Source organism: Crinia signifera, chromosome 2 (genome assembly GCF_055691185.1).
Source record: "Crinia signifera chromosome 2, ASM5569118v1, whole genome shotgun sequence".
Lineage (NCBI taxonomy): Eukaryota > Metazoa > Chordata > Amphibia > Anura > Myobatrachidae > Crinia > Crinia signifera.
Genome location: NC_139218.1, coordinates 203,860,163 through 204,004,341, shown reverse-complemented (window position 1 = coordinate 204,004,341; position 144,179 = coordinate 203,860,163). Strand labels below are relative to the sequence as shown.

Below are 144,179 nucleotides of genomic sequence, written 5' to 3'. Positions count from 1 at the left end.
TGTATGCACTGAGCGGCTTTCCCCCCCCAGCGGTGATTGTCATCATCGCTGTTCATACACGCTGGGCATAGTCGCTCAGTGTATATGGACCTTAAGAGGAGCGGCCTGCCCAAAGTGCTGTCTGGGAAAGAATGGGGGAGACACTAGTCAGGCTGAGAGTGGTGTGTGTGTGTGTGTGTGTGCGTGTGTGTGGGGGGGCACAATAGTAGGACTTAGAGAATGAATGTCTCATTACTGAGGAAACATGGGGAAGTGACAAGGACAGTTCAAAACAATTTGGTAGAGGGAAGAAACACAGAAACGACAAAGGGAGGGGGGAAAAAGATAAATAACAATGAATACAGAAATATTTACCCTGCTGCAGGCCCAGATGCTGATCTGACTCCCTAATCCTTTGAGAACGCCTTCCTGGAGCCAGTCTGATGACACTGAAGTGCAGGCTGCAGCAGGGACTAGGCCAGGTGGGGATGGCTGTTATTGAAGTCCAGCTGCCTACCTGCCCACTACCGGGCATGTCCTCCCACCCAGTCAGGTGTGGATAGGCTGCAGCGGTAGCTTCTCTCCACATCTGGGATTTACTGCTGCAAGGAGTGCCTCTGCCGGCATTTCCTCCTGTGGCAGGCTCAGCTGTGTGAGCAGCGCAGCCACCGCCCACATGATGCATACCCTCCAACATCTGAGGGGAAGAATTCGGTACACAATAGGAAAGGGGTGTGGCCACTGGGAAAAGGGGGCGTGGCAAAACCTCCTTTCCTATACTTTCAATGGTAAAGTTAGTGCAGTCTGGCTGAGCCTGAGCTCATGTCACATGGTGGCTTGGTGGGCTGCTGGCATATTAAATAAGTATATTTAATATACTTATTTAATAAATAAGTATATGAATATAGTATATTCATATACTTATTTATTAAATAAGTATATTAAATATACTTACTTAATATTCCAGCAGCCTACCAAGCCACCATGTGACATGAGCTGCAAGCAAACAGGTGCGTCACACGATGCTGAAGACAGATGGTGTGATTTAGTGCAGCCTGCCAGGCTGACCTACCTACTTGCTGCACTTACTAGATGATGATCATGTGCTGTGACAACTGTGGCAGGCTCCGGACGGCGACCGCTGTGAAGATGTCCAGGAGATCATCCCTCACGTGCGCCGGGGCTGGCCACCGCACCCCCCTCTCCCTCATAGAGATATTCGCGCCCTCAGTTCTCAGTCTGCACATGCGCAGACTTTGAGAGCAGAGAGACATCTTTTCCCCTGAGTGCGCAGGGTGCGCGGTGCCAGCATGTGACGTCATGACGCCCGCAATGCACTAATGGGAACGGAGGGGGAGAGCCGGCGCACCAGGGCAGCACATGGAGCGGGGCCCAGGAAGCCAGGAAGACAGCTAGGAGAAGGAATGATTTTGCGGCACACACAACTGTAAGTGACAGAAAATCGGTAGATTCGGTACAAACTGTATTTGCCGGTACAGACTGTTAAAAAACGGTACTGTACCGGCAAAATCTGTACAGTTGGAGGGTATGCATGATGGTAGTGCATCTTTATGTGCAGCCAGCCGTCGTGCTGTTTGTGCACCCGCTCCGCCTACAGCCCACCCTGTCGCTGCAAGCTCGGCTGTGTGCGCTGTTCTCTGTGCCCCCATCGCGGATAACGCCTGGTGGCAAATGTCTCCATTGCCTCGGGGAGTTATGCCACTGGTTCAGACACCTTTCATGTAAACACATATAAGTACTGTGAGACTCTTGTGTGGATTGTTTCTGCTTCCATCTACTCCCTATATGCACATAGCACTGTCTGGTATGGATCGAGGAGGGGGGGGGGGGCACACGGGTCCCCCTGCCTGCTAAAATGCTGGGTGTTCTCCTGCTCTGTCCCAGAGTCCACCCCCTCCCTCCCCTACCCGTGCAAATGCCCAAGGTATTCCCACAGACACATGCACAAAAACATGCGCAGACCCCCTACCATCGGAACAGGGCCAAATATGGCCCCTTCCAATCGGACCAGAATTAGGCCCTATATACACAGTGCTTTGTGTCGACTTTCAGACCAGAATTAGGCCCTATATACACAGTGTCTGCTCTTGATCTGGTTTTCTACGAGATCAGATGAGTCACTGTTTTTAACTGACGTAATTCTTAACATGACCCCATGGGACAGACAGCTGTTATAAATTACCTAGTACAGTCATATTGCTCCATTCATTATAAGCGAACCACTTTTGCTGTTAACCCACTCACAGCAGAGAGAAAATGAGCTTCAACACCCTTTACCACGTTTTAAATTATCCAAGATTAGTTAGTTTCAAAGTTAGTACATTGTTTATTTATTATTTAATAGTATGCATTTATTGCCAGATATTTATATAGTGCACACATATTCCGCAGCGCTTTACAGAGAATATCTGAACATTCACATAAGTCCCTGCCCCAGTACAGTGTTGCCTACTCTCCCGGAATGGCCAGGAAGCTCCCGGAAATGTGGGCACGTAAGCGCGCGGCAAAGTACGCAAAAAAGGAGGCGGGCCGTCAGGCCCGCAGCTCCAAGCGGAAGCGTAGCGCTTCTTTGTCCAGGAGGGAGCGTAAGAGGAGGAACCTTCCGGGGGTCGTGCACTGCGACTACACTGCTGTCCTAAGGGGGCTAAGGGAAAGTTGCAGGGCAAAAATCCAAAAAGGGGAGTTTGTGGACCTGTTCAGCCTCACTGATGAGTCCAAGAAAGCTTTCAAGGCGGCAAAGGCTAAAGGGGTAGTGGGAGCAGAGGCTTTCCGCTCCTATGATAACTGGCTAGCGGGTTTCTGTGTCTTTGCGGCGTGCTACCTGGAGGACAGGCCGGATGAACATATGAATATAATTCGTTATATTCACATGGTTCATGACATGTACAGGTCGTATGGGGGTGTGTCATGGAGGACATATGACGAGCAGTTCCAGATTTCGGCTGCAAGGATGTTGAAGTCTGGATGGGGCTGACTAGGGCCCATGTCGAAGCCGTGGAGGCTGCTCGCCCAGTAACCACAGTGGCCGCCGCTCCCACTGCTCAACATCGGCCGGCGGGGGAATTAATCCCCCACAAGCACCCTGCAGCAGGGGGTAGGCCTTTCAACCCTGGCGCAGCAAAAGGAAAGTGCTACTCGTTCAACAATTCCTTTTGCAACCTAGGTCAGCGCTGCCGGTACAGGCACATATGCATCAATTGCTCCGGAAATCACCCCGCCTCTGGTTGCTTTCGGGGTGGCCGCCCCTCAAGAGGGGCGGTTGCTTCATCAGCACCCAGGCCCGCAACGTCCAACAACGCTCGATAGGGCGGCTACTCCGGTCCGGGTGGGAGCCATGATTTCATGGCTCGATCAATACCCGGACAGGGAAACAGCCAAATTTCTCAAGGAGGGTTTCTCAGTTGGTTTCCGTCTCCCCATATCAGGGGAAGTTTTGGGGGGGCGTTTAGGAACCTACAGTCAGCACGTTCGCTGGCTTCTGTGTTGCGAGAGAAAGTTGACAAGGAGCTTCGCTTGGGGCGCATGGCCGGGCCCTTTCCGACCCCTCCCCTGCCAAACATGGTGATTTCACCGGTGGGGGTGGTGCCGAAAAAGACCCCCGGTAAGTTCAGGCTCATACAGCACTTGTCTTATCCTGTGGGAAGCTCCGTTAATGACTCCATCCCTCCAGAATGTTGTTCAGTCGTATACCAATCATTTGACGAGGCACTTGCCATGGTAAGGGCGTGTGGACCCGGGGCATTGTTGGCTAAAATCGACGTGGAGTCGGCCTTCCGGCTCCTTCCGCTGCACCCTGATGCTTTTGGGTACATGGGCTTCCGCATTGGTGACGAGTACTTCATCGACAAGTGCTTGCCGATGGGGTGCTCGGTATCCTGTGCATTTTTTGAGAGGTTCAGTACCTTTTTGCATTGGTGTGTAGAGAGGTCGGCCGGAGCTAAGGGGATCGCCCACTACCTGGACGATTTCCTGTGCGTGGGCCCAGCCGATTCCAGCCAGTGCTCTTCATTATTGGAGTCAGCCCGTTGTGTCTTTCAGCGGTTTGGCGTGCCCATCGCGGAAGACAAAACGGAAGGGCCTGTCACTACCCTATCATTCCTAGGGATAGAAATAGATACGATCAAGGGTCATTGTTGCTTGCCACAGGACAAGATTGAAAAGCTGAGGGAAACGGTGTCTGTCTGTTGCGCGGCGCGAAAGATTACTCTGCGCCAGACACAGTCCCTGCTAGGACAGCTGAATTTTGCGTGTAGGGTCATCCCTATGGGCCGTTTGTTCTGTCGCAAGCTGGAGAGGGCGACCACCGGGGTCTCGAAGGCGCACCACTTTGTGCGCTTGTCAGCCGAAATCAGACGGGACCTTTTAGTCTGGTCTGTTTTTCTCGAGAGTTTCAATGGGATTCGTATTTGGCTGACCCCGGTGCTCGACAACTCCAGGCTGCAACTTTACACCGACGCCGCCGGCTCGACCGGATTCGGGTGTTTTCTGAATGGCAGCTGGTGCGCGCAGGCTTGGCCTGCGTCATGGTTTACGGAAGGGCTTACAAAGGACTTGCTTTTACTCGAGCTTTTTCCAATCATGGTAGCCATGGAGATATGGGGCAGACGCCTAGCTAATCACAGCGTCCTATTCTGGTGTGACAATTTCAGCACTGTGCATGCCATTAACAATCAGAAAGCGAAGTCGCTGCTAGTTTTGAGAGTGTTGGTGCAGCTTTTTCTTCAGTGTCTCCGCTACAACATTTTGTTTAAAGCTAGGCACGTGCCGGGCACGCGGAATGAGGTAGCGGACGCACTATCACGTTTTCAATGGGTTCGTTTTAGAGAGCTAGTGCCGAGTGCTGACGTTGTCGGGGTCTCGTGCCCATCTTATGTTTGGCAGGTCATCAGGCCGGATTGGAGGGGCTAGCAGAGCGATCCGTGACGCCAGCTACCCTCAGGACGTATAAGCAAGCATGGTCCGAGTGGGAAGCTTTTTCTGGAAGCGCTGGGCAGCAAGGTAGGCGGGGCCAGAGGCTGTTGCTTTCCTTTGTATGGAGACTCTACAATGCAGGCAGATCAAGGGCCGTGGCGGCGCGCTATCTTGCAGGGATTTCCTTTTTTGCGCAACTGAAAGGGGTCGATGACTTTACTAAGTGCTTCCTGGTGCGGAGAGCTATGAAAGGCTGGTCGCGTCTGGCGCCGGCCGCACCTGACCATCGACGCCCCATTGATTTCTCCTTGTTGTTGTCCCTGATAGGTAAAGTTAAGTTGTTTGCTGACTCAGCGTTCAAAGCATTGGTTTTTTCACTAGCCTTTTCCATGGCATTTCACGGGGCTTTCCGTGTTTTAGAGTTAGTTTCCCCTTCGAAATATAGAGCTGCTTCACTGCAATTTTCAGACATACGCATAGAACAGGAGGCGCTTTGGTGTAGGGTTAGAAAGTCCAAGACCGACCAGGCGGCTAGAGGGGTGTGGGTGCGCTTAGGAACCGTGGTGCCGGTCTCAGCATGTCCTGTGATTAGGCCAAATTACGTATGTTAGTTTGGAGGTGGAGCTTGTTAATAGCCGTTCTTTCTTGGCCACCATTTAAAATTTAAAATTAAAATAAAAACAAAAAACCAAAATAAAAACAAAAAACTTAGTTTAAAGAATTATTTTCAAATAAATTTCAGCTAACAAATTTCTGCCAAACCATGTCTCCGTGTCTTCATTTACTTATAGAGTGTTAAGATCATTATGTCAAATGTAATGCACAAGGGTCACACATCTGCTATTGCAAGGTTTAAAACAATGCAGTGGCTAGGATAGGCATGGAGTGACTTAAACATAATAGCTGGGTGTGGCCCAGAAGGACATGTGACACGGAGAGCCTATGGCAGTGGCTCTTGGCCTGTTAGCTGCTGAGTTAATATCCCAGGAGAAGGGAGGAGTCTCCCTCTCTTCCTGGAAAATTCCCCACCCTCCCGTCCCTCGATTTGGTAGGCGGTTAGGTTAATTGGGGGTTGTTCTGTTGTTTAATCGCGTTAGCTGATAGGCGGGAAAGAACGGCAAGTTCAGAGTTTTTAGGCGTTTATTGAGTTAAGTTTATGGCGTATTTGGTAGTTTTTCGGTGCGCTTGCCCCTCATTGGCTTAGGCGTTCGCTAGATTACCCGACCGGGGATAGCGAGCCCACCCGGCTGGGTGGGTAGACAATGAGTGGGTTGAGTGGAGACCGATTCCTGTGATTAGGCCAAATTACGTATGTTAGTTTGGGGGTGGAGCTTGTTAATAGCCGTTCTTTCTTGGCCACCATTTAAAATGTAAAATTAAAATAAAAACAAAAAAACAAAATAAAAACAAAAAACTTAGTTTAAAGAATTATTTTCAAATAAATTTCAGCTAACAAATTTCTGCCAAACCATGTCTCCGTGTCTTCATTTACTTATAGAGTGTTAAGATCATTATGTCAAATGTAACGCACAAGGGTCACACATCTGCTATTGCAAGGTTTATAAAGGCACACAGAGATGAGATCATGAAAAGTGGGAGGTGTCTGCTCACTGCATTGCATTAAACATTAAACATTGCATTAAACGGATCTACTCATCTTTCCAATGTGCCATGGCCATTTAGTGCTGCGCTGCACGCCACTGCCACTCCCGATCAGCCAATCAGGGAAGCTGTAAAGATCAGCCAATCACGCAGCGCCATGCTGCACAGCCAATCAGCATGATTTTTCAATATTCGGGAGAAAAACACGGGTCAGACCCTTTCACACAGCCGCAAACACGTGTCTGACACGGGAAAAACCCAGGCAAATACCTGGGTCGAAGTCCCGGAACTTTAGACCCGTGTTGACCCTTTCAGACAGAAGAAAAACCCGGGTCGACACGGCAAGAGCAGGGAAATTCCCGGGTCTTTTTTTCTGTCTGAAAGGGGTATGAATCAGGCCCAAAGATCTGCGCAGACTTGTCTTACTCAATCCCATGAAAAAAATTGTAAAATCAATATAACAGAACAGCTACTTGATGTTCCCAAATATAATTACAAGTAATCATATCTTGAGCAGCCCAGAACCGCTTTGATGTGATGTTACGCAGCCTGTTACAAGCGCCTTTCCCCTGTGCCTGATTGTATTTGTGCTCAATTTATATCTGTCTTATGACCGAATTTTTTTTTTTTAATTATACATGGCTAATGAATTTTTGGCACACATAATATAAGACCCAGATAACAAAGAGCAGAACACACAATGTAGTCACACTTATACAGTAGCAGCTGATTGTGGCGCGCACCCCCAAAATATGGAAATATGCAGACTCATGAAAAGCTGTGACCTCAAACATTAAAGCTGTAATTTTAGATAAAGAACTTCAAGCTTTGGGTTACACAAACACAGCCCCTGCTATCGGGGAAGCTGCAGAAAAGCTGAGCTGCACTGACCTTGTCTGTCTGGAATGTCGTTACTGAGAAAGACTAGCTGACGTATAACAGATATTACATGCTATGTTTGCTAAGACACTTTATATAAGCATCACAAATCTCTTCAGCTTTAGGACCAAGCACTGATAATTCAATAAATCAAGACTGAGATTACACGTCATAACTTTAGATCTTGTGACACATTAGATTACACACGTCAAATCAGATTTCCATTATGCATGATATCGAAGGCAAAGCTAAAAACTGCTGCACCCGGAGTCAAAGACAAGCAGCAGGGCGATACTTTGCAATTACTACTAATGCTGTCTATATAAGTCAGTGCAGAAATATACTGTATATCAAGACAAAACAGAGAAGCAACAAAAGGGCTGGTCTTGTCATTAGTAGAATGTTGCATTATGTACTTCTGACAACCAAGGGCCTGATTCAGACCTATTCACTAGCCTGTGTATACTCGCAGCCTAGAGAACAGGTCAGTGCCGCCTGCCTGGCCCTCTCCCGCCACCCGCATCCCCTTGCTAGCATGCGAGGGTAAGTGTACGAGAACACATCACCTCGCAAGGGGCCTGAAGAAAAGGGGGAGTAGAATTGAAAGACAACGTAGGAAGACTAACCTTTCGAAGGACAAGATAAAACTAACAAAGCATATTGAGGAATATCAATCGACAATAACCAGTAAGAAGTCAGAGTTCCTGTCAGCTGAGATCATGGCAGCAAACAACAGGTCTGCTCAACTTTTCAGCACAGTGGAAATGCTTAGCAAGTGATCATGTCTGCAGCCTGATGAAACACTCTCCCAGGCAAGATGTAACGAGTTTGAAATTAATTTCTTCAGATAAAATATCTGCCATCAGGGCTGGAATCTCCACAGTGCCGTCAGATGAGTGCCAAACTATCAAGCCTGACAATGTAAGCCACCTATCCTCATAGACCAGCTTTGACCCAATGGATTGAAAGGACATTGCTGAAATTGTTCAATGCTCTTTACAGACAGGAATTTTTCCTCAACCCCTAAAAGAAGCATTTGTTAGACTTCTATCTAAAAAACCTAATTTAGATCCAGACTGCATGACCAACTACCGACTGGTATCAAACCTTCCTTTTTTAAGAAAAGTCATTGAAAAAGTGGTTGTAAATCAACTGGATACCTGCCTGATATCTCATGATATGTATGATCCATTCCAATCAGGATTCAGGAGAAGACATAGAACTGAAACAGCCTTGGTATATGTGCTAAATGATCTTCAGATGGCAAGAGACAGAGGTGACTGTTTAATCTTAATACTTCTGGATCCCTCTGCAAAATTTGACACTGTGACCATGGGCTTCTGATCGAGTGCCTGAAAATTTGTTGTGGACTGGATGGCAAATTACTAAACTGGTTCAAATAATTTCTTGCTGGCAGGTCACAGAGAGTGTCATCTGGCGTATACTCATCTTCATCCGTGCCACTGCTTTGTAGGGTCCCACAAGGTTCTTTATTATCCCCCATGCTTTTTTCAGTATACATGCTGCCACTGGGTGAAATAATTAGGTGCCATGGCCTTGTCTGCCACTGCTATGCAGATGACACACAGCTGTACTTGTCCTTTTCTCCGAGAACTGAAAACCCAATAACAACCCTAAATGGCTGCCTAGCTGAGCTCCAGGAATGGATGAGTGCCAGTTGGCTGAGACTGTTCCTGATAAAACAGAAGTCCTTAGGATAGGATCTCAACATCAAAGGACAACACTGCAGCATAGCCACCCAACTGGACTGACACTTGGGGGTACAGAATTTCAAAACACTGATCATGTGCGGAATCTTGGCATGGTACTGAATGGTGGCTTGAAACTTAAACATCAGATATCAGTTTTTTCTATTTATCTATTGGGTGGTCCGGTGACCACATTTATAGTCTCTTTGCTGCTTGAGCTATTTTGCAGCGCCTAAGGTGAAAAATATTTTCTTTGCTATCAGATATCAGCCACAATCAAATTCTCATTCTCTCATCTGAGGAACATAGCCAGAATCAAACACTTAAATCCCTCTGAAGATCTGCCAAAAGTCCAAGTGACCAAGGCCCAAGGTACCTGAAGCAGCATATGTGTAAGTATTCTGGGAGTATCCCCGGTACCCTAACTCCGTTACCTCTGACTGGAGTCGACGGACGTGTGCGGTGCTAGGCTTCACCTGGGCCCGTCTCGGCTGAAGGGCGAATTAGGTCCGCCCCACTCCGCTACAGGCAGGTCTTAGGAAATGACAACACGTCCGCCGAGACCAGGAGAGAGCAAGGGGAACAGCTAACTAAATCCCTATACCGGGGAACTCCCAGAAGCCCAAAAGAAGTAATGGGCTGAGCAGGTGACTCTAACTGGCAATAGTGCACGTGAGATATAGGACCATGCAATGGCAACAATGCTAATGAGATGTTATATAATACAAATGGCAACAATGCCCAGAAGAAGAACACGTAAAATGGCAACAATGCTAATAGGATGTAATATAAGGAAATGACTCTAATGCCCAGTGACACCGTGTGTCAAAACTGCGTAAGGAGAGGGACAGGGTAACCCCTGGCTTATCTGAGATGATGACGGAGTCCCAGACAACCACTTGCAGATTTCTTGGGCAGATGAGTGAACAGCGGGGAAGACAAGTAGAATCCCAGACACAGCAAGACCAGACCAGGCAGGACAGAACAAGCGTGGATCAAAAGAAGGATTTCCACCAGGAATCAGGACCAGGAACACACTCTGACATGGGCTGACAGAACGCTATAACCGGCGTCTGTTTGAGAGAGACGCCGGCTTATATTTCAAATTTACTGCCCCTTGCGTGACGTCACGTGCGGTCCGTCCTGCAGAGTCTTCCCCCTGCAGAGACGGCCGCGGCGGAAGTTCGGGGCGTTGCCTAGCAACGTCCCCGAAGCTTTCCAGTGACGCGTCCCGGGAAGATGGCCGCCGTCCTAGCAGCGCAGACGCTGCTGATGGAATAGGACGGCGGCTGTGCCTGGGACGGCGCCTAACAGTACCCCCCCCTTGAGGAGGGGTCAAGGGACCCCCAACTCTGGGTTTATGGGGAAATTCCTCAAAAAATTTCTTCTTGAGGGTAGGAGCGTGGAGCTCGTGGTCCGGGATCCAGGATCTCTCTTCCGGGCCATATCCTTTCCAATGAACCAGAAATTTGAGCTGATTGCGAGTCACCTTGGAATCAAGAATCTTTTCAATAACGAATTCCTTGTGACCCTGGACAAGGATGGGTGCAGGTCCCTTGCGTCTGGGCTGAGATGCCTGCTTAAAAAGAGAGCAATGGAAAGTATTGTGAATTTTCATTGCCCGGGGCAGTTGGAGCTTGAAGGCCACCGGGTTGATTTGACTGATGATTCTAAAAGGACCAATAAAGCGGGGTCCCAGTTTCTGAGAGACCTGGCGAATCTTGATGTTCCGGGTCGAAAGAAAAACCCAGTCTCCCACTCTAAAAGGGCAAGGCCTCCTGTTACGATCAGAGAACCGTTTGGCAGAAGCCGAAGAAGCAAGAAGAGCCTTATGAACTTTGCTCCAAATAAGCCTCCTTTGAGATAACCAAGAACCACCCCCGGAAGATTCGGAATCAAAAGAATTGGCTCTGGGATGTTGACCAGAGACACAGAAAAAAGGAGACATCCTCGAAGCAGAATGCCATGCATTATTATATGCAAACTCTGCGAAAGGCAGATGCTCTGACCAGTTGTTCTGACACTTGGAAGCATAACATCTCAAAAATTGCTCCAGACTTTGATTGGTTCTTTCAGTCTGCCCATTCGACTGGGGATGATACCCAGAATAAGGATGAGACTGATGCCTAAAGCTGCACAGAGGAACCTCCAAAACCTGGCGACAAACTGCATCCCCCTATCTGAGACAATGTCTGTGGGGAGACCATGGAGTTGAAATATATGCAGCAAAAATAATGCAGCTAATTTCTGAGCAGAAGGAAGACCGACCAGGGGAACAAAATGCGCCATTTTGCTGAAACGGTCCACAACCACCCAGATGGTATCATGACCAGAGGACGAGGGCAAATCTACAATAAAATCCATGGAGATATGGGTCCATGGCCTCTCCGGACAAGATAAAGGAAGAAGTTGACCCGTGGGGGGGGGGGGGGGGGGGTGCGGAGGGACTTGTTTTTGGCACAAACCTCGCAAGACTTGACAAAAGATTCCACATCCCCTCTCATTGAAGGCCACCATACAGAACGAGAAATTAACTCTAATGTCTTGGTACAACCAGGATGGCCTGCGGTCTTGGCCGTATGAAATTCAGCCAGAACCTTCCCTCGGAGTCTGGAGGGGACAAATAATCTCCCTGAAGGGGTGAGGTCAGGTGCCTCCTTTTGTACCCGCAGGACTTTATCCAAAAGGTTATGGGATAACAATGTAATAATATAAAGTCCCATCCAAGTAATAGCAGCTCTTGTAAATGTCTATATTAGACTTCAATGTCCAGGCTTATTTAAATTAGAATAGCTTTTTGGATCAATAGATTTTATTAAACGGATATAATTACCAGTCCCGCTGAGCTCCGTGAATTTAGGAGATGGAGTGAGGGAGAATTGTGAAGAATCCACCGATGCCCGCTAACAACCGGCGGGGCTTAGTTGTGATGAAAGCCACCGTCGGGAGCAGGTCTCCAAGATGTGATATGGTTTACAGGAGGATTCCTCTGACCTCCGCTTCCACCGGCGGGGCTCAGATGTAGTGTGGGCCACCGTCGGGAGCAGATGGTCCGTCTCCCTCTACCTGAATTCACCAGGTATCGATGGAAGGAGGAGAGGGGAGCTCAAACACCGGCCTGATGTTGCGTGGCCGGTGTTTGAGCTCCCCTCTCCTCCTTCCATCGATACCTGGTGAATTCAGGTAGAGGGAGACGGACCATCTGCTCCCGACGGTGGCCCACACTACATCTGAGCCCCGCCGGTGGAAGCGGAGGTCAGAGGAATCCTCCTGTAAACCATCACATCTTGGAGACCTGCTCCCGACGGTGGCTTTCATCACAACTAAGCCCCGCCGGTTGTTAGCGGGCATCGGTGGATTCTTCACAATTCTCCCTCACTCCATCTCCTAAATTCACGGAGCTCAGCGGGACTGGTAATTATATCCGTTTAATAAAATCTATTGATCCAAAAAGCTATTCTAATTTAAATAAGCCTGGACATTGGAGTCTAATATAGACATTTACAAGAGCTGCTATTACTTGGATGGGACTTTATATTATTACATTGTTATCCCATAACCTAATGCTGGATATTTTAGTATCAAACTGTTTTTAATTGTATTTTGTGTGTATGGTATATATTTTGTATCTATTAAATTGCTTTTTATTTTTATTTATTTTTATATTTAATAAAGTGTTAAATCAACACAGTGCGCTCTCTATACCCCCATTTATTTTGTCCTATTGAATTTATTTTCATATGGGAGCAGCCCTAATTAATTATACCTAGCTGTGGCCTTAACAAGACCATTACCAATTTGCGCCCGATTTACTTTTCATAGAAGTATCCCTGTCCTACTTTATCCAAAAGTGTTTGCGCAATACCAACGTAAATCCTAGAAGAGGGAATAATGGTCTCAAGCGCCGACTCCTTGTCTTGAAAACCCAAAAAACTCCTGGACAAGGCGTCCGCCTTGACATTTCGGGAACCTGGCCTAAAGGTGATACAAAAATTAAATCGAGCAAAGAATAACGCCCACCTTGCCTGACGGGCATTTAGTCTCTTGGCGTCTTGAAGATAAGAGAGGTTTTTATGATCAGTAAAAATGGTCACCTGAAATTTGGCTCCCTCCAGCCAGTGCCGCCATTCTTCCAGAGTGCATTTTATGGCCAGAAGTTCCCTGTTCCCCACATCGTAATTCCGCTCAGCGGACGAGAACTTACGTGAATGGAAGGAACAAGGGTGTAATAGACCATCCTTAGAATCTACCTGCGACAACACAGCCCCTATGCCAATTTCGGAGGCATCTACCTCTAAAATAAATGGGCGGTCAGGATCTGGATGACGTAGGATCCGGGCAGATACAAAGGCCTCTTTGAGAAGACGAAAAGAATTGTGGACTTCTGAGGACCAGAGAGCGGGATCTGCCCCCTTCTTGGTGAGTGCAACGATGGGTGCGACTATATCTGAGAACGCAGGAATGAACCTGCGGTAGTAGTTCGCGAACCCCAAAAACCTCTGGACTGCTTTTAGAGTAGTGGGCTGCACCCAATCCAAGATAGCCTGAACCTTGGCAGGATCCATATAGAAGCCCTTTGGGGAAATAACATAGCCAAGGAAAGAAATACTCTGGACCTCGAACTCACATTTTTCGAGTTTAGCATAAAGACAGTTTTCTCTGAGTCTCTGTAAAACCTTCTTAACATGTACTCTATGTTGCTCCAAAGAAGAAGAAAAAATCAAAATATCGTCCAGATAAACGACCACAAAAATCCCCAAAAAATCCCGAAGGACGTCATTAATGAAGTCTTGAAAGACTGCAGGGGCATTGGCTAGCCCAAAGGGCATCACAAGGTATTCATAATGACCAGTGTGGGTGTTAAAAGCGGTCTTCCACTCATCCCCCGCTTTGATTCTTATCAAATTATACGCCCCCCCGGAGATCTATCTTAGAAAAAACCGTGGCAGAGCGTAATTGATCAAACAAGACGGAAATCAAAGGTAACGGGTAAGAGTTCTTTACCGAGATTAAATTAAGCTGTCTGTAATCAATACATGGACGTAAGGTACTGTCTTTTTTACCGACAAAGAAAAACCCCGCCCCCACAGGAGATTTTGAGGGACGAATAAAGCCTTTAAGTTGTCAGTAATATACTCCTCCATCGCCTTAGCTTCGGGTAAGGACAATGCATACAAACGACCCTTGGGTAGCTTAGCCTGAGGGAGGAGACTGATGGCACAGTCATAGGGACGATGAGGAGGTAAGATCTCTGCCTCTTTTTTGGAAAAGACATCCGAAAAAGAAACATACGGAGCAGGGAGCAGAGGATTGGCGAGGCTAGAGACCCTGACAGGGAGGTGCAGGCAGGAGGGAGTCCGCGCATGTCTCACCCCACCGCAACAGCTCCCCCGTCCGCCAATCAAACTGAGGGTTATGTACCCTTAACCACGGTAACCCCAACACCACAGGAGCTAAGGGACTGTGAATAACAAGGAATTCTAGACTCTCGGAGTGGGTGGAGCCTATGCTTAGGTCTAAGGGCACAGTGCGATGTGAAATCAGACCCTTGGGAAGGAGACTGCCATCCAAGCCAAAAACAGATAACTCAGACGGAAGAGGGACTAAGGGAATGGCAAGATCCTGAACCAGACGAGTGGCTGCCCCACTGAGATTCCCACCGTTGAACCCCTAGACCCAAACAAATACATAACAGAAGAGAATTATTGGGAGATAAACGGGACTGGCCTAAAAGGATTCCTCCCCGAACCCCTAGGCCCTGGCGTTTCCCGGACGCTCTGGACATGTGCTCACCAGGTGCCCTTTACCCCCACAATACAAACATAAGCCCAGGGAGCGACGACGGGCCTTCTCCTGGTTCGATAGTCGAGATGCCCCAATTTGCATTGGTTCTTCAGACCCACCTGCCAGATCACCTCCTGTCTCGGCCAGAGGATAGGAGGGTAACTCTCGCTCGGAGCGTCTCTCTCTGATGCGTCTATCAATGCGGACCACCAACTGCATCAAATCATCAAGAGAGGCTGCCGCCGGATATTGTACCAGGAAATCTTTTACCTGATCTGCTAGGCCAAGACGGAATTGGCTCCGCAGTGCAGGGTCATTCCAAGTGGTATCACCAGCGTAACGTCGGAATTCGGAGCAGTAGGCCTCTGCAGTACGGCGACCTTGTTTCAAGGCCCGAATGTGAGCCTCGGCGGAGGCTGCTTTATCAGGATCATCATAAAGCACCCCCATAGCTGTGAAAAAAGCATCCACAGAACTGAGCTCAGGACTGTCTGCCCCTAAACCAAAGGCCCATGTTTGTGGATCCCCTTGAAGTAGGGAGACAACCAACCCGACCTTCTGAATCTCTGAGCCTGAGGAAATGGGCCGGAGACGGAAATAAAGTTTACAGCTCTCCCTAAAATTAAAAAACAACTTCCGGTCGCCTGAAAAACGATCGGGAAGATTCATCTTAGGTTCTTTGATGGGTTGAGCACCAGCCGGGACTACTCTCCTAACCTCCTCCTGTGTCTCTACACGCAGGGACAACTCCACCATCTGCTACGTGAGGAGACGAACCTGATCTGAAAGTACTTGAGCTGGGCCCCCTGCAGAGGGATCCATGACGGATGAAAAAACACAAGACACCCGGGCACAACAACTGAGTACAAAGAGATCCTCCAGAACCGCTGGGGGATAGTGTCTGGCCGGTTATAATGTAAGGATTCTGGGAGTATCCCCGGTACCCTAACTCCGTTACCTCTGACTGGAGTCGACGGACGTGTGCGGTGCTAGGCTTCACCTGGGCCCGTCTCGGCTGAAGGGTGAATTAGGTCCGCCCCACTCCGCTACAGGCAGGTCTTAGAAAATGACAACACGTCCGCCGAGACCAGGAGAGAGCAAGGGGAACAGCTAACTAAATCCCTATACCGGGGAACTCCCAGAAGCCCAAAAGAAGTAATGGGCTGAGCAGGTGACTCTAACTGGCAATAGTGCACGTGAGATATAGGACCATGCAATGGCAACAATGCTAATGAGATGTTATATAATACAAATGGCAACAATGCCCAGAAGAAGAACATGTAAAATGGCAACAATGCTAATAGGATGTAATATAAGGAAATGACTCTAATGCCCAGTGACACCGTGTGTCAAAACTGCGTAAGGAGAGGGACAGGGTAACCCCTGGCTTATCTGAGATGATGACAGAGTCCCAGACAACCACTTGCAGATTTCTTGGGCAGATGAGTGAACAGCGGGGCAGACAAGTAGAATCCCAGACACAGCAAGACCAGACCAGGCAGGACAGAACAAGCGTGGATCAAAAGAAGGATTTCCACCAGGAATCAGGACCAGGAACACACTCTGACATGGGCTGACAGAACGCTATAACCGGCGTCTGTTTGAGAGAGACGCCGGCTTATATTTCAAATTTACCGCCCCTTGCGTGATGTCACGTGCGGTCCGTCCTGCAGAGTCTTCCCCCTGCAGAGATGGCCGCGGCGGAAGTTCGGGGCGTTGCCTAGCAACGTCCCGAAGCTTTCCAGTGACGCGTCCCGGGAAGATGGCCGCCGTCCTAGCAGCGCAGACGCTGCTGATGGAATAGGACGGCGGCGGTGCCTGGGACGGCGCCTAACAATATGATTCCATACTGTCCCATTCAATCAGGGGCTGGCCGGCAACTTTTATCCTGGGGGGCAAGTCCAGAGCACTAGCCTATAAATAAATGGGCCTACACACATAGATATTTTGCAGCGTTGCACAGGTCGCTTAGAAAATGCCCCTACAGTACATTGTTACATTTGTAGGCCTATTACAGCGCATCCTTAAATGGAGGTTTTAGGTATAATAACTACTTATTAATAAAAAAAAACATTAGGCCTGGAGTTAATAGATACTATATTAACTTCTAATATTATAACTTTTACATTGCAAAATAAGCGAACACATGGATTATCCTTTATTTATATAGCCCCACAAGGAATCCACAGTGCCCACTTACAGATTATAAACATATAAGCAAAACAAGAACACAATAAATTACAGTTTAAGACAGTATAGGTCAAGAACAGGGTATATAGCCATAGCTGCATCAGCAGACAATGTTGAAATACGTATTATGGTCGCATAAAACCACCGGATTTGGTTGCGTTGAAGGGAGTATGGAGTAGAAGATGGTTTAAGTAAAAGAACCAAAAGCACATGAGGGAAGAGGGCCCTGTTTGTGAGAAATTACATTATCCCCAATCTCATGTGGTTTCACCTGATCTCAGGTATTTTATATGCCAATTAAAATGGCAGCTAATTGGATATTGTGATAATAACCATTGGTCATTAATCGCGATATCCAGCCATTTGTATTGGCTGACGCGCATCAGGGTTAACAGAATATTCTACATTTCCCCCAAATGTACTACCCAAGTGTAGTAAGAGTATTAGAGACTTACATATAGGATTTTTGTTTCAACAACAAAATAAAATAAGAAAAGAGTATGATAAATATACGTACAGTACACTCACCTGGATTTCTTATTTTAATCTGCTCATCTCTCTCTCTCCTCTTTTTCCTTTAACTGAATTCTTCTCCTTCCTCTGATTATTTTTCTTTCCACTTCCTTTCAGATCCAGTGTGCAGCCAGGGAGTCACCTGCCGAAAGAGGCTACCATGTAGGGTTCTCCTTCCAGGGGTGGCCAATAATAAGCTGCCCTCCAGCTGCTGTTAAAGTACATATCCCAGCATGCCTAACATTGTCAGCATGTTCTGATAGAAAACCTGTGGCAGAGCATGCAGGGATTTGTAGTCACACACCTGGAGGGCCACTTAGTTACTCTAAAATTAATAATTATGGGAGCCTCCTATTAAGAGTAAGGCTCCCATTTATATGACTATTTTTTATTTTTTGGGAGTGGTTAATTAATGGATAATACATAGGGGGAGGGGCCCTAAACTGCACACCCTGGACATATGGGGTGCTACCTGCTGAGACCTGTAGTGCAGCAAGCAGGAGGAGGAGTTTGTAGGTGCACACTAAATATAAATGCTAGACCTTTTAATATCTTTGCTATATTGCATTGGAGGTTATTAGCATAATGATGGCCATTATTATGGGCTTGTTCACCGCGTCCAGGTTGCCTCAATAGGACAAGTCCCTAACACTACTCTGAGACAGGTCCAGGGCACAGGACCCCCCAGGCCAGCCCAGCAGAGCCACCCCATGGCATCACATTAGTGTGAAATTGAAGTGAAAGTAAAAGGGATAGGGGAAATTATATGTGATAAGACTTACCTAAGTAAGAGGTAATAATAAATGTGAAGGGTGCTACATATATATTAAACAAACTAAAGGGGTGATGGAAAGTGTACGATATGATGCCATGGAGCAGCCCAGCAACAGCAGCCCAAAGAGCCCTGCGCCCCAAACACAGTCCCACAGACTAACACTCAGCATATATGTATAGTAGGACTTACCCTCATAGTGCCAAGCTGAGGTGTGCAGTCTTGAATGTTGGGACTCCAACCTGATTAAAAACAATTTGGGACAGGTGGGTGGGGTGCTAGTCAAGGAGGAAGGTGTCTCTAGTTCCTTCCAGTGTGTATGAATACACAATATATAGTACATAGGGGGAGGGGCCCTAAACTGCACACCCTGGACATATGAGGTGCTACCTGCTGAGACCTGTAGTGCAGCAAGCAGGAGGAGGAGTTTGCAGGTGCACACTAAATATAAATGCTAGACCTTTTAATATCTTTGCTATATTGCATTGGAGGTTATTAGCATAATGATGGCCATTATTATGGGCTTGTCCACCGCGTCCAGGTTACCTCAATAGGACAAGTCCCTAACACTACTCTGAGACAGGTCCAGGGCACAGGACCCCCCAGGCCAGCCCAGCAGAGCCACCCCATGGCATCACAGTGTGAAATTGAAGTGAAAGTAAAAGGGATAGGGGAAATTATATGTGATAAGACTTACCTAAGTAAGAGGTAATAATAAATGTGAAGGGTGCTACATATATATTAAACAAACTAAAGGGGTGATGGAAAGTGTAATATATGATGCCATGGAGCAGCCCAGCAACAGCAGCCCAAAGAGCCCAGCGCCCCAAACACAGTCCCACAGACTAACACTCAGCATATATGTATAGTAGGACTTACCCTCATAGTGCCAAGCTGAGGTGGGCAGTCTTGAATGTTGGGACTCCAACCTGATTAAAAACAATCTGCGACAGGTGGGTGGGGTGCTAGTCAAGGCTGCAACATTGAGGATCAACAAACATCCTCCCCTAATACACAGGAGGGTGAACGGAGAAGACACGGAGGGGATGCGGTTCACAGCCGCTACTCAACTTCCGGGTCTGCGTGTCAGTGACACGGCCGATACGTCATTTCCGACACGGATGGGATGGGATCCCGGAAGGTGCGCGGGAGTTATGGGAATGTTTGAAAACAGTGTCATGGACTTTGATGTTGTTATATGAACGTAAACATACCGTGTATGTAAACCGTATATTGTTTTATGAATTTGTAAGAAGTATGAAATTTTGGCATTTGATATAGATGTTATACATGTAAATGTTATTGTTTGTTCTGTGTAAAGGCAGTTTTTAACTATGATCAGTTGCCGGGTTTTATGCCCAACCAGTGAGAAGAAGGGCAGTGATCCCTCCGACAAACACTCACCTTAGGGTATAAAAAACCCCCAACTACCATAGTGAAATTACACCCTGAGGAAGGACCCTGTCAGAAACACGTTGGTGTAATCAGGAGGCCAGAACCAGGAAGGATCAACATTTGCCTTATTCCATCTGGGCGGACATCCTATCCCAATCTCATCCCGGGTGAGAAGGATTACAATGTTTTTTGTTGGTTCCACCTGGTGAAGGCTCCGGGATGCGGTCAATTTGCCGGCGGTCGGGATCCCGGCGTTCAGAATCCCGACACTGGAATACCGACCGCCGAAATCCTGAAACTTTCTCCCTCCGTGGGTGTCCACGACACCCATAGAGGGAGAATAAAATAGCGTGCCGAGCGTAGCGAGGCACCGGGCCCGCTGCGTGGCGAGCGCAGCGAGCCCGCAAGGGGGGGCGATCCACGTCCCCCCCATGTCGGGATTTCGGCGGTCGGGATTCCAGTGTCGGGATTCCGATCGCCGGGATTCCGACCGCCGGCATTACGTATCGGATCCAAGGCTCCTGCGCAGTTTTTAATACTATTTTTATCTGGTTTGGATTTAATTTTTTTTTGGAGCAATAAAACTTTTGGAAAAAGAAACCTGCTATCAGTACTGGTGTTGTGATCTGGGGGAACCTGAGCTCCGAAAAGAAACCCTTATATGAACATAGGGACCAATACCCAGGTCAGTAGATCCACCCTTAACCTCTGAAGCAGTAGATGACCTCTGAATGATAAGAGTAAAAGAAAACGCTATGTGTACCTAGGGACCATCACTAAGGTCAGTGTGGTCCATTAGGTTGTTACAGCCGAAGAAATATACTCTGGGGGCGGTTCGAGACAAGGTCCTACCTGAACTGACTCCCACCAATTGTGAATAAGATCAGCGCTTGGTTTCTATCTTTTTCTTTGTATATCTGTAATGTGAGGGGGTGGTTTTGGATGTCACGGCCTCTAGCAGCAGGATCATTCTGCATCACTACGTGTATGGCTTGATGTGTAGGCTATATGCTCAGCTATCACACGCTGAGCTGAGCACACACAGCCGCACACAAGCACAGTTCTTCCCTGCTATTATACGTCAGCCTAGGTGCAGCAGTGCAGCTGTATTGCAGTTTGCCCTGTAGATAATTTCCTACAGGGATTCCATAGCCCTATAGGACAGGAGAAACACCACATGACTGCGACTGCCACCGACAGTCAAAGTCAAGAACAAACAGAGGCGTAGCGAGGGCGGTGCCGGTGGAGCACCAGCTCCGGGCGCAGGAGGCTGTCATGGCACCGGAGCTGTGCCGGCACCGCCAGCTCGCCCGCTCCCCTGCGCTCTCTATGCCGCGCCATCTGCCAGGCTAGCAATCGGCTCCCGGCTGTGTCCGGGAGACGCGGTGCTATTTAAAATTCACGTCTCCCGCTGGACCGCGCTAGCCAATAGGCGCTTGCGGTCCAGCAGCCAATCAACTGGGGGCTGCTGGACCACGAGCGCCTATTGGCCAGCGCGGTCCAGCGGGAGATGTGAATTTTAAATAGCAGTGCACGTCTCCCAGCGCATAGGCGTGCGCACGGGGGTTGCCGGGGTTGCACCCCCCACACGATTGCAGCCAGGGCACTGGTTTTTACCTTATCTCCGCTCCTGTCATCGAGCCCGGAGCTGGGGGGGGGGGGGGGGAGGACGGGGACTGACTAGCCGCAGCCCAGAGCCGAATCATGAGGACACTGCTGCCCAGAGCAGAGCCTCACCATGAAGGGGGGAGAAAAGGGAGAGGACCCACTGCTGACGCCTTTGCTGGACAGATGCTCCGCACAGAGAGGAGGAGCCGCTGCCATTGTGTGATGAAGGAGAGAAAGTAATGGTGAGCATCCCAGCATCTGTTTGTCTTTGCCCCCCCCCCAACTCTTCCCTCTCTCTATGCTGCCCCTCCATCCATCTGTGCTCCCCCTCCCCTCGTCCATCTTTCTATCTATGTTGTTCTATCTGTCCATCTTTGCCCCCCCCCCCCCCCTGTCTGTCCTGTGCCGTATAATATGTAATGGGCATTACAGTGTGTCAAATAATGTGTAATGTGCATCATGTGTGTCGAATAATGTGTAATAATGTGTAATGGGCACCACAGTGTGTGGCATATGTAATGGGCATCACCATGGCCCTTATTCTGGTTGGTGCGGATATTCCCGCATTCTTACGGAGCGGTCCGCACGCCACGGTGTTCTGCCGCGTGCGGCCATCGTCCGTAGAAACGCCCACGGGTCCTCCGCATTCGGACGGACTCACTCTTTAAGAACAGGGCGTGTTTACGGACGACATACAAACCATGCGTGTGCGGGAGAAACACTCCGATTCTGCACGGTATTACAGAGTATTACAGAGTATGCTCGGGAATACCGCATCCGAACGGGAGCCAAGCGGTGCTACCGCACGTAAGCGGAGTATTTACGCCAAACAACCCACTATTATGTATCTTCTGCAATACATCACATGACCCACTTATTCAATTACCTATCCTCATAAAAAACTTCTTATTTGGAATTGGAATCAATTAGATGCCAATATATCCTTACAAGCATGCCTAACACATGCATTGCACACATTAACCCTTACAGCAATTGAAGTGCAATGGTTTCAATTAAAGCACTGACAAGCGTCCTATTAGTGAGTAATGAGTAAAGGAGTCGATTCTATTGGGTTCAGGTGTTAATGCTTGTAGTCATTAGGCGTACGTTCGCCTACCGCATGAACGAGTGGTGTCCGCAAAGCAATAGTACACTTGTGGACACCGCACATTTCTTCCCTTTTTGATCGCGTGCATTCGGAGTGGTATCCGAATGTACGCCCCCCAACATAAGTGTACTCCCCCGTGTCCGCCCATGTTTCCGCCCCGTTTTGCCCACTTTGAAACTACGCCCATGTGTCATTCCGCATGACGCCCATAATACGCCCATATTTCCCGACTGATTGCGGGGAACAGTTTTGGACGGGATTTGGCCGAACAGGTACGGAGTCAAGGCGTGGCACATGCGCGTTGCGTTCTCCACGCATGCGCAGACGCCGTAAAGACGCGATCCGAAAGTATGCGGTAAAGTACGCGTCAATCAGAATAAGGGCCCATGTGTTGTATATTGGGCATCATGGTCTGAGGCGTAATGTGTGAGGCGCAACATCTAATGGGCATCACGGTGTGAGGCATAATGTGTAATGGGCATCAAGGTGTAAGGCGCAACGTGTAATTGGCATCACAGTGTGAGGCGCAGCGTGTAATAGGCATTATGGTGTGTGGCAAAATGTATAATGGGCATTATGGCATGTGGTATACTATGTAATGTCTGTGTGACGTTTAATAGGCATTACGGTTTGTTATATAGTATGTAATGGGTATCAAGTGTGACCTTATGTGTAATTGGCAATACAGCATGTGGCTTTATGTGCAATGGCATTACTGTGTGTGGTATAATGTTAGGCCGCGTCACCTTTTTGCCACACAAGAGCCCCGCCTACTACAAATCGGGGGGGGGGGCACGAAACATGCCCTTGCTCCGGGCACCGTGGCACCTAGCTACACCGCTGAGAACAAATGCTGGATCACCAGGGGCCTTTTGCTTTTAAAGGTGGCCCATGGCACTCAGCGATAAAGCGACCCAGGGGGGCACATGGCACCCTGCCCCCCGGCCCAGCCTGCCACTGCATCCAATTACTGCAATATGCAGATGAAGGACATTTAGCAGTACCTAGGATCTCCTGTAATTCACCTGGGGGTCGACATTTTAGCCATGTGGCTCAGACTTTATGGAACTCACTTCGCGGCACAGTTCGAAAATAGACTCAAGACTTTCCTGTTTACTCAAGCATTTCCTTCATTCCCTTAAGTATTGTTTAGGAAAAGTTTTCTGTACGTCATTATTCCTGTACTGTATTACATTCATTCTATCTGCTAAGCACCTTGAGTCCTTTTGGAGAATGAGCGCAATATAAATGAAATAATAATAATAATTATTATCTAATGATTTCTCTCCCCTTAATAAGTGCGAACACCTTGGCAAGTGTGATACACAGGGGTCTGTGCATGCACAATTACGTGCATGCGCAGATCACCACCATTGGAAACAGGGCTAAATTCGGCCCCTCCTTAACAAGCCTGAGTCAGGCTGCAAAGTCTGTTTTCAGCTATCATTTGTATGACACCCCACTGGCCTGCTAGCTATATGTTAGTCAGCTAGCCACAACTTTGCGGGCCCCATGACAACTTTAAAGAAGCTTATTCTCTGACAGTGCTGGGGTCACTGTTTAGCTCAGCTGTGATGGTGAAAGTGAAACAGGAGCATGGCATACAAATCCGACAAGTGTGGAGCTTAACTGAGAGACAGGGACCAAGACCGCCAGAGACCAAGGGCCTTATTCTAGTTCACTCTTTCTGACAAAATCCTTCTTAGATGGACAAAACCATGTGCACTGCAGGGGGACAGATGTAAAATGTGCAGAGAGAATTAGATTTGGGTGAGTCATTTTGTTTCTGTGCAGGGTAAATACTGGCTGCTTTATTTTTACACTGCAATATAGATGTCACTTTGAAGTAAAACCCCACCCAAATCTAATTCTCTCTGCACATGTTACATCTGCCTCACCTGCAGTGCACATGGTTTTGTCCATCTAAGAAGGAATTTGTCAGAAAGAGTGAACTAGAATAATCCCCCAAGACCGCCACCTATTGGAGTACAAGGAGTCCTCCTTTTCAGGCCCAATAGCTTAGCAGGCAACTTTGGTTACTTGGTAGACAACTATATGACCTGAGCCCCTAGGCCCCATTGCAATGGCACCCCATGCAACAAGGTATTTTAAGAGAAAAGAGGGGCCACATGCAGGGTCTGGGTGTGCCCCCTTCTCCCTGACATAAAGGCCTCAATTCAGACCTCCCTGCTGGTCTGCAAGTGCCCAGAGAGCAGGAGGCCGCCGCCTCGCTGAATGGCAGCCCTCCCTCCTGACAGCTGACAGTTACGCCTGTGTTTTTAGGGACACTCTGAAAAAACGCTAGTGGCATGACTCCAAATAGCCACCCGTGGGCGGCATACAAGCACAGGCATTCGGAGCTGGTACACACACAGATGGGCTGCAAAATCAGCCCCTGCCAGAGTCTACTGCACATGCCTAGCACCCATGCCACATTACCAGAGACGACTTTACTGCGCATGTGTAAATCACCAAGGATCTGGGCTTCCAGAATCTACTGCAAATTCCTAGTTCTCAAGGAACATAGCGCTGTGCCATTTTCCTAGTGATTCCTGCTGTTCTGCAGTGCCGCATGATGTGACACTTTGGAGAGGTAAGTATATTTATGGGTGCAGTGTGGGCCCCCTTGGACTGTGTGCACCACAAACCCTGCACCAACTACCGCTACGCCCATGCCCTCATCTCATCATACAGTACCACATAGGTCCAAAGAATGAAATGAAGAGGCAACAGGGGGACAAGCACGCTGCATTTCCTAAATTAAAATAAAAACGAACAACGCCCTTAAGGTGCACGCTTTCTCCGAGCATACATTTAGCAGAATAAATGCCTTCTACTGCACAGACAAATACAATGAAAATACTGCAATGGTAACAGAATAGAAGTAAAAATAAATCACCCTGACCAAGTCATTTTGCAGTATTTCGGAAAACAACATAATGGGTGCTTCCAGCCTATTGCACTGGAGATTTTATTGTTCCGTATCTCTAAACAGCACAAGATTAACACAGTTTTTCCCTTTAACATGTGTCCAAGAATGCTGCTGGGACTGCTTCCATAGGAGACATAGTGCTGTGAATATCCATGACAAGGATAAAATCCAGATGTGTCCCATGCTCCTCCGCCCCTTCACAAATCCTTTTTTCATTTCCTTTTTTGGCTAAAATCACAGCGCTCCCAATCCATTTCAGGAGCACCCTGCAGTCTGTCAGTACTCAGCTCTGCACAGTGACCAGCATTTGTTTAACCCATTCCTAGCTGCTGTGCAAATTAACAGTCTTTCTCATTTTTCGTAAGTTTATGTGCAGCTAAGTGGCTAGCTTGCCCCCAACCATGCATTAAGTTTCGTAACAGTCATCACGAGCAATGCACACTTGCATCAGCTGTATCCATTGTGCCGAATGTCTGATAACGCTATTATGTACTGTATAGCCAGCAGTTCCACCAACAAGTTTTCTCTGAGCTAGAATGATGTACACACATCTTTCTATAGATGGGATGATTCAATCCGCTCCGAAATGTCCTGACCACAGTGCCAATAGGGTATGGGCCATAGGGTCTACACTAATTAGGTCCACAGTCAATAGGCTGACCACTATTGGTCGACAGTCAAAGGGTTAACACATGAAAAGGTCGACATGGTCAAAAGCCGCAAGAGGTTGACATGAAAAAGGTCAACATGGACACCGTATAAGTGTATCGCGTACCCACGCATTGCTCGATTTGCTCGCCATGCTTCAGGCACGGTGTCTCACTACGCTTGGCACACTATTATTTTTTCCCTCAATGTCCACATAAATAGTTAGGTATGAAACCCTGCTTCCCGACCTTTTTTCTTGTGTCAACCATTAGAATGTTGACCAATAGTCCATGCCGAATTTCTCACTAGGCACATGTCTAGTTCTCACTAAGGCCCTTATTCTGGTTGGTGCGGATATATCCGCGTGCGTTCGGCCCGCCGATGTTTTGTGTCTGCGCATGTGCAGAGGCGTCTCTGCGCATGTGCGAGCGGGGCGTACGGCCAAATTCCGCATGATATGTGAACACTCCGAACAGGGGGTGGAGAGGGGCGTGAAGGGCTATTTGGGCTCATTACCATATGCATATGCCCCGCGTTTCATGGGCGTTCCCATGCAAACGCTGGGCATACGTATGGTAATGCAGCCGTGACGCACGTGTAGGGGGCGGACATATTACCGCCGGATGTCAGCTGCCCGCCCAGATCCCTGCTTTTGCACGGAAAAATGTCAGTGTGGTCTGAGGTTGCGGGAGCTGGTGGAGCACTCGGTCCTGCATTCGATGGTCTGCGACCATCGAATGATGGGGGAGGTTCCCTTAGATGGAGGAGGCGTATTCCGTGAAAAATACACGTGCGGTCCGTTCGGACAGCTTCTTACCGCATACGGACGGAGTTGGCGATCCGTATGGAAGGCGGGGTTTCGTACGCACGGTCCTGGCCGCATAATCGGATCCGGCCGCACCGATCAGAATAAGGGCCTAAAGGAGGGGAGGCTCCTTACATTATATACTATGGAGAGGGGGAGGCACATTATACTCTACTAGTAAGCCCGTTTGAAGCAAAAGCTTCCAAAGCTAGTCTGCTACCTTCTGTGTTTGTGCATGTGTGCCAGAGATGTAGTTTCATTCTCTGCCAGCAGAGGGCAGTGTTTCGGAGACTCACGGACACTATACACATATATATAGATGATAATATAGGGAAGGCGAGGCACATTATATTCTGTGCTATAAGGAGACATTAATTTCTATGTGGGGGCACAAAGACAAAAATATTTTATTATTAATTTATTTTTGTGTGTGTGTGTGTGTGTCTAGTAATATTGTGCCTAGTAGTAGTTGGCCTAAGTGCTATTAACCTATGGACTGCATCCCTTACTGATGTATGATTAGGTTGCAGGGAGGGAGAGATAGGGTCAGAATAATTACCATCTGATCCTCAGGACTCTGGGGGTTATTCTGATTCACTCGGAAAGGCACAATCAGTCTCTAATGGACAAAACCATATACACTTCAGGTGGGGCTGATGGAACATGTGCAGAGAGAGTTAGGGCTGTTTCACACAGTACGGTTCCTGCCGCACGGTGAAATCCCGTACGGTCAGGGAGCCGCGCCGCACTCAGAATTTTATAATGGCAGGGATGGCCACAGCCCGGCAGCCGTCCCTTCCAGTGGGGGGATCCGGCTGCAGCCGTGCGGCCGGGCCGTGGCCGTCCCGTGTGAATGGACACAATAGTGTCCATTCACAACTGCTGAGTGCGGCACGGCTCCCTGGCCGTACGGGATTTCACCGTGCGGCAGGAACCGTACTGTGTGAAACAGCCCTTAGATTTGGGTGAGGGGTGTACTTCAAACGGATATCTATATTGCAGTGTAAAAATTAAGCAGCCAGTATTTACCCTGCACAGAAACAATAAAACACCCAAATCAAACTCTCAATGCACGTTACATCAGCCCCACCTGCAGTGCATATGGTTTTGTCCATTAGAGACTGTTTTTGCCTTTCTGAGTGAATCAGAAAAAAAACCTCTGTACATCGAGATGCGGCCGCCAGCCATCCCACTCAGTGGAGGCTGTTGAACCGTCAGTTTTTTGTTTTGGTGCAGACCAGAGACTGGGTATCTGAAATGTAGCAGGCTGGAACTAGTACCATTTAAAGTACCAGCAGTTGACAAGAAGGTCAGTTCAGAATGTTTTATCCCCAAAGAAGCAAGGGATAATGTATATACTCTAATAAACGTATTCTTTTTTACTTACCTTATGGAAGGTTTTCAGGCCTTGCAGGAGGTCGAATTATTGGTCACATCAAGGAGACAGCGCTGTTTGGATCAAGTGTTTTTTTTGTTGTTGCATTAGATATTAGTTAATTAATATTAATAATACAGTAATAGATTTTAGTGAATTAATTTGATAATTGATATTTCATGTTTTTTTCCCTTCTCCCTAATATGGTTGAAAAGTAGATAGAAGTCACAATGGAATTTCCCTAATTGTGGTGGTACAACCATCTAATATTCTATCTTTCTGCTACAACTACAAATCACCTCTCTCAGGACTGCCATCACTGCTGCCATGACCTCACCCTCTCCCTCCAACATCTCCACTCCCCTCCTTCCCACCCCTGTCCTCTTTTTACCCCACCACTACTGCTGAAGTCCATTCTATCCTTCAATTCGCTTCTCCCTGCACTTGCCCGCTCGATCCTATCCCCTCTAATATTATCCGTCGTCTCAGTCCGTCGGTCTGCTCTCTAATCTGGCTCACCTCTTTAATCTTTCCCTATCCTCTGGGATCTTCCCCATCTCCCTCAAACACGCTCCTGTCTCCCCAATTCTCAAAAAAACTAATCTGGACCCCAACTCTCCATCCAACTACAGGCCCATCTCCCTCCTCCCTTTTGCCTTCAAGCTCCTAGAACGTCTGGCCTATAATCATCTCCTAAGCCACCTTACCTCTAACTCCATTCTAGACCCCCTCCAATCCGGGTTCCGCCCATTACATTCCACTGAAACTGCCATGACCAAGGTCACTAACGATCTACTATCGGCTAAATCCAAAGGCCTCTTCTATATCCTCATCCAGCTTGATCTGTTGGCTGCCTTTGCCACTGTTGACCACCCTCTCCTGCTCAACACCCTCCACTCCTTTGGCATCACTAACAAGGTCTTCTCCTGGTTCACCTCATATCTCTCCGATCGCTCCTTCTCTGTCTCCACACCGAGCTCCTCCTCTCCTACTACCGCACAGTCAGTCTGTGTTCCCCAAGGGTCAGTCCTTGGGCCTCTCCTCTTCTCCCTCTACACCACCTCTCTGGGCACCCTCATCAGCTCCTACGGCTTCCATTACCACCTTTATGCTGATGATACCCTAATCTATCTTTCCTCCCCCGACCTATACCCATCATTACTGTCCAAGGTCTCCAAATGCCTTACAGCCATCTCAGCCTGGATGACCCAACGCTTCCTGAAACTAAACATGGTTACAACTGAACTTCTAATCTTCCATCCCCTGAACATCGCCTCCTCTCCCACTATCTCCATCAGCATTGGTGAAACAGAGATCACCTCCACAGACCAAACGCACAGCCTCGGTGTCATCATTGACTCCTCCCTCTCTTTCACCCCCCCCAAATTTGTGCTCTCAGTCTTGATGCTTTCTCCTCCGCAACATCTCGCGCATCAGACCATTCCTCTCCACTGACGCAACCAAAATTCTCACTCACTCTCTTATCGTCTCCCGCCTTGACTACTGCAACATCCTTCTCTCTGGGCTACCTCTCGCCCGCCTCGCCCCTCTCCAATGCATTCTTAATGCCACTGCTAGGCTCATCTTCCTCTCCCGCCGCTCTACCTCTGCCTCCCCCTCTGTCTATCTCTTCACTGGCTCCCCATTCCTTTCCGAGTTCTCTTTAAACTCCTCACCACCACCTACAAGGCTCTCTCCTCCACCGCTCCTTACCTCTCTTCACTGATCTCTATCCACACTCCCTACCGTCCTCTTCACTCCGCCGTCTGACCTCTCACCTAATCACCTCCTCCCACTCCCATGTCCAAGACTTCTCTCGTGCTGCCCCCCCTGCACTGGAACAACCTCCCGCCACCCATCAGGCTTTCTGATTCCCTTACCTCCTTCAAGAGCTCCCTAAAAACCCACTTCTTCCGACTTCCTAACCTCTTCGCTCCTCCTATCCTACCCCTCCATCCATTCTTACTTATCCTATTGTTTTTCGTTGGTCCACCCACCTCCTTTTAGTCTGTTAACTCTTATGAGTAGGGCCCTCCTTCCTCACGTATTCTCACTACCTCTTTACCACACCAGCGCTCCTGACCTTTTCTTCCCTTCCTTTACTTCATCTTCAGTCTCCCTGACAATTTCGACACTTACTTCAGAATTGATGCTGATTTTAGTTCTACCAGCTATACCCCTATTTATGATGTGTTTTATCAACACACCCTGTACGTTACCTTGTAATTTTTTTGCTATGTAGGGCGCTGCGGACATTTTGTGGCGCCTTATAAATAAACGTACTACTACTACTTTAGCATTGTTCTAATAGCCATTGTCAATGCCAAATTAGAATTTTTGTATGTGGTTATTGGCAAAAAATGTGGTCTGATGGCGAGCCCTTGGAGCACACTGAGTTTCATGACAAGCTCAAAAACAACACCCTGATCAACAATCATAGACCTAGTTATTAACCATATATTTTCTTCCTGGATACCTATGACCGGCAGTCAAAATCTTAGCGCCATTATCCCGATGGAGGGAATTTGAACAATGGTCAGGTAAGTATAATTACCCTACCCTGCCCTCCCCGCCCTTCTAGCAGCTTAACCCTAACCACAGCCTGCACCTAACCCTCACGACCTGCAGCCTAACCCCCCCCCCCCTCCATGTAAGGGATAAATCTACCAAGATGGCAGCTCTATTCAAGATTGGATGTAGCCCATAGTGGCCACTCATTTTTTTACTTATTTATTTAGCAACTTCTAGAAGATACTAGATTGAACCTGATTTATTAGATATGGGCTGATGCCCATAACAACCAAAGTCCCATCATAGTAAATTTACCCCATAATGACAAACCTAACCCCCCCCCCCCCCCCCGGACATCAGGATAATAGTAAATGCCAGCATACTGACCACTGGGATGCTGAACACATTCTGTGCTACCTTTATGCTTAGGTGGATATTTAAATTCTACTTTACGTAACTGATGATATCACAACACACTATAGATTTCATCAGGGGAAAATTAACACAAAGTTATTTCCAGACTACAGCAGCTCCAATTATGGAGTTTCAGCGCAATCCAAAATACAAATGTGGCTCCCTTATGTTAATTTTGAATTGTTATTTTAATGTTGGATTGCGCTGAAGCCTCTCCTCTGGAGCCACCACTGGTACCAGCAGTGTCCAAGGTGAGCATAGGAGAGGTCAGCCATGTGGAATGATGAAAGAGCCATTACTAATTTGTCCCAATAAAAGATTATTCAATTATTTCCATTAGCTATAAATTATATCTTGGAAGAAAGTATAGAAGGGGACAAGAAAGAAGCAGACATCTACCCGCCAGTGATAAAAGCACCATGAATGAGCAAATCGCACAATTTAATGTACTTTAAGAGGTAAAATTTCCAAAAAAATGTTTATTACATTTTCTTTTAACATATTATTGCGAGAGTGTTGTGTCTGACTAGATTTTTATATTCTGTGTAGGCCTTGTTTTCCCTTCTGCCTATTATGTGTGGATTTTTTATTTTATTTTGGGGGCAGTGATGAGGTTTCTATTATTGCCCAGTATTGTAATGGCCTGACAGAACAGTATCAGATTTATGCTTTTGCCGGCATATTTTGGGCAAATGTAAGTTAATGTTTCATGGGATGCTGTGGTTAACAAACCATAAAACTCCTCACTGTACTGAACCATACTATTAATACTTAATGACTCTCACCATACCCTGTTAGGCATTTTTATTGTGTATCATAAGTTTCAGGCCATTTCTAAATGGTATTGGAAATAGAATGAGTTATTATGTTTCTACTCTTTAATCAATATTTTTTCCATACTTGAACACATCATAACTTTACATCAACAATATTTTGCAAATATTCCTTAAGGTACGCTACATGCCACATACAGACTAGCTATATGCACAATGAAAATGTCACTGTGGGCCTTATTCTAGTTCACTCTTTCTGACAAAATCCTTCTTAGATGGACAAAACCATGTGCACTGCAGGGGGGCAGATGTTACTTGTGCAGAGAGAATTAGAATTGTGTGGGGTTTTACTCCAAAGTGAGATCTAGATTGCAGTGTAGAAAAAAAGCAGCCAGTGTTTACCCTGCACAGAACAAAATACAGTAACTCACCCAAATCTAATTCTCTCTGCTCATTTTACAGCTGCCCCCCTGCAGTGCACATGGCTTTGTCCATCTAAGAAGGATTTTGTCAGAAAGAGTGAACTAGAATGAGGCCCTGTGTGCAGGGCCGGTGCAAGGCTTCTCAGCACCCTAGGCCAAAGTTCAAACTACCCCCCCCCCCCCATACTGCCACCAAGACCCACTTTCCAACCCCTTAAGGCATACTTGCCTAACATTCTGGAATGGGGGTGAGGTTCTCAAAAATTGGGTGGTCCTCCCACCCCCCCGTGAAGGTGGGCATGTCCCCTGCTTTCCCTGTAGGTCCCCCTTTGACACCCACAACAGAGTACAAGGAGGAGGGGCAGCAAAGTAGGGACATTTGCCCAAAGTGAAAGTATAGAAGTGAAGTCTTAAGGTGCTAACACGGGGGAAGATATATTGCTCAGCAATATATTGCTAGCAATATGTTGCTGAGCAATATATCGCTCAGTGTCTCCTTTTCATCAGTGACCAGAGATGGTCGCTGATGAAAAGGAACCTCTGCCGGTGGAGCCACAGAGGGAATCAGCGATTAGAATGGGGCTGAAAACGGGAAGGGCGCACCCGGCGATTTATCGACGGGGTGCACTCCCATCACTGGCAACATGGTCGCCAGCGACCATATTTCCAGCGATTATAGCCCATATCGCTGCCGTGTGTACACAGCTTTAGAGGTTCTACAGCCACCACCTGCATTATTACAACAAGGATCCTCATAGACATCATTGATTTTTTGATATGCAGACTTGGTGGCGCCCCCCAGATCCAGGCGCCCTAGGCAACTGCCTAAAGCTGACTAATGGTAGAGCCGGCCCTGCCTGTGTGTAACAAGGGACAGAAGGAAATAATCACATTGCTGGGCTCAGCAATTACTCACTGGGCGTTGTGTTGTTGACACTGCTGAAATTATTTTATTGTACATAGTTTAAAAATATTAACAGGAGTTTGTTGAAAACATTTGACACGAGAAACAAAGATTACCCATAACACTTTTATAATTGATCTTCTCAAAACTCTGATATGCCTGCATCAAAGTCTATTACAAAAATACAATGTCAGGAGAAAAAGGCAACATAAATGCATAGTATTAATTGACTGGGTTCCTTGCAGCAAAAATACTCTAAAAGAATTGCTATGCAACTGCACGTATGTTTGTATAAGGGTCAGAATAGCCAATATACCACTGAAACATTGTGATTCATTGTGCGCACAGCAAATGCAGTTATGTAGTTGCATTGTATTCCCCTCTGCTGCCACCGCCAGATTGAACAGATGGAACAAATCATTTGTTGGTCTGATTGGGCACTAGTGTCACTGGCTGCACATTTCTTCTCACAACCCCTGAGCTAATCAGAAAAAAAGTCTGTAGTTTGGGCACGCTATCCAGGACTTTAGACTGGTTTAGAATATATGCCCATCTTTCTATTTAGACGCAACAAGCACAAAAATGTATGAGTGCATGGAACTATTAAATTGCTCTGTTGGGCACCCATTAAGTATAGTGGCATACAATAGAATGTAATTCCCCCCACTTGGTGCACTGTATAAAGGTGCAGGTTTCATATCCTCCAGTGAAAATAGAAATTGCAATGTATACTGATGGAGAATCCATGGCAATCTGATACAGTACTGAATGTAATTACTGAAGAAATAAGCTGCAGCGGTTACATTAATACTCTACAAAACCAAGACCACTAAGGTTGGGGCCACACATAGCGACCAAGTGGGTCCCATACGCTGTGGGGGTCGCAGCCACAGGGTCCAAATACAGCATACTGGGGTTGAACAGGATGGTGGGACAACCAAAATTTCAAGGCACATGCACACATTAAGTATGGCTGAGAAATCCGGTCGGCAATGGCCAGATCCTGTTCTGCAGGATCAGACCAAAATGCTGAACGGGACCTGCTTGCCTGCTGTGTGTGGCCCAAGCCTAATGCATTATACTGTATGAAGGTCATTATATATATATATATATATATATATATATATATATATAAAATGTAGTACTGCTAAATTTTAGCGGCAGTGCTGCCGTGCAGTTGTAAGCTTGCACATACTTTTTGTACTTTGTTTTCATCACATTGCATCGCATGGCATGCACAACGCAAGCACAGGCAATGCAATGCAATGTGATCCGTGCTAGTTAAGCACGGAACGCACGCCCGTATCGGGACACGTATGGGCGGCATTAGGTCTAAAATTATTTATTTTTGTATGGATGTGTGGGATTCTAAATAGTAAACTAAGTGAAGGATATTTATATATATATATATAGGGTCCAGGCAATTCGCACACTTAGTGAATCATCATTTGATCATTTGAGTGCCAGGGCCACATAAGAATAAGTTAGAAAAACGAAGAAGATATGGGTCAAAAGTTCAGATGAAAATGTCCACATTGGTTTTTCCCATTTTGTTGGTGTCAAATGTATACATTTGAGCATGTGGAATCCAATCTGTGTGTGCTGTGCTGTGTGTACCGCTTCGCTTCCACTGCACTCGGCATACTTTACCATTCCCAATCATACTCCAAGTGGTAAAGTACAGTAGTTCAACATTTAAAAAAAAAAAAAAGTTTTATGTGTTGACCTTTTTACTTGTGTCGGCCTATTGTCCATGATGACCTAATGCATAACCAATAGTGGTTGACCTACAGACCCGAAGTCTGGATGTCCTGTCCAGCCCTGTTACCATCCAATAATTTTGCCTGCCACTGTCTGTGTCCCGGTCTGCATGGGATTACAGCTTTGTGAGCACATGCTCTTTGCTTACTGAACTTGGCTTATGTGTTTAGAATGTCCCTTTCCATCCCTCTCTGGCCATGGGCGGTCACCATTGACAGCATTATGCAAATTCACTAGGATTGCTATAATATCCTTTCATTCAGGGACACATGAATCGCACAGGTGCTTCGGCTGAACAAAACCTGCCAGCCCCCAGGACTGATGTAGTTCATATGGTTCGGTGAGAAAGCATATTGCTAAACATATGTTGGGAGACTTAGGGGACCTCATGCTACAGGTACTAGTGAAGGTGTTACAAAGGTTGCAATTATGGAATGTATCATTTGTATCCTTTATGCCTTGGATGCTAATATGGTCTGAGGACCAGAGCCGAATTTCCCATTAGGCACTTGAGGCACCGGCCTAGGGGCGGCACATGTTTGGGGGCGGCACTTGGATGCCTGTGATAGTACTGTCAGCCCAAAATGTACCAATAACTGCAAAATATCCACTGTACTGTACTATATTCCATCTTAAATAGAGTGTAAATGGATAGGACATGCAGATACTGCCCCTATAAACTGTCCTACTTAGTAAACATTATTGTTGTGCCTAGGGGCGTCCTCATCCCTAAATCCGCCCCTGCTGAGGACTGCTACATTGCACAGAGCGTATTTACAATGATACAGTGAATTTGCCTCCAGGACAGCTTACATTGCATTGCACCTCAAGCTATTGCATAACAGAGAGCCTGATCATGATGTTTACTTAGCGTCACATAAGACTGGCACATTACACTGACTCTGCAATTACACAGGATTAGCACTATACGCCACTCCTGTAGCCATGTCATATAATATCGCTTTGGATTTAATAAACTCACAAGATCAGGCTGTACCTGCAGAGGAAGATGGAGTCAGCAATTCACCAAAACACCATTGTACAAGCATGGAATTGGCACATCTAGTAACAAGTACTTAATAGTGTTTAATTGAACATTTATTTCAGCATACCATATAGCAGTTATGCTCACTCACTAGCTACAGGATCATTTTTCACTGAATACACTGTCTGGAATATCATTAGTAATATTTATAAATTAACCAAAATCCCTAGGACTGCTACTGTATATAAACCAACTGTGGTGACAGCTGCATTACATGATGAATGTGACACTTTCTAGGTTTGGATCTAACCTATATATCATCATCATGCTTTCATTTGTTTCCTTGCATATGTAATTAGACAGGAATGTGCTGCCTCTCATCAGACAGATACTGTATCTTAAGCAGTGATGTGCGTTGAGGTCATTGGCTGGGGAGGCATTGGCTAGTGTCCAAGCCAGATTTACACACACATATGAACCCCTATGGTTCATGTGACCATTATACAGCAGCAGTATATTCTTTGTTACTCTTTAGGAGGTCAGTTCTAAATAGATTTGTTGTGTATTGATTTTTTTATTGTCAAAACTCTGGAGTGTACTGGAGTACGACAGGAGGAACTTTGCCTCCCCTACCTACACTGACAGCACATCACTGATTTGTAGGTATGCCAGTGTAGTAAAGCTAATACAGGTGGTCTACAGTATGTCATTCAAGATACAGGTCACAAACCATTCAAGAGGTGGAGTGCAAACACCAATATTTGGATGTAATTATCTTAAAAAGAAAAAGCTATATATTCATAGCTATATATATATATATATATATATATATCAGTGACGTGCTGTGGGGGCTGTGAACGGAGAGGCACTTTCACAGCCCCCACCACCCTCCGCCCCCCCAAACACCTGGCTGCCGCCGACACTCCAGCAGCAGCCAGCGCACCCGTAACCTGCTAACAACTCCGTCCCCAACCGCTGACCCTCCTGCACCTGTCCGCAACTATCCGCCGCCTCCACCTCCATCCCCGCCCGCCAGAAAAAATATTTACTCACCGGCAGGGGACCAGGCATACAGGAAGGGAGCCGGGGCACAGGTCACAGGGGAGGGGGGAGCAAACGAGGCACTGTCAGAACCTTAAATGACAGGGGCTGCTGTGATTGGACAGCAGCTGGATCAGCTGTCCAATCACAGCAGCCCCTGTCAATTAGGCACATCTAGAAGTGCCGCTTTTGATGTTATTTTTAATGGTCTTTTTTAGCCCACTGCTTAGCCCCGCCCCAAGCCCCGCCCCCCGCTTCATCCCCTTGCAGTTCTGTTTGGGAGGCACGCTTATCGTGCCTCCCAAACTAGGTTAAATAGTTCAAACTAGTAAAATAATATAAAGAAAATACTTATGACACAGAATATGTGTCATAGGTATATTCTTTGTATTATTTTAAAGCAAAATGACAGGGGAAGCACTGCCTCCCCTGACTGCACGTCCCTGATATATATATATATATATATATATATATATATATACACACACCTCTTTGTCTGAAAGTGTTAACATTAAGAGGAACACTACAGGTGTAATGCATGATACATGTACTCTGGACAGCTACGTCTGCTTATGAACTAGCATTGTGATTACATCTCCACCGTGTCATGTCTTTTAAACTAAATATTGTAGAACATAACAAATGTACAGAACCAATATTTAATGGAATTGTCACACAGTGATCCCATTAGCGATACCACAAATCTCAGTGTAGACTTTTTTTTTTGTATCTAGCTTATATGTGTCCCTGATTACATTGATATTATAGCAACCTTATCATAGGTACATATTCATTCACCAACTTAATGTGATATCACACAGGATACGCTCAGCAAACAGACATAGCAATAACTGCGCCATCCCCATAGCTTTTAAAATATGAATACAATATTTATGAATATTTAAATGACAAAGCATGTTTGGTGATTACTGAGCAAGAACAGTATTATATACTGCAAGATACAGACTGATTGTGCCACGAGCTCCAGTCATTAATAATACGGATATTACACAGATAATACTGGAGTCTCAAAGCCATCAAAATGTAAATTAAATAACTGTGCAAAGTCTAAAAGCATGGTAGAGAAAGAATGTTCTGTGGGGCGAATCTAGATGGCATTGCTGCACGGCGTTATGCCGTTTCCTGACAAATGAGGAAATGTACTCTGGCACAGATTAATGGTGCCTATAGGTCACTGTTACAATCACGACACAGAATGTCCTTATCATTTGGAATAAATCCCTTTCCTATCAGGGAACACGAACAACGGGAGCAGTTGAAGCAGCTTTGATGCCAGTGTCGGTCTTCAAAGGAAAAATATTTTCCTCCACCAAAACCTGAAAGGAAATACAACATTTAAGGGTTTATAATAGAGAAACGTATATAATACAATAGTGACCATGCAATATACTGTACTGTAATGTAATGTCACTATTTCCTGAACATTTAAACAGGGTTTGAAGTCATTTGTGTAGAGTAACAGCAGAAGGATAAAATAGAAACATGGGTACTTGTTTCCTAGCACGGCGCCCACAATTTTCATCTTATGCCATAGTTTTGATCGCGTCGCATCGCATGCGACCCGATCGCATGCGATGCGATCAGACACGATTTTTTAATTGTAAAGGCACCCTGATGGGTGATTAATATGTTAAATGCACCCCCATTGTTAACGCCAACCCAAAGCGTGACGAGCGGCGGCGGTACGTGTCCTCCGACCTTTTCATACCCCCACTATCCACGTCAGCGTGGAGTTGATCTAATATAGTGTGGCGAGCGCAGCGAGCCACTGAGCCTGAAGCGTGGCGAGCGCACGCAGATTACTTCACATGTATTCCGTGTCCACTCGCCACGCTTCGGGCTCGCGGTCAACTCCAGGTCGTGGATAGTGGGGGTATGAAAAGGTCGGTGGACGCGTACCGCCGCCCTTCGCGGGCTCACTGTGCAAGCCACGCTTCGGGTTGCTGTTGATAGTGGGGGTGGCATTAACAATGAGGGTGCATTAACCCATCACGGTGCCTGTACAATTAAAAATCGCATCGCATGCCATTGTAATATATTAAAATTGTACAGTTCGGGTCTTAGGACCCGAAAATCGGGTCCCATCGCATCCCATTGCATACCTTAAATAGTGGTATGCGATGGCATATGATGGGCGCCGTGCTAGGAAACAAGTACCAAAACATGTATTGTTAAAAGCAAAAGGAGTATGAGCCAGGTAAATTAAAGGAAAGCAAATCTGATATGGAACTCCTATATCCCTTTCAGACAGAAGAACAAATTGCCCAGTCAAGCATTTCAACCCAAAAAAGTACAGGGTCAACCAGGGTTCTTGGTGTGAAAGGTTCAACCTAGGTCAAAAATCACAGGACTTCGACCTAGCTTTTGACCAGTGTTGAAGTCGTGATAATTGTGTCCCAGGTTACGTCTTCTGTCTGAAAGAGGGTACTGGGCTGGCATCATTAAACAACCAGTGTTTCAAATGGCAGGTAAATCTGTGTCTTTTGGCCAATTTGTGTTTTGAAAGCGATATGAGAAAATTGCTACAACTGAAAAGACGAAGAAGAAAAAAAGAAGAAATACAGGCAGCACAATCAGAGCAATATAAGTATATAAAACTATTCAGAAAAAAAAATGTGCCTAAGCGTATAGAGAATAAAGCAGAGTAAGAAATTGTGGCTATACTATTGGTAGATTGTGTCAAAGTAATGAGCACTGAGTTCTTTGACAATTGACAAAAGTGATAAAAACAGGACCAACATATAGGCACACTGGGCATCTGTCCAGAGCCTAACAATTTTATGGGCCTATAAGCAGAGGTGGTCTGGTGCCTCAAGAGCTTCTTTTGGAAGGCAGATAGAGAAGGTCGACTAGCTGATTTGATTGGTAATTACACCCAATTAAAGCGGCCAGGCAGCGTTCTCTAACTTCCTCTCAGTCGGTAACACACGGAAAAGTTTGACACAAGTTTTTCACATCTTTATGGCGTCAATGTCTATACCTGAGCACGCCATGCTTTAGGCAAGGTACCTCGCTCAGCTACGGCTGCACTTGTCATACTTACTGTTACCAAGTAATGTAAGTAAAGTAAGAAAAAGTAAAAATAAAAAAAATGTGAAAAACTCATCTCAACCTTTTGATCATTGCTATGGTGGCCATATGTTTTCCACCTATTGACTGTTGACATTGACATGGTTTGTCAGTGATCCAGATACTGGCAGATTGAGGGCATTCCATGTTATGTGTGGTACAGGTGCTGTACAGGAGTCTATTTTTGCATAAAAGTGCACGGACGTAGAAAAGTTTGTATTTTATGTTGTCAAAAAGACATCAGTGTGTAATAATTCAGAACAGGATGTTAGAATGGGATGGTGATCTTGATGGTAATTATTTATATATTCACTAATACATGTTTTACAATAATCAAATAGCCAAATACCTGTGATAGGTTTAGTACATCCAAAGCATTTCTTGGCATACAAATTTCCGAAGCACTTTATACAATATGGCTTTTCATCCTGAGAAGTAAACTGTTGCCCAGCTAGCTGGATCTTACACCCGGTGCATACAAAACATTCTTTATGCCATGGCTCATCACGGTAAGTCACCCCTCCTTTGGTCAGCGACTGAAAAGGACAAAAAAGGAGGAGTTACAGGTGTCTAAAAATGGTTATTCCAGAAAGTTTCAAGCACATTATAATAAGCCATTTTTGGTCATGTCAAATACCTGGACTGGCCAGGGTATAATGTTCACAAGGTCCTTTGATAATAATTAGAAAAAATATCAATACAAGTCAATACAAGAAAAGGATACAGACTGTTACAAGGTGACAATACCAGATCCCAATTCAAGGATGTTTTAGTCCACAGACACTGACCTAGATAAAGTCTATTAAAAAAATGTGGGGAATAATGCTTCACAGAGATAAGTGGCTACAGAGCGAACAGGGATATATAATTATGGAGTACACATATTAGTGCAGGAGGGGATATACAGTAGTTGTATAAGTAAAGGGAGTGATACATAGCTACATAGGGTAAAATTGTGAGGGAGGTTACTGATACATTGGATGGTTGTAGGGTTTAGAAAACTGATTGGGGCATGACGATCTGTGAAATATGAGGGACATAGGGGGAAAGAGCATGTTGATGGGGGAAAACAGTGATAAATATAGGTAGAGATACATGGGTATGGGTCATTAGGTCAACAGTCAAAAGGTCGATCAATATTGGTCAACAGTCAAAAGGTTGACACATAAAAAAGTTGACACAGGCAAAACATTTTTGGGTGTCTGTCTACACAGGTCAACATGGACAAGTGTATCACTGAGCTCACCATGCCTCAGGCACTATTATATTCCCCCTCGTGCCCACTGGGATGGTATAAACAGGTTGGTTAAAAAAAATCATGAAAAACTTTTCCATGTGTCAACATTCTGACTGTCGATCAATAGTGGTCGACCTTTTGACTGTTGATTTAATGACAGCATACAGAGATCCATAATGGCTGATGAAGATGGTTAGAGTTTATCACTTTCAATTCCATTATTAAAAATAACAGTGTAGGAAGTGTTTGTACCAAGGTTATATAGAACTCATTAAACAGCTTTCCACATAGTCGTGTCGGAAGGTGCCCATACACTAGGGTGATAAATTTCCTGAAAAGCATCCAAATCGCATGTGATTGACATCAGGTCTGATGCGATGTGCAGTCCTGTGCCCATTGCATCTGAGGCTGCGAGTCACAACGGCTGCAGGAGAGATCTGTTGGATAGCAGCTAAACCAGAAGTCGCATAAGTGTATCACCGGCTTTACATTACCCCTTCATTGGAACGTACTCTCTCGCTCCATCAGACTCTCCCCAACCTTACAAAGCTTCAAACGGGCATTGAAACGCTTCTGCTGCATAACCTAGTCCTGAGGTTGCTTCTCCAACCTCCCTGCCTCATGCCTTGACCAAATCTGCTTGCGTAGATCATGCTATCAAGCCCTCTCCAACTTGCCGCGCCTCATGTCATCTGTCTGTTGCCCCTTCCTACTAGATTGTTAGCTCCTTTGAGCAGGGCCCTCTTCCCTCATGCTGTCAAAGCCCTCTTCTATTCACATTTCACTAACAGCTCTCCCCAACTCAGTGGCCATCCTTGTCCGCATACTCTGATGACCATCCCATAGTACACTGATTTCTTCTTCCATACTTACATCTAAGCTGTATAGTGTATTGAATTGTGGTGCTCTTATACTCTATTTTTGTTATTTATTTGCTGTAATTGTCTCCCTGTACTGTTCTATGGTATGCCCTCTGTATGGCGCGGCCAAAATAAATAAATAAATAAAAATAAAATATAATAATAATCTGATTCCACTCCTTACACCAGGCTCAGAGAAAAACTGGAGACATAAATATACCAGTTGCAGAGGCTACATAAGCATGTCTGTTTCAGATGGCAAAACCATATAGTGTATACAGCACGAAAAAAAGTGACAAATATTTTATTATAAACTGAAGTGATAAGCAAAGGATGGAACACAGGAAGATATGCCCTTCTGGAAAGTATACATCAAAATAAATGCTATAAGGCTGCTTAGCAATAAGCACATTGCCTATCTATGGAACAAGGCTATAATAGTCAGCCAATTACCTGCAAATGAATATACAAAACCAGACTACATATGGGGTTTGTGGCTTCTCCTACCTTTTTGCAATGTGTACAGCGTGGAGCTAACTTGCTCTCATAGCACGGTATGCAATAATGGGCCTGGTTATCAGGGATAAATGAGCGGGATCCAATAGGTTGCTTGCAGCTGTTACAAATAAAGCAATGTTCGTGCCAGGTCTGTCCGTTGTATTCCAATTTGCGGGAGCCTACAGGAAAAACACAACACTTTTAGATCAATAAAAACTTGCACCCTACAATTTCCTGGCCACTTAGGATACTTTACATTTTACAATGGAAAGCAGCAACCATTAGTGATTAGAGAAGTTACATGTTCTTCCAACAGAAATACATGAGCAAGAATTGCAAATTATCATTAGAAATTGGGGCGATGTAACCAAAAAGTAATTGAGATGCGGGTGAAGTGTATTCAATGTATTCAGTGTACAAAACCAAAGAATTATGTTATATCAGATTTTGGGGTGAAATTTAATAGAATGAGAGACTCAGAAAGTGACAGATTTGGTAAGAATTCTCCAGGTTTTTTAAAATCGGCAATCATTTACACTGCAAAATCACACTGGTTTTGCAGTGTAAATGATTGTCACAAAAACCTGGAGATTTCTTACCTAATCTCTCTTTTTCTGAATCTCTCATCCTATTATATTTCACCCTGGGTGTGAAGTTTGTTTTCCGTGTAAATGTCATCTGTTTATTTTAATGTGTGCCACAGCAGATCGTTTTTAATGAATAAAAGCTCCAGAACATATTTCAGGTGGAAATTAATTGTAAGTAACACATAAGAATATGCAACTGTACTTTTTGATAATTATCCAAAATTGTTATAGTCCCGAGCATTTTGGATAAGGGATACTCAACTTGTAGTTTCCCATACACATCCAATAATTGTGCATGTAGGTCACCAGGAGAATACATGGCAGGGCCTTCATAAGGTGGATTCGCCTTTGCTGTGTATTGACATTTTGTAGGTTTGTGGGGCCAGGTGATTTGACCTACATCATTACAACCTCATTTCCCCTGCATGACAAATATCACGCAAAAACATAGGGCCATAGGGGCCTATTTATTATTCAATATTTGCAGCTAATTCCCTGATATCCGCTATGATCCCTCCTTTCCCACTCGTAGCTACATCTCCAATCGATTTCTATGGGGGATGCGTTGCTGCCCAATTTACCAATTATTTGGAATGCGAAGCAGGGACCACTGTGCGGTGTAGCCGTGTATGCACAGACTCCCTGGAGAGCTGGCTGAGCAGTTCACATGGACAGGCTCCTTTTGGAGCCTCTGCCCCAGCCTCTGCTCTGTAGTAAATGCCAAAGTTGGGATTGCATATAGCAATACAATGCTGGGCTATAGGATCCTTAGTAAATGTGTCCACCTATGACACAAATTTCACATCACCATTTCCAGAAGGGAAGCCCAGTAACCCGGCAAGCATGACAAACAGACATTTATGTGTATCCTTAAAACTGCATGCCACCGGTTCACTTGTTGTCATACCCCAGACCACTTTTGATGCGTATTAACCACTGCATACTGGGTACACCAAACTTGTGTTTAGAGGATGCACACACACCAAGGGAAATTGGATCAGACTTGTCTGATCAGACAAGTCAAACTAGTGTATGGGGGCCTTAACACTCACTTTGGCATCTATCAACATTGTAAGTATAGGGATTTCGGTGTCAGAATTCTTCCCTACAAGAGCCTGACTACATACCATTCTGCGCCATGTTGGCAGGAGGACATTAACCAGCTGCTGCAAATTTGCAGAGCCCACATTCATGCTTCAAGTGTCCTGTTGTACTACATCCCAAGTGGTTTGAGATCTGAGACTGAGGCCAATACACTGAAGTAATTGTCATTTATGTAAATAGCATGAGATGAAATTTCTTTGTTACAAGGATCTTAATCCAACTGGACATAACCATTAGAGGTTGGGTACATTGTGGTCCTAAAGGGATGCACATGGTCAGAAACATAAGGGATCTAGGGGTTATTGTGGTTGATTAACTGGGATGCATATTCGCATCCTTGCGAGTCAACCTAACCCTGCCTTGCGAATGGTGGTACGCCGGCCCACCATTCGCAAGGTGCATTCCTTCACACTGTCTGCAAATGGATGTTTTACATAAACATCCATTCACAGCATGCAGGGGAACACTCACATCATTCGATGGTCGGCGACATATATGCAAGGTTGCTCTGAGGCACCCTTACATATTTAATTATTTATTAACAGTTTCTAATATAGCGCACACATATTCCGCAGCGCTTTACAGAGTATAGTTCAACATTCACAACAGTCCCTGCCCCAGTGGAGCTTACAATCTATATTCCCTACCACATGTTCACGCACACACAGACATTCTAGGGTTGATTTTTTGGGAGCCAATAAACCTACCAGTATATTTTTGGATTGTGGGAGGAAACCGGAGTACCCAGAGGAAACCCATGCAAGTGCAGGGAGAATATACAAACTCTGCACAGTTGCATGCACTTTCAGAAGGAAGTGGATGGGCAGCTGACATCCGGTGATGTCAGCTGCCCGCCCCTGGCGCCCCCGTCACGGCCTCATTAGCATGAGAACACCCAGCGTTCTCATGGGAACACCCATAAACTCTGGGCGTTCACATATGCTAATGAGGCCACCAACCGCCCCTCAACGGCCACGCCCATTGTCCTGGGTGCATGCAACCAGCGATCTGACTATTCGCAGTGTGTGCACGCACAGTAACAAAATATCGGCCCCTGTATGAACAAACCATCACCATACCAACACAACACCGGCCTGAATGGTAATTAGTCAGTTTGTACACATAACCATATGTACTCCCGCATGAACTGTTACGCAATCAGTATGAATCCATGGCTGTAACCTGTTTATGCCAAATTCTAACCATCCACATGAAACTAATCAGAGAGGAAACTTCTGTTCTATCTTTCAATTTGGTGAACCTGTCAATCCCCCCTCCAACCCCCTAATTCATTATGATCTGATATGAATGGTCAATGTCTCTAATGCAGTGGATAGGATAATATTGGTTTGTTGTTCATTTATATTAGATGCATACAGACACAAGCAAGGTTTTCTTCCCATGTGTACAGAGAAATCTTATGACAGTACTTTATGGATAATTAAAACTACGCTTAAGGGGTGTACACACGGAGCGATCCTTCTAAACGATTTTGACTACATAGTGAAAATTGCTTAGTTAGTAAAGATCTCTGTCAAGTTTAGACAAAATCGCTTAGTAAAAAAGAGTTGCCAGGCAAGAATATTTTGACTAGATCGCTGGCTGTCTAGTCAAAATCGCTGCTATTCACTGCTGAGGGAGATATTCACTAGGCGATCTGCAATGAATACCAACCAAGTATGTTAATTCTAGTATAGTCAAAATCGCCCATAGACAAAATCACTTAGTCAAAACAGCTGGTGCATTTAGTCAAATCGCTTAGTCAAAATCGTTGTTGTATCTAGTCAAATCGCTTAGTTAAAGTCGCTCACTAGCAAAAATCGCTCCGTGTGTACACTCCTTTAGACTGTATATGGATCTTCTGTCACTTCTGCACACAAACAATAGATTTGTCTACTTTGTACGAACACTATTTTGTTAGCATAATGCAACTTTCAGGTACTTGTTTCCTAGCAGGCCACCCAGTTTTCTTACGTACGCTACCGTATCAAAATCGCATTGCATTGCATCTCATGGGCCATTATAGTGCCATGCGATGCGATGTGATTTTTTAATGTAATTTATTCACTGCTCTGTTGGCCCTAGGGGATTGCATTGCATCGCACCTCCCGCAAAATCATATATGATTTTAAAGGGTGCGATGTCATTAGCTATACACTTGTATGACATACAATGAAGTTTTACTGCCCCCCCCCCCCCCCCCCCCTCGCCACTATCCAAGCCACCCCGAAGCGCGGTGAGCGGAAATCGTCCTCCGGACCTTTTCATATCCCCACTATCCACGTCGAGTTGATTCTACATAGTGTGGCGAGCGCAGCGAGCCAGCAAGCCCGAAGCGTGGTGAGGGGACGCGGAATACATGTAAAGTAATCCGCATCCCCTCGCGGGGCTCGCCACACTTCGGGCTCGGTGGCTCGCCACACTATATAAAATCAACTCCACGCCGGCGTGGATAGTGGGGGTATGAAAAGGTCGGGAGGACGTGTTCCGCTGCGCTCGCCACGCTTCGGGGTGGCGTGGATAGTGGGGGGTCAGTGAAACCTCATTGTATGTCGTACAAGTGTATAGCTAATGGCATGGCATCGCACCCTATAAAATCGCATGTGATTTTGCAGGAGGTGCGATGCAATGCAATGCAATCCCCTAGGGCCAATAGAGCAGTGAATAAATTACATAAAAAAAAAACACATTGCATCGCATGGCACTATAATGGCCCATGAGATGCAATACAATGCGATTTTACTACGGAGAATAGCCCTGTATGCTTACAGCGTACTGGGCTCCCTGCTAGGAAACAAGTACCAACTTTTACCTTGCTTACTATGTATGCCTTTACGTCCTGCTCATCAGCACTATCAATTACAAGATTCTTGCAGTTTTAGAATATGACAGACAAACGTTTCAAGTCAGTTTTGAATTTTTTTCTTCTGGGAATTCTCAAGTCAGGGAAAAATGTTACTTGTTTTCTAGGAAAAACCCTCATGGGCTTATGTTATTTCAAATATTTATAGCTTGAAGAAGCCTTTAATCCTATTACCTTAGTTCCAAGAAGACTTAGACAATTCTATTTATGCCAAGAGCACAGACAGAAACAGAGCAGTGCTACATCTAACAGAGAATAAACTAACTAACTATTGCTCGGAGATATGTCGGAGACTATTGGGTGAATGTAAGTCTTGGATAGCGACGAAGTGGATGGATATAAGATACTAGCCAATCAGCTACTAACTGCCATGTAACATACTGTTTTTGAAAAAGGACAGTAGCGGTTTGGATGTTACTTTATCTCTGTCCATTTTATCTCTCTCTTCAAGGCTTAGTAAATATAATTTTCTAATGACAGTGAGGCTTACTTTATGTAACTAAATGTATAGGGTGGGTATAACCCTTTCAGCTGTGCCTCTTTGCTGAGGTGAAGTAGGAGCATTGAGACTTATTAATAGTTGCACCGTCTCGCCCCTCTGGGTGTGCAAGATCTTGCTACTCTCCTGTGCAGCCCAGAGTCAGCAGATGCTCTAGCCAGGGACAACTCTGTCCCTTCTGTGGTGTATGAGCCATGGCACCTGCAGCTATCGATAGCTAAAGGTGTCAGAATGGTCAGTGCTGATGACTGTTCACACAGTGCCCAGCATATCGGCATGCTATTTTGAAGACAGCAGAATTCATAATGACAGGGGCACATAGTGCTATGCGTCTCCAACTTCAAGCACGCGGAAGAAGTTGTATCAGTTAGTATCCGCACCATTATGTGCGCTCTCCCATAACAATGCATCTTACATCTACCCCTGAATCACCGTGACATAGAACCCACACAGAGGCAGATGGAGAGTGATAAAGTGGGGAGAGATAAGCTTAACCAATCAGCTTCTACAGATTTGTCCACTTACTTCCTTGCTGCAATGAGGCAATGATGTCGTGGCATATTATAGCTGGGAGCATGCGTATGCCATGCCATTGAAGTTTATGGGAGCCGGCGTGCACATGCATCTGCCTTCCATTCACTTCACTGCTATGCCATAGATGTGAATGGGAGAAGGCAGGCACTCCCATTCACTTCATTAGGACCTGGCAGTGATACGAAAGAGCATGGAATGCTGCACTTCATGCCATATGCAGCAACAATGTAGCAGGGCACATCTGGAAAGGTAATTTTACAAACAGCCTGTAGCATGGCAGTGGGGAGACAATTGACTGCTCTTATATATTTTTTATTATTACGGTTTACTACATCCCCCCCCACACACACACACACATACGGCCAAATGTAATATAGGGTGTGAGAATCAGAAAGTGAGAGATTTTGAGAGAGTTTTCCCATTTTTCTAAAGCGGCAATCAATTACATGGCAAAGTCATCCTGGTTTTGCAGAGTAAATGATTGCCGCTTTAAACAAAATAGGAAAACTCTCACAAAATCTCACATTCTGATTCTTACACACTAGTACATTTGGGCCCATACAGTGTGTCACAACTATGCGCAGTTTATACATCCTGCTACAACCACTAATTCACTGACATGAACGATATCATGAGAGTCCCCAGTTCACGAATGATATACCTCCCATTGCCTCTAGAGGCAGATCCATAAACAATTACGGGGGAAGGAGGGAACCACAACAGATGAAGAGACGCATCTCACATGCTCCTGGAAAAGTGTACATAGCCTCACAACAAAGGCCATAAGTCAAAGGGAATAACATATTCATATAATGGGGAGAGGGTGTTGCCTTGGAGAGGCAGAGGGTGATAGAAGAGAGAGGGTTACGGGGATATAGAGATGTAGGGAAGAGGCAGTGGGTGATAGGGAGGGTGTGACAGCAGGGTGCCACTAGGGGGAGGGAGCAGTGGTTGATGACAGGGAGAGGTGGTGGGTTTTCGTGGTCTCAGTAGGAGGTAGTAAATTAGGTTAAAAGTCTTTACGGAGACAAGGAGGGAAAGAATCAGTGGGAAAAATAGGCAGAAATCACATGGGGCCTTCAATATGACAGCTGAGATGGGAAGAGTGATAGGAAGAAAGTTACAGAGGGGAGAGGGAGAGAAAAATTATTGACTGTGGGATATAAATCTAATTTATTCCTATTGATTTGTTCTCGGTATGGATTTCCCCACATAAAAGATGCCTCCGAGTAATCTGTAAAGTTATTACTCCGGCCATACCACCTCAGAGTCTCTGTGCTTTGTTGCGGATGGGCCGGCCACAGCGTACTGTAATGAGTCAGTATGACTCATTATTAATATTGTTGCCAATGCCTCTAAAAGTCACTTTATCAAGGTGCGGCAGGCTGCACTGCTGTTACTTCAGTCAAAGGATGCTACTCCCTGGATCTATCACTAGTTGCCTCATACCACTGGTGTAATGAGGCAATATTCCAAATAGAGCCCTATTTGTATGGGGTTGGATTGTACTAACCATTGTCAAAAGCGTGCGCAGCACATTTTATTAGGGGGTGCACCATCAAAGGGGTGTGTGTAGTATAACCTATTGGGCCCATTAGGTGTGTCTAACACCGCCAATCAAGCATGTCTTCCATCATCTATTGGCACTCACTACAATATAAAACGTCTCTCAGCCACACCATAATCTCCTGCCTATCTCAGTTGTAATCTTCTAATTACACTGTGTAACAGTAGATGCAAAAAGACTCAAAAACATATATGGATGATGCAGGAATGTAGTGATAATGACAATGGTCTAGTACAATTAACAATGCAAAACACACATAATTGGTTGATGGGAGCTTCTTTTAATGGAATACAGTTCTAAAAAGCAAAAGTCTTTTGTAAAAGGTATTGCTAGCGGCATTGAGGTGTTCATAAGGTTGGGTGGGCACAGCATTAGGGTGTGCCTGTGCACCCCTAACGCTCAATGTGCGCACGCCTATGACCATTGTCCATTTTCGTTATGTTAAAACAAAGCCCAAAAACATACTGGCATACAGCATCGGTACAGGCAGATCTAACATAAAAAAAAAATAACATTACTGACACTTTGCTGCCACAGCAAGGGACATATAAGGGCATATGACACCAAACTAACTGACATGACCACTGAGCTTCATCCTAAAACTATAAACAGTGTAGTTTAAACAAAATCACTTTTAACCATTCAATAAATGTTAGTGAATGGATAATAAGAAACCAGTGAGAACTTCCAGGAAACATGACTCTGTCTGCAGTCACAGAGAGGAGCAAACTTAGGGGTATCTCTCCAAACAATATTCCAAATTCTGGGAAATGAAACCCTTGAGCCCTATTAATATTTACATTTACTAAAACTTAAGACACTAAAAATCTGCTTTACAATATTGTGCATATGCAGTGAATGCTGCCAAATTTAGTCCAAAATCCAATTAGCTGTGGTAAATTACTATGTGTATCACACAATTATGATTATGTCTTTATTCGGGCAATAGTGTTCACTCTAGGTTTTTGTGCGGGCAGGGCGCCGACGCAACAGCTGTGGGCGGTCCCTGGCCACCGACATCACTAAAGGGGAGTGCCCGGCCACCACCGTCCCACCGTCCCACAAGCCGACCTAGCCCCGCCGACGTCCCTGTGTTGCCTGGGAAGCGCCGGGCATCGCCGTCTATGGCAGCGCTGGGCTTCCCCATGTGGTGTGTATGGGCAGACACAGGCTGTTTTAGCGGGTGCTGCTAGAGGGGCAGGGTGCATTTGCCCTTTAAAAATCGGGCAGGGCGCAGCGCCCCACTAAAACAGCCTAGTGGGAACACTAGGCAATTAAAAAGGCCTGTACCACAATACCAGTCAGGCTGTTTATTGGCTGGAATAATCGCACTGAACCCTTCCAGTGCCAACATCTCTATGGGCCTTATTTTGGTTCACTCTTAGAGGCAAATTCCTTCTTAGATGGGTAAAACCATGTGCGCTGCAGGGGGGCAAATGTAACATGTGCAGAGAGAATTAGATTTGGGTGAGTATTTTGTTTCTGTGCAGGGAAAATACTGGCTGCTTTATTTCTACACTGCAATATATATCTCACTTTAAAGAAAAACCCCACCCAAATCTAATTCTATCTGCACATGTTATATCTGCCCCACCTGCAGTGCACATGGTTTTACCCATCTAAGAAGGATTTTGCCTCTAAGAGTGAACCAAAATAAGGCCCTATGAGAGATGTGCAAAATATCAGCTAAAAATTACAGCGTCACTCACATTTGTTATATAAATTAAAATGTAAAAAAAGGCTGTGTTTAAAAAATACATTTTCTATATAAAAGGTAAACATTACAGGTTATTATGATGAATAAAAAAAATTCTTGCCAATTTTCACACCTATTATGACATTTACTTGGCACTCAAAGGAGTAATAGGATACTGGCCCTCAATTTTAAAGTAACTTGAACTTTTAGCATTATGCCTTGAGAAGCAGACTGAAGTAGTGCAAACATGTTGCATGACCCACAGATATATGGCCATAGATTGACTTGGATGTATCTCTAGAGAAGTAGCTTTAGATAATTAATGTCCTGATGACCTTGTACCATGATATTTTCTGATGGGATGCTACTTTAACAGTACAAAATAATAATAATAATAATAATGCACATTTTTCCCAATGGGACTTCAAATGGGGTATCCAATTAGCGGTGATAACATAATCTACGATCACAAGTAAAATGATCGCAACTACTGACTGAAAAAATGCTTATCGCGGGTATGTGCTTTCCTGTTTTTTGACCTATCCTATAAAAAAATAGGCCTACGATGTGTTAACCAGTGAAAAAAGTGAAGGTGAATATGGGGATATCAGCCTGTACAGTATATAAGTATATTAGAGGGTATAATAGAGAAAAATATTTGGGGACTTAAAATATGTTAAATGGCTGCACTATGCATTTTCTAAAAACATTGAAAAAAAGATTAAAACCAAATTTTTGTATAAAATAAATGCTCTTTGGGGTTCATGATAATGGCTATAAGTATAACCGTTTTCGTCAGTTAAAGAAACTTTCAAAAATTGTGTAAAAACACCTGCAAACTCAAAAACACCCCAATATTTCTATCCCATACTTTGTACCCACATTTCTACACTTTGCACTTTTTCCCTGCAAAACTGCCATCCCATTATTACCCAAAATAAGGGATTTTCTTAACTTTTTTGTCTGCTTGGAGTAGATAAAGAGTTATTTGCCATGAACCCTATGGGGACACCTGCAATAAAGTGGGACATAAAAAAAAACCCAATGAATTTTCTTTTTTCTCCCGCAAAAACTGGGTTGACGCATCTAATTGGATACCGCTAAAAGTGCTTTACATTTGCATTTACAACACAAAATACAAAACAGTCTTAACAGAAAATAGATATAGCATTTGGGTTGCATATTGTTTTAGGAACTGAGCGATAGATGTATGAAGCAGTGATAAGGGAGGAGATGTGAGCCAGAGGAGACATGGCACATAGCAACCAATCATCTGCTCTGTATAATTGTATATTATGCAAGTTATAGGTGTTACTTCATTGCTGAATAGTTGCCATGTGCCACTTCTCCTCTGCCTCACTTATCTCCCTTATCACTGCTTCATACAGTATATCTAGTTAGTGAAATGCTTGAGATGCATCAGTTATCATATATTTATGTTGGCAGCATCTACACTCTCTTTTGTGATCTTTATATCTGGTAGTTATAGATCTACAAATTATTTAAAATTGATTATTCTAAATTGGATCCCTTATCTAGTCACCTTTAAATCATATAATCATAATCCTTTCAAATAACAGATCTCATACCGATAATGGTAATATAAAGACATTGGGGAAGATTCTCTGAACTAAAAATGCGGTAAAAACCCCGTTATCAGGGTTTTTACTGCATTTTGGGATGCTCTAAACATCCCCCGCCAGGTTAGCACGACGGGTGGCATCACCAGCAAAAGCTGGCGAGGCCCCATAGAAGCCTGTGGGCTTTTACCGCGACCCTCCACTGCCCCAACCCCTCACCTGTATCCGGGCAGCACAGAGCTGTGCTGCCCGGACCTGTGACCTCCTCCTCTCTGCTCTGTACATCCTTTTCCAGGTGCAGGGAGGAGGAGAGCCAGCCCCCTGCCGCAGCAGCAGCACCAGGTAAGAGAGGGAGGGGGGAGCCCCCGGGACCCGCTGACTCACCGCAAAGGACAGCTCTTAACGCAAGAGCTGTCCTTTGCCATAATTATCGCATATGTTAGAGCATATGCGATAATTATGTAGGCGATGGGTGGCAAAGGGTGGTGGACCTGGGCTGCGGATGTTAGAACATCCCGCCCATTAGCAGATAAGTAAATTATCACTTGACTGTCATCAGAATAGAAATGTAAATGATGAAATCTGTTAGTAGTAGGTCCCTCATTATGGACAACATTTGAGAGTTGCTAAAACATGCACGCAAGAAAATCTACTTTGAAATGTAATAAAAACCCTACTTTGCTGTTCATATATAATTAGTTTACCATTAATTATTTTATAATAAAATGTGAATCGCATAGCACAAGATTATGCAGTGTCCTGAGATTGCCAAAAACTTGATTGCAATTTGGCTCATACACCAATACTGTAACAAATGCCAAGGACTTCTCAACACAGATTTATTATTTTTTTGTGTGTATTTCCCTTGGGCTATTTAAAGGATTGTGTTTAAGACATATGTCATGTAGTTTTCTTAACAGTAATTTAGTGGCATAGTTAAAGCTGCTAAATGGGAAACAAAAATGTCCTGTAGACCATTATGAAAGACAATCCATTTTATTATTTAATAATTGGTGTATAATAATTAACCAACGTACTGTTCAAAGAAGTTGAATTCCCGAAACAGTCAGTGTCCAAATGTTTCCCAGCACTTATTTGTTATCATTGCAGAAGAAGAATTAACTGGGGTAACTATCATGTGACAATGCAAAAAGGAGCATATATCATTTGTTTTATTTTTTATGGATCTTCAATTCCATCGAAGGTCAAATTTAGCGAACAAGCCAAAACGCAAAGACTCTCTTGTAAAGGGGACTAAATAAGGATCTCATAAACCATTTTGGTTTGTCTACAGAATGAGGAGTTCACTTGGGAAGATCAGATAACTACTATCACCAAATTTCATTTATCAGTAGCAACTGTCCTAATTTATTACACTATGAATACGCTCTTGATGTTTTTATGGTATGTAATTCATTTGTTGTCCAAATCTAAAAATAGGATAACTGAAGGTCATGGACACATTTTTTTAAATGATTTGATTGGTTGGAACAGGAAACACATATGATATACACATATGATACACACACACACACACACACACACACACACACACATATATACATTAAATCTAAAAACTGTATGAACAAACATTTTGGGCTTGGTGTATTGATGTCTGAGTTCGGCGGGCGCTTGGGATGTTGGCCAAACTCAAGACTTTGTTAAAAGGGGCAATCACTTACAAGGCATGGTTTTATCTAATTTTCTGAGGGCTACACTTGAAGTGTTCCATTCCTATTGGCAGCTTTTGGACCTTGCATGGCAACCCCACTGTTCTAAGCCCTTTAAGGCTGAGAAAATTGAATGTAAAGAGAGTAGGAGAGGATGTGAACCAACCAAACCCCTACATGTGAAGATACTTTCTAATGCAGGAAATTTCACTTTGAGTTAAGATCTTAATTAGGGCATACTGTCCTTTTGTGGGCAACTTCTAATCTCGCAGCTTAACTCCTGCTCCCAAGCTTGCTTTGCAAGAGCTGTCATCAAGGAGAAGATTACTCTTTGACAGTGCTGGGCTGACTGGAATAGGGTGTTTGAGGGTGAAAACGGGGCATAGGAGACTGGCTATATCAGTGTGGAGCTAAGAGGAAGACAGAAATTGCCACCTATATAAGCACTGATGATTACCCCTTTTCTGTATTGGTAATTGGCCAGACACAATTGTTTAGCATTTTTTGGAAACTTGGCACACTTCATGACCTGAGTCCAGGTTATGAAAGGCCCATCATAGTATACAGCAGTAATGGGGACCCTTTGGCCCTCCAGGTGTTGTTGAACTATGCATCCCAGCATACCTTGCAACGGTTTTAGCATGGTCAAATAGCAAAACTTTTGCAGGGCATGCTGGGATGTGTAGTTCAACAACAGCTAGAGGGCCAAAGGTTTCCTATAACTGGTATACAGCGATCAGGGCACTTGTTTAAGGGTGTGTCTAGTCTCCAGAAAGATTTAACTAACCATTAGAGAGAGCCTGGTCTGGGCACCTTAAGAAATATATAGATATATAGTGAATACTGCTACTGCATGCATGATAATGTATCCAATTATTAACAGCAATGCACTGTAGAAAATAGACCATAATCCCTGTGGGCAAGTCCAACCATGTCTGGGGTTCCTTACTCTCTTGACCCCAAAATAACGTCAATCCCTACTCCCACTAAAGCTACGCAAAAGGGTTCATTATAATATTAATGCTTCATTTGTGTGCTATATGTAATCAAGTTTACAGTATGCTGGAAGTGGCTCTTTTTGGAACTACTATCTAAGCAAGATATTATATATATGATTAATAGGCCTGAAAACTAATATCTTATTGCTGCAATGCATGTCTGTGTAACATGCAATTCTAGGTTACAGTACATGCCCCTTCCCCTCTCTTTCAGCAGTGAATACTGAGCAGAAATAATAATTATTAATATGATCTGTTATTACACCTGGTGGAAGAGAGCAAGGACACCCACACCCAGACTATCTATTTGTTCACCTCCTGCGACCGGACCAGCTTCCAGAACCCACTCACACAGCCAAAAATACTGGGACAGTACAACTACAAACACCAGGTAGAGCACAAAACAACAGCAGGCGCTCCCTGGACTGTAGATAAGCACCTCTCCTAAACGAGTCCCCTTCATATACTGGCCACTACAAATGGGATATTAGCATAGAAGCAACATAGGAACAGACACAGGGCATTACACGGCTGAACTGTGGGTGACTATCCATGCTCTCATTACTTACTTTTGTGGTGCCATTGATTTTTATGGACTTATGATTTATTATTTTTAAATATACCTACTTTTAAATAAATTCTTGCTCACTATTACCTACACCTGTTGCATGTTCTTAGATAATCCCGTATCTTGCTGTAGCTCCGCCCTGCAAGCATAACGCTAGGAGGTAGATCTGCATGACCAGGCCGCCGTATGGACGGCCTATTTGGTGGCCAGTGGAAGCAAGAGATGGACTAAGAGAAGAAGAACTAGACAGTAGGGGGATGAATATAAGAAGGACCCTGCTTGTGAGTGCTCACATGACATGTTGTGATGGCTTTAGTCAGAGAATTTTTTTTATTGAGCTGTATATATATAATAACTTAAATATTTAAATATTATTAATTCTTATTCTTGAATACCTGGCATGACTGTTTTTTCACAACTGATGCACTTTGAGGAGAATTCACTGCAGTAGCAATCATTACACAATAGTTCTGCATCTTGACATGTAAAGGGCTCGTCAGCAAGTGACCGTTCACAGCGGAAGCATCTGAAGCAATTCTCATGGTAATGACGATCCTCATAATACAGCTCCTATAATGTGCAAATAATACATACGATTAGCTTGAAATATATATTGCATGCACAAAGTAACATGCCAACAGGTCCGCGACAGAAAGCTATGCAAGTGAGATCTTCTTGTTTCTATGGTGTGTGTGTGAGAGAGAGTGTGTGTGTGTGTGTGTGGGGGGTGGGGGTAAGTGGGTGGGGGTTAAATTAAATGCTATAATATTTTGTGCCAGGAATGAGTGAACAGTGCAGCAACTTGCATCCCGATGCAAGCAGACATTCATACATTGTAGCTTTAATTGAAAAGCTTCAGGCACTTGTTCCTGGTGCTATTCAATATTACATTTAATTGATTTCCCTTCTATGAGACTATCTTTTGTTTCACTCTAAACAGCATTATATTTTAAGAGAACATCATTCCAATTATTAAGCATTTAGTGATCTCCTGAGGTTCCAAGGTCACACAGTTCAAGACTGCAGCAAAGAGTCACTGGAGTAATATGGTTGCCATCATCTTGTTACAGACCCAATCAAACCACCTTCAAAGCCTGGGAAGACTTTATAAAAATAGGGACTCAATAGACATGGTGTTCTCCTACTAGAATTAAAACCAGCCTAGATTGGTCAGCACAGTAACAATTCCTCACAGTAAAGCTTGTTAAGGGTTGGGTAATTAACAAAATTGGTACCCCTGTAGAGGACAGAGTTCATGACCCATAATATAAAACATTTTTTTAAACAAACATCTTGATGTAAAAATAAAACTTAAATTGAATAAAACTCTCCAAAGTTTAGAAAATCCCCACCTGCTCACCATGTACAACACTAGTACAGTACTTTAAAAATTTTCACAGCAGCAGCATAACCACAGGTTCAGAAGTATACACTGTTTAAGATAGACACACGTGAACCCAAAGATGGTACCTAACACACACACACACACACACACACACACACACACACACACATATTTAGGGGTATGGATTGCAGCTCTGACCTTGTACACCATGAAGCCCTAGGTTTTCACTTCATTCTTATAATCTCTATTTTGCGTCCCATTGACACCTGCAACACTAATAATGTACGGTAAATAGTAGGATGACCCCATTTCAGTTGTTTGATAATAGCGCTAAAATAAGAGCTTTTTAAAAGGAAATCATAAAAAATGAGTAGCGATACATGTGAAGATAATTTAATGTGCCAACATATCAATATATATAGACATTTTTATTTTAATGGACATACATATAGGAACGCATTGGTTAGTGTTGTGTTAAATGCTTGTATCTTTACTGTGGTTTCCTTTTAATTCAGAAGATAAAGGTTTTAGTTTTACTGTTGATTGTGATCTACAGTATGGAGACAGTCAGTGGCTAATTAAAGTTTATTTTTTACTTTATAACGTAGCAACATTTTTTACAGCAATATATAATCTCTGTCCATCTCAATTTCATAACCAGTTTAAATCTTCATTTAAACTGGTTTGTGTAAACCAGTTTTAAATGTTCATTCTGTAATTGCTGCAAATTTTTATACGAAATAAAGATATCGGTAACAGGAGTAAGATTATCCACCAATTAGTACAACACTTGATCAGTGAGAAACTAATCCTTCCTATTGTTCTTCAACGACTTGATGTTGATTTTACATTGTTCAAAGTACTTCATACAAAAGACACGTCAAGCAGACACACCTTAGCTACCTTAAAGACCTTTGAACTGAAATCACTGTTATTAGATTTTATGATGACAAACAATTAAACAGCAGTGCAAATACAGACACAGAGTCTCTCTGCTTGAGTTCCCTAGTTTCTTCTGTTGATCACAAAGCAAACTTTATAGAGAAATTGAAGTTTGCTTACTACAGGACAGAGATTTCATTATCTGGCTGTAGCATTTTTTCCACTCTGGAACTTCTATACTTTGCCATATATTTAATAAGGCAAAACATCACAAAAGTATACTGTGAAACAAAGTAATTAAACAAATATAAACAGACACTTTGCTCCTCTATAAAACCACAGACATTGCCGTCTGAGTCAGAGTTTACTGTAATATCCCTTTTGTTATCTACAAGGATCGGACTTGGAAAGGACCCAGGTATGGCTCAAGTGAAAACAGGTGACCCCCGCTAAAAACCCTTTGGAGAGCTGGCTCACCGGCGATATGAAATGAGGTCATCTCCAAGTGCCGACAGGGAGGAGACCCACCACTGGCCCAGATCCACCCTGTGGTGTGAATGGGTTTACAAGCTGCTGTGACATGGTTTGAAAGAGTGTTCAGTTACCTGGGTTTAGTGGAAGAGCGGTATAACATGTTTATATTAAACATCTACAGTATATTGGAAACCAGTCCCAGAATGTTGCATACAGCACAATCTTCAAGCCACACATTAAAGAGTATGTGAGAACAATGCTGGATTACCTGGAGTGCAACTTTGCCACCCCATTGGGTACAAAATGTTGACAGTCTCAATGTTTACTTTCATCACGTCGATTTGAAAATGTTGACATGGTCATTATTTTGGAATTGAACATTTCGCCATTTATCATGTAAGCCGTTATGAAATGTTGACATGTTTGTACTTTGACATTTCGTCTGCATGCTTTTCATTTATCTGCCACATATAGTACAATTCTCTATTTTCCTTATGTGTCTTGCATAAATGAACCCAATTCAGTGTTAGTTATCTGTAGTAAAATATTTTAAAAACCTAATACTGCTTATACCACATTCACACTGGCAAGCAAATTACCAGGTCAAGCATGTCGACCCGGTAATTTGACTTTTTTGTGTGAATGGCACAATCCGGGTCAAAATTCCCAGGTCTCTATCCCTGCTTTTTATCCGTTGACCCGTTGACACTGCAAAAGGACCCGTGTTGAAAGCCAAATTACTGGGTAGAAATGCATCACCCGGTAATTTGCCTCACAGTGAGAACAGGGGTCCAGCGCTGCAGTCCCCAGCAAAAGAGAAAAAGCACTCTCCCTCTCTCTTTTTTTTTTTTAAGTGCAACACACTTTCTTAATCTACAAACATTTTTTGGGTAAATCCTCTTTGATTGTGAGTATATTTCCCTGCAAGGGCATTTGCCAACCAGGGGGACACCCACTCTAACATAGAGAGATATAACACTCATACCCACATCTGCTACTGTCACACGGACAGACCCGCTCACTTGTAAGGATTGGTTGAGCCAATCCGGACATTACAATCAGCAGCAGTCACCGTGGAACAAGCACACGGCAGGTATATATTGACACCAACCTATATATCTCTTTTTCCTTTATGTATCCTATATCTGGCTATACTGCATAGTTCTTTATCTTTATCTCTCTCAAGACAATCCCATATGAATCCCACCCAGGAAAAGGGACCCCTCCTCTTATCTCTCTCTAACAACTCATTAAGAAAAGAGTGATAAAAGGCCATAATTTTTACAAATCATTTTTACAAATAATTCTTTATTATATATTCGCGGTCCACTCTACCCAATGTGGTATCATTTGTTGTTTGATTGGCAGTTTCCAGTCCTTACAATCTTAGATTGGATAGCTCAACAATGTAGACCAATCTGAAAACAACTGTACAGAAAAACTATTTAAAACACTGTTTGCTGTGTTTTGCATGTTACATGTGTGTCTGTCCTGTTATGTCGTAATTACAGTACATATACCTTTTATTTACTTATCATTAAACATTAAGTTTAAAAAAATAAGAGTGCCCCCCAAAAAAGAGAGTGTTTTTTCTCTTTTGTCTGCATTGTATATTACTCTCAGGGGAGCACCTCCACAACGCTCACTTGTGCCAAGGCACTCAAATACTTGAATCGTGGATCACTACATACTTCTTTAAATTCATAAACCTCAAACATCACGTGGTACTAGTGCACAGATATCTTGTCCCATTACCCATTCCCCCTGTTAAAATCCAGGTTATTCATACTGGCAGTGTGAACATGGAATTATAGAACAGTCTTGATAGAAGTGGCACTTACCCTTGAATCGTGGCTAATCAGTTCTTTACACTCGTTACATGTGTTGGCAAACAGGCTGTCATAGCATGGTATGCAGAAAGGGCCTTCTTCCATCTGGATATACTTCCTTCCATATAGAGATTCCTTACAGCTATCACAATCAAATGGCTCACTCATTTTTTATAGATTCTAGAAAATAAAAATATAAAAGTTTAAAATTACCACTGATCAGCTTTGATAACGAAGACTTTAAAAATACACAAATGTCATGCATTAGAATAGCACATTGCAAAAATCTGCTGCTTTTTTTGTAAACAAACTCAAATAAAAGGTCATTTCACATTCCTGAAGTTTCAGAACTGTAACAAGACAAAAAACAACAAGCGTGATGTAGAGCATTCCTCCAGAACCACTCCACTACATACAGTAGGACGCGATTTTACGGTGGGAAAAAAAAAACTTTACTAGTGCTGAGGAAGTAAATTCTTAATTAAAGAGGAAATGGACTAGTTAGAAAAAAATAAATATTTAGATAAAAGATTTAAAAAAATGCGCAACATTGGAAAATATCATAATATATATATTTTGTTATATATATTTTGTATTTCTATATGTCATTTGAAATTTTTTAGAAAGTCACTCATGCTTGTAAGAAATGGTTACAATGTCAGTGGTCGGGATTCTGACAACAGGACCGCCAATGATGTTGGGATTCAAATCCCCAGCATCCCGATTACTGGCATGCTAAACTCATCGAGTCCTGAAGTATATTGGATAGCGCCGGATCGATGATACCTAGATCGAGAATGGAGTGGTTGACCTCTATTGGTAGCCAGAGTGTAGATTGTCATTAACAGATGATCGATGCAAGCAAAAGGTCGATGGGAACGTGTTCAACAGTGACAAGGTTGACATGATTTTTTCATGCTTTTTTTTTTAAACACACTTGTTCATTTTTTACCATCCCAGTGGACACAGAGGGAGAATAAAATAGTGTGCCAAGCGAAGCGAGGCATCGTGCACAAAAGCATGGCAAGCACAGCAAAACATGTGAGGGTACGCTGTACCCTTATACGGTGACCATGTCGACAGACACAAAAAAACACATAAAAATCTTGTGTGTCTACTGTACCTTGCCACTGTTCCCATCAACCTTTTTGCTGGCCTTTACCTTCTGTTATTATCGATCTAGATGCTGGCAACCATTTTTCGGGGGGTATTCAATCCTCGTCGCTATTTCCGCGGCGCCTATTCAATGCGGTCTTTCCCGACACAATTTAAAGTGGCATCTCAGCAGAATGGACTTGACATTAAAAGCAGTTGGGTCCTTTTTGCTGAGAATGGCCATGGATTGTCGAGACCACGGCCATATCTAGACAATCCCCAGCCGACAAGCCCCCTTTTCGCCAATCGGCAGGCCGGACAAAAACTCACCTGCCGATAAACAGGTGAGTGGGCTGAGAACAGGCCAGGATCAAGACTGTTGGGATGTCCTGACAGTCGTGAACCAGGATTTAATACACCCCTTAGTGTCTAAATAGACGTGTTCAAACAGTAGTGTTCCAAAACGTGATTGTCAATCTAAACATCATCGATCCGCTATACCATAACCGTCTTGAAGACCTAGGATTTGTACTTGCATTAGTCTCAAGAAAGAACTTGTACCGCACATGTTCTAGGATGCTTAGGAACTCTTACTATGTCTATTGATAATGCTTATAGACAAGTTTATAGATAGCCGTAGAAGATTACACAGAACATGAAAATGTAAACACAAGAGTAAAAAAATACATTAATGAACATCAACACACTCAAATGGCTGATACATCTTTTTCTTTTTTTTTTAAAGAGTGGGGAAAGGGGCATAGCTAGCTGGGTGAGGCATGAGCCTGCTGAAATCTGTTAAAACTATATATGTTTCTCTCTGGTATCTTTCATCACACATACAAACGTATGTCACACATGCGCATATCGGTGTGTGCTTGTGGTTATTACACGGGCAACATGAAGTTACGGTATTATGCTTTATATTGCACGCAGGATCACTGTGAAGGGCTGAGGGCAACAGCACACTTTCGGGCCTAATTCAGCATGGATGGCTAATCAGAGAATTTACAGTGGATTGTGAGCAGAAAGCTGAGACTCAGACAAAGGAAAAAACTCTCTTGTAAAATAGTGAATGCATCGCAAACAGTGATATTTTCGCAGGTCTATTTGCCAAAACCAAACCATACTGTACAACATTTTTTTTAACATCTGCACCAGTCTAGAGCTTCCACTAATCTGCTCAAGACTCAGGCTGGAAGTGGACATCGCTGATGTCAGAGACACATCCAAAAAAACACTTGGGCATGCCTGCGTTTTCAGAAATGCACCCAACGCCATGTTTCTGCTCCTAAATGCTGGCTTCCTGTCAATCAAACTGCACCTACACTGCGACATCTTTGCATACGGATGTTTTCCGCTATTTGTGACTGTCCTGCATGATGTGAAAGCTGTGCATGCACAGTAGTTCAATAATCGCTCGATTTGCTAATTCTCAGATTAGCAATCCATGCTGAATTAGGCCCCAATCCAGGGAGCAATCAACTGTGCAAATTCTTACATTTTCCCTTTATAGGACAACCAAGAGATGTTTCCTTATTAACAGAGAATATGCAGTAATTGTGCTATTGCACAACCACTTCCTGCAACTGAATGCAGTCTGTGCACTTTACTCAAAGAACCTTTGTTTCTCCACTTCAACAGAAAAAGTCAGGCAACATTCAGCAGCAGATTTCATTCATTGGTACTTTATCAGTGTTGGTTGTTATTTATACAAAAGGCTAGGAAAGCAATCCAGGGAAATATATCCGCCCTGCATACTGTTGTGCAAACAAAACATGGCTTTATCAGAATACATAGGTAGGGCACAATGCTGGGAGAAATCCAATCTCATTCCTTTCCCTTTTAGGTGTGTATATATATATATATATCCCTTTTAGGTGTGTATATATATATATATATATATATATATATATATATATATATATGGATCCGATATGATTTCCCGGCGGTCGGGATCCCGGCGGTCGGAATCCCGACACTGGAATCCCGACCGCCGAAATCCCGACAAGGGGGGGACATGGATTGCCCCCCCTTGCGGGCTCGCTGCGCTCGCCACGCAGCGGGCCCGGTGCCTCGCTACGCTCGGCACGCTATTTTATTCTCCCTCTATGGGTGTCGTGGACACCCACGGAGGGAGAAAGTTTCGGGATTTCGGCGGTCGGGATTCCAGTGTCGGGATCCCGACCGCCGGGATCCCGACCGCCGGGAAATTAACCGCATCCCATATATATACATATACACACACACTGCAATATCACAACTAAAAGAAAATGATTAACTAGACGGACTGTCCTCATGGTATAGCTGGAAACGGAAGACAACACTGGTTCTTTAGGCTAGACATTTTATTGTTTTATGAGCCATATCACTGATGCAGAGTCACAGCTATAAGCTAACAGTTGTACGTTATGTCATGCTACAAGATTAAATTCACCTATACCATAAATGTGTCTTCCACAGCGCAAAGTTCAGTATCCCCTAACAAGGCTATTTCTGCAGTCCGCTCTGCATGTATACTATATATACTCGAGTATAAGCCTACTTTTTCAGAACATTTTTTGGTACTTATGTAATATCTGGGCTTCCGTTTTTCTTATGAGACCGCGTGCGCTCGCCACGCTTCGGGCACGGTGGCTCGCTGCGCTTGCCACACTATATAAAATCAACTCCATGAGTAGTTGGATAGTAGGGGTATGAAAAAATGGGGTGCATTTAACATGGGAGCCCAGATAATACATAAGTACCCCGATATGCTCTTACTAAAGAAGCAGATCCCTCAAAGTACATAATCTGTTTACTAGAATGTAACCTCAAGTGCTCGGCAATAGCATGATCAATAGAGAAGCATTTATTCCTAAATACAGAATGGTCTTTAGGCACAAGGAGTTTTTTTAATGTACAGACTGCACCATAGCATGATATCACCACCCGCTAATTAAAAATTCAAATAAATATTCTAGACAGGTAAAAACAGATTGTCTAATGAGCCAATTGTTGTAAGATTAATGGTAACAAAAATATAAATTCCTTTTTACTTCTAAAAACAATGAGATCATACACATAACATGATCAGTCAGGTTTATTAATGTGATGGAAGACGCCTACAAAAATATAAATATTGGCTTTATTTTCTGTCAGACTACTAACATTCTACTAGTGCTCGTGAACTCACAGACAAAAGTGAAAGATTAAGCTCATGTTGGACTATAACACGTAGGATAAACTGTATACCAGAGAGGCACTGAGCATACATGTATGCTACACAGTCTCTAGAGCAGACATGTCCAAACTATGCCCCTCCAGCTGTTGTAAAACTAAAAGTCCCATCATGCCTTGCCACAGTTTTGTGATTAGTGAATGCTGAAACTGTGGCAAGGCATGCTGGGATGTGTAGTTTCCAGTTTGGACATGTCTGCTCTAGAGTATACAACATTGGAGGTCCCAGACAAGAAAGAGTGCACAATGTTGCCTTATGCCATAGATGCAGCCAGGATTATTTATAGTGGAACTTGGTGTTTGCAGCACCCTTGCTCACTCTCTCATTATGGGCAGGATGTACCAAGCAGATGTGGTACATCCCGCCACACATCGCAATCATACTAATCGCACATGTATTAACATATGTGATTAGTATCGCAAAGGGAAGCTCTTGCTATAAGGGCTGACATCTATCTTCAGATGGTGTAATCTGCTTGAAACCCACGGAGGCATAGTAGCGGGAAGAGATCTTCCTATCATTCTCCCACAGCGTCTGTTCGATGTCGATTGCAGAGACTGACACTTTGTCCATGTGAAAAACACTTTGACCAAACTGTGTATTCCAGGGGTGTCCAAACTTTTTGCAGCGAGGGCCAGATTTGGTGAAGTGTTCACTCTGTCCCCCAGCCTGCCCCCATTCACTGTATGTCCCCCAGCCTGCCCCCTTCTCTTAATGTCCATCAGTGCCTCCATTCATTGTATGTCCCCAAGCCTGACCCTCCTTCAATGTATGACTGCCATTCACTGTATGACCAACATTCACTATGTACCCTACTCTGCCCCCATTCACTGTATGTCCCCCGGCCTGCCCCTGCTCCCCCTTCTCTGAATGGCCATCACTGCTTCCATTCACTGTATGTCCCCCTGCCTGACCCTCCTTCACTGTATGTCCCCCACTCTGCCCCCTCACTTCTCTGTATGTATCCCAGCCCCTTGTGTGAGTCAGAGGAAGGAGAGGAAAAGCAGGCACTGCAAGGACAGGAGATGCTTGGGCTCCCGCTGCTGCCCTCCTCTGCACTGCATGTTACAGGAGCAAGCTTCCCCCTTGCTGCCCCCCTCCCCAAACACTGCTGTCACTGTGGTTGTGGAGTAGGGTGATATAGGATTGCAGCAGCAGGGGTAGGACGCCAAACACATCTGACTGTGGCGGCCGGCACTTCCTCACTGGTAAAGGCACACTTGTCGGGGCTTATGTTAGTACACTGTGCTGTGCTTCCCACATCTGATGCTCTGCCCGCTTCCAGCTGGAGGCTGCGGGCCGCTTAAAATGACAGCACGGGCCGCAATTGGCCCCCGGGCCGGACTTTGGACATGCCTGGTGTATGCGGTAAACTGGGAATAACCCAGATCCAACGTGTAGTGAGAAAGCTGTCCGACCTGGGTTGCTGAACATTGTTCCATCCCATGTCTGCAGTATAAAAGGGGCAGAAAATCACACACACTTGCCTACTTGATAGAATACTGTACAAAATTATTTTATGATTTCACAAGCCATTTTCCAGTCTCCAGCAGTCCCATGTAAGTGCTCTATGGCCCAAGCAAGCTTATTTATCACTGCTGCAGAATTGCTAAAAGTTTTATATCTGTCCTCCAAAATATTTAATTTGTAACTAAAATTTTACAATGATCGCAGGTACTTCTAATAAACAAGAAGCAAGTTTGTAAGCTTGTGAGCAGGGCCCTCCTACCTCCATGTCAGTTTGTTTCTACAACAGAATATGCGGTGCTATATAAGAAACTGTAAATAAATAAATAAACAAATAAATAAATAAGTAAGCACATGTTGTAATATACTTATTAGTTGCAAGCACTGAGGCCAAAGGCCCTAATATATAATTTCCCAAACTCCACAATTGCAGTCTGGGTTTTAAAGGACGTCCATTCTTGAATCAAATTTACAGAGGTACTAAGTAAGTTACCTGTGATCAAATATGGATAGCCATAAAACCTGAACCGTAAAGCAAACTTTGGGAAGTTCTGCCCTAAAACATATTTTAAACTGGGGATCTCAGTGCATTACTGATGACTAACCTCACAGAACAAATAACAATCTTGGTATTGCAATAATAATGGTTAAGGGAAGAAGAAAATAATATTTATGGCTGGTGTACAAAGCGTTCCCAATCACTGTTGCTATCTGGAGTATAGGACTTCCCCCACTTAATAACAGGGTCTGGTAGCTAGTGTACAAATCATAGCTTAGTCAGGTTTTTAATGCTCATCAGTATGGAATGTAGTGGCCAATGTCCAAAGACGACCTTACATTACTAATGACTGTAGTACAAACCTGCATCCGCTTCCTGATAATGCCTTACACATAAAGTAGTCCCTATGTCCTGACGATGACCCTGCACTCTTACTCCATGTGGTTGAAAATAGGCTTCACATTCCTAATTGCATTGTAGTTCCTGGTGCAGGGCCATACTTAGAGTAGTGCCACCTCACAGGGAATTGCAAGGCGGTGAATGCTGTTCTGTAGCACCCGTCAATATTCTGTTTGTATCAATGTCACTTGCAACTTCCTCTTTCCTGAGACCACCTGCCCGCCACCATCACCCCCTCGCATCCCTAAGCACATTCAGTAATATACTCCTTTATTTAAGGCCCACTTTTAAAAATGCTCTCATATGTCCTATACAGGAACTTGAATTCATGAGTAAGGTGAGTCATTGCAATATGGAAGGTCGTGTGTTTGAATCCTCTGTAGGACAGTATTTGGCAATGTATGCTTTAAATCCAGGAAGATGTGACTGAAGGTCCTTCGTATAATTACTAAAGACTGTCATTTAGTTACAGTATGTTGCCTTTATTTTAATTCACAAAGAGCTCTCAACGTAAGTGCATACATGATAGCATAAGTGGATTGGTTCACACAAATCCATTTTCTTTGGAGTGTTCTGTCAGTTTATATGTTTTTATTTTTGTTTTTTTGGCTTTGCTTCAAACTAACTTTCATTCCTGTAAATTCACTTCAAAGGCAAGCAGCAAGAATGGCTGTTTATGCTGCCCTTTGCGAATGATGTAGCATGCCAGAAATGTTTATGGTACCTTAGTTTTCCAGATTAAAGACCACACCTAATCAGAATCATTTTAGCAGTAAGATTTAATGATGTGCAACGATAACATGGTTAGCCAAAAAACAGAGCACGTAACATTATAAATTCATTCTTCTGGCATGAAATCATAACCATAAAAAACTGTGCATATGGACTAGGAAAAAGTGAAGAGGTAACAGGAAATAAAAAGCACTTCTTAAACGTGGGTTTGCATGTTAACTCTGGATGAATCACTTGTCAAGATTATTTATGGCAGGTGAAGCTAGTTCTACCTCCCCACCCCCACTGTAAATGCCACATTGACAGCACAGCTGGGCAGCAGGAGGAAGGCGGGATAGACATAGTTTTACACTGACTGGTCAGAGGTTGACCATTTAAAAGCAGATCTTTACATAGAAATGTGGTGAGATGGAAAAATAACAATTGCAATCTCCCATGTTATCAATAACTGAATTTCCCCCAAACCCCATAAATATTCTCTCTGTTTTCAGTCCACAACAATGTATTAATAGATGTATTTAATTAGCACTTTCCTGTTTCCGATCTGATCTGATTTGCAATAACCCCCAAACTTTTCTGGCAGTACTGTATCTACCAGTTTCTTTTACACAGCTAAATCTATCCGCCTATTAATATGCTTGATTATTGAGTGAAAGGGATACTGAAGTTCAGGTCTAACCAACCTGTGCCTCGCCAGCTGTTGTGACACTACAAATTCCAGCACGTCCTGCCATAGTTTTTCTATTAGTCAATGCTGGATCTCAGGCATGGCATGCTGGGAGCAGAGGTTAGTCAGGCCTGCCAAAGGTGGGCAAATAAGTGATTTTTGATGGAGATTACTCACAAAATGAAAGTTATAAAATCAACATTTCCTACCTCCTGATGCAACTATATTTATTTTTTAATGTATTCTTCTATGCAAGCTTCCCGGGCGGCAGAATCGCATGCGATACATCGCATGTGGTACTTTTGTATGTGATATATCGCATGTGACCCAAGCTCCCCGCCGCTAAGAGGGAGATCTGAGCCAAGTGGACATCAAAGGCATCCAATTTGGGCCGATTTTTTTGGCCCGGTCTGTAGGCAACAGGTGAAATCAGCTCAAATCGCTGTAGTGTATAAGGCCTTTAGTTGCTGCGGAACCCTTGTTATAAATAAACAATAATATAATAACAACTACAACAGTTACAAAGCACAAAACTCTCAAAACATTAACCAGCAGTGAATGAGTTAATACAATTCCTGAAAAAAGAAACCAGAGTAGGCTTGAGTAGGTTTGGTCGCTGAGTCAGCTTTGTCAGAATGAACCATATGACATCATTGACCACAAAATGAAGCCAGACTAAATAACTGCTTCTATAGCTACCAGTTTAGGTTCCACAATTCTATCATCAGACAGAGCCCAGACACAGTCTCGCAGCCCAGAGATTTGCCTAATTACAGATATCACCAATTCCAATGATAAACATTATTTGTAAATATAACACTATTAATAACACTGTAACATTAGGTTAGGGTGCTCTTAAGCTGGGTACAGTTAGCGACGGGAACCCAGCATTGACAGTTTTATCCCTTTCACACTGCAGCTCTTAACCGGTATATTGCCATTTTTTTTTAGCATTTTAAAATGGTAAGAGCAGCAGTGTGAAAGCACCAGTCTGTATTTACCGGTTACAAATAACCTGTATTTGCAAACGTTTAAAAAGCAGAGTCCTAAACGGTTCAGAGCCATTTTTTTATGCAGTGTGAACTGCTCTGAGCCGGTATATAGCCCCTTCATGACATTTGACGTACATGTACGTCATGGTCGGGAAGTACTTCCCGACATTTGACGTACATGTACGTCATGGATTCTAACTGTCACTGCGTCTATAGACGCAGTGACAGTTAGGAGATGTCTGCTGTCCCTGACAGCAGACATCCCCCCTCGTCGCCCAGGGGGGCAGGGGTGCCCCCCCCGGTCGGCGATCGCTGTGATTGGCTGTTCAAATCTGAACAGTCAATCACAGCGTTTCCTGTGTTACCGGCGGCTAAGCCGCTCGGTAACACAGAAAACGGTGGTGATCGGTGCAGCACCGATCACCACCGAGCGGCAGCACCCCCCTCCCACCCGCCGGGCACTCACCCGGCAGCAGCAGCAGCTCCAGCGGCTCCACCGCTACGTCCGGAGCGCACGCTGCGCTCCCCTCCTCCCCCCTCCCCCCCGCAGCAGCAGCAGCAGCAGCAGCAGCATCATGCTGCTGCTGGAAAAGTGAAAAATAAAATAAAATAAAAAATAATGTGCAAATGTGTGTATATATATATATATATATACACACACATATATATATATATATATATATATATGTGTGTGTATATATATGTATATATATATATACACACATATACACACATATATATATATATATATATATATATGTGTGTGTGTGTGTGTGTGTGTGTGTGTGTGCGTATACCGCACCGATCACCAACGATCGCCAGCCCCCCCCCCCCCTCCCACCCGGCAGCCCCCCTCCCTCCCACCCACCCGGCTGCCGCAGCGCCAGCACCCCTCCCACCCCCCGCCAGCCGCAGCGCCAGCCCCCCTCCCAAAGCTGGTGACCAAAATGGGGTCACTTGTGGGGGGGTTCCACTGTATTGGTGCTTCGGGGGTCTTGCTAATGCGACATAGCACCCGCCATTCATTCCACCACCAAAAATCACTCCTTCCCTTCTGAGTCCTGCCATGCACCCAACTGGTATTTTTTGGTCACATGTGAGGCATTGCCGTACCCGGGAGAAATTGGGGCACAGATTTTGGGGTGCTTTGTCTCCTTCATTACTTGTGAAAATTAAAAATTTTGAGCCAGAACTGCATTTTTGTGTAAAAAATTAAATTTTTTTACACAAAAATGCAGATCTGGCTCAAAATTTTTCATTTTCACAAGGAATGAAGGAGACAAAGCACCCCAAAATCTGTGCCCCAATTTCTCCCGGGTACGGCAATGCCTCACATGTGACCAAAAAATACCAGTTGGGTGCATGGCAGGACTCAGAAGGGAAGGAGTGATTTTTGGATTTTGCAGCACAGATTCTGGTTGAATGACCCCCGAAAAACCCATACAGTGGAACCCCCCCACAAGTGACCCCATTTTGCAAACTACACCCCTCAGGGAATTCATCTAGGGGTATAGAGTACATTTCAAACCCCCCGGGGTTTCACCAATTTTGATACAACTGAGCTGTGAAAATGAAAAATTATTTTTTTTTCATTTTCACTGCCCAGTTGTACCACAATTGGTGAAACCCCTGGGGGTTTGAAATGTACACTATACCCCTAGATGAATTCCCTGAGGGGTGTAGTTTGCAAAATGGGGTCACTTGTGGGGGGGTTCCTAACTTTTAGCATCTTATGGTGCCTAGAAACCTACATGGTGCCTAAAAAATAATCTCATAAAAAGGAGTCTCCAAAATCAAGTAGGTGCTCCTTCTATTATGAAGCCTGTGGTTTGGTCACCGTGCACACTAGGGCCACATATAGGATATTTTTGAAAACAAAAGAATTGGGGGAATCAATTTTTAGTCACATTTCTCTAGTAAAATCTACTGTATTCGTTAGAAAAATGTATTAAAATTGAAACTCTGCAAAAAAAAAGAAATTTTGAAATTTCACCTACACTTTGTTTTAATTCCTGTGAAACACCTAAAGGGTTAACAAACTTCCAAAATGCTGTTTTGAATACTGTGAGGGGTGCAGTTTTTGAAATGGCATCATTTATGGGGGTGTCTCACATACAAGTCCCTCAAAGTCACATCAGAACTGAACTGGTCCCTAAAAAAATCAGTGTTTGAAATTTTCTTGAAAATTTGAGAATTTGCTAGTCATATTTGAAGCCTCCTAGTGTCCAAAAAAATTAAAAGGAAGTTGAAATAATGATTGCAACATAAAGTAGACATATGGTCTTTGTTAGTTATTAACTATTTTGAGTGGTATGATTATTTGTCTCACAAGCAGAAAATGTGACATTTTGCATATTGCTAAATTTTCCATTTTTTCACGATATTTTGGTATTTTTCACAAAAAAACACAGACTGTATCGACCCAAATTTACCACTAACTTGAAGTACAATGTGTCACGAGAAAACAATCTCAAAATCACTGGGATAAGTAAAAGCAAAAAAAAGTTATCCCCACTTAAGTGAGACATGTCAGATTTGAAAAAAAGGGCTCTGTCATGAAGGCACAAACTGGCTCTGTCATGAAGGGGATAGGACTCAGGCAGTAGCTATGAGAGCGCAGTGCATATGTAATGAGCCGCTCATTACATATGCACATATGTAATGAGCGCAGTGCATATGTAATGACATACCTCCCAACATGACCCTCTCTAGGAGGGACACATTGCTCTGCTCCTGCACTTCCCTCTTAATGTATGATTGCCATCACCTGTGGTGGAACAACTTTCTTAGCAATTACCTAGTTAAACACAGGTGATGGCAATCATACATTAAAGGCCCCCATACACTAGGGCGACTTGTCCTTAGGACAAGTCGCCCCCGACTTCCCCCTGAGCTTCCCCGGCTGCTCCCCGGGGGAGCTTGATTAGATTGGCACTTGATGTGCCATTTTTTACATGTGATAAATCGTCTCGATTTATCACATGTAAAAAAACCCGGGGAGCAGGGGGGGTGGTGGGGGGGGGCTAAGAGGTGAGAGCTGGTGGGAGCAGGGGGGCTGGGGACGCTGCGGGGGACACGTCTGTGTCCCCCGCTGCTGGGGACAGCGTCTGTGCGGCGATAAGGTAGAGGGAGCAGGGGGGGCTGGAGACGCTGCGGGCGGGGGACACAGGCTGCATAGAGCCGGGCAGGGGGAGCCGGCCGGGAGCTGTCAGTAATGAATAAAAAAAAAAGCCCATGCAATGAATGGGCAGCCTGTGATTGGCTGCTGAGCGCTCTCTCAGCCAATTGCTGACTGGCTGAGAGAGCGCTCAGCCAATCACAGGCCGCCCATTCATTGTATGGGCTTTTTTTTTATTCATTACTGACAGCTCCCGGCTGGCTCCCCCTGCCCGGCTCTATGCAGCCTGTGTCCCCCGCCCGCAGCGTCTCCAGCCCCCCCTGCTCCCTCTACCTTATCGCCACACAGACGTGTCCCCCGCAGCGTCTCCAGCCCCCCCTGCTCCCTGCTCCCTCTACCTTATCGCCGCACAGACGCTGTCCCCAGCAGCGGGGGACACAGACGTGTCCCCCGCAGCGTCTCCAGCCCCCCCTGCTCCCTGCTCCCTCTACCTTATCGCCGCACAGACGCTGTCCCCAGCAGCGGGGGACACAGACGTGTCCCCCGCAGCGTCCCCAGCCCCCCCTGCTCCCTCCACCGCCCCACTAGGTCCCAAGTCGGGTGGTCGGACGTGCAGCAGGTCCGACCACCCGACGCAGATCCGATGCGCACGGGACCGCGCATCGGATCTGAGGGAACATCAAAACTAGACGATTTTGGTCCGATTTCGGCCAGATCCGACTGATCTGGCTGAAATCTGACCAAAATCGGCTAGTGTATGGGGGCCTAAGGAGGAAAGTCCAGGAGCAGAGCATTGTGTCCCTCCTGGAGAGGGTCATGTTGGGAGGTATGTAATGAGCGGCTTATTCACATGCACTGCTCTCTCATAGCTACTGTCTGTCCTGCTTTTACACTGCAAACCTGTTTGAGACCCAGTATTTTTGTGCAGTGTGAAAGGGGTTTAAAACGGTAACATACCGTTTTAAATACCATTTAAAAATACTGAGTCTCAAATGTTTAGGCAATGTGAAAGCAGCATTACATACAAACTTGTCGATGCTGTCAGTGACGACAGGGGTGGAGTGGGGTTGGGGGAGCATGCATTTGACAGCAAGGCATCATTCAAGACATCCCCCCAATCGAGCTGCATTTACAGTCTGCAGGACTATTGTTACGCCACTGCATGTATTGATTCTGATACGAAATTAAATCCGAAAACCTGAAACACACTGTGTCATTATTTGTACAAGCCCAATGAGTGCCGCATATATACATATATAAGGAATAGATAGATAGATAGATAAGCACAAGGGAATATGTGTGCTATATATGAAACTAAATAATTAAATAGATAGATGTTGCAGACATAGCTCTGCCCTCTACTCAAACCACAAACCTCAGACAGTTTCCACTTTCTCTGGAACAAAACATTTTTGCAGAGTGAGGTAACTTATCAGCATTGCATCCCCCCACCACACTCATGAAGATTGATGCAGTGTATAGCGATAAACATGCACGTTATTAACAATACCTACATGTAAAATTACAGGTGTGATGTAAAGACTGTGGGGGAAATTTACTAAGATGGGAGTTCTATTGAAGATGGCATGTTGCTATGGTCAACCAATCAGTCTCTTATCTAGTATCTTCTAGAAGGTGCTAAATAAATAAAAGTTAAATCATACTTGCCTACTTTTTGGAAACTGATTTCAGGGAGATTCCATCCCTCACAACTTGTGCATGGTTAAAATCAAGACCTGCCACGTTGCAGGTGCGGCTGACCTGGGGTGGGGGTGGGGCTACAAAGAAGGTGGCTGTGGTCTCCATTAAAGTGGGCATGGCCCAGTGCAGCAACAACCATTTTCATCATTTTTCCATGGTGGCTGGTCACTAGCAGGCTCTGCTGGCCTGGGTGGCTCTTGCGCTGACCACAGCCAGCGGTGCTTGGCAGGCCTATTAGTATTCTGGGGGTATTAGGAGGGCAATGCGGGGCATTGGGGAGGACTGGTGGCTAAAGTGGGAGCCTCCTGCAAAATGAAGTGTCTGCAAGCCTACTACTAAACCACACACACGGGTCACTACCAGCCTACACATACACAGGGGTCACTACCAGCCTACACACAGGGGTCACTACAAGCCTACACATACACACGGGTCACTACCAGCCCACATACACGGGTCACTACCAGCCTACACACAGGGGTCACTACCAGCCTACACACGGGTCACTACCAGCCTACACACACACACACACATAGGGGTCACTACCAGCCTACACATACACAGGGGTCACTACCAGCCTACACACAGGGGTCACTACAAGCCTACACATACACACGGGTCACTACCAGCCCACATACACGGGTCACTACCAGCCTACACACAGGGGTCACTACCAGCCTACACACGGGTCACTACCAGCCTACACACACACACACACATAGGGGTCACTACCAGCCTACACACTCACACACGGGTCACTACCAGCCTACACACTCACACACGGGTCACTACCAGCCTACACACAGGGGTCACTACCAGCCTACACACACATACACAGGGGTTCACTACCAGCCTACACACATGGGTCACTACCAACCTACACACACACATAGGGGTCACTACCAGCCTACACACATGGGTCACTACCAACCTACACACACACATAGGGGTCACTACCAGCCTACACACACATACACAGGGGTCACTACCAGCCTACACAAAGGGGTCACACACACACACACACACACACACACACACACAGGGGTCACTACCAGCCTACACACACATACACAGGGGTCACTACCAGCCTAACCACACACATAGGGGTCACTACCAGCTTACACACTCATACACGGGTCACTACCAGCCTACACACAGGGGTCACTACCAGCCTACACACACATAAGACACAGGGGTCACTACCAGCCCACACACACACATGGGTCACTACCAGCCTACATACACACACATGGGTCACTACCAGCCTACATACACACACACACACACACACACACACAGGGGTCACTACCAGCTTACACACACATACACACACACAGGGGTCACTACCAGCCGGGGTCACTACTAGCCCACACACACACACACACACACACACAGGGGTCACTACCAGCCTACACACACACAAAGGGGTCACTACCAGCTTACACATACACAGGGGTCACTACCAGCCTACACACTCACACAGGGGTCACTACCAGCCTACACACACACAGGGGTCACTACCAGCTTACACATACACAGGGGTCACTACCAGCCTACACACACACACAGGGGTCACTACCAGCCGGGGTCACTACCAGCCCAAACACACACACACACACACACACACACACACACACAGGGGTCACTACCAGCCTACACACACACAGGGGTCACTACCAGCTTACACATACACAGGGGTCACTACCAGCCTACACACTCACACAGGGGTCACTACCAGCCTACACACACACAGGGGTCACTACCAGCTTACACATACACAGGGGTCACTACCAGCCTACACACAGGGGTCACTACCAGCCTACACACACATACACAGGGGTTCACTACCAGCCTACACACATGGGTCACTACCAACCTACACATACACAGGGGTCACTACCAGCCTACACACATGGGTCACTACCAACCTACACACACACATAGGGGTCACTACCAGCCTACACACACATACACAGGGGTCACTACCAGCCTACACAAAGGGGTCACTACCAACCTACACATACACAGGGGTCACTACCAGCCTACACACATGGGTCACTACCAACCTACACACACACATAGGGGTCACTACCAGCCTACACACACATACACAGGGGTCACTACCAGCCTACACAAAGGGGTCACTACCAGACTACACACACACACACAGGGGTCACTACCAGCCTACACACACATACACAGGGGTCACTACCAGCCTACACACATGGGTCACTACCAACCTACACACACACATAGGGGTCACTACCAGCCTACACACACATACACAGGGGTCACTACCAGCCTACACAAAGGGGTCACTACCAGACTACACACACACACACACACAGGGGTCACTACCAGCCTACACACACATACACAGGGGTCACTACCAGCCTAACCACACACATAGGGGTCACTACCAGCTTACACACTCATACACGGGTCACTACCAGCCTACACACAGGGGTCACTACCAGCCTACACACACATAAGACACAGGGGTCACTACCAGCCCACACACACACATGGGTCACTACCAGCCTACATACACACACATGGGTCACTACCAGCCTACATACACACACACACACACACACACACACACACACACAGGGGTCACTACCAGCTTACACACACATACACACACACAGGGGTCACTACCAGCCGGGGTCACTACTAGCCCACACACACACACACACACACACACACACAGGGGTCACTACCAGCCTACACACACACACAGGGGTCACTACCAGCCTACACACACACAGGGGTCACTACCAGCTTACACATACACAGGGGTCACTACCAGCCTACACACACACACAGGGGTCACTACCAGCCGGGGTCACTACCAGCCCAAACACACACACACACACACACACACACACACACACACAGGGGTCACTACCAGCCTACACACACACAGGGGTCACTACCAGCTTACACATACACAGGGGTCACTACCAGCCTACACACTCACACAGGGGTCACTACCAGCCTACACACACACAGGGGTCACTACCAGCTTACACATACACAGGGGTCACTACCAGCCTACACACACACACACAGGGGTCACTACCAGCTTACACACACAGGTCACTACTAGCCTACACACACATAACATATATAAATATATATATATATATACACACACACACACGCACAGGGGGCAGTGCCAAGTCTAATAGATACACCCATTGGTCACCTAAAAACATACATTAGAGATAGTGCCACGTTACATACTGTGTATGCACAAAAACAAACACTACATCACACTGCTGCCTACACACAGTACCAGATAGGAGCTGCTGAGGCAGACAGAAATACAAGCACTAACCTGGGAACGGAGCACTCGTGCTCCTCCCCCAGCCTCCACTCCGAGCTGCATCCTGCTAGCAGTAGCTCCCTGTCACTCCTCCTCCTCTGTGTCTCCATCCTGCAGGTTTCACCATGAGGGGGTGCCCTGAAGACTCCGCAGAAGCTGCTGCTGCCACTGCTGCTGGAAAGTCTCCCTGAAGGCTTTGCTGAGCGGCAGCTCTCACACACTATGCAAGTATATGCATGCTAGCCCAAGCTCCGACCCCCATCACGCCGGACTAGCGCATGCGTAGTCCAGATTATCAGACTGGCCTGTGAAATTCCGGGGGATTGGGAGGTCTTTGCGGGGCACCGGGGGCTAAAGCGGGAGGCTCCCACAAAATGCGGGAGTATTGGCAAGCATGAGTTAAATCGATTGGTTGCCCATAGTAACATCCCATGTCAAAGAACTTCCAGCTTAGTAAATTTGCCCCTGTGAAACAAAAATAAAGTTTTGAAAAAAAGAAACGTCTTAAAATTTGAACGGATAGTGGAGATGATGGCTCAGTAGAATTGAAGGTCCACAAGCTATTTAGCCTACAGTAGTTCTTAAGGTGCCCATACACGTACCAATTACCCGGTACTTTTTGTGCTAAAATAGCATCGCATCGCATGCACAATGCATGCAACGATGCTATTTTAGCACAAAAAGTACCTGGTAATTGGTACGTGTATGGGCACCTTTATTTAGTTGCTGATGCAGAGTGTGCCCTTCCCCAGTGTGTATAGTGTTTACATGTGAAACAACTCTAAAGGTGCATTCACATGGGGCCTTATTTTGGTTCATTCTTTCTGACAAAATCCTTCTTAGATGGGCAAAACCATGTGCACTGCAGGTGAGGCAGATGTAACATGTGCAGAGAGAATTAGATTTGGGTGGGGTTTTACTTCAAAGTGAGATCTAAATTGCAGTGTAAAAATAAAGCAGTCAGTATTTTCCCTGCACAGAAACAAAATTACTCACCCAAATCTAATTCTCTCTGCACATGTTACATCTGCCCCCCCTGCAGTGCACATGGTTTTGTCCATCTAAGAAGGATTTTGACAGAAAGAATGAACCAAAATAAGGCCCATGGTGAGATATTGAGGAATTTTGACTATGCGATTTCCTCTTGAAGTGCATGGAGCTGATTTTGACTATGTGTGATTTAGCCTATGGTCAAATACACTGTATGCAACAGTCAAAATTGCCTAGCCTGCACAGTCTATTTTTAGATTGCGATTTGGTATAGCAAACAGTACAAACATTTTTGCAATTTTGAAGATATAGTCAAAACCGTAAGCCAAAATTTTTCATGTGTTTGCACCTTAAGCAGGCCCTGTAAGCAGACCCATACATATGCAACTATGGAGATATGCATGATTTTGCATTGTGCCTATGGGCACCAGAATTAAAGTACGTAGCCTCCTAAGGATGTATTGGGAGGCTCTGCAGTAGCGCTTGGGTCTGCAAGGCACATGCAGTGACCGTGCCTTCAATGTTTGCACACCTCTAGTTATGGGACTGTAAATCTGGAACATCATAGTTGATGGGGGACTGTGGGCAGGTTTCCACAATTTTGGATGTATAGAGACATACGCATTAAGATATCTATATTTGCACATGCAAAAATGCTCTGATTATAATGTTTTCCAGCACTAGCAACCTGCTGGCCATTTACCTAACTGCAAATACCCCACTGAAAGACATGCAGATCCGAGCCTGTACTCTAAATTGGCAGCAATTATGCCTATCCAACCGTATGTAAAAGTAGACATCACCACCAACAGTCTGAAAACAGCATAATATCATACGTTCACCTCTAAGTAGCCTGCAATTTCATCTACACACCCACAATAACCAATAGAACATTCATCTTATGTGAAAACCTTTGTCCAGCTACACCCACTCATCTGATAATGGAGAGGCTGCCAAAATGTATACGATTCCTCCGAAAATGCCCAAAGGTCCAAATGTAAGCTATAAATTGTGAGAACATTCTGAAAGTGGTCTTGAACCATTATGATTTTACATGTCTCAACATTTTTTTTCCTCGATTGTTATGCCTAACTGCGAATGAGTGTTTATTAAGCAAAACAAATGTAAGTATATGTAATGTACGCCTGATGTATCCCTCATGTGAATTCTTCTGGAACAGCTTGGTCTTCAGCTTTGCATATGCTTGCAGTTGTGGCTTTTTTAGTGAACACTATTTACACCTGCCATTTGTGCTGAATCAGCCCGTTACTCTCTGTTGGCATTACATGATACAACACAGGGATAGAGAGTTGGTTCTTGGAGCTAAATTTAAAATCCTTCTTACCAGAAATACAGGGTGTTCTTCAAAAAGATGGACACTATTTGAAATCTCTACAGTATATCTCTGAAACCACGAACCACCCATGAATGAAACTCTTACCACTTGAAAGGGTGGGGCAAAGTTTCAAACAATTACCATTAGATGCCTCTCCCAAGTGCACAAACAGCCTCTAGCATTGGTCATTCCAAAGATGGTGACCCTGTAATAGAAGGTGTTTAGCATTCTGCAATTCAGTGTTTTGACATTCATCTGCCATGATAAAAAGCATTCATCATTCTTTTTGACACTTTGAGAAAACAGGCTGCTTACGTAAGAGAAAGCGCAGAGTGACCATGCACTTCATCGGAAAATGTGGAAAGTGGTCCACACAAGTCCACTCATCAATAGCTTCTTACGGTGTTTGAATTTTGAAGTTAACAGTAACAATGTGAGCATGTTGGGATTAGAGAATCCATACGAAACTGATTGGCATTACTCCCCAAAAGCGAGCGTTTCTTGTTCAGATTTTCACAGAAAGGTTTATAGAACTTACTTTAAGGGAAAAGTTACTCGTCAAATCTATTTGGAAATGCTCCAAAACTGGCTCTGTCCACAACTTAGCACTTCATCATTTAGCAAGACATAGCACTGCCACATTGGCACCGTCAATGTCAACATTTTCTAAATGACACACTGCCACATCATTGGATAGGTCAAACAGGACCCCAAGATTTGGCACTACACTCTTTGCCCCTGAAAGATCCCCACACGGTGCTACTTTTTCTTTTTGGGATGCACCGTGTTTTTGTGCCCCCATTAGGGATTGATCTTAATGACCTCAAAACCAAAATCAAGGCAGCAGCGACTTCAGTAGAAGAAGACACTCTGGGGTTTATGTACTACGACGGGAGTTCTATTGAAGATGGGATGTTGCCCATACAACCAGATTCTATTGCACCTTCTAGAAGATATCATATATTATCTGATTGGTTGCTATGGGTAACATCCCATCTTTAACAGAACTAGCATTTTAGTAAATGTACCCCTCTGAAAGTCATTTGGAATGAAGTTCACTATCCTCTCAATTTTGTCCATATAGCAGATATTTGTTAAAAACCCGATATTATCCATATAGGAGATATTTGTTAAGTTAAAAAAAATGAGGTTGTATATCAACAGTAGTGTTTATAAAATAACTTTTTTGATCAGAAATCATGTGCAATATCCTATTCTCTGTTTTTCTGTAAAGATGTGTAAATTTCGTGTTGCTTTATATAGAGCATTCATATGGTTAGTAAAATGTGCTAACTCAATAAATACATTGCTTTTAAATATGGTCCATCTTTTTGAAACACCATCTATTACAGATGGCTTAATTCAGAAATGCTTGACTGTATGTTTACAGAAAAATATGCAAAAAACGGTTGGTTTCTTCAATACAGCTGCATAGGCATGCATGCACACAGGCGTGCACAGGAGCACCCTAATGCGCATGCCCAGTACCGCCCACCTGGTCCGTAACTAGGTAGTTACTAATAAAGCCTGCTGCTTTTTCCCTCAGTTTCCCCAGGGCTACCTCTACCTATGGTATTGTCATGGTCTTTAGTCAAACACCGTTCTCTGCTAGATGAACGGCCACACTGATAGTACACCCTCCTCCCCTGCTGTCGGATGTTGCAGGTACTGTGACTCCCAACCCCAGGCGACTGCTGCTGCCACGGAATCTAGTGCTCTCCTGCCCACTGCCCTTACCCAACCTGCTGGAGACTGAACCTGCTGATACACCTAACCCCTACTGCCTGCTGGAAAGAAATACAACTGTGTAGGATGCTGCGAAGAGGAGGGGGGTATTTTGAAGAGATAAAGTGGAAGAAGATAACGCACCAGCCAATCACTCCCAACTGTTATATTTCAAACACAGCTGATTGACTGGTGCATTATCTTATTCCACTTTTTCTCTTCACCATGCTTAATTCATCTGCTTCTCTATTCCCATTATCTTTATATTACTATGGGGTCATCTTGTATGTTTAATGATTGTGGGGGCCAATTTATTTGTACAACTACGGGGGGGCCATTGTGTTTATATTACTATGGGGGCCATCTTGTATGTTTAATTACTGTGGAGGCAATGGGGGAAATTTACCAATATGAAAAACCTAGTTTTTCGTATTGGTATTTTCCCTACGACTGCATACGACTGTTTAAGTCGTATGCAAAGTCGTGTTCCGGAGGGGGATTTACAAAGCAGTCATATACGACTGCTTTGTAACCCACCGATGTCGTAGGAATTCGTATTAGCGGCCGTATATACGGCCGCTAATACGAATTATTTCTAGCAGTCTGCACGGATCAGTCAGATCCGTGCAGGCTGCAATGTGTAAAAAAAAATAGAAAAATAAATAAATAAAAAAAAAAACCGGCGTGGGGTCCCCCCCACAGCCGAAACCAGCACCAGGCTGACAGAGCCTGGAGCCGGTAATTAAAAATCAGGGAACCCGACAAATAGGGGTTCCCCGATTTTTAACAACCAGCCCCAGGCTCCTGCTCTGGGGCTGGTTCCCAAAATACGGGGGACAAAATGACTAGGGGTCCCCCGTATTTTAAGAACCAGCCCCAGGCAAAACCAGCCAGCAGGGTAATGCCACAGCCGGGGGGAGACTTTTTATACAAGTCCCCCCGGCCAAAGCATTCATCCCTACCGACCAGTCAGCCTGGCCAGGGGCCCTGGGGGAGTGGGGACCCCCCCAATAAAGGGGTCCCCCCCCTCCAGGACTTACCTGACCAGGCTGAAGCCTGGTGCTGTCCTCGATGCCCCTGGGCGGTGGGCATCGAGCTGATGGTATGGTGTAAAAAATTGAATAAAAACCATTGTCTTTTACTGGTGAACTATGAGTCCCAGCAAGCCTCCCCCGCAAGCTGGGACTTGGAGAACCACAAGTCCCAGCCTGCGGGGCATTAAAGGGCCCGCTGGGTCTTGTAGTGCCACAGTAAAAGAAAGAGTTAAATAAACACACTGACACACGTGAAAAATAAAAGTTTAATACATACATAACACATACATACTGATACTTACCTTTCTTGATCCCGTAGGTAGCCCTGGTCCTGATGTCCTGTGTCGTCCATGTCGGCTGTCTGCGTCGTCCTCCAGGTCCATGTCGACGGTCCGTGTCGTCCTCCAGGTCCATGGCGGTGTCCGGGTCCGAAGAAATCCATGTTGGAGCTGTGGAAGGAAATCCTACTCACCTGGTCCTGCGCTGAAGAAGTCTTCTCTTGATCCGACGTAATCCAGGTAATCTTCAAGCTGTCGCCGGTCCCCGCTGTCTGCGCTGTCTCTGCATCGCGCTGAGGAGAGATGCTGAAGTTTCATATTCGGCGCCTCTCCTCAGACTGAATTCTATTGGCCGCTTAGCAGGCCAATCAGGAGCCGAGAAAGTCGGCTCCTGATTGGCCTGCTAGGCGGCCAATAGAATTCAGTCTGAGGAGAGGCACCGAATATGAAACTTCAGCATCTCTCCTCAGCGCGATGCAGAGACAGCGCAGACAGCGGGGACCGGCGACAGCTTGAAGATTACCTGGATTACGTCGGATCAAGAGAAGACTTCTTCAGCGCAGGACCAGGTGAGTAGGATTTCCTTCCACAGCTCCAACATGGATTTCTTCGGACCCGGACACCGCCATGGACCTGGAGGACGACACGGACCGTCGATATGGACCTGGAGGACGACGCAGACAGCCGACATGGACGACACAGGACATCAGGACCAGGGCTACCTACGGGATCAAGAAAGGTAAGTATCAGTATGTATGTGTTATGTATGTATTAAACTTTTATTTTTCACGTGTGTCAGTGTGTTTATTTAACTCTTTCTTTTACTGTGGCACTACAAGACCCAGCGGGCCCTTTAATGCCCCGCAGGCTGGGACTTGTGGTTCTCCAAGTCCCAGCTTGCGGGGGAGGCTTGCTGGGACTCATAGTTCACCAGTAAAAGACAATAGTTTTTATTCTATTTTTTACACCATACCATCAGCTCGATGCCCACCGCCCAGGGGCTTCAGCCTGGTCAGGTAAGTCCTGGAGGGGGGGGACCCCTTTATTGGGGGGGTCCCCACTCCCCCAGGGCCCCTGGCCAGGCTGACTGGTCGGTAGGGATGAATGCTTTGGCCGGGGGGACTTGTATAAAAAGTCTCCCCCCGGCTGTGGCATTACCCTGCTGGCTGGTTTTGCCTGGGGCTGGTTCTTAAAATACGGGGGACCCCTAGTCATTTTGTCCCCCGTATTTTGGGAACCAGCCCCAGAGCAGGAGCCTGGGGCTGGTTGTTAAAAATCGGGGAACCCCTATTTGTCGGGTTCCCTGATTTTTAATTACCGGCTCCAGGCTCTGTCAGCCTGGTGCTGGTTTCGGCTGTGGGGGGGACCCCACGCCGTTTTTTTTTTAAATTTATTTATTTTTCTATTTTTTTACACCGAAGCCTGCACGGATCTGACTGATCCGTGCAGGCTAAAACGCAAATACGACATGAAAATGGTGTTCTATTTTCCTGTCGTATTTGCATGCCTGTTTTACACCACTAAGCAGCCGTATTATCAGTACGGCTGCTTAGTAAATCAGAAACCACCATTCTTTTGAATGGTGATTTCTGTCGTATTCTATCGATGGTGTAGACATTCGTATTTGTAAATACAAATACGAATGTTCCATCTTTAGGACTACGAATTGTTGTATTTTTGGGATTGTAAATCCCGAAAATACAAATTCGTAAAAAAAAGGTGTATTTCTGCCTACGAATACACCTTTTTTCTACGAATCCATTTTGGTAAATTTCCCCCAATGTGTCTGTTTTTTTGTCTTGATGCCCAGTAGGCATGTAAGACATGCCCTTTCCAATGGTGCACCCCTTATAAAATTGGGTGTGCATACTTATGTACAGCTGAGTACATTTCAATTGACCGAGTCGTCTAAAATTAGCACAGCCTGAAAATGCTGTACATTTGGTTTCAATTAACCATATTTACCATTGTAGTAAAATAATTCCCCTCTGTGTGGAGGAAGAAGTGGAGACACTAAAGGAAGTAGAAATCCCAGAAGAGATAGAGACATACATGCAAGGAAATGCATACAATTTTATCAGAAAGGATACAGATGATAAGTAGACTACTTCTTTGATAACCAATTATCTTATAGCAGGAACACTAAATTAATTTCATTGCACGCAATATATATATATATATATATATATATATATATATATATATATATATATATATATATACGAGGAATGGTTGTGTCACTCCAGGGGTCTTTGGAAACAATTTAATATTTTCAAATAAGCAGTATTACATGGTATGAAGTCGACGTTTCGATACACCGAAGTATCTTTATCTAGACTGCATGTAACTGCCAGGTAAAAACCCGCACGGCGGCGGGACCACAAATAAATACATACTTACCGACTCCATGTGAACCGGCCGGAAGCTGAGTGTGGCGTGCACTACCGCTCCCCTCGGGGACGGGGCGCACAGCACTGACGTCACTCACTGCACGCTGGAGTGCGTCCCCAGCAACCGGCCTGAACCCCATTTGTCTATTGCATAAGAAGTTTTAAATCTATTCAATAAATTATTTTCTTCTTTGTACTTCTTTAAAGCTCTGGAAGTATAGCTAAGTACAGTACATTTACAGGAGTGACCCATATGGCTTCATTGCCAAATTAGGCCCTTTTAGATTCATTTTTTTATTTATAACTTGGTCCCAGAATTAGATGATGAAAACCACATGACTGGTATTAAAACAATTGCTGCCTGGTGCAGACCCATATATAAGAAAGTATTATTATGATACAGACACTAGGGATAGGAGCCAGGGATTTCCTGAGGTCATTGTGCTTGTAGCAATAATAGCCCCTTGCACCTGCTGTCTCATGTTATTTTAGGAAGTCCTGGTCTCCCGGCATGCTGATTTTATTCTTTTGGCTGCTGCAAACAGGATACACCTGTGCACATCACTCAAATCATGGGCCCAGGTGTGTTGTTCAAGCAGCAACTTTAAACCCACTGGGATTCCCAAGTATCGCTTGAATTACTAGTTTTGTTTAAATTCCTGGTGCTTGAAACAATACCTGGTAGAATCCACGGCCAGGGAACAGTTTTAAGTCTCTAAAAAACCTATTCTAGATCTCCAAATTTTTCATACTTCCTAAATTGGACTTTCTAGCACTGGTTAGTAAAGTCAATTGCCAAAACAGTACAACAGTGACGTGAAAGCTCGATAACATAAATACCACTCAAGGAAACATTTGTATAATGCTTTTCTATAAAATGAAAGGGTGTGTGTTATATATTAATAAAATATACCAAGATCAAACTTTCGGGTGGATTTTAGTTTTGGCTATACTGTAGTGGTGATTTTGGGGGTTATTCAGACCTGATTGCAGCCCGGCGATGCCATTCAGCAAACAAAAAATAATAAAAATAATACAGCATCTTCTCTGACCGCAAGCCAGTTGATTGACAGAAAGCCCGCATTTCAGGAAGTGTCAGGAAAAACACAGACATGCCCAGTCATTTTCAAGAAGGGTGTGTGACAGCTCCGGCCTCGACCAGCCTGTTTCTATCGCACGCTGGGAAAACCATTGGATGGTGTGTGAGTTGCGAATGGATTTGCAGCGAATCGCTGATCTGTTAAATTTTCGCAAGCCTTTCACAGCCCTGCACAGGGCAGCATTTCCCTCTGGCATGGCATTGGCTATCTATTTAAAGTGCTCTGCAATGTCGCCGAGCAGGGATCAGGCCCTTAATTTGTAGCCATTGAATTGAAAAACAAACATTGTATTTTAGGTTAGTGTAACAAGTGAAAAAAAATCTTTACAAAACTAAAGCTTGATACACACAATGTTTCATGATGTATAATTCAGAACGATATATTGCACACATTGTATAGGCCCTTATTCTGATCGGTGCGGCCGGATCAGATTATGCGGCCAGGACCGTGCGTGCGAAACCCCGCCTTCCATACGGATCGCCAACTCCGTCCGCACGCGGTAAGAAGCTGGCCGAACGGACCGCACGTGTATTTTACACGGAATACGCCTCCTCCATCTAAGGGAACCTCCCCCATCATTCGATGGTTGCAGACCATCGAATGCAGGACCGAGTGCTCCACCAGCTCCCGCAACCTCAGACCACACGGACATTTTTCCGTGCAAAAGCAGGGATCTGGGCGGGCAGCTGACATCCGGCGATGTCATATGTCCTCCCCCTACACGCGCGTCACGGCCGCATTACCATACATACGCCCAGCGTTTGCATGGGAACGCCCATGAAACGCGGGGCGTATGCATATGTTAATGAGCACAAATAGCCCTTCACGCCCCTCTCCACCCCCTGTTCGGAGTGTTCACATATCATGCGGGATTTGGCCGTACGCCCCGCTCACACATGCGCAGAGACGCCTCTGCACATGCGCAGACACAAAACATTGGCGGCCCGAACGCACGCGGATATATCCGCACCGACCAGAATAAGGGCCATAGTGTCTACCCCCGATCCGCTATTCCTGGCCGTCATTCATTGAATTGTCCCTTTGGATTTGCTGCAAGTCCTATATGAAGATTCCACAGCTGAAGCAGTGTTAGATCATTATATCACATCACTGACTCGCTGGGTAGCTTGTATGTACCCAGCGTAATAATCAACAACATTTTTTCATAGATTAAATTAGTATCAATCAAATTTCTTCTGCGAGAAGGGAATTCTCAAAGTCAACTTTTCAAGGCGACTGCTGTTTATTTGGCGGTTATTGTTTTTCAAGACTCGTGACAGACGAATTGAACGATCCAGTCATTTATGGAAAAGCTGAATATACACTACACAATACTCACATAAGATGCAATGTCCAATTTTTGATAGAAAAACTCTGGTAAGACCAGACAAACTGATCCTGAAGGGACTCTGTTGGTCAGTTGTCATGCACAAGCCACTGTGTCCATTAGCATACAAGATTGACTGCCCCAATTTGTCAGTTCTATAAGGCTTTTAATGATATAAAACAAGTACTTAATAAGTAACAAATTTTCGTACCAAATCTAAGTAAAAAAAAAAAGGCATATGACATAACATTCATAGGAAGTTTACTGGCTGTATGCTCATGCTGTACCACAGTAATCACATTTGGTCTAGACAGAGCCTTACAAAGGGAAAACTTGCATGTCCTCCAGTGCTGTCTCATTGTCCAGTAAAGAAAAATGACTGCACATGTAGCATGATAAAGCGCAAGAAGATTCACGCTTTAGGCTGGTGCCTCAAGCAGCTATTTCCTTTGTTTTAAATAAAACTTGATACATTGACAACTGATCTAAAGCACTATCCGGTCACACAGGCGCAAGAAAGTTATTTTCAGACTTCTGACCTATTCCAGTAGTTAGACTATGCATTAAAAGTAAAAACACACAAAGTACAAAAAGGTTTACGGCTATATAAAATACCACATAAGATAGATTGCACAAAACATATGAAGGTATATATGTTGTACAGACAGGAGTTTTCATAATTGAATAAAAGGTGTAACCTGATGTACAGTCTTTTTGAGACACATCAAATGAAACACACCTTTGTTGTATATAAAAAGCTTGTACATTTTTATGGCAACAAGTATAATCCTGCATGTTTATGATTAACAGTCAAAAAGACTCTAGAACCTGAAAATAATATTAATATGCACCAATTGTAAACTTTGTTGTTGGTTAATGTGTTGCCAACATACACACACACACACACACACACACACACACACACACACAAAGCCCTTTTTAAGATCTAAAATTGGTTGTTCAAAGTATTTAACATGATGTTGATGGTTACATCAAAATCTGTGAAAAAACAAAAAACATTTTAATATAACCAGCAATGGTATCCATAGTGTGTGGTTTGCCTCACACTGGTTCCATCTAGCCTTAAGCACCATATACACTAGAGGATATAGTGAAAGATACCGCTCAGAAAGGGGCTTAGTGTGTAAACTTCATATCATTAACAATGCACGCTTCCACACATCGTTAATGAGGATTGTTGTCTTTGGAACATGCAGGCTAATTCGGCCAATTCAGTCAAAAGACCTTCTTGTTTAGCTGGTCCTGGTGACATCACAGAATAATATCATGCATGCATCAAGGTGCCGTTACAATCCTGCACACAATGAGGATTTATTCACAAATTGAATGACAGAAAATTACCATTTTGGGGAGGCACCAGGGAGTGGTTGTAAAAACCACAGATGTATCATGCCCATTTTCTAAGCATGTATCATAAACTTATAAGTCTACTCTTAAGAACGATGTTCCTTGTTCTTGCATATAGGCTGCAAATGTGTACGCAATCGTGAATGAGTTCAAATTGTTCTAGTCGGTGTCTTCATTTCTGAGTGGCAGCTATGATTGGTGATATCTGCAGTTACATTAGGAGAGTATCCAATTAGCCCCAATAAGGAGAGTGAAAAAACTTTTGACAATGATTCATTGATGTTTTTTGAATTAGGCTATCCAATTATATTGCGCAATAAAAAAAGCATGTCTCATGTTCTCCGGAAACACACAGGTTCAGTGAAACCTATGAGTTTTTGGCAGCAGCTCCGCTTCTGTTGGTAAACGGGGCTGCTTTCAGGGATTTTGCTCCATCTGTCTGAGGCAGGCGAAAAAAATCCCTGATAAATTGTGGCAAATGCTGGCTTATCAAGGCTAATAGGATAGCTCCCAGTAAACTGATCACATATAATTGGATACTGTCCTTAATTATATAGAATAGCTTATGGAGGTTATGTTGGTTGGCTAAGATGTTCCCTACCTAGTGTTAAAGATTAAATTAAACTAATTTCATGATATAATGATATAATTCAGTATCATCTTTTCAATCATAATTTACCTAAGCAATGTTTTTCCAGAAATGAATCATGCAAAAGCCATTAGTTTTACTGCAAGGAACTGTAACCCTGCAGCAATGCGGAATATACAATTACAACAGTAAATAAGCACTTTTGCCATATTAAATAAGACATGACATAGTTACATGGCTATGTAAGTGCATAATCTACAAACAAAGACCATCTGCCCTTGTGTAACCCCACCATGACTCCTTCATTACTCATTTACTTTTGTGGACACTGGACAGGAGACAGCCATCTGTTTGAAGCCATCAACTTCAGGCATTTGTAACTTGTAACTGCTCTATTTCTGTCAGTAGTAAAACCTGTATTTGTTTTATTAAATCTGTATTCTCAGTGGCGTAACTATAGTCCCGCAGCCCCCCGTGGTGGCAGGGAGGCGCTGAGAGGGTGTGGGCGCCGGGGGGGGGGGGGGGGGGGGGCTGCGGGACTATAGTTACGCCACCGCCTTCTGCCCCTTCTGTCTGTGCCGGGTCCCGGCTCTCCCGGCTACTGCTGCTAATGAGAAGGGACACTCGGAAAATGGCTGCACCCATACAGAAGACCATTTTTAAGGTTGCTAGAGGAGGCAACCTTAAAAACGGTCTGCTGTATGGGGGCAGCCATTTTCCGAGTGTCACTTCTCATTAGCAGCAGTAGCAAGGAGAGCCGGGACCCAGCGCAGACAGATGCGGCGGGACTCGGAGGTAATGGCTGCACGGGACACACACACGCATTTGTTTACCCTATGGGGGGGACATTTTCGGAAGGGGGGTGCCGAATTAATAGTTACGCCACTGTGTGTAGTACAGTGAGTTGTAGTGTGGGTTTATTTTGTAACACACAAAAATCATGTTTTGGGGGTTGTATATTGTTATTAGCCTGTTGTGAATCCGGTTATGTATTAATACATATACAGGGTTAGCGAATAGAAAGTTACCTACTTCATTTGTTGCCATGTTCCAAATATTCAGACAGACTCACTATTTAAGTTTTGGGCCTGATTCAGATCTTTTTGCGAACACCCACCCCACCACAAGCATACAAGGAATCTGTACGAAAACACATCCCCTCGCATGCGGCCAAAGGTGAGAAAAATCATTTGATGGTTGCCGATGGTAATGAAAGTACTGACATCATGCGAAGTCAGTCGCTCACCCCGAGCAGCCATTGACCCGCCTGCGTTCCCAGGGGAAGTCCCAGCGTTTTTATGGGAACACTCATAAAACACTGGTCATTCCCCTGCACTAGCCCCCTGTCCGCCCATCACCCTCCCCTGCCCGCAGACCCAACAATCAGAAACTAGGTGCAAGTAGTCCCCAACCGGTTGAGCCCAAATCAGGCCCGCTGCCTCCTTCGGAGCAGTATAACGCAATCCAGAACCCTCTGATGGGGGTAACTTCTTTTTCCCTAACCCTACATTTCTAATAATCTCTGTATTGTATTATATCTGAAAAAAAGGGCAATCCAAAAATATATATAGGCTATCCAGATGTTTAAAATAAACACACGCAAATGGCTGTTTTCTCCCTTGTTTAAAACATGACACAAATGGCAGTCATTTTTTAAATATTGAAATAATAACAATACAGATGTGTCCTCAAACATCTAGCCTCAATATTCCATGCAGCCAAAGATGCCATTTGTGAGTGAGCAGCCAGGTCCTGTGCAAATCTGCTGATCATCTTTTATTGCTAAAACTGTTTTTCAGACGCAACATAATGGGGGAATTAAATGAGTGATTTTTATCCATTATCGCATCTGTTCCTCCGTTTTGAACCTGGTGCGATTAGTGTTATTCAATTGTCCCCTTTGCTGCACAAGTTTTAATTTTTGTTATGTTTTTGCTGGTACTGTATTTTTATATGGGACTTGCTATTCAACTTTTTGCAAATAGGTGACAGACTGTGCTTTAGACGTCTTTTCTAGGTCTATAGCAGATGCTATTTTTCACCAGTGTGTATAGTGGTGATGAGTCTTTTTTTTTATTTATTTTTATAAAATCAAAGGTAAAGGAGGGCAGAGGAGACACTATTCAGGGAAGTCCTGAGCCTTGTGAGCTTTGTTTGCACTGAGGAGACAGGCATGGGGACAGCAGAGCAGAGCTGACAGCATGGCCTTGCGAGGAGAAGCAGCCGGGCAGTGTGAAGGAGAGAGGAGGTGCAGGTTAATGAAAAGGGATTAATCGGATGAGAAGAAAGCGAATACTGTATAAACTCACAGGTAGGGAGAGATTGCTGAAGCAACACACAGGAATTGTTATGCCTTTGACAGAGGCAGCTAGGAGAGGGGTTGCAATTTTACTTCAGGCGCCATTGCCTGTGTTGAGGCTCAGCACACCCAGCCAGGATATGCACTGCCCCAGCCGGATTGTACAATGCCTTCTGGTGTGGATGAGTGCGGCTCTCTGCAAGATGGGTTGCCAATGGGTGACAGACCTGCAGTATATTTTGGTGTAACAGTCTGGGGCATGGTCCAGCAGGTTGACAGTGGTTGTTCTCACTCCCAGTTCTGCACTTGGTAGTGTCCCTAATTTTTTGCACCTCGTTTTCTTAATGTTTGATTGAGCTGCACGCTAGCTGTGTTAGACGTGCATCTAGAATAGGATGTGATACAGAATTTTTCATTATATATTTGTTGTTTGACTGTACTTTGCTTGTGCTTTTTAGGTGTCTTCGTGACTCAGCGTAGCTGTGATTTTTTTCGATTTGATATGCTTTTCAGGTCTCTTTGTGAGTAGGCTTAGCGGTAGACTGGTAGATCGGTGGTGGGGCTGCCTAATGTCGATCTGCAGGAGTTGTTGTTTAGATTTTGTAGAGACCAGGTGCAGACAAAAATAGTTGCATCAAGCCTGAAAATAAATAAATGTATAAATTAGTAGACAGGGGGTATTCAATCCAGGATTCCAACTATTGGATCGTCCCCACAGTCATAATACCGGGTAGTTTTTGTCCAGTCTGACAGCACATCAACAGTTAGAATTCAATGTTGAGTGTTAGAAAGTCCACGGATCGGTGAAAGCTGATGCGGCTTGTCGTAAAATGTCCGTGGATTCGACAATCCGTGGCCATTTCCAACAAAACTGATTTTTTTTAGAGTCGGATCTGACACCCTTCAATAATGATGAATTTAAGTGTTCCTTTTTTTCTTTTATAGACTAGAAATTACCTCTCTGATGTGGACAGTGAGGAATCTGACATTAATGCTAAAAACAGTTTTACATTTTGGAGACCGTGCACTTAGTTTGGCTTTCTGAAGGACCACAATGCCCCCTGCCAAGTCAGCTGTCTCCAGAAAGGACCCTGGGTGTCCATGGAGAATTAATAGCATATTAGTCAAACTAAAGTGTTGTGTAAAATAGCTCATGTAAAGAATTCTCTACTGGGCATGAAACAGAAACCTAAACAATTAACAGACTGTGAACCTCTGGAATTTCAACTGTAAAGTTTAACATCTATATTAATAGAGCACAAATTCCATGTGTGCTTACTGGGAACAACCAATACGATGTGTTTAGGCCCAAATAATATAGGATTGTATAAATAGCACAGCTGGGATAGAAAGGAAAAAAGTGTGACAATACATGTGGAGAATTTAGGCAGCAGAGTCATAAATAACTAAATGCTCAACACGTGACTTCAAAGAAACAAGCTAAAACAGGATAAATATGCAAATTCTGAGCATGGCTGTAGTATCCTTTCATTATAATGGTGCTGAACTTTAAATATTCATATCAAGTTTAATTCAAAACCTCCCTATCCCAACTGTCCCGATTGACAGTGGTGGTTTTTATCTATGGACTGCCCCCCCCCCCCCCCCCCCCAAGTAATATCCGCCACTGTGCTCTACCCAAGTGAACCCAGATGCAGTCTGTGAAACTGCAGTGGCTTCACTGTGACTGGCAGTAACTTCCTATTGGAAATTACCTGCCAGTCACCAAAAGAAATCCCATTGGGAAGTGATCCCTCCCTCCAGGATGCCTCTTTGGCTTCCATGGGTTGCAGCCGAAGCGTCCAACAGAACCAGGGGCAACTCAGGCTGGAAAAATGCACCAAGGAACTGCACAGTGAGCAACTAATGCTGAACACTCTCTGGGAACTAAACAGGAAGTATCACCGGCGGGGAGCAGCTATCAGAATTCCTAAGGAAGGGTAACCAGCTAATTAGATATTCAGTGCAGGTGGACTACTGCACAGAGAACCCAGTCCAGGTTGCATAGCAACAGCTTAGTAATAAAACCAGGAGCAGCACACACGACTTTTCTACCACTAGACCAGGCATTCCCAACCACGGTCCTCAAGGCACACCTACAGTGCAGGTTTTAGTGATATCCAGGCTTCAGCACGGATGGTTTAATCAGAATCCCTCAGATACTAATTAAGTCACCTGTGCTGAAGCCTGGATATCTAGAAAACCTGCACTGCTGGTGTGCCTTGAGGACCGTGGTTGGGAATGCCTGCACTAGACGAAGACTACTGGAAATTAGTTGCTATTAGAAAATGGGTGTGAAACTTGTATTGGGCTCTAGTGAAGGCAAACAGCTGGAGAACTGGTGTGCCTGAGAGAGCACATCCAAAGCCCCCAGGATCAAGAAATTATATATTGAAGAACTCCTCGCTATTTTGACTCTGGGCTGACAGGATAGAATTCACACTGAAAAATCTAAATCCGAAATACATATTTATTACAAATGACCCATTTATTTGGTCTTCAAACATTCATTACCAATGCAATTGAAAAAATATAAAGCATATTATGTAATATGAAATAGTAAGACAATATTTAAAATAATAAAATAATAATAAATTACTAAATGCTTTTATACTTTTTTAACAGTGTGACTTTTTGATGCTTTCAGTGACTCCATATCTGGGGCCAGATTCTCTAAGCTTCAAAAGTCAGCTCCTACCTGTCATTTTTCAAACACAGTCTGTGACATGGCAGGTAGGAGCTGATTGGCTGGCTGTTTATCACTCTCCATTTTATCACTTTTGAAGCTTAGTGCATTTGGCCCCTAATCTGTAAAGTTACTCCTTACACTTTTGTGGTTCTATGCTTTCATCTTGTTCATGTTCATCTTGTTTATGTTCATCTTGCTTTCAGTCTCTTTTTTCCGCATAGGGAATACACCAGTTCTGGATATTCTTCCCATCTGTTGCTAACACCAGTGTAGATTTGTAGCTGGAAGAGTCCATCATACCATGTATCTTATGCTGGCCACACTCACACTTCAGACCAACTTTCCTCCAACCATCCAACTAGTTGGTTGGACTGAAAATCTGGTACTGGATGGGAGAAAATGCCAATGAGCAATTTCACAAACTCAGGAGAATGGACAAATAAATTCAGTGAAATTGTTTAAATCAAATAGGTCCAACTGGAGTACATTGTCTGAGTGACAGCTGTTGTCCATTTTCCGATTTGGGAAACAAATTACTTAATTACAAATTACATTTGCTCCTATCCAGTACCAGGTTTTTATTCCGGAGGAAAGTTGGTCTGATGTGTGGCCAGCATTACACCTAAGGTGGTTTAATAAACTGAAAACATACCTTTCAACATGACCCTCTCCAGGAGGGACACCATGCTCTGCTCCTGGACTTTCTTCTTAATGTATGATTACCCTCATCTGTGCTGAACAGGTCAGTTGATAAGAAAGGTGCTGCAACACAGGTGATGGCAATCATACATTAATAGGGAAGTGCAGGAGCAGAGCAATGTGTCCCTCCTGGAGAGGGCAATGTTGGGAGGTGTGTGAAAATGCTTAAGTCCACCTTATTAAGCAATATATTTACATAGTAGATGTACCTGTAGCTAGTAGTCACGTCTCAACAATTAGGAGCCTGGTTTCAGGTGAACAAGGATTTATTTGAACACATAAAATGATACAGCTTTAGAAGACATTGTAATGCAAACACTAAACAATAAAAAGTATTATGACAACTCAGTAAATGTCACCCAATTTCTTAACCCTTCTGGGAAGATGTTTTCAGGACTGACCCTTTGCCTCCCAGGAACGAAACACCCTTCCTGCATTACCAAAACTACCTGGGTTTCTAATTACAAACAAGATAATTACACAGCACGTTTCATTATACCATTATTCACACCTGTTTGTTTTTAGCAATGTGATAGCCAACATGCTAGACTTCAAATAGCGGCGGGCGCCTATTCAATGCAGTCTTTCCTGACAGCATTGAACAGGTATCTCGGTAGAACAGACCCGACTTTAAAAGCTGTCGGGCCAGGGATTGTCGAGATCACGTCCGTATCTCAACAATCCATGGCGTTTACGCGGCCACTAACCCTGTTTGCTGATCGGCAGGAGGGACATTGAATCGCACCTGCTGATAAACAGGTACGCAAAAAAAAAATATTGGAGAAACATTGGGGAGAAAAAAATAAAAAGTATGTAAAAACAACCTTCCATTTCTTCTTTGCGTGTAATTGAACACTGTCCTAAGAATAGCTTCCTACATCTAGTCGCATATCCCCACCAAGAAGTGATTGATAACTTGCCAGCCACCCATTGCTTAAACATTTGCTTATGATAAGAGAACTTTTTATACACAGCATCACAATGTGACATTCGTGAGGAAGATAACTGAAGCAACGCTGAAACATTTTTTTAGTGACTACCTGGTTTTAAATATACATTACATTATACCTCATGTCTGCTGTCATTGAGAGCTTAGGATTCTCATAAATACATGATACGACAATCATATCTAGCATTCTATGTTGATAAAAGTCAGAGAAGGTGGTTATATACATGGGCGTAACTAGAGGGGGTGCCGGAAATACTATCGCTATAGAGACCCGAGGCTTAGGGGGGTCTGAACCTATGATATAAGTTTGCGTACCAATTTTCCATCGAATGGTATGTCCCCCATACGGCTGCATGCGAATGGATGTGTATGCGAACACATCCATTTGCATGCTGGCTAAAGACTGCTGCTTAGTGAATGGTGCTAAATCACCCATAGTGTGCACTGGCAGCTCTACAATGTGACATCAGGTAAACTAATAAACTACAATGGTTAATAAAATAAACTAGAACAGTACAGACAAGCTCTGATGACATGGTTCTGCTGAATCCAGGAGCAAGCTACAGTAACATTATAGAATGTTATACTGTAATGCGATGTAATGATGTAAAACGGTGTTATCCAAGAAACTTGTAAGCACTGTCTACAAGTGTAAAGGGCAACGAAATCTGCTGCGCTATATAAGAAACTGTAAATAAATAAAGGTACTTGTTTCCTATCTGGGCGCCCACTAAGTTAATTGCGCACCATGCTATTCTCCGTAGAGAAATCGGATCGCATCGCATCGTACACATACACGATATTGAACGATGCGATGCGATGCGATCCGATTCGATTTCCCATAGGAAACAATGTTAAATGGCTCAATTTAGCCAAATTCTCATAGGAACAATAGTAAATGGGCCAAAAACACCCCTGAACATTGAAATGTCCCCCCAAAAGTAGTTGACGCCACCCCGCCATCAACATGAACCCGAAGCGTGGCGAGCGCAGCGAGCCCGCGAGGGGCGGCGGTACGCGTCCTCCGACCTTTTCATGCCCTACTATCCACGTCGGCGTGGAGTGAGAATAGAATAGTGTGGCGAGCGCAGCGAGCCACCGAGCCCGAAGCGTGGCGAGCGCAGCGAGCCCCGCGAGGGGACGCGGATACCTTCACAGGTAAACGCGTCCCTTCGCGGGCTTCCCAGGTGTCCGCGTCGCCCGCAAGGGGACGCGTATAACTGTGAAGGTATCCGCGTCCCCTCGCGGGGCTCGCTGCGCTCGCCACGCTTCGGGCTCGGTGGCTCGCTGCGCTCGCCACACTATTCTATTCTCACTCCACGCCGACGTGGATAGTAGGGCATGAAAAGGTCGGAGGACGCGTACCGCCGCCCCTCGCGGGCTCGCTGCGCTCGCCACGCTTCGGGTTCACGTTGATGGCGGGGTGGCGTCAACTACTTTTGGGGGGACATTTCAATGTTCAGGGGTGTTTTTGGCCCATTTACTATTGTTCCTATGAGAATTTGGCTAAATTGAGCCATTTCACATTGTTTCCTATGGGAAATCGAATCGGATCGCATCGCATCGCATCGTTCAATATCGTGTATGTGTACGATGCGATGCGATCCGATTTCATTACGGTGCCGTACGTAGAAAACCTGGGCGCCCAGATAGGAAACAAGTACCTAAATAAACAAGGACAGATGCACTGGAGAGGCCTGTCACTCACAGCTGGCTTCTAGTGCAGAGTGGAAGAAGAGAACACACAAGGGGACATGCTGTGGTCCCAAGGGGTCTATGTACTAAGCCTTGGAGAGAGCTAAAGTTGGACAGAGATAAAATAGAAGTCCGTCAGCTCCTTATTGCCATGTTACATGCTGGGTTTGAAATACTACATACTGGTTAATTTGGTACTTTATCTCTCTAAAGGTGCATACACACGGTACAATTGTTTTGACCAATTTCGTTCATTTTGACCCTTCTGAATGATATTGGTAAAAATATCTTTCAATGTGTATGTGAAGAACTACGAATGATGATGCAAATACCCACCAAGTTTTCATCAAGGTTGTTTGTCAACTGCGCATGCAGCTCAATTTGGATATCTTTAAATAAAAGCTTATAGACTGTAGCTAGATCGTTCGTCTTTCGTCATCATCTTTCATCTACATCTTTCGTCCAGGACACTGGAAATTTGTCATCAGTGTCTTTCTGTGAGCACACTGAAAGATATTTTGACCAATATGATTCAGAAGGGCCAACATGAACTAAATTTGTCAAACAAATTGTACAGTGTGTTTGCACCTTAAGGCTTAGTACATAGAACCCAAGGTCACTATGGGAACCTGTTGATCATCAAAAAAACACATCTGCAGTATACCTATGTAAACCATTAAGATGCACTCAATTTGTGATTGCCTTGCCATTACACCATCTAATATACTCATAAGAAGATACAGGAATAATATATAAAATTAGAAGAATAAAATTACAATTCTTTTACCTCAAGTCATAGAGGCTAGTAGCATTTTCATAGCTATAACTGTCCCTCAATGTACTGAAGTACGTACTAAATGTAAAACTTTAGCAAGACTGTACAGGATGGCAACAACAAGCCATATGCATAGAAAGGACAATGAACTGTGATTGTCTGCATCTGGGAATGCCATGACCGGGTTTCTAACATGTAAATGGAGGGCTGAAGACACACATGGGCTATGTATAGAAGTGCTGAGTAAAGCACATGACATTACTGCACAAACATCAGTTCTGATAGAGAAGGAAATGGGACAATGCAAATAATGGAATTTATGAAGGCTTCCTACATGCAAGTCTCTCGTCAGCTATAATTCACTTCCTCACCGTATGCTTATCTCCACCAAGTATCAAGAACAACAAGTCCACATCAAAGCAATCACAGTCAGTACTGACAGCACAGCTGTTCATCAACCATTGCTTATACAATTAGAATTATCTTTATCATGCTCACAGGAAATATAAGGTGCACATACATGTAGCAAAGAACAGAAAAGTTACAGTAGGCACTGCCCTCCTTACTATATAAAATAGAATAGATAGCCAAGCTGTGAAATGGAATATTCTCTTAAGGAGCCAACACATAGTGATTTGCTGAGCGTTCTGAGCGATGTTATATTGCTCAGCACACAGCGATGTGTCAGCACTGTGTGCTAAGCAATCTGTCAGGACCAGTGTTCTCTGGTGAGAAATGCCCCTACATTGCTATGTGTGTGGGCCCCATTAAGCCCACACCTGTATGATAAGACATATGTAGATGTAGTTAGCTGTATCTGCCTGTCCATTTGGTACTATGGGCCTTATTCTAGTTCACTCTTTCTGACAAAATCCTTCTTAAGCTGGTTTCACATTGCAAAAACCTGCTTTCAACACGTTTTTGTAAACGGGTCTTAAAACGGGTCAAAAGCCAGTTAAACCCCTTTCATATTGCAGTATATTGCAGTTTCAATACCATTTTTGTACCTTCAGATTCAACCCGTTTCACTCATAGAGAGCCATACAATTAGGGAAGCCAATCCCGGAGAATTTTTTCAATCCCGGATTTCGGGATTGAAAAATGCCCAATCCCGGGATTCCCGGGATTGGCTTCCCTAATTTAAAAAACCCACCCCGGCCGCCCCACATATTTACTTACATGTGGGGTGCGGTGCGGCCGGGTGTGTGGGTGGGCAGCCGGCCAGCCGGCCGGGTGTCTGAGGAGCAGGGCAGCCGGGTGTGTTGGCGGGCGTCAGGGGATCCAGCGGGTGGATGGGCTGGGAGCCGGCGGGTGGATGGGCAGGGAGCCGGCCGGGTGGATGGGCGGGGAGCCGGCCTGGAGGGTGGCTGGATGGGCGGGTAGCGGCTAGCGGGGCGGGCAGCGAGCCGGGGGTTGGGGGGGCGGGCTTCTGGGGAGCCAGCCGGGTTGGTGGGCGGGGGCGAACGCATGCTGCACAGAGCCACACTGGCTCTGTGCAGCTGCTTGGCCTGCGCAGCGTGACCTCTGTACTCGTCACGCTACGCAGGGATGCACTGCCAGGGAAGGGAGAAGCCGACGCTCAGACGCTCAGACGCTGGCCGGCATTAGACTGTGCATGCGCAGTCTAATCCCGAAATCCCGGGATTGGAAACTCCAATCCCGGGATTGAAATCCCGGCGTTTTAGGGGCCAAATCCCGGGATCCCGCCGATCCCGATCCCGGGATTGGCCACCCTACATACAATGTCATTTTAAATGTTTTTTCCCTGCTTGTGGGCGGGGATCAAGTGTGGTTATCATTTGTAGCAAATACCGTTTCTGAGCTTTTCAGACTGCAGGGAAAACGAATCTGAAACGTGTAGGATCCTGCTTTTAACACGTTTCAAAATACCGGTATTTTGTAACCGGTAAATTGATTGTGGAACTTTCATATTGCAGCTGGTACCGTTTTAAAGCAGTTAAAAATCGGCAATATTTTACACATCTTCAGATTCCTAGGGAACGGTAATGGGTGCGTTTGGGCTGGGACCGGGCTTTATTAAATGGGTGAAGTTAATGTACTCCGACCCTAAGGCCAGGATGGCAATTAATGGGAGTATCTCTCAACCCTTTGCCCTGTATAGAGGAACCAGACAGGGGTGTCCCCTGTCCCCAAGTCTTTTTGCACTGACGATAGAGCCCCTGGCTTGTTTCTTGCGTAACCATTCGGATTTGGTTGGGTTCGGTATAGGGGACAGCACTGAGGTGGTGTCCTTGTATGCTGACGACCTGTTAATATTTTTAGCTGACGGAGTCAAGGCAATTCCCGTGGCCCTGGGAGAGATCGAGAATTTCGGAGACTACTCTGGATTCAGGGTGAATTGGGGGAAGTCTTGTGTCCTTCCGATCAACCCCGGGACCTTAGAAACTCTGCCCTCTCAACTTCCCCTTAAATATGTTACCACCTTTAAATACCTGGGAGTTTGGATTTCTTGTGATCCAAGAGACTTCGCAGGGCTAAATCTGGACCCCCTGATGACCCATCTGGCCGCAAAATTAAAACAATGGGCTAGACTACCACTTACAACAATAGGAAGGGTACATTTATTGAAAATGTCAATATTACCTAAATTCCTATATATAATGCAACAATCCCCATGCTTTATAAGGGATGCCTTCTTTAGGAAAGTAAACAGCATGTTTTCTACTTTTATATGGAACAACTCTCGACCAAGAATAAGGCTCCAGACTTTAATGAGGAAGAGGGAGGAAGGGGGTATGTCACTTCCAGACCTTAAAATGTATTATTTAGCCGGGCAAATAAGAGCATTAGCAGGCTGGATAACGGGTGATGAGGAGTATGACAGAATAATGAAAATGATAAAACCTGAGAGTAAGGATAACACCCCCCTGCAAAAATTAATAAAGGGACAGACGAGTAAAAAAGATCCCCCGGCGGTTACGCAGGCGGTTAGAGTCTGGAAAGATGCAAATAAGATCTTGAAATTTCAAAGTATGGAGGTAGAACATCCACTAAATGACTTTAGAAGGCTAGTCGGGTTAAGAGCACTCCAGGTTGATGAGCTATGGGGACCATATAGAATAACAATGGTGAGCCAACTATTTATAAATAAAGATCTAAAGCCCTTTACCCAGTTACAGGAAGAGTATAATGTACCTCCAACTCATTTCTTTAGATATATTCAATTAAGAAGAGCCTTGTACATGCAGTTTAGAGGAGAGCCCCCGGAATTCGGGATATCCCCAGTCAAAAAACTTTTGCAAGGGAATAGCAACTGTAAAGTGGCTAAAATATATAGTCAGTTAATGAGGGAGAAGAACGAAGGAAGCCTTCCACAATTAAGGGAAAAATGGGAGAGAGACATAGGCCATATGGAGGATGTAGAGTGGGATAATGCTCACTCTATAAGTGCACAAATTCAATCAGAGTACACCAAGTTCAACTGTATATTGTGCACAGAGTGTACTTAACTATGGAGAAGCTGATGAAATTTGGGGGAAGAACCTCGGACAAGTGCCCGAAATGCAATAATGCTGTTGGGACGTTTTATCATTTGATATGGGAATGTCATATTACACAAAGGTTTTGGGAAGAAGTAAAATCTACCTTGGTGAACTTGGGGATAAATGAGAGCAGCCTCACGCCTGGATGCTGTTTGTTAAATATAAATGCTGCGAAATGGGAGGATAGGGTGTTTGTCATGAACTCCTGTGCAATAGCTAAAGTTATAATAGCTAGAACGTGGATGGCAAAGGACGCCCCGGAGTATGGGAAATGGAAGGCATTGATGGATTATACGGTATCTCATGAGAAACACCTTTATATTAATAGAAACACATTAAACAAATTTTATAAAATATGGCACAGATGGTTAATGAAGTGATCAATTGATATGATCCTTAATCCTTATTTTAACACTGAGTGGTGAGGTTTTACGGATAACAAGGGGGGTAACACAATGGTAATGTGGGATGGGGGGGAGGCGGGGAAGGGGTAAAAGTGAATGAGGGAGGTTCTGAGGGAGGGTCACAGGAATTGGGAGAGTCGGGGTTAGGGGAAGGGAGGCTTGGGTAGGGTGGGTAGTGTGGGGGGGGGCTTTGTTAATGGTTTAAGGGAGGGATAAGGGAGGTAGATTAATAGGGTGGGAGGGTGGGCAGGAAGGAGGAATAGATTGAGTGGGAGTCACATGGAGAATATAAGAAGAGGATTTAGAGTTATCACGTTAGTCGATAAAATAACAGTCACGTTTGTAACTAAGGACAAATTACTATTGTATAGTCCATAAATAAAAAAAAAAAAAAATTAATTAATGAAAAGGATGGATCGCGATCCATATAAGCCACCTAAAAGGTTCCAGACACGGGAGAGTTAGTAAACCCCTAGGTATGGGAAAAGTAGACTATGCACCCAGAATTGGATGGTACAAGATCTAGAGGAAACCTGATCAATAACCAGTTGAAAGATAGGTAGAGTGGTTAGCACTGGACGCATAGGGGGTGTGTTGGTATGTAATGTAATGTTTTATTGTATGATACAGCGATATTCTAATGTGAAGGACTATTGAAAACTTTGGATAAACGTAATGGAAATCCTATGTAAATATTTGTTTCTTCCAAGGTATCTTGGGCTTGTATGTATCACTGTATCATTGAAATGTATATGTAATGTCTTTGTCTTTTTGCAAAATTTAATAAAAAAAGCAAGTAAAATAAAAAAAAAAATCGGCAATATGCCGTGTTAAAACTGCAATGTGAAAGGGGCTTTAGATGGACAAAACCATGTGCACTGCAGGTGGGGCAGATGTTACTTGTTCAGAAAGAATTAGATTTGGGTGGGGTTTTACTTCAAAGTGAGATCCATATTGCAGTGTAAAAATAAAGCAGCCAGTATTTTTCCTGCACAGAAACAAAATAACTCACCCAAATCTAATTCTCTCTGCACATTTTACATCTGCCCCCCTGCAGGGCACATGGTTTTGTCCATCTAAGAAGGATTTTGTCAGAAAGAGTGAACTAGAATAAGGCCCTATGAGTGAATGTGCAATTCAGTAAGCGAGTACAAAAAATGTAGTAGTAGTAACCCACCACAGTAATGTTCTACCTGCATCAGCCATATAGTGAATGCTTTTGCCTATACCAGAAGCAGTAACTTTAGGCCTGGATGAATTTAAGTTTTATTAAAAATAGATTAACTGTTAGGATAAATAGTAAACATTTAAAAAACAAGTTTAATTATACTTCTTTCATGTGACACTTGGGGCGAGATGCAGCAAGATTTAAAATATGGCCAAACCTCAGAAAATGCAGTTTTTAAAGGTTTGGCCACTTACTGCATATCTACCAAGCCCTGGGATGTGATAGATTCTGTGACTTGGATGCAGAGGGAATGCCATCTTTATGCCCCTTTTCCACTGCAGCTCTTAAACGGTAAATTGCCGTTTTCCCCCCACTATTTACCGTTTAAGGTAAATATGCGCATGTCTACTGAGCGCCGTGCATATCAATGAGCCGCTCATTAAATATGCGCATATGTGATGAGCGGCTCATTGATATGCACGGCGCTCAGTAGACATGCGCATAGTGGGAACTATTAGTTCCCATCAGCTGCAGGGACTGCCCCGACGCTAAATGGACCCCAAATGGACCCTGCTGCACCACCAGCACAGTGCCCATGCGGGATGGACCCCGCTGCGTCCCCACTGCCCAGCATGCAGAGGGACCCAAAGTACTGTGCCCATTCCGGACCCCGCTGCCTCCTCAGCAGTGCGTGAACCCTGCTGCCCGGATCCCCCACGCAGGTAAGTATTAGGGGAGGGTGGGCACAGGGCAGGTACCAGGGGAGGGGGTGTATATTACTGGTTAATTACCATTTTGTAGCTTTCACAAGGGGTTCAATGTGAAAGGTACAAAAATGGTAATTAACCAGTACTATACCGTTTACTACGTGCAGTGGGAAAGGGGTTAAACCTGCTTTGACCCGTTTAATGAACCGTTTAAAAAAAACGGGTCAAAGCAGGTTTGGCAGGGGGAAAGCAGCATTAGATTGCAATGCTAATTAGAAGCCTATGGGCTTCCATTAACAATTCCCAGCTGACAGGGATCCAATCATATGCCTCCTATCACTCCCCTATGGCGATAATCACTAGACACATGCACAGATAGGACTCTGGGTCACAAAATGTGTAGGGTGGACATAGGATAGTATTTTCCTCTTTTACTGAACCAAAATATAAATTGTTTTACCATACCATGCAATACCAATATTATCAGTACAGCACATCAAAGAAAAGTTTTTGAAAATAGTTTCACTGTAAGGGTCTGTGCATGCTTAAAAATTTTTTACCTTAGTTAATAAGACATAAAATTAACTGCTGTATTTTTTTTTATTTCAGATTAAATAAAGTAGCTGATCTATATAAATTTGAAAGCCATTTAATTTTTTTACAAATAAGACTAGACAGGTGTCCATAGTACAAAATGTCTCAAACTTTAATTTCACTCTTGGCAAATTCCAGTGTAGTGAGTACTCTGCAACGCTTTCACATGTGCGTGAAAATAAACACTACAGACAGTGCCATATAAGCTTCTGTGGCAGCTAATTTCCTGTCTGTACCAGTTCTGTAGCACTCAGGTTATATACAGGAGATGAAGCAGAAGACAAAAAACACACTGTTCCTCTGCTTAGTATCTGAAATGAGGTACTTAAATTATACGCTTTTAGAGATTTAAGGGGAAATGTAATAGCCTGCGACTTGAGGGCAACGGCAACATTACGCCAAGTATACCCAATGGTTTTAAAGTGGTAATCATGGTAACCAGTTTCTTTTGTAACACCACCAAAATATTTATGTTCTTAAAATTGCTTTATGCATAAAGCTACAAGTTCTTTAACCCCTTCCCGCCCGCGGACGTACCTGTACGTCACGGCAGCGGGGTAGTTCGCGCACCTTGCCGTACAGGTACGTCCCCGCCGTGTCATGTCGCCTTGTCAAGTGACAAGGCGACATAGTATAGATGGCTGCTGTCATCAACAGCAGCCGATCGTGTCAGTGCGCCCGCGGACCAATCAGAGTGGTCCCGCCCCGCCGATCGCTGTGATTGGTCAGTCAGTCCTGACTACACCAATCACAGCCTTTCTATTGTAAAAGGGGTGTTTTGCTTCTCTTCCCGGGCTCTAACCCTCTCACTGTGTTAGAGCTTTGGAAGGAGAAGCTGTGTCAGAGCTGTGTCAGAGTTTAGGCTGTGTTTAGGCTGTGTGAAATTGCGCTGATCACCACAATACCCCTGCCTATATCACCCTCCCTGTGGTCATCTGTGCAGGGATCACCCTCCCTGTGGTCACCCCTGCCTATATCACCCTCCCTGTGGTCATCTGTGCTGGGATCACCCTCCCTGTGGTCATCTGTGCTGTGATCACCCTCCCTGTAGTCACCACCTAATTTTGTGTGTTGTGATCCGTATAATTTTTCTGTACCTTATCCGTACACCATAATTTTTCTGTGCGTTATTCGTACCCCATAATTTTTCGGTGCATTTGTACCCCATAATTTTTTATGTGCGTTACTCGTACCCCATAATTTTTCTGTGCATTTGTACCCCATAATTTTTTCTGTGCGTTATTCGTACCCCATAATTTTTCGGTGCATTAGTACCCCATAATTTTTTCTGTGCGTTACTCGTACCCCATAATTTTTCGGTGCATTTGTACCCCTTAATTTTTTCTGTGCGTTATTCGTACCCCATAATTTTTCGGTGCATTTGTACCCCATAATTTTTTCTGTGCGTTACTTGTACACCATAATTTTTCAGTGCATTTGTACCCCATAATTTTTCAGTGCATTCGCACACCATAATTTTTGCAGTGCATTTGCACATTGTCAGTGCTACAAAACCCCACACGTGTTGAAGCACCTCATAAATACATACACCAATAAAACTATGGCCCAACGAACATATACTGCCGAGGAGGCATACGAGTTTCTGGCCTCTGATACTGAGTCTGCTAGCGAGGATGAGACAAATTTCCGTTTGTCATCCTCTTCATCATCTAGTGACTCTGATGAACCCCCGAGGAGGCAACGCAGGACTCCCACTGCAGTAGTCGAGTCCTCTGACCCCACATGGACAACCCCTGAAAACTACGTACCCCAGGTCCCTGAGTTCACAGGGAATCCAGGAATACAATTTAATTCAGCAGGGTTCAGAGAGCTGGACTTTTTAAAAAAAAAATTTAGTGATGATTTAGTTGATCTAATGGTCACCCAGACTAATGTTTATGCCCAACAATTTATTGAGCAAAACCCCACCTCTAATTATGCCCAGCCCCGCAAGTGGACCCCTGTACATAAAAATGAAATGGTTATATTTTGGGGCCTTGTACTGTGCATGGGGCTAGTGAAGAAGCCCACGATTAGGTCCTACTGGAGCACAGACATCTTATACAATACACCAATGTTCCGTGTGGCTATGTCAAGGACCCGCTTCGAAGCGATCCTTAGGTTTCTCCATTATAGGGATAATGCACAGTGCCCACCCCGGGATGACCCCAATTATGACCGGTTATATAAACTTAGACCCCTAATAGACCATTTTAGTACCAAGTTTGCCCAGGCATACATCCCCGAGAAGCACATTTCAATAGATGAGTCCCTGGTACATTTCAAAGGGAGGCTCCAATTCCGCCAGTACCTGCCAAGTAAGAGGGCAAGGTATGGCGTGAAGATGTACAAGCTGTGTGAGAGTACATCAGGGTACACACACAAATTTAGGATATATGAAGGTAAAGACACAAAAATAGACCCCCCACAATGCCCCCCCTTACTCGGAATTAGTGGGAAGATAGTGTGGGATTTGGTGCACCCACTGCTGGACCAGGGATACCACCTGTACCTGGATAATTTCTATACCAGCGTCCCACTATTCAAAAGCCTCGCTTCCAGAAGTACTGTGGCATGCGGCACTGCACGGAAAAATAATAGAAGCCTCCCTAGGTCGCTGCTTGGGCAAACACTTAGAAGGGGCGAGAGCAGGGCATTATGCAGCGACAATGTACTGTGTGTCAAGTATAGGGACAAGAGAGATGTCCTTATCTTGACAACAGTGCATGGCCATAGCAGCACCCCTGTCCCAGTGCGGGGCACAAGTACCGAAACTACAAAACCCAACTGCATTTTGGATTATAATAGGTACATGGGGGGGGTCGACCTGTCAGATCAAGTGCTGAAGCCTTACAGTGCTATGAGAAAAACAAGGTTCTGGTATAAAAAATTAGCTGTACACATAGTACAAATGGCACTGTACAACGCATTTGTACTACATCGATGTGCAGGCCAAAGGGGGACATTCCTGGATTACCAAGAGGCAGTAATAAAGGCCCTTATTTTTGGCAACCAGGAACAGGGGGGCCCTAGTACTTCTGGAAGCGAGGCCTCGCGAATTGTACCAGGGCAACATTTTCCGAGTGAAGTCCCCCACACTGGAAAGAAAGGAAGGTCCCAGAAACGATGTAGAGTATGCTACAAAAAGGGGATAAGAAAGGACACAACTTACCATTGTGAAACCTGCCCCACACAACCAGGCTTGTGTATCAAAGATTGTTTTAAGATATATCACACTTCCCTTGAATTTTAATGTACTCCACACAGCTTGTACAAAGAGCCGCATGCCATTACCTTCCCTTCTGAGTCTTGCCATGTGTCCAAACAGAAATTTACAAACACATATATGCTATTGCCATACTCAGGAGAAAAAGCACCCCATAATATGTTACACAATTTCTCCTATTAACCCTTGTGAAAATGGCACATTTTGATCTAAAGTTACATATTAATGTAAAAAATTAGTTTTTTTTTTTATTTTCACAGCCCATAACAATTTGACAAAACACCAGTGGGGTCAAAATGCTCACTACGGCCGTAAGTGAGTTCCATGAGGGGGGCTAGTAACAAAAAGGTATCACTTGCTTGGGATTTCCACTGCACAGGTACAATATGGGCTCTGCAAATGCAAGATGGCGCCCGAAAACCATTCCAGCAAACTCTATGATAAAATGGCACTCCTTCCCTTCTGAAGCCTGCTGTCTGCCCAAATAGCGTTTTACAACCATATATGGGGTATTGCCATACTCAGGAGAAATTGTGTAACAAATTTTGGGGTGCTTTTTCTACTATTGCCCTTTGTGGAAGTATAAAATTATGGGGTGAATCTACAAATTAATGGAAAAAATTAAATTTTTCATTTTCACGTATCGATGCCTAACAATTTGACAAAACACCAGTGGGGTCAAAGTACTCACTATACCCATAGATGAGTTCCTTGAGGGGTGTAGTTTACAAAATGGTATCACTTGTTGGGGTTTTTGACTGCTCTGATACAACAGGGGTTCTGCAAATGCAACATGGCGCATGAAAACCATTCCAGCAAAATCTGCGCCAAAAACGCCAAATGGTGCACCTTCCCTTCTGAAGCCTGCTGTCTGCCCAAATAGCGTTTTACAACCATATATGGGGTATTGCCATACTCAGGAGAAATTGTGTAACAAATTTTGGGGTGCTTTTTCTACTATTGCCCTTTGTGGAAGTATAAAATTATGGGGTGAATCTACAAATTAATGGAAAAAATGACATTTTTCATTTTCACGTATCGATGCCTAACAATTTGACAAAACACCAGTGGGGTCAAAGTACTCACTATACCCATAGATGAATTCCCTGAGGGGTGTAGTTTGCAAAATGGGGTCACTTGTGGGGGGGTTCCACTGTATTGGTGCTTCGGGGGTCTTGCTAATGCGACATAGCACCCACCAACATTCCACCAGAATCTGAGCTGCAAAATCCAAAAATCACTCCTTCCCGTCTGAGTCCTGCCATGCACCCAACTGGTATTTTTTGGTCACATGTGAGGCATTGCCGTACTCGGGAGAAATTGGGCCACAGATTTTGGGGTGCTTTTTCTCCTTCATTCCTTGTTAAAATGACAAATTTTGAGCCAGAACTGCATTTTTGTGTAAAAAAATGTAATTTTTCATTTTCACTGCCCAGTTGTATCAAAATTGGTGAAACCCCTGGGGGTTTGAAATGTACACTATACCCCTAGATGAATTCCCTGAGGGGTGTACTTTGCAAAATGGGGTGACTTGTGGGGGGGTTCCACTGTATTGGTGCTTTGGGAGTCTTGCTAATGCAACATGGCACCCACCATTCATTCCACCAAAATCTGTGCTGCCAAATCCAAAAATCACTCCTTCCCTTCTGAGTCCTGCCATGCACCCAACTGGTATTTTTTGGTCACATGTGAGGCATTGCCGTACTCGGGAGAAATTGGGCCACAGATTTTGGGGTGCTTTTTCTCCTTCATTCCTTGTTAAAATGACACATTTTGAGCCAGAACTGCATTTTTGTGTAAAAAAATGTAATTTTTCATTTTCACTGCCCAGTTGTATCAAAATTGGTGAAACCCCTGGGGGTTTGAAATGTACACTATACCCCTAGATGAATTCCCTGAGGGGTGTACTTTGCAAAATGGGGTGACTTGTGGGGGGGTTCCACTGTATTGGTGCTTTGGGAGTCTTGCTAATGCAACATGGCACCCACCATTCATTCCACCAAAATCTGTGCTGCCAAATCCAAAAATCACTCCTTCCCTTCTGAGTCCTGCCATGCACCCAACTGGTATTTTTTGGTCACATGTGAGGCATTGCCGTACTCGGGAGAAATTGGGCCACAGATTTTGGGGTGCTTTTTCTCCTTCATTCCTTGTTAAAATGACACATTTTGAGCCAGAACTGCATTTTTGTGTAAAAAAATGTAATTTTTCATTTTCACTGCCCAGTTGTATCAAAATTGGTAAAACCCCTGGGGGTTTGAAATGTACACTATACCCCTAGATGAATTCCCTGAGGGGTGTACTTTGCAAAATGGGGTGACTTGTGGGGGGGGTTCCACTGTATTGGTGCAACGTAGCACCCACCATTCATTCCACCAAAATCTGTGCTGCAAAATCCAAAAATCACTCCTTCCCTTCTGAGTCCTGCCATGCACCCAACTGGTATTTTTTGGTCACATGTGAGGCATTGCCGTACTCGGGAGAAATTGGGCCACAGATTTTGGGGTGCTTTTTCTCCTTCATTCCTTGTTAAAATGACACATTTTGAGCCAGAACTGCATTTTTGTGTAAAAAAATGTAATTTTTCATTTTCACTGCCCAGTTGTATCAAAATTGGTGAAACCCCTGGGGGTTTGAAATGTACACTATACCCCTAGATGAATTCCCTGAGGGGTGTACTTTGCAAAATGGGGTGACTTGTGGGGGGGTTCCACTGTATTGGTGCTTTGGGAGTCTTGCTAATGCAACATGGCACCCACCATTCATTCCACCAAAATCTGTGCTGCCAAATCCAAAAATCACTCCTTCCCTTCTGAGTCCTGCCATGCGCCCAACTGGTATTTTTTGGTCACATGTGAGGCATTGCCGTACTCGGGAGAAATTGGGGCACAGACTTTGGGGTGCTTTGTCTCCTTCATTCCTTGTGAAAATGAAAAATTTTGAGCCAGAACTGCATGTTTGTGTAAAAAAAATGTAATTTTCCATTTTCACATCCCAGTTGTACCAAAATTGGTGAAACCCCTGGGGGTTTGAAATGTACACTATACCCCTAGATGAATTCCCTGAGGGGTGTAGATTGCAAAATGGGGTGACTTGTGGGGGAGGTTCCTAACTTTTAGCACTTATGGTGCCTAGAAACCTACATGGTGCCTAAAAAAAAATCTCATAAAAAGGAGGCTCCAAAATCAAGTAGGTGCTCCTTCTATTATGAAGCCTGTGGTTTGGTCAACGTGCACACTAGGGCCACATATAGGATATTTTTGAAAACAAAAGAATTGGGGGAATCAATTTATAGTCACATTTCTCTAGTAAAATCTACTGTATTCGTTAGAAAAATGTATTAAAATTGAAACTCTGCAAAAAAAAAGAAATTTTGAAATTTCACCTACACTTTGTTTTAATTCCTGTGAAACACCTAAAGGGTTAACAAACTTCCAAAATGCTGTTTTGAATACTGTGAGGGGTGCAGTTTTTGAAATGGCATCATTTATGGGGGTGTCTCACATACAAGTCCCTCAAAGTCACATCAGAACTGAACTGGTCCCTAAAAAAATCAGTGTTTGAAATTTTCTTGAAAATTTGAGAATTTGCTAGTCATATTTGAAGCCTCCTAGTGTCCAAAAAAATGAAAAGGAGGTTGAAATAATGATTGCAACATAAAGTAGACATATGGTCTTTGTTAGTTATTAACTATTTTGAGTGGTATGATTATTTGTCTCACACGCAGAAAATGTGACATTTTGCATATTGCTAAATTTTCCATTTTTTCACGATATTTTGGTATTTTTCACAAAAAAACACAGACTGTATCGCCCAAAATTTACCACTAACTTGAAGTACAATGTGTCACGAGAAAACAATCTCAAAATCACTGGGATAAGTAAAAGCAAAAAAAAGTTATCCCCACTTAAGTGAGACATGTCAGATTTGAAAAAAAGGGCTCTGTCATGAAGGCACAAACTGGCTCTGTCATGAAGGGGTTAAAGGTCCATACACATGCAGTTTTGAATGTCGCTCAAAACAGCATGTTTGAACGGCTTTTAGCTCAAAGCCGTCCAGTGTGTATGCCCCGGCGATGAACGGTGAGCTCTGCCCATACAAGCTGGGCATAGTCGCCCAGTGTGTATGGACCTTAAGTCTGAAACAAAACAGCAGCCTTAATGCCCATACACATTCAACGATATTGGTCACAATATCTTCAGAAAGGACTTTCTGAATGGTATTGTGAACAATATCGTCCAGTGTGTACGCTGTGCATCGCTAACAATGCGTGCTCCCATGTGTCGTTAACGACCCCCTCCCCCATCCAAGCATGTTCGGACTAGGGAGGACATAGTTAACGGCGGCCATGCTGTGGCTGCAGCATGACCGTCGTTCCCCCTGCTGCCGTCACCCATCTCGTGTGCGGCAACGGCAAGTGTGTGTGAAATTGCTGCTGCCAGTCCCCACCACCGCCAATATCCTAACATTTTAAGGTGTGTGGGGCTTTATTTTAGCAGCTAAATCATATATTGTCTAAAACTGGGCACTTTAAAGTGACAAATGAGTGTAGCATAAAGCAACATTTAAATGGTTTAATGGTTAGCATTACTGCCTTACAGCACTGAGGTCATGGGTTCAATTCCCACCATGGCCTAACTAATGTGGAGTATATTCTCCAAGTGCTTGCAAAGGTTAACTATACTGGTAGGTTAATTGGCTCCCAACAAAATTAACCCTAGAATGTCTACGCGTTTACGTGTGGTAGGGAATTATAGATTGATTGTAAGCTCCACCTGGACAGAGACCTATGTGAATATTCATATACTGCAGCGTTGCCGACTTTTGGGCTGCCCTCTCCGGGAGAGGGCAGCCAGCAGCAGGAGGTAGGGGCGTGGCTGAACGCTGTGATGAAAAAAAGGGGCGGAGCCAGAGTCAGATCTCAACAACAACAAAAAAAAACCATGTAATTTCAGCAGAAGCAGAATACGCTCACCGCTGCTTGTGCCATTTCTCCCGCTGCCACTGCTCTCCATGCTTCAAGCCACTGTGTAATGAGTAGCTTCTGTATCCAGCGCTACTCACAGAGCCCCGCTGTGGCTTTCATTTACACATAGGGCAGGACGTCGCGCTAGTAGGACCCAGCGCATCATGACTTGCGCATGCGCAGTCCGACTTTTTAGCTTGCAGGTTGAATACCCGGGAGGATCCTGGGTATTTCCGTGAGACCGGGAGAATGGGGCAAAAACCGGGAGACTCCCGCAAAATCCGGGAGGGTAGGCAACCATGATATACTGTATTCTCTCTGTAAAGTGCTGCGGAATATGTGTGCATTATACGAATAACTAGTAATAAATAAATAATGCATTTGGACTGATGTATAAATTTAAGTTAAATACACATTAAAACTTTACCATTTGGCAGAAAGTGGGTTTTCAAGGCAAAAGTTTTCAAGGCAAAAGTCCCAGATAGCAGCAGTGATGGACAATAGGTTAAGTACTAATAACCTACTAGTACTAAAGTGTGTTTAAGATGATCATTTTGTGGAAGTAAATTAGTCATACAACTCAGATACATACTTGTCAGTAGCAACGATGAAGCAACACCCCCCCCCCTCCCCCAAAAAAAAAAAACACAACAAAGTGTTATGGCAATATAATATGCACAGTGAATTTATCTTTGTTCATTTAAACAACATAAAGATGAGTAGAGCTCCCCCTATAGGCATCCCCTATGTATCTCTTTACAAAGGGAACCCAAGTTTTCATTCACCCTATGAAGTGAAGTGGAATCTGGGCCCTTATTCTGGTTCACTCGCAATGGCATTTTCCTTCTCATATGGACAAAACCATGTGCACTGCAGGTGGGGCAGATGTAACTTTAGAATTAGATTTGTATGGGATTTTACTTCAAAATGAGATCTATATTGCAGTGCAAAAATAAAGGAGTTGATAATTTCTCTGCACAGAAACAAAATAACTCACCAAAATCTAACTCTTCCTGCACATGTTACATCTGCCCCACCTGCAGTGCACATGGTTTTGTCCATTTGAGAAGGAATTTGCCATGGCAAGTGAACCAGTATAAGGGCCCTGATACACTGATTGCCTGACTAGGAAAGGTCTAACTAGGGGCCTAGGGACTAGACTGACCCACAGCTATTCGCTAATAAAGTGCATTTGCTCTTTTATTAAAGAAAAAAATGAGGTCCAGCCACATGATTTTGGTTTCAAAGAATTAGCTTCTCTTTTATTAGCCACAGAGAGCTGAAACACAAAAGGTACTTGCAAGTTGACTGCAACTGCATGCACAGACTTAAAGGTGGATACTTCTCATAAGCTGGGTTTTACGCGTTTATATGACCACATCTGTATGATTGGTTCCATAGCGGTCATTAGTATTACTGAACACTTGCACTAGCTGTATTATTGGTGTGAAAGATACATCTGGAAGTAGACAGCTTCACATACACACAACTGTGCATTTACACTTTCTTGATAATATACCCTCTATCTGCCCTCACTAAAATTAGTTTACAAGTGAACACCCAGTTATGTCCTTTAAGCTACAAATAGTGATGTATAGAAGTTGTATTAGGGATAGCCATCAACACTGATGCCACCACTGCTTTGCATCAAAGGTATGAAACTATCGATGGTCTCAGACATGAATGCACTTCCCTAATATGGGTGGTAGGCTAATTTGGAAAGGGGAACTAGACTAAGTAGCTGTCCAATCAGGGAAGGAGGCAGGACTGAGTGGCATTGGCCACTGCTGACCAGTGGTGGTAAATGGCCATCCCTAAAGTTGTATATGACTCAACCTCAACAACATCCCTAAGTTGAGCACTATGCAGTGAAGTATGCGCAGTGATGAGATAACACCCAAGATATGTCCACAAAACTATTTTACATTCAACTATAGAATTTACAGCAGCCGTAATTGGGACAAAAGTGCAATATTGTGTAAATTTGGTCTAAAACCAACCCGTGAAGGATGACAGATCTGTTGTCGTCGCCAGCTTTAAACGCCGCAGCAATGGCACCTCACACCCTTCGCATTTTATACGATAGACCCATATCATTGGTGGTGCGGGGCTTATGCCAATTACTTTCATTATATTGTTCATTTCTGCATTGAGGGGACAATTTATCAATTTACCAATTGATCAATTCTGTGTAGTTTTCCCACATTATCTGTATCAGATCATACCTAGCCGCCTTTATAATAAAATGATTAATGATTGTAAGTTTTATTTATATAGCGCACTTTCTCCAACAGGATTCAAGGAGCTTTGGAAGCTGTAATTATACAATGTGAACGTCATCGGGTTCGCCTGCACTATTTATTTGCTGTTATACACAAACAAGCGATAACATCCCAATGTTACAAAATTAAACCGACTGTTTTAAAATCTTATACTACAATGGAAGTTAGAAGCACCAGTTGAGTGTAAGCTCTTCTACCTAGACGCTGAAAGCTGCACACTGGAACAGATTTGGATAGTTATGAACTAGAATTGCCCCGTTCAATGCTCCATTCACAAAATACACATATTCTTCTCCTGCAGCATATGGCTTTTAGCTGCATGATGCATTCAACCATTAGGAATAGCATATAGGGAAATATGAGCATACTGTACAGTACAAGCCGATTGGAAGTTACCTATACTCTGTGTGCGCTGACTGAGAACTAGCAGTGAAAGAAGAAACGTTTCTGCAACAAAGAGAACAATGCAAACTTCTCTTCTCAGCACAATAGAGACTTACTTTTGTGGCCGGCTGGCTCTGATCCTCAGGTGGGCTGGGAGCACTCAGTAGCCTCTGGTGCTGGCACTGCAGTGTACAGTTGGTGGGAGTGAGAACTCCGAGGCACACGCGTGTCTGCCGCCTGCTGCTGCTACTACTACTATTACAGTACTGCTGCAGGAGAATCAGTTACTACTCACAGAGGAAATGACTAAAGCCTTAATTCCTTAAGGTGCGGCTATCTGCACACACACACTGCCAGGCCACATCCCACCCAGTGTGTGCTGTGCTGCTGCTATGTGTGTGTGTGTGACAGGGGCGGGACGCGGGGTGTGACAATGTCCAGACTGTACCTGTAATTTGCAGCTACCTATTCAAAATGGTAAAATATGGTTTATTATGTGCCCACTTTACCAGCATATTTCATGCTAAAATTATTGTTGGGGTAGACAAAATACAAGTGGGTCTTATGCAGGTCACTCCCCTCTTTTGATTTTACAGTAGTTGTGACCCAAGATTCATTAACCCTTGCAAAACTGAATGTCTGAATAAGAATCTGGAGATCAAGTAATACTATGTTCATGCTGTCAGTGTGAATAATACCCCGTTCTCACTGCAAGGCAAATTACCGGGTCTAGCATGTCGACCCGGTATTTTGCCTTTTAACACAGGTTTTTTTGCATTGTGAACTTTCTGCATAGCCGGATCTGATACACTGGTAAAACCCTTCTCTTTACCCGTGTTTGAGATCCGGGTATGCAGACACAGGTTGACCCGTTCACACTGCAAAAAAAAAACATGTTAAAAGGCAAATTACCGGGTAGAACTGCTTCACCCGGGAATTTGCCTAGCGGGTCCGCCGCCACCGCTCTGCCGGGTAAATGCCATGTAGTTCACACATGCAGTGTGAACACTGCATAACCTGACTTTTACCCTGCATTTAAATCGGGGACTGCAGAGCTGGACCCCTGTTCTCACTGCTAGACATAGTACAGTTCTACCCAGTAATTTGCCTTTTTACTCAGGATTTTTTGCAGTGTGAACGGGTCAACCTGAGTCAGCATACTCTGGTCTGCAACCCAGGTAAAAAACAGGGTTGGAGACCTGGGAATTTTGACCTGGGTTGATTTGTTCAATCCCCCAAAAAATGCCATATATCTGTGAACAATATTGTTTACAGACATATCGGGTATACACATCCACCTAAATGTGTTCCCAGATTTATGCATAGTGCATCTTGATCACTCCCACTTTTACTATACCATTAGTTGGCTACTGTGATCTGCTCACATTTATTTGATATCTGATAAAATTAAAAGCAGATTCCCATTTGATTTTTTAAAGAGTAAGACAGCATATGCAGTGCCCAACGTGTTCTTAGAGTCTCAAACTCTTGTGCGTCTCAGTAATTCTTGCGGCAGGGTACGGCAACCCTGCCTGTGTCCGCTTCGGGGAGACGGGGTTAGGGGTTCGGTAGCACGTGCGTCTTGTGCACAAAGGGGGGTGCGGCCGCAAATGCATCTCATGCACAATAAAGGACGCATTTGCCAGTGCTCCATGTTACATACTGGCAAATGCCTCCTTTTCAAACCCCCACTATCCACGCCAGCCTGGAGCGTGGCGAGCGCAGCAGGTCGGGAGGACGCGTAACGCGTCCCCTCGCAGGACGCGAGAAAACATTCACACCTGGCATATCATACATCTGAAACAGTAATGACGACATGTGTTAACTGGAAACTGGATTTTAGTGAACAATAAAGAAGAAAAAAAAACAATGAACAATGTTCAATAATAGCAAATAACAAGTCCAAGAAACTATAAAAACAGTAATTCTTCACTTTCCTCATTCCTTTCAAATGCAGCTGATGTTGATGCAGCTGCATCAACATTTGTATCGGATGACTTGTCGGCTGTTGGGACCAGAGTTAGTGCGTGTAAAATGTGCAGGAAAGCGTTCTATCTGCACCATGGGTTTTGCGCCAAATAAATTCCTGCTGGTAGGAGTCATGGTATTGATGTGCAGTACCCCTCTGTCTCTTGTTCCTCCGCTTGCATGTGCCCCAGAGCCTTTTAATATTTTGGGTATGAACCCCAGTGTCTGGGTCCACAAAATTGTAGCGGGTGGTTGATGCGTGCATGATAGTACCCTGTCTGCTCAAGTTGTTGTGTGTTGTACGCGCGCCAACAGTCTGAGTATATGGTGGTACCTGGTTCAATATGCATCTGGATGGCAGACATCAGGGTGCTGGCGTCACCACTGGCCACTGGTGTTACAAAACATTCACTTGTCTTACGGGATATGCCACCAAAGAGCCACTGCTGAGGCAGGACACGTCAAACATGATTTTTGCGCTGGACAAATAAACTTTCATCCACCTCAACAATTTTGCCAGGTCCACCAATCCGGCATTGGGGCTGCGACACCAAATCGAGGGTACACGCCTCCCGCATAAGGTTGTTGTAAATTACTGCGTTTTTTTGGGAAATCATGAGGTGGCGCTCACAAAATGTAATGCTTGTCAGCTCCTCTGCCCAAGAAAATATGAAGCGCAGAAGGGTCATAAATGTCAGGTGACATCGCTAAATCATTGTGCGGCCCAGAGACTGACCTTCTTGCCACAGCTTCTTATGTGGCAGCACCACATCCGCTCCTTTACATTAAGCCTCATAGGATGCCTGTTGACACAGGTCTGTGTCTCTGCCAGCAAGTGGTGGCATTGTAAAAACTCCACCGACTCCTCCTTAAAGATGGTCAATGCTTCGGCAGCCATAACTGACACAATGAAATAAGTGGTGGTAGAATGCTGACGGATTACGCTAACTGCGTAACGCTGACTGACTAAGCTAACTACGTAAGCTCTGGCTAGCCGCGAATATACTGACTATGCTGACTACGCGCTAACTGCATAACGCTGACTGACTACGCTAACTACGTAAGCTCCGGCTAGCCGCTCTGTGGTACGCTGATTCTGACAGGGATGCTGACTACGCTAACTATGCTGGCCGCAGGAACAACATTTTAATAAGTGAGCAAAACAAGTACCAAAATCCCACAGTGTAGTTTTCTGGTAGAAGATCAGATGAAAATGACAAGTTTAGCAAACTTATATTTTTGATCAACTTCACCAGATTCCCACCTGAATCAATTGGTTGTAACTATGATAAAAATCTCTTATGCTCAACCTATCTTCAGATTCAGACTTTAACCCCTTTAGGAAGAGTGTGAGAACCAATTAGAGAGTTATGACTTAGCTGCTGTCTATGCTCCATTACATTTAGAAAAACCTATTAACGCCTCCTGACACTGGTCTTTGTGAGAGGAGGTAAAGTTTATGTAATACAGTCAGAACCAATCAAGCTTATATCTTTCACCACTGGAATGGCCAATAACGTCATGCATTCACTGGCTGTGGCAGCAATAGCATTCAGACAACTAAACTAGGGTTTAAATTACAAGGGTATAAGGAGGGTATAAAACAAGTATAAAAACTGGATATAAATGTGTACTACAAACTATGAGAAAAGTTGTTTTATGAGTAAGGTTGTGATGATTTTTTTTAGCACTACAAATGAAAACTAATTTCAGAAAACAAAAAAACAAAATATAATTTACAAACTGCAGTAAATGCAAATATTTAAGGATATATTATAGAGATGAGCGTGTCTGGATTTCGGGAAACCGGACACCCCCAAACACCCCCCCTATCCGAACGCGTTCACAAGCCTGTTCGGGTTTTCCCGCCCAGAGAGATGGACAAAACCATGTGCACTGCAGAGGGGCAGATTTAAAATGTGCAGAGAGAATTAGATTTGGGTGAGTTATTTTGTTTCTGTGCAGGGTAAATACTGGCTGCTTTATTTTTACACTGCAATATATATCTCACTTTGAAGTAAAACCCCACCCACATCTAATTATCTCTGCACAAGTAACATCTGCCCCACCTGCAGTGCACATGGTTTTGTCCATCTAAGAAGGATTTTGTCAGAAAGAGTGAACTAGAATGAGGCCCTATATGTATATAAGGACAGCCGGGCGGGCGCCATGTTCACTCCAGTCTAGGAGATTGAACAGTGTGCACGTCTGGCTGTCTTCCCTGGTGCCCGCCCGCATGCTCACTCTCCCACCCAACCTGCGTGGTGTAGTAGTTTTAACTACTACACTGCTGATAGTGACAAAGCTGCTACAGACAGCAAAACGCGTAGGTGCATTTCAAACGGGACTCTGATCATCAGCACCCTTGTTACATCTATTTTGAGTTGGAGACCAGCGCATTTGCCTCTTATTTGGGACACTAGCTCACAATATAAAGTGGACTGGCCCTTTCACCACCATCCGTGGCAAAGTACCATCTTGGAGGCACGCCACCTCCTTAAAGAAGCCCGGTTACAATCCTGTGGACAACAAGTGGCAATAGCACTGGAGTGTTCCCCAATTGTTTGGATTACAAAAAACCTATCCAGGACCCTCTACAAACTTTGGGATAATTCCCTAAAGGACTGGCACATACTTCTCCATAAATTGGGTGACTATCGATTCATTGTCCATTATTTTTAATCTTTTTATATTTCTTGCTACATTTTATATGTTATAATTAAATATTTTTTTTATTATCCACACCTGACCACTTCTACTTAATTTAAGTTTTAATTATTTGTTTAATAATACTAGTGTAATCGCCCACTTTGTTTATTGTATGGGGGGTGACTACCCCATTATATAGATTGCTGCTGTAAGCCAAGCACACTCATACGAAGCACCTATAAAATCGATATAGTTTTCTATATCCTTTTTTTCCTTGCGGATATTGACAACTTGCATGGTGTAGTAGTTTTAACTACTACACTGCTGATAGTGACAAGTTCAACCTGCGTGGTGTAGTAGTTCTACACTGCTGTTAGTAACAACCTGCGTGGTGTAGTAGTTTTAAAGGTGCTCATACACGCCCGCGATGCGTGCTTTGAGGTGCGCGCTCCCGCGGCACCTCATCGCACAGTACAAAAAGTATGTGCTGCACATGTGCTGCACATACTTTTTGTACTTGATTTTCATTGCATCGCATGCACAAGGCATGCACAATGCGATGCAATGGATGCTATTTTAGCCCAGAACGCACGCCGGGATCAGAGCATGTATGGGCACCTTAACTACTACACTGCTGATAGTGACAACCTGCTGAGTCTGACTGTGTTAGTGTAATGAAGTGAAGTGTGGTGGTACACTGACAGAGTCTGGGCTGTATATTATATATTTATCCCTGTAGTCTGTGCCTGTGCCTCATGGCCAATAAAGTTGATTCTGATATACATTGAATTACCTGTCCTCCAGTGTCCAGTCCCACTTCCTACCACCAAATTCCTTAATAATAATCCTTTTACATTTTTCTGTGTCTGATGCTGTGTGACTAAGCTGGAACAGGGTACTACAAGTCTCACCTCACCTGTGCAGGTCAGTGCAAAATAAATTGCAAAATATCATTTTTATTTTAGAATAATTAGAATAGAATAATGTTTTGTGTCTGCTGCTGTGTGTGTAAGCCGGGAGAGGCAACTACAAGTCTCACCTCAAATGTGCAGGCCACCTGTCGGTGCAAATTGCAAAATATAATTTCTATTTTTCAATAATAAAGGGGTTACTGACTTCTTAATAATCCTTTTAAAATTTTCTGTGTCTGCTGCTGTATGACTGTTAGCTGGGACAGGGTACTACAAGTCTCACCTCACCTGTGTGCACACCGGTGCTGCAAAATAATCGGTGCTGCAAAAAAATCAATCTAATTTTTTTGGACAATAAGGATTACTGACTTAAATAAATTCCTTAAAATCCTTTTCAATTTTTCTGTGTCTGCTGCTGTGTGACTGTTATCTGGGACAGGCCAGGGTAGTACAAGTCTCAACTCACCTGTGTGCACACCACACATCAGTGCTGCAAATTAATAAATCATTCTTTTTTTACAATAATGGTTACTGAAGTAAATAATAATCCTTTTAAATTTTTCTGTGTGTCTGTTGCTGTGTAGCTGTACTCCAGAAAGATAATGGAGAACCAAAATATGGAGGCTCCAATAGTACAAGAACCACTTCCTTCCTGTGCTGAAGCTGCTGCCCCTAGTCAAGACATAGAACATGATGATGAAATGCCATCAACGTCTTCTACCAATGCCAATGGCTAATGTCATCATCGAGGGCATGTGAAATCCAAAAAAGGCAAAGTTTAGTATGTTTAAGAAAATTTTTTATGTATATCCTTGGTGGAGAAACGTAAGCTTGCCAATATGCCATTTACCACACAAAGTGGCAAGGAACGGCTAAGAGCCTTGCCTATGCTCTTGACTAGTGGTCCAGCTTCACACGACAATCACAGCCCTCCTCCTCCTTCCCCCCCTAGAAATGTAAAGAGAGTTAAGCTGTCAAACAGACAGCAAACAACTCAGCCTTCTAACAGACACAGTATCACAAATCCCAAAGAAGAGTCCAAGGGTGTTGGTGGTTGCGAAGCCTGACCTTCCCATCACTTTACGAGAAGAGGTGGCTCCTTCCACCATTTGCAGCACGCCCTCTTCATACGCTGGAAGGATCACCCACAGTCCAGTTCCTGATTTTGAAGTTGTCAATGTTGTACACCAAGAGGAGGAAATTGATGTAGCTGGCGCTGAGGAGAAAGTTGATGAGGAGGAGGATGTTGCTGATGGTGATGACATATCACAATAGCAGACCCAGATTTAAAGTAAGGCAAGGCCAATATTATTTTAATGGAACCCTGCGCTAATCTAAATATTGCACCATATACTGAAATCATAAGTGCCAGACAAGGATTAAAAATGGTGGCTGCTTCTCACACCTATCCTGCTACTGAATCACACGTACTGTAGATAGGGTGTTACAGGTGTCTCCGGGGAGTCATTATGCAGTGTTAATTGAAGCACTGTACTTTACAACATGTACATGACTATGTCACATTCACAGACACACTGTAATGCAGATGACGATATTCCGAATATTATTCCGGGAGCCCGCCACTGCTGCTCTCACCCTGCATCACACAACCAGACGCCGTTGGAAGACAACCTAAAAAGTAACAGGAGCGTGCAGGAGATGCTTGTGGTGGCCCGCAAAATTGCTGGACACTTTTGCCGTTCTGCCACTGCCTGCCTCCTCAACCTGCCCTGCCATCACCTCAAACAAGAGGTTGTGACGCGCGGGAACCCCACCCTATTTGCTGCAGAGGATGGAGGAGCAGCAAAAGGCCATTCAAGCCTACACAGCCACCAACGACAAAGGCAAAGGAGCGGGGCTGCACCTGACTCAAGTGCAAGTGCATATACTAAAGGAGATATAATAAGGAAGGGGGGGGGGGTTATGTTTGGCCAGTAGGTTCCGCTCCTTTGCAGCTCTGCAGAGCAGCTATTACATTCATTGGCTTCTCTTTTTGACTCGTGTAAGAAACCCTTGGCCATTGACAATGTATTTGTGTGTTGCTTCCGCTCGACTAACTTGCTGGAAAATTTATTTTGGAATTTCCGAGCAGATCTCAGTGCGGCCCAAATCATCCGCTGCTCCTTGGCTATATGTACAGTATTTAAATACCAATCAACCAATGATTTAAAATCAGCTAACATGGCATCCAAAAGTGCTAGGCACAGAGCCAAGCGGTGTAAGACTTCCTGAGCCAAGTCTTTGAGCAAATGTGTAGACTTTGGACGATCAAGCTATATATAGTGGGGTTATCGTTTAGTAAACTGCTTGTAAGTCAGCTTGTAAGTCTCGCCTAACTTGATGGAAAACACAAAGTTGCTGAATTTCTTTTGGATGCTCCGAGTAGATCTCAGTGCGACCTAAGTCATCTGCTGCCCCTTGGCTATATGTATTTAAATACTCATCAAACAATGATGTAAAATTAGCTAACATGGCATCCAACAGTGCTAGGTGGTGTAAGACTTCCAGAGCCAATTCTTTCAGCAAATATGTAGACATTGGACAATCAAGCCATATATTGGGTTAACCTTTATTAAAGTTTGCTTGTAAGTCAGGAATAAAACTTGTGAATAGGGCATGTTGAGATGTCGGGTCAAACATTCCTTAAGTGAACACATACGATTAGGAAGGAAGCCCCCGGTTTCCATGAAGAAGAGGTATACTTCTCCTACCTTTGTATAAAAAACATTGCAGAACCACCCCATATTGGTGGGACTAGACATCCCCAAGCCAGCGACAGTCATGGACCACATTTAGAATTCTTTTGTCATTAAGCACCATTTGTAGCCCGTTTCTGAAAACTCCAGACCCCAAGAGTAGGACATCAAAAAGATAAACGCATTTTCATAGCCACCTGCAGCCAGCACACCTTTCCATGGCGACAAAAGTTCAGTCCCACTGCACCTAAGCTCAGGACTATCTGGCTCTTTATATGTAGAATTGCAGGACCAAGCATAGGCTGAAACTGGTCTATCAAAACATAGTCTGCATCTTCATCCTCAACTGCCCGTTTAATGGACTATAGGATACTGTCATGCATCCCATGCGGTGCAGGTTGATAAGGCTCTCTCACTTCCCCGGCAGGTTTCCCAGCATCTTCAGTGCTCTCTTGTGATAAGGTTTTATCTCTTTCATTAGCTGTATTTTCTGGCTCTTGACTTGAAGGACCAGACGATTCTTCTCAGTTCCACTTTCAGAATGGAAAGCCCAAAGAGGATTTTTGTTCCAGACACTTCTTTCCCAGTTGCTAAATCCTTAACTTTTCTTAAAGTGATTGTACGGCTCGCATCAATACTCAATGACACACCCTGAAAGCATCTATTGGTGGTTGTAAATTTGATATTCTTCATAATGACCTTCGTTAGGAAGCTGGTATCAGTTACTATGTCCATGATAAATTGTATTACGGGCACAGGACCGAGCACAGCACACACCGCCGGCAGCAACTGCAAACAACCACACCTCCTAAAGACATTTTATCACAAATTCCCAAGAAGAGTCATAGGGTGTTGGTGATTGCGATGTCAGACCTTCCCATCACTGTGGTGGAGGATTACTTTGGTGACAGCATACAAGTAGACATGTCAGAAAGTCCTTACCTGTACTGGCAGGACAAAAAAGTCAAACTGGCTCTATTTTACCTGAGTTGTCCCCCCTCCAGTGTGTACTCTGAGTTTTTAGTGCAGCAGGGAACCTGGTCAGTGCGCAGTGTAGGAGGTTGCTTCCGCAAAATGTAGAGAAGATGATGTTCATCAAAATGAATTGGATAAGGACGACATCTTGCCTCTATAGAGCTAGTTTGTGGGGAGAGGTGACTTGCTTCATTTCTTGTGGGCCCGAACAAACCAATCATTTCAGCCACAGTCGTGTGGCAGACCCTGTCGCTGAAATGATTGGTTTGTTAAAGTCTGCATGTCCTATTTACGCAACATAATGGTGGGTGGGAGGGCCCAAGGACAATTCTATCTTGCACCTTTTTTTCGCCATTATGTGCTTTTTGAGGCCTAGGCCTTGAGCCATCCTGTCTGCTGCTGCAGTGCCACACCTAGATGAGCCACGTGTTTGTGCCACCCACTTTTGTGGCATAGCATAGTTATCCAGCTACCTCAGTGCAACCTTTTGCCTTAAAAAAAATATTGTGAGGTGTGAGGTGTTCAGAATAGACTGGAAATGAGTGGAAATTAATGATATTGAAGATAATAATAGCGTAGGAGCAAAAAAAGGCCAGCCCTGCATGGGACACCTCAGAAAACCACATTTGATGTTTTTGATTTGCATGGTCCTAAAAGTTATGCATTTTGGGCGTAATCCAGACCTGATCGCTAAACAGCCTTACTAACAGGTCAGCGCCGCCCTGCCAAACACAGCACCACTGCATTCATCTGCCAACTGCCATGTTACAGGCTGTGTTTGACAAATTACAGATAGAAGATGCTTGATTGGTAGATTATCTCTCTACTGTTTATCTTTCTCCAAGCTTTGATAAATATCCCTCATAGTGTTTATCTTAAACATGCCTGTTTAGAACCATCTTGCAAATTTTAGTATATATAATTCTCACCTATATTTAGATATTTTAATTTACTGATATTTCTTTTCTATCCTTCATATGCAAAAAGCTGCTGGGAAAAAAAGTTTTGAAACATGAAACCCACAGGGTCTATGTTTTACTTTAGCATACCTCCCAACTTTCATTGGTGGTCCAGTGGGACCTTTGCATGGGCGTGGCTTTGTGGTGAGGGGGCGTGGCCTTCAAATTGCAAGCCGCAACCCGTTTTGCCGCTGCTGCCCTTCTGCTTGCAGGGAATAGATGCTGTGGGCATGCGGTGGCAGCGGGGACTCCTAGCTACCCCCCAGCGCAGGACACTGCAAAAGACCGTGACGTTCCTGCGGTAAACGGGACAGTTGGGAGGTATGCTTTACACAGAAAAACACCCAAAGTTGAGTGTATTGGAGGAGCACCCTCTTACTACCAATCTTTTACTGTTCCCATAGTTCAGTTTTTTTCATAAATAGAGATGTTTAAGTATCAAACACAATTCTTTCTAGCACCAAAACCTAAAAACAAGAAGCATAGCATATAATATTACCTGTATTTGAGTTTTTTCTAATAACAATTTACAGGGTTCAGAACACCCAGTTGTGCTCTTATTTGTTTTAGTTAAGTCACATCCACATCCACATAATGTAAAAAAAATTATAGTCCTGAGATCTAAAAGGTTAAAGAAAAAAACAGAAAAAAGTACTACGTCACATGATTTCCCACAAATTGGGATTAGAGCCTATAAACAAGTTTGTTTCCCACTGGAATTCCCTAAAGAGTATGTTGTAATTCTGTAGACATGGGACCTGCTGATCTAAGAAGGGATTCAATTTACTTAAATGCTGAAAAGCGCTTAATGTCTACAAACATTAGTATTAACAACAATCTCTTGCCCCTTAGAATGAACAATACATTAAAAACATAAATCCCCCCAATGAGCTAATAATATTAATAAATATAATAATAGTAATAATAATACTTTAAAAAGCACACTTATTTTAGAGTTATATAGATTAGTTATTTAAAACATGTTGCTCAGACGCATGCATGAAGATGCTATGGGACTGTTTTATCATCATCGGCATCCCTGCCAAGTCACTCCTCAGCCATATCGGGCTATTTTCACAGCTTTAACCGAAGATGTGAGTGTGTGTGTATATATATATATATATATATATATATATATATATATATATATATATATATATATATAAAAATGCACTCCACTTAGTATCCAATTTGTTGGGTGCCAGATCCCATATTCAATTCTACATGCAATTTTTCCTCTTCTGAGAAAAACGACATCTGCACACCAAGAATGCTCACAATTGATTTTAAGCATATAATTGTAAGTCCATTATTGAACAACACTTAAAAACACATGGAAACATAGCAGTGGGTCACTTATCCTTAACGGGCCATCACCATAGTGCCCGTGGAACTCCACGCTGGTCCTATAACCAATCTGCTCGACAGCCTGTTTCGGTGGGTAACCACCTTTTTCAAGAGCACAAACATAACTGAGCAGTCACCATATAAATAGGGCACAGAGGCCCGCCAAAATCAGCACAATAAGTCTCACCTGTGGTTTGCAGCTCAATGGAAATCCAGACCCATATAGCATTACAGCATTTACTGCAGTGGAACGCACACCACGGCGCGTGACACACACGCACTTCCGCTTCCTGTGTGCTTCATGTGGCGCATCCCCCACCTGCCGTTTTACACCATAGTGCACTCAAATATGTGGGGCAGAGAGCTCCGGAGTGGGAACAGCAATCTGCAGCCCGCACCCTGTGCTCAATCAATGCCAACAACATGAATACAACGAACGGCAGCTGGAACGCAATGCAGTCGGCCGTGGAACGCACGGCCATCTTGCCTGCATCATCCAATAGCTAACCAGTAAGTGCAGCACCTGATACTCGGCTGGGCAGGGCTAAACAAAGTGTATGCGTGATTGGCCTCAATAATTAGCATTTACTGCAGGGTAACAGAAAATTGGGCTTTGCAATATATTCCACATAGTAGAGACCTGCTACTGTAACTGATCTGGCAGACCCCAGACCCCTAACTTTTGAGCAATTATAGTGAAGACCAACCACCATCAAAAAAATAGTGCAAATATACAATGTATATACTGACATCCACCATATTTTACATCTTATGGGTGATATAAGTGAAGGTGTCATACAAGGACAGTTCATTAAGATACACAGTCACAAAAAAATGTTAACAATAAGAACAGTATCAATATGGTAATACCCATGCAAGTAATTCCACTTAGAGGAATACATTTAAATTAAGTTCCTCATTCAGGCCAGAGGGATTCAGTGAATTCAGATCATATATAAATTCGCTTTCCTTGCGTAGGAGGGTGAGATGACGATCACCTCCCTTTTTAGGGTTCTTCACATGATAAAGAGGCATAAACTTAAAGTCCTTTATGGTATGCCCGGCATCGAAAAAATGTCTGGCGACCGGTGGTGTAGTTTGGTGCCGGATGGTCATGGCTTTTTTGATAGAGGACCGGTGCATGCTGATCCTCTCTTTAAGCATCCTAATAGTTTTGCCGATGTACAAGTACGGGCAATGGCAAACAATCACATACACAACGTACTTGCTCTCACAGGTCATACGATGTTGTAGCCTGTATTTATAGTTTGATAAAGGGTGCTTAAAGTGTTCTCCCATGATTAGGTGTTGGCAGTTTACACACCCACTGCACTTGTAGGCTCCGTTCTTCATACTCAACCAATTGGTGTTATCGGGAGTATAGCGGATGTCAGAATAGGTGATTTCATCCTTTAGGTTTCTGCTACGTTTGTATGCGAAGAGTGGGTACTCTTGGCAAAACTGGCCTATTACTGGGTCAGTCTGCAATATGTGCCAGTGTTTTAGGACTACTTCTCTTAATTTAGGAGATGCAATGGAGAAGGTCGTGGGCAGGATCATCCGACTGACAGTCCTGTCCCGTTTCTCCTGCTCCAAAAGGATGTCTCTGTCCATTTGTAGGCAACGTTTAATCGATTGCTCCACCTCTTCCTTGTTGTAGCCCCTTTGAAGGAAATCATTTCCCATTTTTCTGAGCTCCTGGGGTAATTTGCCTGCATCAGAGGTAATCCTCACAACCCTTAGTAGCTGAAAGTACGGCAATCCGTGCTTCAGCGGTGATGGATGGAAACTCTCTGCTCGTAATACAGAGTTAATGTCCGTCAGTTTTTTGTAAACTGAGGTTTCAAAATGACCATTATTAATACAGACATTAACATCCAAAAAACAAATTTGTGTGGGACTACTTGCATGGGTGAACCTAATGGTGCCAGGTAATTCATTAAGGTATGCCATAAACGAATCCAATCTCTCCGGACCCCCGTCCACAGAAAAAAAATGTCATCGATAAATCTTACGTATGACAAAGTAAACGGTGAAAAATTTCTGTTATGCAAAAGAAAAGCTGTTTCATAATGGTGCATAAATAAATTTGCATAGGCCGGGGCCATGTTTGACCCCATGGCCGTTCCTTGTAACTGCAAGTAAAAGGAATTATCAAACAAAAAATTAACAATATTAGTGCATAAACTGTTGATGTCACAGGTGACTAATAAACAAGTCGGAGGTACTGTGTTGAGGTTTTTGATGTGTATCAAAAAGTCTGTGGTATCTTTCAGAATATTCTCAATATTCTGTACCACTGCCTGTAAAAAGAAGTCAACGTATTGAGATAAATTTTGGCACAGGGAGTTCCTTGATGAAATTATGGGTCTCCCCAGTGGTCTATGAAGGGACTTGTGGATCTTGGGCAATATATATAACAATGGGGTGACCGGGTGAGGCTGTTGAAGAAATTCAAAGGTCGCCTCATCAATCCATTCATTGGTCAACCCCATTGTTAAAATGCTCTCAAGTTCCTTGCTGTACCCCATAGTGGGGTCATATCGTAGGGCTTTGTAACAAGTTGTCGGACAGCTGACGCTGTACCTCTTCAACATAGTCATTTTTATTAAGCACAACCACGCCGCCGCCCTTATCGGCAGCGCGTATTATTATCTGCTTGTTGGACTTCAGGGATTTGATGGCATTTCTTTCATCTGGGCTTACATTGGAAAATGAAAATTTTTGTTTAGACATAAAGGGGATCAAATCACATCTTACCACCCTCATAAAAGTGGCAATGGAGGCATTTGTACATGGTGGATCGAATGTACTTTTCTTTTTAAAAGTTTTTTTCTCTGCTGAAACATTGCCATGTGTGGCAAAGTGATCTTTTAATTTAAGTTGTCTCTGAAATCTATGTAGCTCTACCTCACAATTAAAGGTCTTCTGTTTATGGGTCTGTAGAAATGACAGACCCCTAGCCACTACCTGTTCTTCAATAGGGGAGAGTGTGTAATCTGAGATATTAAATACCGTCATTTCCCCGTGTGTAAGGGGGGCGTTGTGGTTGATCTCCCTTTGTGGCATTTTTTCCTTTGTTTCTGGCCCTGGGGTACCCTCCCTCTTTTAAAAAATGGGCACTAGTGTTCGCAGATGATTGGTCAGAATCGGATGTCTGCGATTCAATATCAGTGTATGGCCGTGCTGCCCTCCATCTCCCTCCTGGACGTGGCTTCCAAGAGCGGGCATTAGTTTGATAAAATATCCATGGATACACTCTCACCTTTTTATAGTCTTCTCAGACTTTTTTATATTTTATATTTAAACAAAAATTTTCATTTTCCAATGTAAGCCCAGATGAAAGAAATGCCATCAAATCCCTGAAGTCCAACAAGCAGATAATAATACGCGCTGCTGATAAGGGCGGCGGCGTGGTTGTGCTTAATAAAAATGACAATGTTGAAGAGGTACAGTGTCAGCTGTCCGACTCAACTTGTTACAAAGCCCTACGATATGACCCCACTATGGGGTACAGCAAGGAACCTCAACACAGTATCTCCGAATTGTTTATTAGTCACCTGTGACATCAACAGTTTATACACTAATATTAGCCACAAAGAGGGCATAGAGGCGATTAGGAGAGTGATTACCATGAATCCAATCTACAAAGGCCCCCAAGTCGAATTTTTTCTGTTATTAATTGAATTTATTTTGCATAAAAATTATTTTTTGTTTGATAATTCCTTTTACTTGCAGTTACAAGGAACGGCCATGGGGTCAAACATGGCCCCGGCCTATGCAAATTTATTTATGCACCATTATGAAACAGCTTTTCTTTTGCATAACAGAATTTTTTCACCGTTTATTCTGTCATACGTAAGATTTATCGATGACATTGTTTTTCTGTGGATGGGGGGTCCGGAGAGATTGGATTAGTTTATGGCATACCTTAATGAATTACCTGGCACCATTAGGTTCACCCATGCAAGTAGTCCCACACAAATTTGTTTTTTGGATGTTAATGTCTGTATTAATAACGGTAATTTTGAAACCTCGGTTTACACAAAACAGGCGGACATTAACTCTGTATTACGAGCAGAGAGTTTCCATCCATCACCGCTGAAGCGCGGATTGCCGTACTCTCAGCTACTAAGGGTTGTGAGGATTACCTCTGATGCAGGCAAATTACCCCAGGAGCTCAGAAAAATGGGAAATGATTTCCTTCAAAGGGGCTACAACAAGGAAGAGGTGGAGCAATCGATTAAACGTTGCCTACAAATGGACAGAAACATCCTTTTGGAGCAGGAGAAACGGGGCAGGACTGTCAGTCGGATGATCCTGCCCACGACCTTCTCCATTGCATCTCCTAAGTTAAGAGAAGTAGTCCTAAAACACTGGCACATATTGCAGACTGACCCAGTAATAGGCCAGTTTTGCCAAGAGTACCCACTCTTCGCATACAAACGTAGCAGAAACCTAAAGGATGAAATCACCTATTCTGACATCAGCTATACTCCCGATAACACCAATTGGTTGAGTATGAAGAACGGAGCCTACAAGTGCAGTGGGTGTGTAAACTGCCAACACCTAATCATGGGAGAACACTTTAAGCACCCTTTATCAAACTATAAATACAGGCTACAACATTGTATGACCTGTGAGAGCAAGTACGTTGTGTATGTGATTGTTTGCCCTTGCTCGTACTTGTACATCGGCAAAACTATTAGGATGTTTAAAGAGAGGATCGGCATGCACCGGTCCTCTATCAAAAAAGCCATGACCATCCGGCACCAAACTACACCACCGGTCGCCAGACATTTTTTCGATGCCGGGCATACCATAAAGGACTTTAAGTTTATGCCTCTTTATCATGTGAAGAACCCTAAAAGGGGAGGTGATCGTCATCTCACCCTCCTACGCAAGGAAAGCGAATTTATATATGATCTGAATTCACTTAATCCCTCTGGCCTGAATGAGGAACTTAATTTAAATGTATTCCTCTAAGTGGAATTACTTGCATGGGTATTACCATATTGATACTGTTGTTATTGTTAAAAAAATTTTGTGACTGTGTATCTTAATGAACTGTCCTTGTATGACACCTTCACTTATATCACCCATAAGATGTAAAATATGGTGGATGTCAGTATATACATTGTATATTTGCACTATTTTTTTGATGGTGGTTGGTCTTCACTATAATTGCTCAAAAGTTAGGGTCTGGGGTCTGCCAGATCAGTTACAGTAGCAGGTCTCTACTATGTGGAGTATATTGCAAAGCCCAATTTTCTTCAAATAGGTCTGTTACCCTGCAGTAAATGCTAGTTATTGTGGCCAATCACGCATACACTTTGTTTAGCCCTGCCCAGCCGAGTATCAGGTGCTGCACTTACTGGTTAGCTATTGGATGATGCAGGCAAGATGACCGTGCGTTCCACGGCCGACTGCATTGCGTTCCAGCTGCCGTTCGTTGTATTCATGTTGTTGGCATTGATTGAGCACAGGGTGCGGGCTGCAGATTGCGGTTCCCACTCTGGAGCTCTCTGCCCCACATATTTGAGTGCACTATGGTGTAAAACGGCAGGCGGGGGATGCGCCACATGAAGCACACAGGAAGCGGAAGTGCGTGTGTGTCACACGCCGCGGTGTGCGTTCCACTGCAGTAAATGCTGTAATGCTATATGGGTCTGGATTTCCATTGAGCTGCAAACCACAGGTGAGACTTATTGTGCTGATTTTCGCGGGCCTCTGTGCCCTATTTATATGGTGACTGCTCAGTTATGTTTGTGCTCTTGAAAAAGGTGGTTACCCACCGAAACAGGCTGTCGAGCAGATTGGTTATGGGACCAGCGTGGAGTTCCACGGGCACTATGGTGATGGCCCGTTAAGGATAAGTGACCCACTGCTATTTTCTTTATGCAATATGTTGCTATGTGTTTTTAAGTGTTGTTTAATAATGGACTTACAATTATATGCTTAAAATCAATTGTGAGCATTCTTGGTGTGCAGATGTCGTTTTTCTCAGAAGAGGAAAAATTGCATATATATATATATAATGTACAATCCCAATATTCCACCTCGCACTTTATATATAGATATATCTATATCTATATATCTATATATATCTATATATATCTATATATATATATCCAATAGTTAGCTGCCTTTACCACAATGTTCTCTGAGGGCTGGGAACAACCCAACAACAAGAGACTACCCAATTTTGGTGTGGCGCTTAAAACTTATAATTAATGTCCATATATATGGTAGCCAAACTTCAGCTGAAGCAACAGCAAATGTTCATCCAATAGTTTTTATTTGATTCTTCATCAAGATGTCCTGGCAAAGCGGCAACGAGTGCCGCACCTTCAGTCTCTACTACCTTCCTCTGTGAGGGCACCTGCCGCAGTTGCGAGCTTGTTGTCGGGAGTGACTTCCCTAAGATATAGAATAATAGACCACGTACCCCCACTTACCCATGGAGGTGACAGGTTCTTTGGTGCTGTTACAAGCGGAGTGCCGATGGATCTATATCCTTGACACATTGGCACCCCGCAGGTTAAATGAGAATTCGGGTTTGACCTGTTTCTTATAAACCCTAATCCATTAAAATGCTGCGCTTTATATAAAATACGCATTCTTTCATTGCGCACTGTTGTAATATCAATATGCCTTTTTATATTTTCTTTTTCTATTGTATTGCTACTATGAACATTTTATTGTAACCTTTTTGTATGTAAACAACTTCATTACTTTGTCTGCTTTAGATCACGTGCCACAGGTCCTCTCACTGCGCCGCAGGATACGGACGGGTACCAAGGACTATTTGGGTGAGTGCACTTGTACTATTCTTTGTTCTTAGGCACCTTGATAAAGTGGCGATAGTTGCCACGAAACGTTGGTGAATCAAATGCCTCAGTGTGTGTTTTCTTGCGAGTGCCGCCGTCCCTCCTACATACTGCATTGACCAGACTCCCACAGCGGGGTCTCAGTCTGGAAGGCACCGTGAGGCTTATTCAACTTTATCTACCCCTCCGTTGGGACAGTTGCAATATTGGAGTGCCGCACCATCTCCTCTACATATCGATATGGACTAATTTGTCTCTATCTGCTGGCACCCTAACGCTCTCTGTTACTGCTGATCCTTGGGCACTTCTTGGGATCCGCTTTCTCCACGTGCATCCAGCATCCGTCTATGTTGCTGTTGTAAATTCTTCACTATCTGCAATTTATTGGTGTGTTCAAGTATCAAGACGCCAGCTACCTATATTGATACTCAGTCGGCATTTGGACATACAAATATGAACAGCACCCCAATCCATACTGACTCTGTGCCCATGTCACAGACATGGGTTCAACTAGCTGATGGAGCCATCTTGAGTTATTCAGACACTGACTATGACCGTGTCTTATTTTAGAGTTAAAAATGTCCCAACGCTGGGGCGTTTCAACATCAAATTCTGTAAAACCTGGACTAGTATCTTAAACAAATGTTCGTTTGACCTAATGGTTGCGGTTGTAGAAGAGGTCTCCCACGAACTGGCCGACATTAGAAGAAAGATTTCTACATTTGAGGCCAAACACAAAACTTTCTTATCACAAGACACTGAGAAAATGTCAACTCAGCTGGATAAACATAAAAAGGAGCCCGCTCAAAAAGATCGCACCCCAGGAAATTTACCCGTAGGGGGGGGCAGTGCAAAAAGGCAAGGGGAAAAACCAGGTTCCAACTGACACGGTCTGTCAGGAATTTATATTCAACCTGTTTGACCTACCACTATTGCCTCTGGAACATCAGGTACTATCCAAGGGATTGAGTTTGTCCCTACCTCAAAGGCAGATCCATTTACAGCCAAAGTTGAACACTTCAAATTGACCCGTCAACTGAAGTTACAGGAATTTTTTCAAAATAAAGAACAGTCCATGCTTACGGACAACAGCAACGTCCTCTTCCCTGCAAGACTCAAGAAGAAATCAAAATTTGAGCCAATCTCACCTAATCCCTCGATTAAGACTTTCAGCAGAATGGTAGAAATGGAAACGAATAACATCATCACAGCATCCACACTGTGCTATTCCAATCTTTCGGCAGCAGAACAACGAGCTTTAAAAACTCTAAGTATGGATACGTCCATCTCCATACGACCCGCATCCTTAACATGTCTGACTATGTGGCCGAAGCAGAATGTCAATTACAGGACACAGAACTATTGTCCACTTATCAAAGATCCCACTATTCAGTATAAAACTGAATTAGATCAAATATTGTCAGATGCTGTAAAAGAGGAACTGATCACTATTTCTACTAAAGAAGCTTTAACCACTGCACACCCTGTGACTCCTCTTTTGTATCTATTGCCCAATATACACAAGAGCTTGATCAACCCCCCCGGGTAGACCCATCATCTCTGCCCGGAGGTCACTGTATCAACGCGTGTCTGTGTATTTGGACTTCTTCCTTCAACCCTGCGTACAGGGTATGGAGTCATATCTTAAAGATACAACTACCTTACTTACCAAGTTATCTGACATTTCCAATGTACCATCTGCATGCTTCCTTTGCACAATTGATGTGGTGGGCCTGTAAACGTGCATCCCACATAATGCAGGGCTGGATGCTGTGTGCAGGCTCATCACAGACAATCCAATATACAAGGGTCCAAATATTTATTTTTTCTTACTACTGTTAAACCTTACCTTGAAGCGCAATTATTTTGTCTTCAATAGCAGATTTTTTGTACAGCTACAAGGCTGTGCGATGGGGTCCTCTGTGGCCCCATCGCTAGCTAATGCTTTTATGTATATCATTGATAAACACTTGTTTATCTCCAATCCTCTTGCAGCAGGGAATTTACCTTTATATTACACGTTACACAGACGACTTGCTGGTCATCTGGACCGGAGATCCAGAGATTTTAAAATCAATTTTGGATCAACATAATGCTAATATGTCCCCTGTTAATTTTACGTATACTTTGAACAAAACAGAGGTGCATTATTTGGATGCCAGCATCAAGATAATTAATAATCAAAACAGTACGTCACTATATGTCAAATCTACTGACAGAAATAATTCCTTGCTTGCCACCAGTCACCACCCAATTCCATTAAAGAAGGGATTACCGTTCTCACAGATGCTCAGGGTTCGATGCATTGCGAGTGACCCCGAGGATCTAGAACGGTCCCTTAATGACATGATTGCCCGATTTATCCAGCGTGGATACAATCATACCGAACTGTTACAAGCCAAGACTAAGGTTTTGACTTTAACACGTGAACAAGTCTTGGCCACTTCCACAAAAAAAAACAAAATAAAAATGCAGATGAAAAAATAATCTCTAACTCTTTCCATGATAAAAGTGAACAAGTATGAGGTATCACCAAAAAATATTGGCCCATAATAAATATGGACCCCTCTCTACCTGGGCTTAACAAGAAGTCCATAATGTGTGCCTACAAGCGAGGAAAGAATCTTAGAGACCATTTGGTCAAAAACAATATCACTTATCCACCTGCTAAGATCTCAACTTTTTTGAGAACCCCAAATCCAGGTTGCTTTCGATGTTGCGGATGCACCACATGCTGCTACATGGTAGCTGGTGATACATTTCACCACCCATATTCTGGGAAAAAGTCAAAATCAAATCTTGTGTTAGCTGCCATTCTAAATATGTCATCTACCTCCTTAGCTGTCCCTGCGGCCGACATTATGTATGCAAGACAGACAGGACTTTTAAGGAACGTGACCGCAACCATAGGTCTAACATCAAAATTGCCCTTGCATCTGGCCATGGGGAACACCCTGTCAGTAAGCACTTTGTGGAGGCCAGACATTCTCTGACTTCCCTAAGATATAGAATAATAGACCACATACCCCCACTTACCCGTGGAGGTGACAGGTCTTTGGTGCTGTTACAAGCGGAGTGCCGATGGATCTATATCCTTGACACATTGGCACCCCGCGGGTTAAATGAGAATTCGGGTTTGACCTGTTTCTTATAAACCCATGTCCATTAAAATGCTGCGCTTTATATAAAATAAGCATTCTTTCAGTGCGCACTGTTGTAGTATCAATATGCCTTTTGATATTTTCTTTTTCTATTGTATTGCTACTATGTACATTTTATTGTAACCTTTTTGTATGTAAACAACTTCATTGCTTTATCTGTTTTAGATCATGTGCCACAGGTCCTCTCCATGTCTCACTAGATGCCACGGAACCGGACGCCTTGTCTCAAGGACGGGTACCAAGGACTATTTAGGTGAGTGCACCTAAAAAGTCTGCAAAGTCCTAAAGTCTGCAGTTTTAGGCACTCGGTGATAACGAGGGTACACAGGCTCCGGTGCCTTCCTCCAGGTTAGGACTCCATACAAGTAGGCTCCCAATCTAGAAATTTGTAGGACGGCGGCACTCGGACAAAAGACACAACACACATGCCTTGTTTCACCAACGTTTCAATGCTGGTCGCATTTTCGTCAGGGCAGTAACTGCCCTGACGAAAATGCGACCAGCATTGAAACGTTGGTGAAACAAGGCATGTGTGTTGTGTCTTTTGTCCGAGTGCCGCCGTCCTACAAATTTCTATATATATATATATATATATATATATATATATATATATATATATATATATATATATATAATTCTGTCCAAGGGTCTGGCACTCTCAATAGACAATGCAGCTTGTTCCGGTGCGCATCCAAGGTAGAGATGTATATAATAACAATGGAAGAGAAAAAAGGTGAATCAGTTTGACTGGGATGCACTCCTGTTCCACAGTAATAAAATATTATTTTTACCTATAAAAGGTGTATACTTTATTTGTTGACGTATTTGATTATTTTTAGAAGTTTTATTTATTAAACTTTATTAAGAGCTAGTAGGTCATCATTCTGTAATGGTGATGGATAATACAGTTTGTCAATGATATGAGACCTTAAGGTAAGTAGTGAAAATATTAAAACAAGATATAGATTTAAAGAGAAAAAGAAATTTTAAAGATTAAAAATCACTCTGTGAATATTGTAGCTTGAGTATACTTGTCTAGTTACTGCTTAAATTCCACAGTGTGATAGTGGATTAATGCAGTGCCTGTGTAGGGTGTTTGATTAACACGGTGATATTCTCACTGTCTGTTGTCTAATCAAAGCAATGTATTGCCCTCTGCGTATATATTCCTCAAATGGGGTTGATTCTGCCCACGATAGTTCTATCTGAACCACTGCATATGGTGCAGATGTATAATCCGTACGGACAGGTTTGTCCTACACTAGTACTAGTGCTCACAATCTGTCAGGCAGAGTCACTGGTAATTGTCAAAGGGTGTGCACTCAATTAGTGCCGTGCACACTGTGCGATCTTCCAATTGGATCTATGCTGATCCTATAAGGTGCTCTACATACAATTCATGTGGCACATATACGTGGGTCGTACACACTGTGCAATCTTCCGATTGGATCTGTAATGATCCTGTACTTCTGAGCTTAAATGGCTGATGTGCTTTATGGTGCACTACATACAGTTCATGTGGCACGTATACATAGGTAGGAACAGTACTGATGGTATGTTGTGCACAGTTTAATGAATCACGTGTTCACATACATGCATTTCTTTATTGGGCAAGATCACTGGTAGGCTGCCAGTACGAATGTGTGATCGCTGGATGTCATACACACTATGCAATCCTCAGGTTGGATCTACACTAGCATTGTGTTTTTGTGCTAAAATAGCTACTGCATTTTGTAATGCGCTGTTAACAAGTTAATATATCACATATACATCAATGAAAGCAAATGCCAGTGGTGTACTGCACACAGTGAGTCACTGTTAACTGCCAAGATGGATCTTCAATCACTGATTGCCATACACACTGTGCAATCCTAAGATTGGATCAACACTCGCACTGTGCTTCTATGTTTTGATAACTCATACGCTTTCTGATGCGCTTATTAACGAGTTCTGATATCACATATACAAGAGTGAAAGCCAATACCAGTGACGTATTTGACAGGCTTAAATGGATTATATGTGCACAGCAAAACAGTTCTCTAACGGGCACAGTTACTGGTAGCTGTCGCAATAAATGTGCAAACACTGATTGCCCTACACACTGTGCAATCCTCAGATTGTATCCCCACTAGTGTTGCGCTTCTGTGTTTTAAATAACCAATGCGCTATTAAGGGTTAGTATAACATATATATGTGAATGGAACTTGTGTCAGATCGTATACACTAGATTCTATGCCAGGATCTCCTTTACTATTGACAGTGATCCATTGCCTGTGTAGGGTGTTTGATTAACACGGTGATATTCTCACTGTCTGTTGTCTAATCAAAGCAATGTGTTGCCCTCTGCGTATATATTCCTCAAATGGGGTTGATTCTGCCCACGATAGTTCTATCTGAACCACTGCATATGGTGCAGATGTATAATCCGTGCGGACAGATTTGTCCTACACTTGTACTAGTGCTCACAATCTGTCAGGCAGAGTCACTGGTAATTGTCAAAGGGTGTGCACTCAATTAGTGCCGTGCACACTGTGCGATCTTCCAATTGGATCTATGCTGATCCTATAAGGTGCTCTACATACAATTCATGTGGCACATATACGTGGGTCGTACACACTGTGCAATCTTCCGATTGGATCTGTAATGATCCTGTACTTCTGAGCTTAAATGGCTGATGTGCTTTATGGTGCACTACATACAGTTCATGTGGCACGTATACATAGGTAGGAACAGTATTGATGGTATGTTGTGCACAGTTTAATGAATCACGTGTTCACATACATGCATTACTTTATTGGGCAAGATCACTGGTAGGCTGCCAGTACGAATGTGTGATCGCTGGATGTCATACACACTATGCAATCCTCAAGTTGGATCTACACTAGCATTGTGTTTTTGTGCTAAAATAGCTACTGCATTTTGCAATGCGCTGTTGACAAGTTAATATATCACATATACATCAATGAAAGCAAATGCCAGTGGTGTACTGCACACAGTGAGTCACTGTTAACTGCCAAGATGGGTCTTCAATCACTGATTGCCATACACACTGTGCAATCCTAAGATTGGATCAACACTCGCACTGTGCTTCTATGTTTTGATAACTCATACGCTTTCTGATGCGCTATTAACGAGTTCTGATATCACATATACAAGAGTGAAAGCCAATACCAGTGACGTATTTGACAGGCTTAAATGGATTATATGTGCACAGCAAAACAGTTCTCTAACAGGCACAGTTACTGGTAGATGTCGCAATAAATGTGCAAACACTGATTGCCCTACACACTGTGCAATCCTAAGATTGTATCCCCACTAGTGTTGCGCTTCTGTGTTTTAAATAACCAATGCGCTATTAAGGGTTAGTATAACATATATATGTGAATGGAACTTGTGTCAGATCGTATACACTAGATTCTATGCCAGGATCTCCTTCACTGTTGACAGTGATCACTGAGTGTACACGTGCTGCTAGCGCTGTCAGAACATGACACTATGCGCTGCTGTACACGAGTAATGATTGTGGCTATACGCCAGTGTGGGCAAGGACGCTCACTCTCCTATTAACGCCTGTTGCCAGGGATGTAATCCCCTTGGCCGGCGTGTGCTGCTGCGCCTCAGCGCTATTCGCACAGGAGCTGCTGAGCTAACTAAACAGAGGTATTTTTACATGAGACAAACAGACATTACATAATTTAACAGGCTAAATTGCTACAATTTCACAGAGGAGGGCTGCCAATGCGCATTTCACTAAGTAGCTTTTTCAAGGCTATCACCTAAGTACCTGGCCCCCCCTGGATTGGTGATATTTATGGGATCAGTCTAAAATGGGCGTATTTTGCTTGGAGCCAATGGTAGTCCGTTTTTTCACTATTCAAATGGACTTTGGCATTCTCATTGGTTGCTTGAGCTTCCCAGGGAATAGGGGAGGATTTGTCTGATCCATCATAGAATGTGAGAGAAGTCACATTGCATCATTTTTATACAGATATGGCAACACATTGTACAATGTTATTGCAAATTATTGCATGGTAGAAGTAACACATTACCAATGTGTCACTATTAAATATATGGTAATTAAGGTTACCTGGTTTGTTAACTGCAATTAATAAATACAAATGGTGATGCTGCCACTGTACTGTTGTCGCTTGTTTATATATATTATTTTGTTATATATTATTTTACCATGTTCATCCCTAATTATATTAAGACTCCACTTGGTCCTATTATAAATTCATAAATGCACTGATATGTTATGTGCATGTTGTGAACTGTGTGTGTAGTGAAAACTATGCTGTTGCTGAGCGTGGAATGTTCAGGCATAAATAAATAAAAAAATAAAAAATATGACACACGAGTGGTGAGACACACTAAAAATAAAATAAAAGTGATAGATAAAAAAATGTGCTGGTGACAATGCCTATTAAATTAGCTGTGCATGTACAGGGATTAATACTGATTACCCTGGAAATGAAATTCCTAAAGAAGTTTTTTAATTGTGACAATTGCTCTGAATAAATAATTAAAAAGTGTTAGGTGTTATACTGAGATGAGTTTACCCACGGTGCTGATGAGGCCAACAGTGATTTGACCTTGATGTTGGTGCTGGTTGTGAGAGTATTAAGTGACCAAAATTATACTACACAATAACGTGTCTGTGAGAGTCTGTGGTATTGAATAAAGAAATATTGGAACAGTATGATGATATTTTACTGTGCTGATCCATCCCTCTATTGGGTCCCAATAGGTGTACAGTGTCTGAATAATTGGTGGAGTAACATGATGTGGAGAATACTGTTATATGACAACTCGTGGTGTTTTTGATTAGTCCGGGAGAACATGTGTAGAAGTAATGGGTATAGTAATCACGAACATAGTACACCGGCATGATACATTTGTTGTACTAATTGCTGGATATTTAAGGGCAGTGGGGATACTGGCCTTTGAGAATTAAAAGACATGTAAAGGTGTGTGACTGTGCTTTTTCTGGGGGTCCCAAGGGTGGCCTCCACCTCCAGCACAGTACACAAATTTTTATTTTACAGATAAGCAGAGTAATGGATTTCTTCATTCAGACCATGTGGTTTGAGGCTATCCATTAGAAAGATGTATCTGGATTCTTTCTTCAGAAGTTCGAGTGTAATGTCCCCACCTCTGATACCCAGTGTAATTCTCTCCAAGGCAATGGCCTTCAGACCTTTGGGGTTACTTTGATGGTACTTCCTGAAGTGCCTCGCCACACTGGTGATTTTTTTCATTTTTTCCCAATCTTTCTCTGCATTTTTAATGTTTCCTACATGTTCCAGGATTCTTTTTTTCCACGGTCTCTTGGTCATTCCTATGTACTTTTGTTCGCAAGGGCATATTAAACAGTAGATCACTCCCATGGATTCACAATTGATGAAGTCCTTGATCTTTATGACCTGGTCGTACCTGTTCTTCATTTCTTTAGTGTTGGATACATATTCACAGGCCTTGCATCTGCCGCATTTGTAGCAGCCTACTGTGGCGGGTGTCTTCTTCGATTTTCGCGTGAAGTGACTTTTTGTTAATTGGTTCCTCAAATTGGGTGATCTCCTCCAGCTACTTTGAATGCGATCCCCAATGCTGTTTTTGAGATCTTCATCCGTAGTGAGGATGTGTTGGTGTCTTGCTAGGATCTTATTTATTTCTTTCCAGTCCGTGCAGTACGTGCTAATGAATCTGGGGATGGAGTCATCACTCTTTTTGGCCTTGGGTGTGAGTAGTGTCCTCCTTGGCATCTTCTTGGCTGCTCCGTATGCCTGTTTTAGTAACTTGTTACTGTATCCCCGAGACAGCAGTCTCTGTCTCAGTTCTTTAGCTCTCTGCTCAAATGTACCGTCTTCCGAACAGTTACGTCTTAGACGTATGTATTCCCCCTTAGGTATTCCTCTGAGGGTTGCTGGAAAGTGTGAGCTGGTTTCATGTAGTATACTGTTAGTTGCAGTGGCCTTGCGAAATATGTCAGTTGTCAACTTGTTTTCGTCTGTTTTTCTTATTTTTAGGTCCAGAAAGGTGATTTCTTCATTGCTGATGCAGGA

The 144,179-nt window shown here is 44.0% G+C and overlaps 1 protein-coding gene across 1 annotated transcript; it reads right to left on the bottom strand.

The window, feature by feature from the left end:
• Positions 1–37,911: 37,911 nt before the first annotated feature.
• Positions 37,912–116,975, bottom strand: FHL3 (four and a half LIM domains 3). Its single transcript, XM_083173570.1, has 6 exons — positions 116,738–116,975; positions 60,936–61,103; positions 56,789–56,963; positions 42,737–42,906; positions 40,482–40,668; positions 37,912–38,379 (listed from the first exon to the last, which is right to left on the bottom strand). The coding sequence occupies exons 2-6, from the start codon at positions 61,089–61,091 to the stop codon at positions 38,228–38,230; spliced, it is 840 nt and encodes a 279-aa protein (XP_083029696.1). The 5' UTR covers positions 61,092–61,103; positions 116,738–116,975; the 3' UTR covers positions 37,912–38,227.
• Positions 116,976–144,179: the final 27,204 nt, after the last annotated feature.

What these genes read in the sequence shown, in the direction of transcription:
- FHL3 (XM_083173570.1), bottom strand. Translation starts at nt 61,091, where the DNA reads ATGAGTGAGCCATTTGATTGTGATAGCTGTAAGGAATCTCTATATGGA. An exon ending in GCTGTACACATTGCAAAAAG is followed by an intron (nt 40,669 to 42,736) that starts GTAGGAGAAGCC and finishes TGTCCTTTTCAG; the next exon opens with TCGCTGACCAAAGGAGGGGT. An exon ending in ATGTACTAAACCTATCACAG is followed by an intron (nt 38,380 to 40,481) that starts GTATTTGGCTAT and finishes ATTTCCTTTCAG; the next exon opens with GTTTTGGTGGAGGAAAATAT.